Genomic DNA, 144,179 nt, shown 5'->3' with positions numbered 1-144,179 from the left:
AAACGCGACGCGTGCTGCTTTGTTTATGGAGCTCCGTGGTAACGTTAGAGGTGTGCATACCCGCGGCTGTCCCCGCGCCAGATTTCTGCGGCGCGGGAATAAATTTCCGAATAAATCGCCGGAGCGGTCGGTAACGGGTTTGATTTGGGACGGGAGCGGGCTGCCTGAGAAAGAGAAAGATGTGTCTGCTTGGTGCTTGTGTGTTAGTGCGCACGCGCGCGTATGAGAGAGAGAGAGAGAGAGAGCGAGCGAGCGAGCGAGCGAGAGCTTTATGCTTGGTGCTGTGTGTGTGTTTATACAGATTTTCGGTTTTGTTCTCCCCCGCTCTTTAGCGGGATCGGGCGCGGCGGGCAGAATACGGGGCGGGTTCTAAGGCTAAAACCTGGCGGGTGCGGGCGGAAGCGGGAGCGTTCTCGTCCGGAGGTGTGTGTGTGTGTTTGTGTGTGTGCGGCAGCTAAAATCCACGCCTACACTATCTAGCGTGTATGAACTGTGATTACTTTTTAAATTGCTGATTAGCTATTGGCCATTTCACTCTCTGACTGAAGGCAGTCGACCAATCGCGACAGACTGTCATCGGTCCAATCAGCGCAGATTAGCTTCGCGCTAAGGAGGGGTTTGGGAACAAATGAATCACTGAACGATTCATACAGGAGTCGCTGGGATAATTAGGTAAAAATAAATGCAGATTATAAGACCATGAAAGTGTTTTTTGACCTTGCATGCATATTAGACTGTTGTTGGAGACCCTTACAACCAAGATATGACCCTATTTCATGTATAATATGGGCTCTTTAAAGTAACACTACTTTTTTGGCCAAATAATGGTAGTTTTACCTGAGTATGAGTTTTCACTTCTCTTTCCACCACTGCATTTGTGTGTGGAGTTTGTATGTTCTCTTTTTTAATTATAGGGGGGGGGGGGTGCTATGGGTGCTACACAATCCAAAGACATATCAACGGTGAATTGGATTAACTAAATTGGCTGCAGTGTATGAGTGTGTGTGAATGGGTGATTCCCAGTACTGGGTTGCTGCTGGAAGGGCATACACTGTGTAAAAAATATGCTGGAAAAGTTGGCAGTTCATTCCACTGTGGCGACCCTTGAAGAGACTAAGCTAAATGAATGAATGTTTCCAATGCAACAGAAAACAGATCACTTATAGGTCTGGAATGTAGTCAGCACTAAAAATCTGAAAGCTGTAAAGTTTAGAATTGTGCTTCTGTAAACAATTACACATAATGCAATTATGCAAAACGCAGCGAGGCAGCTTAGAAAACAATATAGACAAACACGATCCATAAAGAATCTGCATTACAGAGAAATGAGCTACGGAGATAAAGAGGAGTCAGAAAGATGCAGATGGAACATATAATAGATTGAAGAAAATTCCCAAGATAATGAAAGACATTTCTTTGCCAATTTGGAGAGGGTTTAGTTGAGTGATTATTTATCACCCATCTGTTTATCACAGTTTTTTTTTTTTTTATACTGACCTGAGCCAGTTTTTGTAGTGGTTTTCTTGGTTTTTCTCTTACTAAATCAAACTCAGTCTGGAGGTTATGAATATCAGAAGAATATACTTTATTGTCGACAACAAAGGAGAACTTTCAGGAGACCCCCAGTAGCATCTCTGTCTGAAAAATTCTGACTCACTCAAATTCTAGCCTGTTTAAATAGTCTTCTACACCAGTTTTTTTCTTTGTTCTCCATATATTACACAAATTCCACCTAGGTTAACCCCTGACCTCAATTTCCACCTAGGTTAACCCCTGACCCAAACCTGGTAACTATATAACTTATCCAGTTCTTGTGATATGGTAATTCTTCTAATGGTATGCAAGTCTACAAGCAGATTATATACATACACTTTGAATATATATATTAACTTCACACTTTAAAGAGTATAAAATCCACCTCATATAATCCCTCCTCTTAAGACTTTAAGTCTTAGTAGTCTTGCTTTTGGCCCATAGTGCAACTCTATGATCTAGCCCTCAGCCATATTACCTAATGACAAATATATGTCACAGTATTATTACAAATGACCAAATCATGTAATTGCACTTTGGAATAAAATCACGCCAAACCTCTGTGTCCTGTTCTGACGAGGACACAGTAAAAGACTTGATTCTATTTTGTTGATATCATCATAAACGTAGTATTTTAAGCATACAATTAGTTATCTATTTGCTTCTGGGGGTCATGATTATTTAACATACAGTAAAGAATAAAACTAAAACAAAAAATAAACATGCACAATCTCCCAATCTAGGGTCACAACACAATGTTCTAATCTAACATCCACACACATAATCCGTAGAGTATGTTGATCTTCAGCCCAGATACTTTGCGTATCGTAGAGAGCCGCCGTTTTGGGGTAGAGGTTACTAGCACTTAGCACCCAAGGCATGGATCCTCTTCATCATCCTCTTCTTTATCTAAACTATAAAAATTTTTAGCACTAGTTCGTCTTTTTGACCCTAAATCTGGCACATACTTGCGAGCATTCTTTGTTTCGTTCAGGCCTTAAAAAGTGTTGCTAAAGACTTTATGTTGAGAGTCTATAACCTGAAGTTGTGGTGATTATCATCACTTGAATTTGTGGCACCTTCTGTATTTCTCACTCAGGTATATAATCAGAATTACTCTTTTAACTGTTCTGATGAACTCCTTCTGCCACACTTTGCACTTCGTTGAGCTTCAAGAATTTCTGCCTCCTCTGTTTCCTGTTAACTTTCTCTTGCTGGAGCTTTTTCCTTTGGCTGTCTTGTGCTGTGGTCCAGATGGTATCCAGTTGATGGCATCCCCTTTGACAACCCTGGCATAAGGTCCATTTCTCCTGACTTCACTCCACTTTCTCCAGAACACCTCAGATATACTCGATCACCGAATTAATCTCCTGCTTCTGGTCCTTTCTGGTTTCCTGTACAGATATCGCTTTGCACATGGCAGTTAGTTTCCTCATAAAAGACCAAACCTCTTTCCAATGCATTAGAAATGTTCTCCAAACATTCCACAAGGTTAAATAGGAGATTACATGCAAGGGTCGACCCAATAGTACTTCATGCAATGTTAGTTGCTTGTTTCTGTCAGTTTTCATGCAATCACTTGTTAATGCAAAAAGGTAACAAAGCAATCCAGTCAAGTTTATTATTTTACACATCTTGTTAAACTAGGCCTTGATGAATCATCTTTAGCTCTTTCAATCATTCCTTACAATTGTGTGTAATTGCTCAATTTTTTTTTTCCAATTTCCAATACTTTATCAACACATTTACTTATCTATTCTCTGAATCACATATCCACTTATTTATCTACTTAATTACCTTTATTCACTTTAATTGACTTTAAGTACTCTAATTTATTTTTCAATATAGACACATTAAACTTATTTCTAAAGGTATTCCAAATATGAGACTTACTTCTCTTGTCATAAATATAGTACCTGTTTCTTCTTCCCTGCTCTGCTGATGGAATTACTTTCACTCATTTACCACAACTGTTATTTCCAAAAGTTTGTATCTCTTGCCCTAAGCTAGTTTTATTATATCACAACATCCACTATCAAGTTCTTGAATAACCCATTAGATCTATTGTTGTTCCTCTACTCACATTCTACTTTGCAAAAATGTCACATGTGGACAACAATTCAATAATTACTGCATTCAGAAATGAGATCATTATCCTTGCTGCCCAATTTTCCTTACCACTTCACCCTTGATTCAAACCATGTACATTTCAAATGCCAATATATGGAAATGCTGTTGTATCAACAATCTGTACTTCCTATTACAAAAATCATATCTATCTTTTTTTGCTTCCCTTTGATGCTACACATGTTCATAAAGACTAGTACGTTGTTTATTTGTACTATAATCTAATTAAGGTTGTGACTCTATACTAGTGTTAGACCTGCTACTTTATTTTCTTTAAAGCAAAATCAATTTCTTATTTAGCAGCTTAACAGTTATTATTGCATCTTGAATAGATACAGAATCTTGTTAACACTAAACCCGTCATCCCTAAAAAGTTTTATTTATGTCTTTTACTTAGCTTGAGCTAAATGTACCTGCAGACAACTAAGTCCTACACGTTACAATATCCATCTCGAAATATTCTAAATCCTTTTATGCATTCTAATGAATGTATAACAGCCTATTTACTTTAAGTGTAACCAAGTGTCTACCCTCCTCTGATAATTAACTGAACAGAAATAAATTACTTTAACATATTTGGTATCCAAACTAACAAATTTAAGTGCAGCGCGTGTTAGGAACCTCTGCTAAGAAATTCTCTATCACTGACTGTTCTTAAATCATAAATTTTACAACATCTACTTTTGTCTGCTTTGACTACTGTCATAATCAAAAATTAAATTCAAATCAAATTCAAATAGAATCCATTTTATTCTTCACCTATACAATCACAACCAAATTGAAATTGACTTTAATTAGAAATGCCATAACATATCTAAGTGTTTCTTGATTGCTATGTTCTCAAAAGTTTCAATAATGCCTATTCCAGCATATAACAGACCTGCATCTGGTTTAATTTTAATTAATCCTCCCTATGCTGGCTAATTTTGTTTTTCCTTAATGTCCTGAACTGTTAATCATTATTAAAATTTGACACCTAAGTAATTTCTTATTTCTGAGCTATTTCTTATTTTGCATTTTCTATTAATTAACATTTTTCACTTTTCAGCATTTTCAGCTCCTAATTCCTTTCTGTTCTCACATCAAACTGGTTATTCATAAATTTTTGTTGTAATTTTCTACAAGTTGACTGAAAAATCACTGGATTTCTTTATAGGTTCCTCTCTATCTGATCTGATTATTCATCTTTAGTCCTTAATCCTTTTTGCTTTTAATTATTTCTTCACATATGTAAAACAACCTATTTTCTGTTTTTAAACACTTTTCTCTTTCAAATATTCTTTTAGTACATTTAGAATAGTTACCTTTTGACCTATTCAGTACTGTGAGTTCATTTCACTTTTTTTTTTTTTTCATTCCCTTTAAATATAAATCACTTTTCTGTCTTAATCTCTGACATAATTTTTCTCTTAAATCTTGGTTTAGTTTACTCAAAATAAGTTTTCCCTAATTTTTAACTTAAATATTTAATTCCATCAACTTCTAACCCAAATTATTTTTTGTGTTATAAAAGCTGTCTCTTTTTCTTTTATTAGTCACCACCATGCATTATAATTTGTCCTCCTATGTTCAATAATCTCTATGAATTAACCTATGAAAATGAACCAAAATAATTTAACATTTTTCATAATTTATCATTTCAACATAACACATTTAAAGTTTCATCGTACATTATCATCTAAGACTTTTCTTACAGTTTACATGATACTTTTCTTTTTATCGTATTGATAGGAGTCTGATTTGATACAAGAATGGGTAGCTACACTTTTGCTCTTATTTTGCCCTCTGAGTGGTCACATTGTTCTCAATTTGGACTATAGGTCGACTGCTTTGAGATGGACTGCCAGACTCCCCCTCCTCACACCCTGAGAAGACAACTGGTTCATAGATTGGTGTAGTCTTTTCTGTGGTGTCCATATCAGGGCACAGTGTTTCCCCCTTCTTTCTTAGTGCTGGCTTCTTTCATTGAGCTGTTGTAAAGTTCTGGTGGAGCGCTTTTTCTCTTTGATCAGTTCATCATTAGCTTGTTTGCCTCTTTTTAGTGTCTCTGAACATAAGTAGCCTTTCCAGTCCTCAGTAATTTCTGGGCATGCAGTGCCTGCTTCACTGCTTTCACAAATGTCCACAGCCAACAGTTTTTCCATTGTGTTTTTCAAACACCTTTTCCATTTGCCAGTGCACTCAGAGATGTCTAGTAGATAAGAGACCACAGTCCCCCAAAGTCCATCCTTTTGTCCTCTTTATTAATATATGGAATTTAACTCATAACCTATAAAATATTTCCTTCTTTCCCATTTTTTTCCATCAAATGGAGACTCCTCTCATCTATTTTCTTCCCCTTATGGGAACTTAACACTTAACAGTTTATTTTTCTCTAATTCACAATCATTTTATCACATGTAAATATGTTGAATTTTCTATTTCTTTAGTGTTATTCTAATAAATTTCTTTAGCTTCAGATTATGCTTTACTTTACATTTCGCCTCATCTATGCTAGTGTTTCTCTACTAACCGGTCATTTTTACATCGAATTTTAATTTCCCTAACATTTTCTATACTCAGTTTCTATTTTCTCACTGCTTGCATCAAATGTTTCTTCTGTTTGCCATTTGTCATTATCTTATCTTTTATTTTCTCTGTCACGTATTTTAGTATTGCATTTTTTATTTCCATATCTGTTTTTCCATACCTGATTTAATTTAATAGTATTACATGGTGGCCCAATATCTGGTATAACTGTTCAAAATCATTACTGCTATACCTCAGGGTTCATATTATTACTTAAACTCACATATTTATTTACTAAAAGCATTTTTCATTTTTGAATTGCAATGTTTACTTATCAATTTAGCTTCTTACTGCTTAAACTTTAAAATTAATTTTTTAACTCACTCTAATGCATTCTTTAACATTTACCTAGCTTCTATGATTTTCATCTGAATCACTGTACTTTACTACAAACAAATGACATAGCTGACTTTGAGAAAGATGACAAAACATTTTTTTCCCCTTAAATCCAATCAAATTCTCTAAAGTCAATTATTTCTTTAAATTGTTACTGCTTTTTTCTTTTTATCTTATCTGTTCAATGTGCCTATATTGTAAGCATATTTTAAACATCTAATTTTATCTATGAAACAGTGGACTTATTTTTTCCTATTTCTATTTTATTCTTTTTCCTTTCTGTAATTTAAGTTTTTAGCTCTTAGGTTTTCTTATACATTTTAAAACTTATTTTGTTACACATTTTATAATTAAATCTTCAATTAATCAATATTCATTTTCAAGTTTTCTTTTTCTATTTTATTCTCAATCAAAGAACTAACTTATATGTTATTTATCCATACTTATTTATTAAATCTATTTGTTTATTACTACATTCTTTTACTCCATATTACCTTTATCTCTATATATATTGATCACTATGGCTTCATTTATTCTTTTTCATTAGTAAAGTTTCAAACTCTTTTCTATATAATATAACTCTATTATTAGTTTTTCTTCATTTAATTTATCTTACTATACTACTTTATAATTTATCTATTCAGTAATAACTTATATTCTATCCAAATTATGTTAATGTCTATGTCATTATTTCATCTATAGTTTGATCTCCTCTCATTAACTCTCCTCTTCTCTGTTTCCCTAGTGCTGTAAATAGGCAATCTATTGTTCCCACATGGACACCATAAATCTCTCTCTTACCCCCATCCTGGAGCAGACTGTCTTTCACTCATTGCTATGTCAGGAATTTCAGTTCACTCTGCCTATTGTTCTTTTTTTTAACATATTCAAACTTAAAACACAAAGATAATTTCAGAAAAATGTTTATTCTTCTGCTTTTTACTCTGAGTCTTTCAAATGCACATGTTCCATTAGTTTTAATTTAGGTGACTCCTTTCTTTCTATCATAGAAAAGCGGTATTTGGCTAATAAAGTGGGTTGGGCGCCAGGGGTTGAAAGACCCCACTACAGTTTCTTAAATAATTCAATTAAATGAAAATTTAAGTTTCAACAGATGCATGATTTAATAAAACCAAATCAGATATTCAATCATACAACAGATCAATGAATTAATAAAGAAGAAAACGAAAAGAACAAACTTTAACTTCAACAAATTGTAAGTAAATCCATAAACCAAACAAACTTAAATTTCCAGGCCCAGGCACAATACCTTTTAATTACCTTTTACAAACAAAACCATCAACGGGTGATACATCAACCAACCATAAAGAAATAAATCAAATAAACCACTTCTAAATATACAACAATCAATATTAATCAAATTCCCACAAACATAATATTTCAAGTTCAAATCAAATCAATCACACATTCAAGAACTTATAGAACTCAGTTGTACACTTTACACATAGTAGATATTCCATTTGTGCACACTGAATCAATTGCACATTCAATGCACTTGAAATGTCTCTTAGTTCGTATACGCTAAAGTAGATTTTCCATTTGTGCACGTTGAAGCAATCACGAACTCAATGCACTCTGAAATGTCTCTCAGTTCGTATACGCTAAAGTAGATTTTCCATTTGTGCACGGTGAAGTAAACGGTTAATTAATGCACTTTGAAATGTCTCTCAGTTCGTATACGCTAAAGTAGATTTTCCATTTGTGCACGCTGAAGTAAACGGGTAATCAATGCACTTGAAATGTCCCTCAATTCGTATACGCTAAAGTAGATTTTCCATTTGTGCACGTTGAAGCAATCACGAACTCAATGCACTCTGAAATGTCTCTCAGTTCGTATACGCTAAAGTAGATTTTCCATTTGTGCACGTTGAAGCAATCGTGAACGCAATGCACATTCATATGGTTACTCTACCATCTCATTAAATCTTTTGGACATACATACACATATACAAGTTAACCAAAACAATATAAATCAAAGAAGAAACATTTGCTTACCCGATCACCCGTCGATGCTACTGGGCCCAGAAAACTGCAACACAAATCCCGATCACGATAGTGATCAAACATTCAAACAAAAGAAAGAAAAAAACCCAAAACAAATAGGCAACTCGAGCGCCAAAAAACAAAAATAAACCCGCGCCTCACTCCACAAACAAACCCGAGCGCATAATACGTTCACCATGCATCGCAAATACAACCTCCGCCAAAATCATAAACTCCTCCATTCATAAATGTTGCCGCTTCAACGTCCGCATCAAAAACATACTCGCACTTTCGATGCCGTGACCAACTTCAAAGAACACTGCCACTTCCTTAGAGCAAGACATGAAAACACATATCGAGCTACAAAAACGGACTCAAAGCAACAATTACGCAGCGCGCTCTCTACGCACACACACTCAGTCAGCATGACCTCTCAGTGACCCGGAATCACCTGCATGCTGACTGCGTGACAAGGAATGAATGAGAGAGAGCGAGAAACCCATCCAAGGCGCTCTAAATAACGTTGCATCAGCTGACAGCAGTAACCCAATCAGACGTCACTCATACAATAATAAGGAAAATTCTAATGACGATCGTCACACTCTCCCCCCCATGGAAAAAGATCAGTCAAACTTAAAGAGGTTGTGATCTATAAGTTACTTACAAGAAATCTTTAGGGGTTTTTTAAGACCTAAAAATTATGCAGCAATAAAAAGACACTCAACAGCTTTCCATACCAATAACTCTACTCACCAAATAATCTGATCTATAAATATGGAAATCAGTTAAGTGATTACTGGATCTCAGGACTATTCAAATCCGAGAAATTCCTCATCTTCTGACTCTTCGACAAAAATTTTCAGGACCCTTTCTCTCTCTCTACGATCTAATTCCCCTGCGGAGGGAAATGCAGGTTTTAAATTGCATACATGAACTGTACGTAAATCTTCCCCATTATCCTCCCGAACAATCCGGTAGTTCACCGGACCAAGCTTTTCCACAATTCGATAAGGCCCAATCCATCTAGCTGCGAATTTAGCTGCAAATGCTTGAGAAGCCTTAGAAAGAGGATGTGCTCTCATCCAAACTCTATCATTTCTTGTGAAATGCACATCTCTTCGTCTCGCATCATACAAACGCTTCTGTTTTTCCTTAGCCCTACGCACATTTCTTTTTACCACTTCCTGCAAGTCTTTAAGAACCCTAAGACCAGTCTGGTGAGGCTCTAACACAAGTTCAAAAGGTCCTCTCAGATTTCTGTGCAATAACAACTCTGCTGGGGAGTATCCAGTACTCTCCTGAACAGCAGAGTTGATGGCATATCTCAACTCTGGTAAGTAATGATCCCACCGATTATGCTCACCAAACACATAAGAGGAGATCATGACTTTAATTACCTGATTCACACGTTCCGTAAAATTAGTTTGGGGATGATATGCTGTTGTTAATTTTTGTACCACTCCCCATCTGCTACACAGATCCTTCAAAATCTCAGATGTAAATTGAGGTCCCCTGTCAGATAGTAGGAACTTTGGAACACCCCATCGAGTCAGTACTTCCTTCCTAAGTGTCTGGGCAATCACTCCAGCAGTAGCTTTGCGAAGAGGAAACATCTCAACCCAGTGACTGTAATAGTCCACAACAACTAACAATTGAGTGTTACCCAGGGTACTACGAGGCAGTGGCCCCATAAGGTCCACACCAAGCATTTCCCAAGGCTCCTTCACTTCAGTTTGCTGAAGTTTTCCAGCAGGCTTACGACACTCTGGTTTATTCTGCTGACAACTAGTACAGTTCTTCACAAAGTCAGATACATCTCTCCACATATTAGGCCAAAAGGCAACTTGCATTAACCTTTTTTGAGTTTTATAACGCCCAAAATGACCACTCAATGGATTGGAGTGATATGCCTCCAACAAAATTTCTCTGAGAGTCTGTGGAACATAAATCTGAAAATGAGTTCCCTTTGTAGGATTAGACACCTTCCTATAGACCTTATCCTCTAAAATGACAAACTCAGAGCCAGATCCCTCATCACTCTGCTTTCCTTCTGCTAAGCTCTGATATATCCTTTGGATTTCTACATCTTGTTGCTGTGCAATCCAGATATCCTCATCACAAAGAGGAAATAGTGACACCATACTCTCTGTACTTTGCTTAGGAACATAGGAAGCTACCATTGGAAAAGAATCAGGAACGTCAATCCGAGACAAAGCGTCTGGGGCGCTATTAAGCTTCCCCTTACGATACTCCAGAATAAACTCAAACTCCTGTAGTCTCAAAGCCCAGCGAATCAGTCGGGAATTTGTTTTTGTAGTGTTGAACACCCAAAGAAGAGAGGCATGATCAGTGACTACAATGAAGGATTTTCCCTCCAAATAATGCCGCCACCGTTCTACAGCCCAAACCACTGCTAAACACTCCCGCTCAGTTGTAGAATAGTTTTTCTCTGCTGATGTCAGAGTACGGCTAGCATACGCCAACACCTCCTCAGATGCACCAAAAGTGGAGGGTCGTTGAGCAAGAACAGCACCCAAGCCGGTTGAACTGGCATCAGTATAAACTACAAATGTATGGGCATGATTTGGGTGTCCAAGTACAGGTGGTGAGGAAAGATGCCTTTTGAGGCAGTCAAACGCTACCTGGCACTCAGCTGTCCACTGAAAACGAACTCCTTTCTTCTTTAGAGCATTAAGTGGTTCGGCAATATCTGAAAAATTTTGAACGTACCTATGGTACCACCCACTCATTCCCAGAAACCGTTGGAGTTCCTTTAAATTTGTTGGGACTGGAAAATTCTGAATAGCTTCTGTTTTAGCAGGGTCTGCCTTTACACCATCAGTAGTCACAATATGGCCAAGAAACTTGATCTCTGTTAAACAGAAATGACATTTTGGAAGTTTGAGAGTTAGTCCTGCTCTCTGCAAACATCTCAAAACTTTCTGGAGGTCTAGGACATGTTGGTGAAAGTTAGCCGAATAGACAACTATGTCATCTAGATACACTAAACAACACTGCCCCAGATAGTCAGCCAAGACTCTATTCATAAGCCTTTGAAATGTGGCCGGTGCATTTTTCAGGCCAAAAGGTAACACCTTAAACTCATATAGGCCAAAAGGTGAGACAAAAGCGGTCTTGGCCATACTATCTGGATGCATGGACACCTGCCAATATCCACTATTTAAATCCAGAGTACTAAATATCCCTGACCCAGAAAGGGACTCCAAGATCTCATTCACTGTGGGAAGAGGAAATGCGTCGCTTTCACTGACTGCATTCAGTTTACGATAATCAACACAAAATCTCTGCCCTCCATCTTTTTTAGGAACTAACACAATAGGAGATGCCCAGGGTGAATGAGATGGCTGGATGATATCTTGATTGAGCATATCATCAATTTGTTCCTTTACAATCTCCTTTTTGTGTATGGGTAGCCTGTATGGTTTTTGAGCTACAACAACATCTGTTGAAACCGCAATCTTATGCTGGACAAGATGGGTTCTACCCAAATTAGGAGTACAAACATCAGGATGGTCATACAAAAGAGTAAACAGAACATGAGACTCACGTTCTGAAAGATTGCTCTCCTTGATTTTACTTTGCAAAAGCTCCATCAATACAGAACCAGACTCTCCCACATCACTCTTATCCACACATTCGTTTGCTGTACATACAAACTGAACAGGAGGTATAGCAGAATACAAAGAAGCAGATGGATTATAGTTACCAGGTGGTTTACAACACTTCCAAGAGTCCCCTGGTGTAATAGGCGGTTGGAAAGGGAAAACCCGACCTTGTGGATCATCTGAAAAACTGTACAGTTGATCTTTAATGTTCAGTTGCAACCCAGTCAGTGCGATAAAATCTAAACCCAAAACCATTGAATACACAAGGTTCTGAGCTGGCAGAACTACAGTGGGAACTTGGAAATGCAAATCCTGCAAATAGAAGTCCAGTACTTTTTGGCCAAGAGGAACAGTAGCATCGCCATTAGCTAGATAAAGTGGTCCCTCATGCCATACATCTAGTCGCTCATTGGGTTCTTTTATCTTATTCCATAAATCGACGTTGAGCAATGTATAAGTAGCTCCTGTATCAACAAGTGCTTTACCACTACAGTTCCGAACCATCATGGGGATAACCAACTGACGAAGAATTTTAATACCATCTCTCTTATCCAGCTTCCTACCAGATGACACATCTTTTTTTACAAAGCGCTGAGTATCATAAGCAGACAGCATACCTCGTTGCTGATTTTGAGGTTGGAACTCTTTAGTTCCTTGAAATTGTCCACCAGTTTGCTTTCCACTCAGGACAGCCTTAAACTTGGAACAAGAACCTGGGGAATGATTTTCATGACATCGCCAACAAAGCAAACTAGTCAAACTTTGTTCTGGAGGTAAGTTTGATTTTACTTCTACCCCTTTTGATTTTTTAGACAAATGCTGGTCAAGAAAAGAACTCTTAGGTAACTGTAACTGATTGTACTTTATTTGATGATCATAATCTCTCTCTAATTGTGTTCCTAATCTCACCAGTTCCTCTACAGTCTGTGCACGGCCACGAAGTTGACTAGCATAACAAGGATTCATCGCTTTTAAAAGAGCTTTCAAAACTTCAGTATCAGTAGCTTCTTTTTTCCAGCGTTTAAATAAAGCTTGAAATGAAAAAGCAAAGTCTCGAACACTTTCATTTGTCCCTTGCAGTCGATTACGCACTTTTTCTTCGAGCACATCCTGATAATCCTCTGGGAGGAAAACCGCTAAAAAAGCCTTCTGAAAACCTTCCCAAGAATTAATTTTAAATCTTACAGTCTCCCACCAATCTCGGGCTGAGGCATGCAGAACACTACGCATGGTGGCAAGTATCTCACTGTTTGACATTGGTCTTAGAGCTAAGAAGTCATTACATCTCTCCAAATAAATAACAGGATCAGACTCATCATTTACTCCTCCAAATGTAGGAAATACCATTTTAATAGGCGGAATACGCCCACAAGCCAAATTTGAAAGAGCAGGTTGACTAATGGACTCACCAGAGTCTACATGTGAAGATGTATTTGAACATACCTGAGACCCAGAAACCAGAACCTTTTCATCTACTTTAGTGTCAAGTGAGATCCTCTGCTGCATAAAGGAATCAAGCGAAGTTTGCATGGCAAGTAGCTCCTTCCTCAAGCTGCATACTTCTTCCTGTAATGTTTTTTCTCCTACCCTAGATTCTTCCAAAGTTCTCTTAAAGGAAGAAAACATTGAAGAGTTAGCCTCATCAAACATTGCCTTAAATTCATTGTGTGTCTGTTTCGAGTTCCACTGTATAGCTTCAATTGTATGTTTAGTAAACTCTTTCATACGGTCAGAAAGAACGTCTAAAAATTCAGAATGTGCTTTTTCAACCACAGTTAATGTTTTCTTAGGAACTTCATGAGTACAAAGTTCAGTACTGTCCTGAAGCCATTTTTTCTGCCGGTCTACTGTATCTACGAATACACTTTTAAGAGAATTAATTGCCTGGACTAAAACTGCTAAATCGTCTGTCCGACTTTCAGAGGAGAGGATCGGAGCCCCAATAAATGGCTGTTCCATCCCAGTGTCCTCATCTAATAATGATCGGTCAATCTGTGGAGTAACAGGACTGTTATGAGATGGGCCCTCACAACTACCTTCTGCTGCATCAGGAAAATTAATAAGAAAGTTTTCAGCTTCCATTATTAAGCAAAAATTACAAAAACCACTAAATATTTAGCATATCTCAGGGCCCCACGTTGGGCGCCAAATCTGTAGCGGTATTTGGCTAATAAAGTGGGTTGGGCGCCAGGGGTTGAAAGACCCCACTACAGTTTCTTAAATAATTCAATTAAATGAAAATTTAAGTTTCAACAGATGCATGATTTAATAAAACCAAATCAGATATTCAATCATACAACAGATCAATGAATTAATAAAGAAGAAAACGAAAAGAACAAACTTTAACTTCAACAAATTGTAAGTAAATCCATAAACCAAACAAACTTAAATTTCCAGGCCCAGGCACAATACCTTTTAATTACCTTTTACAAACAAAACCATCAACGGGTGATACATCAACCAACCATAAAGAAATAAATCAAATAAACCACTTCTAAATATACAACAATCAATATTAATCAAATTCCCACAAACATAATATTTCAAGTTCAAATCAAATCAATCACACATTCAAGAACTTATAGAACTCAGTTGTACACTTTACACATAGTAGATATTCCATTTGTGCACACTGAATCAATTGCACATTCAATGCACTTGAAATGTCTCTTAGTTCGTATACGCTAAAGTAGATTTTCCATTTGTGCACGTTGAAGCAATCACGAACTCAATGCACTCTGAAATGTCTCTCAGTTCGTATACGCTAAAGTAGATTTTCCATTTGTGCACGGTGAAGTAAACGGTTAATTAATGCACTTTGAAATGTCTCTCAGTTCGTATACGCTAAAGTAGATTTTCCATTTGTGCACGCTGAAGTAAACGGGTAATCAATGCACTTGAAATGTCCCTCAATTCGTATACGCTAAAGTAGATTTTCCATTTGTGCACGTTGAAGCAATCACGAACTCAATGCACTCTGAAATGTCTCTCAGTTCGTATACGCTAAAGTAGATTTTCCATTTGTGCACGTTGAAGCAATCGTGAACGCAATGCACATTCATATGGTTACTCTACCATCTCATTAAATCTTTTGGACATACATACACATATACAAGTTAACCAAAACAATATAAATCAAAGAAGAAACATTTGCTTACCCGATCACCCGTCGATGCTACTGGGCCCAGAAAACTGCAACACAAATCCCGATCACGATAGTGATCAAACATTCAAACAAAAGAAAGAAAAAAACCCAAAACAAATAGGCAACTCGAGCGCCAAAAAACAAAAATAAACCCGCGCCTCACTCCACAAACAAACCCGAGCGCATAATACGTTCACCATGCATCGCAAATACAACCTCCGCCAAAATCATAAACTCCTCCATTCATAAATGTTGCCGCTTCAACGTCCGCATCAAAAACATACTCGCACTTTCGATGCCGTGACCAACTTCAAAGAACACTGCCACTTCCTTAGAGCAAGACATGAAAACACATATCGAGCTACAAAAACGGACTCAAAGCAACAATTACGCAGCGCGCTCTCTACGCACACACACTCAGTCAGCATGACCTCTCAGTGACCCGGAATCACCTGCATGCTGACTGCGTGACAAGGAATGAATGAGAGAGAGCGAGAAACCCATCCAAGGCGCTCTAAATAACGTTGCATCAGCTGACAGCAGTAACCCAATCAGACGTCACTCATACAATAATAAGGAAAATTCTAATGACGATCGTCACATCTTCTCTTAAACTGCATCAATCACTTTTCTTCTTGCTCTTTAAATCACACCACACATATGCAGCCCTCCTTTTATATTATAGTATACTATAATCATTATTTTAACCTACTCTTTTTTGAAAACACATTCAAAACACATTTTTAACACATTCACACTTCTAATCTTATTACTTTTCCTCTTCTCATTCACTCCTCTCCTCCACTCAGTGTAACAGGAGCTGCATCCCCCATCCTCATTTCATTCAAGGAGGAGGAAGGCAGTCTTCTCTGCACACCAATGTGGACTATTTTGCCTCAACCTGAAGCAACAAATACACAAACACTACAATTAAATAAATACTCTTCACTACACTCCTCTTGAGTGACCTGTCCGAGCAGCCCTCTAACCTTAGAGCGGTAACCACAGGCTTTCGCCTACCCATGCAGCCCTTTGTTTATCTCCTCAAACAAAGCGGTATCGTAGGTCTTAGCGCGCATCTCTCTACTTTAATCTGCTTTAATCTCTTAACTGTTACCACACATTAAGGACTCTCTCTTAAAACTTATAAATGCTCTATGCATATCTTACATCATTAATAATTTCCCAAATCTGGGTAACAGTTACTAGTTAATGTTTATCCTATCCATCAAGGCCCACTTAGGAAAACACAGATCATTTGCATACCTTACTCTGCTTTAATCTCTTAACTGTCACCACACATTGAAGACTCTCTCTTAAAACCTATAAATGCTCTATGCATATCTTATATCATTAATAATTTCCCAAATCTGAGTAACAGTTACTAGTTAATGTTTATCCTATCCATCAAGGCCCTCTTAGGAAAACACAGATCATTTGCATGCAAATTATTTTTCTTCTGTTATTCAAAACCCCTTTTTTCTTTAATATCTTTTTTACATTTACTTTTAATTCTTTAAAGCTGGAGAAACAGTTCAAGTGTATTTACCTGTACAAGCAGGTCCTGGCAGAAAAAACACAAACTAATAAGCATAAAATCGCTTACCGTTTTTTATTGTGGCCACATATTTGTGTTTTCTCTCCAGTCCAGCATGCACAGCAACACCAGTCCTGCTCCTTTCCAGCCCACCCAGAGGGACGCCAAATGTAGTGGTTTTCTTGGTTTTTCTCTTACTAAATCAAACTCAGTCTGGAGGTTATGAATATCAGAAGAATATACTTTATTGTCGACAACAAAGGAGAACTTTCAGGAGACCCCCAGTAGCATCTCTGTCTGAAAAATTCTGACTCACTCAAATTCTAGCCTGTTTAAATAGTCTTCTACACCAGTTTTTTTCTTTGTTCTCCATATATTACACAAATTCCACCTAGGTTAACCCCTGACCTCAATTTCCACCTAGGTTAACCCCTGACCCAAACCTGGTAACTATATAACTTATCCAGTTCTTGTGATATGGTAATTCTTCTAATGGTATGCAAGTCTACAAGCAGATTATATACATACACTTTGAATATATATATTAACTTCACACTTTAAAGAGTATAAAATCCACCTCATTTTCTCACAGAACATTTACTCTGTTATTATAGGCTTGGTTGAACGTTCAATAGTCACGTAGAATAGTCTTGTGTGCTGATCCACAGATGAAAAATGATACCAGAGAGTTTGCAGGCTAAAAATAATTGCTGCAAATAAGAAATCTATGGAACACAATGAGCACATCAATACAGAGTTTCAAAAGACTGTGTGACAGCACCTTTGAACAAAGTGTAGTCAAATTGAAATAAACTGCAGCTGCACATGTAGATATTCAGGGTACTTTACATTTTCTATGCCCAGATTTCTGAGTTTTTTAAACATAGCAACACTGTAATTTATTTCATGCTGATACTCTAGGCTGGTGCTATTTTATTGTGTTTTATTTTATTTATTGTGTTTTTTCGATTTTAGTCATTTTTAAAAAAAAAATTTAATGTTTTTATTTAAAAAATTTTCTGCATTTTTTACAATTTATGTTTAAGCTACCAGCGTTTGCACTGGTTTCCTCCGGGTGCTTCGGTTTCCCCCACAGTCCAAAGACATGCGGTACAGGTGAATTGGGTAGGTTAAATTGTCTGTAGTGTATGAATGGGAATGAGTGTGTATGAATATTTCCCAGAGATGGGTTGCAGCTGGAATGACATCCGCTGTGTGAAACATGTGCTTGATAAGTTGGCAGTTCATTCAGCTGTGGCCACCCCAGATTAATAATAAGGGACAAAGCTGAAAAGAAAATGAATGAATGAATGAATGAATGAATGAATAAATGAATGAATAAATGTTTAATCTAAATACATACTGTCACAACCTATCTTCCTCTTGTGTTTGTTTCCTCTTGTGTTTGAGGGAGGCCATAAAGAAGTACATCTATGATTTTCAAGCAGCAGGTATTATACATTCCTCCTCCTCTCCAGCTGGGGCCGGGTTCTTTTTTGTAGAGAAAAAAGTAGGATCACTGCGCCCCTGCATTGATTATCGGAGGTTGAATGACATCACAGTAAAGAACCGTCATCCATTGCACTGATGTCATCGTCCTTCGATCACCTGCATAGGGTAACCATCTTTACTAAATTAGATCTTCGCAATGCCTATCACCTAGTTCAAATTAGGGAGGGGGACGAATGGAAAACTGCCTTTAACACCCCTACTGCTCATTTTGAGTATCTTGTAATGCCCTTTAGGCTTTCCAATTCACTGGCAATTTTCCTGGCACTCGTCAATGACGTGATCAGGGTCATGGTAAATCGTTTTGAGTTCGTCTATCTTAATGACGTTTTTCTTAATGACAATGATTTTTTCCGAGAATGAACAGGAGCATGTCTAGTATGTCAGGTGTGTGCAGTGGCTGCTGGAAAATTGTCTAATCTCCTGGGTGGAGAAGTGTGACATCCATACACAGTCGGTAACGTTCCTGGGGTTTGTTCTGTCGCCCGAGGGATTGCAAATGGATCCTGCTAAGGTAAAAGCTGTTGTGGATTGGCCCACCCCAGACAGTCGCAAAGCGGTTCAGCAGTTTCTGGGGTTTGCCAATTTTGACAGGCAATTCATTCGTAATTTTAGCCTAGTTGCTCTACCTCTGACAAATCTCACCTCCATGCACAAACAATTTAAGTGGTCCCATCAGGCACAAACTGCCTTCTCTGAATTAAAGATTTATTTCTGCACCCATTTTGGTAAATTCAGACCCATCCCGTCAGTTTGTGGTGGAGGTTGATGCATCAGAAGTAGGTGTAGGGGCCATTTTGTCCCAACAGTCATCATTGGATGACAGAATACACCCTTGTGCCATCTTTTCCCACCAATTAACCCCTTCGGAACGAAACTACAACATCGGGAACAGGGAGTTACTGGCTGTTAGGTTGGCGTTGGGTGAGTGGTGTCACTGGCTAAAAGGGTCGGGAGTTCCTTTTGTGGTCTGGACTGACCATAAGAATTTAAAATACATTAGATCCACCAAACGACCTAATTCTCATCAGGTTTGTTGGGCATTACTCTTTAGCCGGTTTGATTTCCACATCCCCTATCACCCGGGGTCCAAGAACGGAAAGGGAGATGCCCTGTCGCGTTTAAGTGAGGTTGAACCCAACTGTTGTTGCTGTTCTGTCACCCGAATGTGTGGTTGCAGGGGTAGCCTGGGGGGTGGAGTCTGTGGTCCATAAGGAATTTCGTATCATCATTATGCCCACCAAGTGCCCTAGTAATCTGCTATACTTGCCTGAGCCGGTCCAGACCAAGGTTTTACAGCGAGGTTACTCGGTCTGTACGGTCTTGTGTTGTCTTCTCCAGCCACTGCCTGTCCCTTCGTGACCCTGGTCAGGTCACACATAGCGATGGACTTTGTCACTGGATTACCCCATCCAGTGGTAACACTGTAGTCCTCACTGTGGTAGACATATTCTCAAAGGTGGCACACTTTATTCTCCTCCCCAAATTACCTTTAGCGAGGTAGACAGCAGCCATTGTTTTGGACCACGTCTTCCAAATTTATGGCTTCTCGGTTGACGTGGTTTCCGACAGGGGTCCCCGATTTGTGTTCAGGTTTTGGGCAGAATTCTTTCTTCTGAGTACCACAGACCATCAGCCAGGCCGAACAAACTAATCAGGGCCTGAAGACGGTCCTGTATTGCATTGCGTCAGGGAAACCATCATCTTGAAGTTCCAGATTAACCATGGTCAAATATGCTTATAACTCCCTCCCCATCTATGGGGTTGTCTCCCTTCCAGTGCTGCCTAGGCTATCAGCCCCCTCTATTTCCTTCCCAAGAACCTGACGCCATTGTTCCCTCAGCGCATTCGTTCATTAAGAGATGCCTCCAGACAAAGAGGATTGCCAGAAAGGCCTTTATCCGAACTGGCGATAGGAACAAGGCATATGCGAACCCCCACTGTTTTGTGCCCCCTCTTTACGTGAGTGATCAGGTTTGGTTGTCATCCGAAGACATTCCTCTTAGACTTCCCTCATGTAAATTGGGACCTAAATTCATCTGATCTTTTCCTATTATCAAGGTGCTCAGTCCAGTGTGGGTTCGACTCAAATTAAGCCCTCAGTTTAGAAACATTCACCCGGCCTTTCATGTGTCAAAGATCAAACATGTTCTTCGCTCCCCCCCTGTAGCCCTTAACCTCTGCTCCTCCGCCTCCCAGACTGGTTGAGGGTGTAATCACATACACAATGTGCCGTCTCCTGGATGTAAGGAAGGGAAGTAGAGGTTATCAGTATCTGGTATACTGGAAGGGTTATGGTCCAGAGGAAAGATGTTGGATCCCAGCTCAGGATATTCTGGACCATTCTCTAATTGCTCAGTTTCAGCTAATTCATTCCACCTGCCTCTCATTCCCTTTTTTGTCCTATTTATAGCAGGTCATTTCCCTTCATGTTTGTCAGTATGTTGTCGCTTGTGTTTCTGTGTGAAGCATTCTGTTACTCACCCTGTATTTGTGTCCAGGACTGCCAGTGAGCGAGCTTCCTCAGCGTTTACCCAACTGGATTTCATTGGTCACCCCTGATAAATAAAGGACTAAGCCAAAGGAAAATAAATGAATGAATGAAGAAAGGGTACATTTCGAAGAATGTTGGAACTACCTACTGACTTCCACAGAATTATTTCCTTACTGTTGAAGACAGTGGCTACCACGTATCAACAGTCTTCAAAATACACAGCTCAAAATGGACGATAAAGCTGTAATGAGATTGTCATGAAAAGCAGTCATTTATCCAAATGAGCTGTAATGGGATGTCCATAAGTAGAGCGCCAAACTCTTCAATTTTTCTCACTAAACATGTAATACACATGTCTATGATGTCATTGTAGTAATGGTATTTCTTTTCATTGTTACTTTTTTTTTAAAAAAGGCTGTGTTTCAGGCGTCCAATATGACAAACACATACGTTTTTTGTTTGTTTTCAGTTGAAAATAGTGTCACATAGAAAAACTCCTGAGTTAGTTAACTTTTATCACACTGGCTTAGATGGGGGGTTGATTTCAGTTTTGATATTTCAATAACACATTTATGCTACAAACAGTTGAAGGTAAAAATTTTAGCCCTCCTGTTAAATTTAATCCCCTCACAGCAAGAAGGTCAGTGTTCCAGCTGGGTTAGTTGGCATTTCTGTGTGGAGTTTGCATGTTCTCCGCGTGTTCGCGTGGGTTTCTTTCGGGTGCTCCGGTTTCCCCCAAGACATGCGATATAGGTTAATTGAATGAACGGAATTGGCTGTAGTGTATAAGTGTGAATATGAGAGTGCATGCGTGTTTCCCAGTACTGGGTTGAAGCTATTAAACATATGCTGGATAAGTTAGTGGTTCATTCTGCTGTTGTGACGCCTGATTAATGAAGGGACTAAGCCAAAGGAAAATAAATAAATGAATGTTTTCCAAGTGATGTTGATTTTCACAATATTACTATTATATAATTTTTCTTCTAGAGAAATTGTTTTTTTTTTTTACTTGGCAGAAATATAAAGACTTTTATTACATTAATTAAAACCATTTTTATTAATTACATTAATTAACTAGATTCTTAAAGTTTGAGAACAAACTTTGAGGCTGGCTTGTGAAAGCCTGACGGTAATAGTTTATTTAGTTTAAACAGTTTTAAAAAGTATGAAAAGATAGATAGATAGATAGATAGATAGATAGATAGATAGATAGATAGATAGATAGATAGATAGATAGATAGATAGATAGATAGACAGATAGATAGATAGATAGATAGATAGATAGATAGATAGATAGATAGATAGATAGATAGATTAGCATGTTATTACCATGATTTTAACGTGAAATAGCATGTTGTTAGCATGATTCTAGCATGAATTAGCATGTTACTAGCATGATTTTAGCATGAATTAGCATGTTGTTAGCATGATTTTAGCATGAATTAGCATGTTACTAGCATGATTTTAGCAATAATTAGCATGTTGTTAGCATGATTTTAACATGAATTAGCATGTTACTAGCATGATTCTAGCATGAATTAGCATGTTACTAGCATGATTTTAGCATGAATTAGCACAATTCTAGCATGAATTAGCATGTTGTTAGCATGATTCTAGCATGAATTAGCATGTTGTTAGCATGATTCTAGCATGATTTAGCATGTTACTAGCAAGATTCTAGCATGAATTAGCATGTTGTCAGCATGATTCTAGCATGAATTAGCATGTTACTAGCATGATTCTAGCATGAATTAGCATGTTGTTAGCATGATTCTAACATGAATTAGCATGTTACTAGCATAATTCTAGCATGAATTAGCATGTTGTTAGCATGATTCTAGCATGAATTAGCATTTCACTAGCATGATTCTAGCATGAATTAGCATGTTGTTAGCATGATTCTAGCATGAATTAGCATGTTGTTAGCATGAATTAGCATGTTGTTACCATGATTTTAGCATGAATTAGCATGTTACTAGCATGATTCTAGCATGAGTTAGCATGTTGTTAGCATGATTACAGCATGAATTAGCATGTTACTAGCATGATTCTAGCATGAATTAGCATGTTGTTAGCACGATGCTAGCATGAATTAGCATGATACTAGCATGATTCTAGCATGAATTAGCATGTTACTAGCATGAATCTAGCATGAATTAGCATGTTGTTAGCATGATTCTAGCATGGATTAGCATGTTACTAGCATGATTCTAGCATGAATTAGCATGTTACTAGCATGATTTTAGCATGAATTAGCACAATTCTAGCATGAATTAGCATGTTGTTAGCATGATTCTAGCATGAATTAGCATGTTGTTAGCATGATTCTAGCATGATTTAGCATGTTACTAGCAAGATTCTAGCATGAATTAGCATGTTGTCAGCATGATTCTAGCATGAATTAGCATGTTACTAGCATGATTCTAGCATGAATTAGCATGTTGTTAGCATGATTCTAACATGAATTAGCATGTTACTAGCATAATTCTAGCATGAATTAGCATGTTGTTAGCATGATTCTAGCATGAATTAGCATTTCACTAGCATGATTCTAGCATGAATTAGCATGTTGTTAGCATGATTCTAGCATGAATTAGCATGTTGTTAGCATGAATTAGCATGTTGTTACCATGATTCTAGCATGAATTAGCATGTTACTAGCATGATTCTAGCATGAGTTAGCATGTTGTTAGCATGATTACAGCATGAATTAGCATGTTACTAGCATGATTCTAGCATGAATTAGCATGTTGTTAGCACGATGCTAGCATGAATTAGCATGATACTAGCATGATTCTAGCATGAATTAGCATGTTACTAGCATGAATCTAGCATGAATTAGCATGTTGTTAGCATGATTCTAGCATGGATTAGCATGTTACTAGCATGATTTTAGCATAAATTAGCATGATTCTAGCATGAATTAGCATGTTGTTAGCATGATTCTAGCATGACTTAGCATATGACTAGCATGATTCTAGCATGAATTAGCATGTGACTAGCATGATTCTAGCATGAATTAGCATGTAACTAGCATGATTCTAGCATGAATTAGCATGTTGTTAGCATGATGGATAGATAGATAGATAGATAGATAGATAGATAGATAGATAGATAGATAGGTAGAGGTAGATAGATAGATAGATAGATAGATAGATAGATAGATAGATAGATAGATAGATAGAGACAGACAGACAGACAGACAGACAGACAGATAGATAGATAGATAGATAGGTAGAGGTAGATAGATAAAGATAGATAGATAGATAGATAGATAGATAGATAGATAGATAGATAGATAGATAGATAGATAGATAGATAGATAGATAGATAGATGGTGTAAGAGCATGAATCAAACAAGCCAACCCCCGCCTCTCTACGATGTTCTGATGCTGAGATATAGCTGGTGCCATATCGTTGCTAGGTTAGTCTGTTTTGTTGCTATGGAGTTGATTGACAGCTTAGACTGATGATGTATCAAAGCTTCTTGCCAGTATGAACAGTTAAACACAACCCCCATGTCTCTATCACACTGCAGCATGACAATATCAGTCTGAACCTCTTTAATTGCAGTCTATGGGACAGTTGCTAGGGTGCAGTATCTGGTTGTTAGGGTGTGGCTAGAAAGTTAAAAGGCCATCAGTGATTGGCTGCTGGCTAGACTGAGTAAAATGAGCTCAGCCATTAGTCTGTAGGACAGTCTGATGCAGAGTTATGAGCTCACAAAGTTTGATCCCATGTTAAGTCAATGAGAGTCTTTTGCAATGGAAGTCTATGGGACGGTTTCTAGGGTCCAAAAGTGGTTGCTAGGGCGTGGCCAGAAAGTTTAAAGGTGATCAGTCATTGGCAGTTTGATAGTCTGAGTTAAATGAGCCCAGTTAGAAGTCTGTGTGACATTCTGATGCGGAGTTATGAGGTCACAAAGTTTGATCCAATGTTACGTCTATGGGATTTTTCCGACGGTCCCGGGACGTTTTTCGGGAAACCGAAAGTCGGATCAGTCGGAAAGGATATAGCAACTCGAGTCAGAATAGTTCGGAGGTCTGACCCAAGTTTGATGGTCATAGCTTGAATGGCCTAGGAGGAGATAGAGTTTAATTTTTAGTCTCAGAAGAAGAATAATATAGAAAAATAAAAATAACTAGACAGTAAAGTTCGTCGAGACAAACTTTGAGGCTGGCTTGACAAAGCCTGTTGGTAATAGTTTATTTAGTTTAAAAACAGTTTGAAAAAGTATAAGTAGCATGTTATTAGCATGATTCTAGCATGAATTAGCATGATTCTAGCATGGATTAGCATGTTATTAGCATGAGTGTAGTACAAATTAGCATGTTATTAGCATGATTCTAGTATGAATTAGCATGTTATTAGCATGATTCTGGCATGAATAAGCATGTTACTAGCATGATTCTAGAATAAATTAGCATGTCACTAGCATAATTCTAGTATGATCTAGCATGCTACTAGCATGATTCTAGCATGAATTAGCATGTTACTAGTATGATTCTAGCATGAATTAGCATGTTACTGGCATGATTCTAGTATAAATTAGCATGTTACTATCATGATTCTAGCATGAATTAGCATGTTACTAGCATGATTCTAGCATGAATTAGCATGTTATTAGCAAGATTCTATTATAAATTAACATGTTATGAGCATGATTCTAGTATGAATTAGCATGTTACTAGCATGATTCTAGTATGAATTAGCATGTCACATAGCATGCTTAGGTGGTTGCTAGGGTATTCTGAGTGGTTACTAAGTCGTTGCTAGGCAGTTGCTAGGGTGTCCTGAGTGGTTGCTAGGTGGTTGCTAAGGTGTTGCTAGGCGGTTGCTAGGGTGTTCTGAGTGGTTGCTAGGTGGTTGCTAAGGTGTTGCTAGGCAGTTGCTAAGGTGTCCTAAGTGGTTGCTAGGTAGTTGCTAGGGTATTCTGAGTGGTTGCTAAGGCGTTGCTAGGGGGTTGCTAGGGTGTCCTGAGTGGTTGCTAGGTGGTTGCTAAGGCATCGCTAGGTGGTTGCTAGGGTGTCCTGAGTGGTTGCTAGGTGGTTGCTAAGGCGTTGCTAGGCAGTTGCTAGGGTGTTCTGAGTGGTTGCTAGGTGGTTGCTAAGGTGTTGCTAGGCGGTTGCTAAGGTGTCCCAAGTGGTTGCTAGGTGGTTGCTAAGGTGTTGCTAGGTGGTTGCTAAGGTATTCTAATTGGTTGCTAAGGCATTGCTAGGCGGTTGCTAGGGTGTCCTGAGTGGTCGCTAGGCCCTTACTAAGGCATTACTAGGCCGTTGCTAGGCGGTTGCTAGGCGGTTGCTAGGCGGTTGCTAGGGTAATTTGGGTGGTTGCTAGGCAGTTGCTAGGGTACCCTGGGTGGTTACTAGGCAAGCCTCACATACATGCTTGATAAAACATTTAAACTAAGTAAGCATGTCAAGCAAGTTACAGTACTTGGCTAGTCAATATTAGCATGTAGCTAATCACTGCTAGCATGTGTAGCATATAGGAAGTTCCGTTTGCTAGCATGAGTCAAACGAGCCAATCTCCAAGTCTCTACGATGTTCGGATGCTGAGATATAGCTGTTGATGAATGGTTGCTAGGGTACTTTGTTTTGTTGCTATGGGCGAGGTTACAGAGTGTACTTGAATGTGGTTGGCTGTCTAAGTCAAATGAACCAACCCCCATGTCTCTATGACACTGCTATGCAAAGATATGCATCTTGGCCTATTTTAATGGAAGTCTATGGAATCAATTTGGGGGCGTGGCTTGTGAGCTTCATTATCATATTGAGATGCTCATTGGTTGTCTGAGTCAGATGAGCCATCCCCCAAGTCAATAGGACAATGCTAAGCAAAGATATGCATGTAGGCCAGTTATTAACATCAGTCTAGTATGAATTAGCATGTTACTAGCATGATTCTAGTACAAATTAGCATGTCATTAGCATGTTTCCAGTATGAGTTAGCATGTCATTAGCATGATTAGCATATGAGTAGCATGTTGCTAGCATGATTGGCATGTCATTAGCATGTTAGAATTATAAGCATTTGAAAGCACAGCTAATTACAGTCTATAGGACAGTTGCTAGGGTGCAGTATGTGGTAGTTAGGGGTGTGGCTAGAAAGTTAAAAGGCCATCAGTGATTGGCTGCTGGCTAGACTGAGTTAAATGAGCTCAGCCATTAGTCTGTATGACAGTCTGATGCAGAGTTATGAGCTCACAAAGTTTGATTTCATGAAAAGTCAATGAGAGTCTTTTGTAATAGAAGTCTAAGGGACAGTTGCCAGGGTGCAGTATGTGGTAGTTAGGGGTGTGGCTAGAAAGTTAAAAGCTCATCAGTTATTGGCAGATTGGTAGTCGGAGTTAAATGAGCTCAGCCATAAGTCTGTAGGACAGTCTGTTTCAGAGTTATGAGCTCACAAAGTTTGATCCCATGTAAAGTCAATGAGAGTCTATTGAATGGAAGTCTATGGGACAGTTACTAGGGTGCAGTATGTGGTAGTTAGGGGTGTGGCTACAAAGTTAAAAGCTCATCAGTTATTGGCAGTTTGGTATTCGGAGTTAAATGAGCTCAGCCATTAGTCTGTAGGACAGTCTGATTCAGAGTTATGAGCTCACAAAGTTTGATCCCATGTTAAGTCAATGAGAGTCTATTGAATGGAAGTCTATGGGACAGTTACTAGGGTCCAAAAGTGGTTGCTAGGGCGTGGCTAGAAAGTTTAAAGGTGATCAGTCATTGGCAGTTTGATAGTCTGAGTTAAATGAGCCCAGTTAGAAGTCTGTGCAACAGTCTGATGCAGAGTTATGAGCTCACAAAGTTTGATCCAATGTTAAGTCTATGGGATTTTTCCGACGGTCCCGGGACGTTTTTCGGAAAACCGAAAGTCGGATCAGTCGGAAAAGATATAGCATAAAGAGTCAGACCAGTTTGGAGGTCTGGTGTGAGTTTGGTGGTAATAGTTTGAAAGTTCAAGGAGCAGATAGATTTTGAATTTTAGTCTCAGAAGAAGAATAATAAATAAAAATAATAATAATAAGTTTAAATAGCATAACAGTAGGTTGGCTTTGACAAGCCAGCCTAATAACTAGATTCTTAAAGTTTGAGAACAAACTTTGAGGCTGGCTTGTGAAAGCCTGATGGTAATAGTTTATTTAAACAGTTTTAAAAAGTATGAAAAGATAGATAGATAGATAGATAGATAGATAGATAGATAGATAGACAGATAGAGAGATAGATAGATAGATTAGCATGTTATTAGCATGATTTTACGTGAAATAGCATGTTGTTAGCATGATTCTAGCATGAATTAGCATGTTACTAGCATGATTTTAGCATGAATTAGCATGTTGTTAGCATGATTTTATTATGAATTAGCATGTTACTAGCATGATTCTAGCATTAATTAGCATGTTGTTGGCATGATTCTAGCATGAATTAGCATGTTACTAACATGATTCTAGCATGAATTAGCATGTACCTAGCATGATTTTAAAATGAAATAGCATGTCACTAGCATGATTCTAGCATGAATTAACACAATTCTAGCATGAATTAGCATGTTGCTAGCATGATTCTAGCATGAATTAGCATGTGACTAGCATGATTCTAGCATAAATTAGCATGTTGTTAGCATGATTCTAGCATGAATTAGCATGTTACTAGCATGATTCTAGCATGAATTAGCATGTTGTTAGCATGATTCTAACATGAATTAGCATGTTACTAGCATGATTCTAGCATGAATTAGCATGTTGTTAGCATGATTCTAGCATGAATTAGCATGTGACTAGCATGATTCTAGCATGAATTAGCATGTTGTTAGCATGATTCTAGTATGAATTAGCATGTGACTAGCATGATTCTAGCTTGAATTAGCATGTTCTTAGCATGATTCTAGCATGAATTAGCATGTTACCAGCATGATTCTAGCATGAATTAGCATGTTCTTAGCATGAATTAGCATGTTACTAGCCTGATTCTAGCATGAATTAGCATGATTCTAGCATGGATTAGCATGTTACTAGCATGATTTTAGCATAAATTAGCATGATTCTAGCATGAATTAGCATGTTGTTAGCATGATTCTAGCATGAATTAGCATGTGACTAGCATGATTCTAGCATGAATTAGCATGTGACTAGCATGATTCTAGCATGAATTAGCATGTAACTAGCATGATTCTAGCATGAATTAGCATGTTGTTAGCATGATGGATAGATAGATAGATAGATAGATAGGTAGAGATAGATAGATAGATAGGTAGAGATAGATAGATAGATAGATAGATAGGTAGAGGTAGATAGATAGATAGATAGATAGATAGATAGATAGATAGATAGATAGATAGATAGATAGATAGATAGATAGATAGATAGATAGATAGATAGATAGATAGATAGATAGATAGATAGAGACAGACAGACAGACAGACAGACAGACAGACAGACAGACAGACAGACAGACAGACAGACAGACAGATAGATAGATAGATAGATAGATAGATAGATAGATAGGTAGAGGTAGATAGATAAAGGTAGATAGATAGATAGATAGATAGATAGATAGATAGATAGATAGATAGGTAGAGGTAGATAGATTGATAGATAGATAGATAGATAGATAGATAGATAGATAGATAGATAGATAGATAGATAGATAGATAGATAGATAGATAGATAGATAGATAGATAGATAGATAGATAGATAGATAGATAGATAGATAGATAGTGTGCGAGCATGAGTCAAACAAGCCAACCCCCGCCTCTCTACGATGTTCTGATGCTGAGATATAGCTGGTGCCATATCGTTGCTAGGTTAGTCTGTTTTGTTGCTATGGAGTTGATTGACAGCTTAGACTGATGATGTATCAAAGCTTCTTGCCAGTATGAACAGTTAAACACAACCCCCATGTCTCTATCACACTGCAGCATGACAATATCAGTCTGAACCTCTTTAATGGCAGTCTATGGGACAGTTGCTAGGGTGCAGTATCTGGTTGTTAGGGTGTGGCTAGAAAGTTAAAAGGCCATCGGTGATTGGCTGCTGGCTAGACTGAGTTAAATGAGCCTAGCCATTAGTCTGTAGGACAGTCTGATGCAGAGTTATGAGCTCACAAAGTTTGATCCCATGTAAAGTCAATGAGAGTCTTTTGCAATGGAAGTCTATGGGACGGTTTCTAGGGTCCAAAAGTGGTTGCTAGGGCGTGGCCAGAAAGTTTAAAGGTGATCAGTCATTGGCAGTTTGATAGTCTGAGTTAAATGAGCCCAGTTAGAAGTCTGTGTGACATTCTGATGTGGAGTTATGAGGTCACAAAGTTTGATCCAATGTTACGTCTATGGGATTTTTCCGACGGTCCCGGGACGTTTTTCGGGAAACCGAAAGTCGGATCGGTCGGAAAGGATATAGCAACTCGAGTCAGAATAGTTCGGAGGTCTGACCCAAGTTTGATGGTCATAGCTTGAATGGCCTAGGAGGAGATAGAGTTTAATTTTTAGTCTCAGAAGAAGAATAATATAGAAAAATAATAATAAGTTTAATAGGATAACAGTAGTCTGGCTTGCTACACAAGCCAGCCTAATAATAAGTTTAATAGGATAACAGTAGTCTGGCTTGCTACACAAGCCAGCCTAATAACCATTTGATATTATTATCAATATTATTAGCCACATTAAAAGTATATACCTGACTTCCACTGTTGTTTAAATAACAATAATAATTTCTTACATTTATATAGCGCTTTTCTGGGAGCTCAAAGCACTTTACACATAGGAGGGAATCTCCTCATCCACCACCAGTGTGCAGCATCCACCTGGATGACGCAACGGCAGCCATTTTGCGCCAGACCACACACCACTCACCAGCTGATTGGTGAAGAGGAGACAGAGTGATGAAGCCAATTATAATATGGGGATGTTGGGGTTAAACCCCTACTCTTTTTCAAAGGACATCCTGGGATTTTAATGACCACAGAGAGTCAGGATCACAGTTTAACGTCCCATCCCAAAGACCCATACAGACCGAAGGTTGGGCGCCACCTGCTAACCTCAATAACACCACTTCCGGCAGCAACCTAGCTTTTCCCTGTGGTCTCCCATCCAGGTACTGACCGGGCGCAGCCCTGCTTAGCTTCAGTGAGCAACCATGTGAGAGTTGCAGAGACCTAGCTGCCGACTTGCCTAACCTACCTTGTTAACCCACATAGCAAAATTTCTCTGGCCCAGCTCTGGCCCACCCAATCAGGTTGCCACAGTGAATTATGGTACATGACTGGACCAAGTTTGGCTTCCAGAGCCAAGGGCCAAATATGAACCATATCTGACTCAAGTCTAATAACTCATAACTGGGCCTGAACTGGGCCAGATAGGTTGGTGTGTCAGGATTGCAATGAAATTGGTAAACCTATGAAGCATTGCGCTTTTGGCACACCATGGGCATGCTTTTTCTCGACTTTTTCCTTCACTCAAAAAATATGTTAATGCATTTTAAATGTGGGTCAACACAGGCCAGACTTACATGGCCCACATATTGAACAAATAAATAGGTCCCACTTTATATTAAGTGTCCTTAACTAATAAGCACTTACACAGCAATTAATAATTAGACACAATGTATTAATTGTGTAGATTCATGTATTTACTATGTACTTATGCTTGATTAAATACATGTATGTAATTACATCTGTGATTAACTTCTGTAATTACATTTGTAAATACACTGTTGACCATACCTTACACCTTAACACACCCTTAAACCTACCAATACCACCAAACCTGTCCAAAACCCTACCCCTATCCCAACTCACGAGCACCACAAGTGTTCTCAAATACATTATAAACACAGTAAGTACATTGTATTCATTTTTGGATGCAAGTACATAGTAGTTAAGGACACTTAATATAAAGTGGGAACAATAAATACATTTTAGAAATAAATTTCATATTGAACATATTGAACAAATAAATAAATTAACAAATAAATTTCTAACATCTGGGCCAAATATTAGATTTTACATCTGGCCCAAATCTTGTGTGCCACCTCTTCCAAACCTGGGCCATGTTTGGCCCACATGTTGTCTGCCAGTGCCGGATGGATGCCTGCTGTGCCAGCTTTATGCCAAATCTGGGCCAGAATTCTTTGTTACCTGGAAGTTTTAAAAAGAACTTGTACTTTAAATAGCAGTAAAATATTATCTTCTGTCATTGTGAGACAAAATAATTAGTGATTAAATGAAAAATACCTTTTCTGTTAAAGAGCACTTGGCAAACATTTGAAAAATAATTAAAATTTCATAGCAGGGCTCATAATTTTGCCTCCAACTGTATTTAGTCTAACCCAAAAATCTGAATGGAATTCACATGTATGAGATCAGACATGCTTTTCGTTTCAAGTTCCTCATCAGATTGAAACTAATTCAGTTTTAATATTATCCCATATATGAGCTGTATCTTCAATCAGCAGTTGAGATCTTATAGAGCCTTCAAGCTTTAGACAGCTGGACTCCAGACCACTTCTTCTTTTTCTTTTTCTTTTTTTTTTTTAAATCTGCCATCACACTATTGTTTGTGCCTTTTAGTTGATGCGTCAAATTCTTAGGTTAAGTCTACCAGGACTGAAAGGTTTTCAAAGAGTTTGTGTGGCTCGAATGTTCATGCGGGCCTTCAAAACCTTTAATCTTTACCATCAGGCAGGGCCTTACAGAAGAAGCTCCAGTTGTGGGTCAGTCCTGTCCAGAAACACTTACATATGGGGAGCATTTCAGAATAACTTACATCTCCAGAAACATGTGTAAAAGCTGTTGACGGAATGGAGGAAGATTTATGAGATGCAGAGCTGCATCAGCATCTCTCCTGCCTGATGTTTTCTCATACGTTTCATATCTGTGGACAATTTAATGAGTTTAAATGACAGAATTTGTGATAAACAAATGGGATTTTCAATTTTCACAATACAACTTTTGGATGGTTCCAGTACCAATCCAGTACAGGACAATAGTAACTCCATTAAAATGATTTGACTGAATATGGATTGGATCCGTTTAACAGTCAAGCCAATGTCGATTTTGACAAAACATTTTTGGTCGATTCTAGTACCAATACCGATGTTCGCAAATACAACAGTACAGTAGCCTACTTTATATTTTTTCTCAATATAAATATAATAATGGATACTATATTGCAATACATATAAATACACATTACATTACATTTGCATTACATTTAATTATTTTATTGAACATCAAACAAAAAAATAATAATTTTACTGCTTGTTCAAACTGTTTATTTAAAATCACAACACAGTTCTTGAAGGGTTTTTGGGACAATCTAACTGTTTTATGTTCAATAAATATTTATATTGCAGGTTTTAAAATTAATATCAATGAAGTAGATGAATAATGACTATGATAGTATATGATATCATAAAGTATCAAATGATATATGATGAAAAATATGATGAAATAATTTTCTTAAACAGAAATAAATGATAATTTAATTTATAATTATAATATTTATAATTTAGATAAATCTCATTCTTTTATGGTTACACAAAGAAACAATCCAATCTATAAACAATAGATTTATTTTAAGGCACTGTTTACATTTGCAAATATAACATCTAAAATAATGTCATTAATCAAAATCTGAATGTGCACAATAATTATTTATTGTCCAATAATTGTAAATAAATTATAAATAACGTGGATGTCAAAGGGTCACATGTTGTAGGCTGTTTTACGTGTTTATGCCCATGTGTTTGGATATTTGGCGCCCCCCTCTGAAAAAATGGTAGAGGCAATAAGATCTACAACAGGGGTGCTCAATCCTGTTCCTGGAGATCTACCTTCCTGCAGATTGCAGTTGCTACCCATATCAAACACACCTGAACCAATTAATTAGTACCTGAAAACCACTTGATAATTACAGGCAGGTGTGTTTGATATGTGTAGCAACTGAAATCTGCAGGAAGGTAGATCTCCAGGAACATGATTGAGCACCCCTGATACACGAACGGCACATTTGACAGAATTTCACATTATTTATTTTGTTATCTTAAAGTCTTCCAAGCATCTATGTTCAATGCGTGTACAGTTAATTGGTTTTCCTTAAGCTCAAATTGGAAGACCATTCCATTTGTAGTCTTTAATTTGCCATGAATTTGTGAGCTCCGCCAAGACCTTTCGATAGCATATTCATACTCGTGATTATGTTTAAGAAACCAGTTTTTGGCGTTGTCCTACTGGATTACAATGGCTATGAATTCACGGACCAGCATCAAAAGGTAGGCAGTAGCATTTAAACAATACTCAATTTCCAACTTAATGTGTGCCAAGAAAGAAATCTAGCACATCATTAAACCACCATCATCCTGAATCATTACCCAGCAGTATACGTCTGCAATATTTTGAAGATAGTTTTGTCTGGAAAACATCTGCTCTGTTCAAATGTCAGATCGTATTTATTATTATTATTATTATTATTATTATTATTATGCTTAACAAACATTTTAATGCTATTAGACAATCTAAATGAAATTTCAAGACCAAAAAAATAACGTCTAATAGACATTTTGATTTTGCATAACTCTACGTCTTCTGGATGTAAACACAAACACCAACTAAAAGTTTCAGTGTCGTATGTATTGTGTGCTATCAGGTGACATTCTTGCTTTCATGATGTTTACAACAAATTCTGGCATTTTCACCTTTAAAACTTCCCCTCACCGGATAGTTTCTTTTTTTCCGGACTATTCTCTATAAATACTTGAGTTGACAGTGAATAAAAAAATAAATAATAAAATCAGTTTCTGAAATATATTTACAAGAGCCAAATGGCACCAACATCAATGTCACGTTCAGCCAGTCATTTAAATTAACATTCTTGCCCATTTTCTTGATCGCATCTGCATGCCTAATTTAGTTACTGCCATATAACATTACATGGATTTAGTTTTTTAATTGCAGCTTGTTTTTTGTTGCAGTCTTTTTAAATGTTCAAGCCACATGACCAACTTTAAATGAGAGAACTAAAGCATAAGACCTTAATTTGGCTATGCCATGGTATCTAAACAATTCATCTCATTTCTCACTTTATGATATTTGTGTTTACTTCATGTGAAGAGCATAACCTAAGCAAAGAAATATCTAATTTAATTTGATCAAGGTGAAAAAGATGATCTAATATGACTGAATTTGGTAGGAGTAAATAAAATTACACCAACAATAAGTTTTAGGTGTCAGATCATGATGTTTTTTTTTTTTTTTTTTTGGCATACAATATGTACACAATATATATGAAATGTATACAATATGTCCTTTTAGGAATATTGGGTGTGCTCTGTTTGCACTTTGATAACATATTATAGATATCACATCACAAAAAAGCATCACACAATAAAAAATAATGTGAAAAAATGTTTCTTGAGCTCCAATTAAAGCTAATATGACACTGAAGATAGGATTGAAGACTGCTGAAAATGCAGCCTTGCATCACAAAAATAAAATACATTTTTAAAAATTGACAGAAAACAGTTGTCCAGTGAACAAAATGCAGCTTGAGAGAATAAGCATCATCTTTCTAAGATGTCTGTACATTTTATTGCAATTGTGTTACTTCAAAACAAATAGTACTGTAGTTCAAATCGAAGTAATTGTGTAAAAGTAGCAAAGGGAATCAGTTTTTATTGCAATACATTAGAAATTGTATAACGCTGTTCTGCAAAAATACATCAAATTTAACAAAAAGGTTCTTGTTGCTGGTGGCAATTATCATTCATTCATTCATTTTCTTTTTGGCTTAGTCCCTTTAAAAATCAGGTGTCGCCACAGCGGGATGAACCGCCAACTTATCCAGCATATGTTTTACGCAGTGGATGCCCTTCCAGCTGCAACCCAACACTGGGAAACCTGGTGGCATTTTTCTCAAGTTTAAATAACAAAAAGAGACAAGCATTTAGAGCACAGCTACTAGAGCCAGAATTATATTTCTTTAAAATATATATTTTGTTATTGATGTTCTATTAGTAAAGGGTTTGTTGAAAATGCTGACAGGTTACATTTTGTTTATGATTTTGGCAGAAAACTATACTATGCTGCCGTTGAGTTTGGTCCACTCAAAAATGTCCTGCTCACACACAATGTCCGAGTTGATGAGCAGGTAACGATCTCCAACACAGAAGTGTTTCTGACAGGCAGCACATTTGAAGCATTCGAGGTGATAGACTTTGTCACGCACACGCATGGTCATTTCAAAGGCCCGGATCCTCTTTTCACAGGAAGCACAGAGTCCGTCCTGACCAAACAGTCTGAAAGGAAGGAAACAATATAGTGATTATTTTGACCAACAGAGGGAGCTATGAGCTAAACTTATGAAAGGAATATTCACCCATTTTACAGTCTATGATATTTGATTAAAATTGCAATTCTGTTATTTACTCTCGATAGAATAGTTCCAAACCTTTTTGAGTTTTTTTTTTACTTTAGTGAACACAAATGAGCTTCAATGAAGGTGCTTTTTTATGTTTTAAAATGGGAGCCATTGACTTCCATTTTTTTTCTACGGTTGTCAATGGTTTAACAGCCTCCAACTTTTTTCCAAAATGTCTTATTTCAACAGATAAAACTCACAAATATTTTAGTACATTTTTCTATTCAGGTAAACTAAACCTTTAAATGCTTTTGCACCACTACAGCAACAAAGAACCTAGGCTTCATCTGAAATCCTACTATAAAAGAAACAAATATGTGACAAAAATAATATGTTCTATTACCAGTGGACACCTGGATGTCAAAACGACATTCAAAAAGACATCACAAATTAGGGCTGCACGATATTGGAAAAAACCTACAATATTTTGTCATATTTATTGCGATATAAATAAAATTTCACCAGATGATTTGAATAACTTTATTGGGAAAGATTTCATTTATTTAGATTGACTGGGATGATCAAGTATTTTTCTATGCAGTACATGTGCATAAATGATAATAGATTACAAGCAAAAATAAATAAACAGTGGTATAACTTTCAGGAAATGTCTGACAGTAACTGTAACAGCAAGTACAGAAATGGAATCAAACGTAAAATAACATGGTCATCATTGAAAAAAAAATAATAATAAAAAATAATAATAATAATAATAGGCGACGTAGTGGTGCAGTAGGTAGTGCTGTCGCCTCACAGCAAGAAGGTCGCTGGTTCGAACCTGAGCTCAGATGGCGTTTCTGAGTTTGCATGTTCTCCCTGCGTTAGGGTGGGTTTCCTCCGGGTGCTCCGGTTTCCTCCACAGTCCAAAGACATGCAGTACAGGTGAATTGGGTAGGCTAAATTGTCCATAGTGTGTGTGTGTGTGTGTGTGTGTGTGTGTGTGTGTGTGTGTGTGTGTGTGTGTGTGTGTGTGTGTGTGTGTGTGTGTGTGTGTGTGTGGATGGATGTTTCCCAGAGATGGGTTGCGGCTGGAAGGGCATCCGCTGTGTAAAAACTTGCTGGATAAGTTGGCGGTTCATTCCGCTGTGGCGACCTCAGATTTATAAAGGGACTAAGCCGACAAGAAAATGAATGAATGAATAATAATAATAATAGTACTAATAATAATAGTAGAAATAATAATAATAATAATAATAATAAAATTTGTAATAATAATAATAATAATAATAATAATAGTAGCAGTAATAATAATAATAATAATAATAATAGTAGTAGTAGTAGTAGCAGTAATAATAATATTAACAACATTAATACCAATGCGTTCGCGTGGGTTTGCTCCAGTTTCCCCCACAGTCCAAAGACATGTGGTACAGGTGAATTGGGTAGTCTAAATTGCCCGTAGTGTATGTGTGTGAACGGATGTTAGATGGGTTGCAGCTGGAAGGGCATTCGCTGCATAAAACATGTGCTGGATAAGTTGGCGGTTCATTCTGCTGTGGCGACCCTGGATTATTAAAGAGACTAAGTTGAAAAGAAAATGAATGAACGAATGAATGATTCCGAAAGTTTTGAGTCCACATTAGACATGGGCCAGTATAGGAGTCTGATGATTTTATAACCTTGGATAAAAACATCACTGTTTCACTGTATTGTGGATCCTGCTCTAAAATAAGTTGTTTTTAAATGTCTGAGTAAAAAACTAAAAGTTCTTATGTGAAAACGGTTATCTTCCCATACCTAGTCCATACACATATCAAAAGTAGAAATTGGATTAAATTTTATCTGACAGATTTTACCTGCACAAAAATACAAGTATCCCACACATTTTTAAATAAAAACTGTAGAGGATAAAACACAATAAAGCCCTGGGCTTGTTTTCATTGTGCTCCTCACTGTTAAATAAAACAAAGTATGGCTTCAAAATACAGATTATGCATAAAACAAACAGTACAACCACATTTTATAACATGAACAAAGTAATTCACAAATATAGTACATGTATTCCTTCATTCATTCATTTTTCTTTTCGGTTCCCTCCCTCTAATAATCAGGGGTTGCCACAGTGGAATGAACCACCAACTTATCCAGCACATGTTTTACGCAGCGGATGCCCCTCCAGCAGCAACCACAATCACATAACATATAAAATAAAAGATCCTCATCCACCAAACAAACTAATTATCCTCATCAAACAACTATCTTTTGATAGCTTTTTTTTAACCTCCTTACGTCTTTTATTTCTTTGATCGGTTTTGTTAATTTGTTCCTCATGATTGCACTTGTGTATGAAAACATATTTTTCCCCACTAAACTTCTAAATTTAAATAAACAAATACTACAATCCCAACCCCTAGTACTGTATGAATGCTGTTGCCTCACCATTTGAAAATAGTTCACCAAATAACTAGGAAGCACATTATTAAACATTTTACGTGTCATTCCCAGTTTAAAAAACATACTCTATTCCTAACAGTTAACATACCTAATTCTTTAAAAAAAATCTTTGTGCAGATGTGCTCTATGATGATTTTTTTTAATTATTCGTACTAATTTTTTTTGTGTCTTGAAATTTTTCCTTTATACTCTGTGAGCAGCTACTAAACCAAAATGAGGTAGCATAATCAAAATGAGGTTTCCTGACAGTAATTTTCAAGAATGAACATCCAGCAGATCAGCTTGCCTATAGCTTTAAGGGGCTAATAATTTTGACCTTAAAATGGGCTTTAAAAAAATTAAAAACTGCTTTTATTCTAGCCGAAATAAAAGACTTTCTCCAGAAGAAAAAAAATATTATCAGATATACTGTTAAAATTTCCTTGCTCTGTTAAACATCATTTGGGAAATATTTAAAAAATAAAAATAAATCAAAGGGGGGCTAATAATTCTGCTTCAACTGTACTGTATATGATGCCCTATAAACAAGCACAGACAGAGCTGCAGGATACACTACAATCGCAGAAGATCGCAAGTCCTTTCTCAATGTGATGAGTAAACAGGAAACCATGCTGAATTTAAAATTATCTGAAGCTCTGGTTGTCTTGATACAGCATTACCAGGTTTTGTTGTAATATCGATAATAAACTCATCACCGCTGCATGGGGTCTTTGTCACTACCTGACTGCCTATTCCATAACCTCACACTTAATCCTAACCCCTCACACCCCACGACCCTTAACCCTAAAGACTGCGGTATACCTCAAACCAAACAAAAACAATGAACTGAAATGACATGACATGGTTTTCAAGAAAATTTGGCCAAAACAAAAAGTTCTTTTTTGAGTTTGATTGGGCAGTTTGAAACAGCTCACCAAAGCAAAGTTTCGTCAGAGTTGTGTACTTTTGATTCAAGACAACCATTCTGGAACTCTGCCTTCTTTGACATGCTTTGTATCCGCGGAGGTCAGACAGGAGAACAACATTCAACAAAAGCCACATGAATACACTTGTACAGATGTATCTGCACCCATATGATCGCTCAAGGAATGATTTTAAAGTCTTAAAGGGGGTCAAACAGCGAACAAGAAGTGCCATGGCAAAAAAAAAAACAAAAAAAAAAAAACAATGTAAACATTTGATTCACTGCAGCGGTGCTTCTCATGCACATGTTCATCTGCCTCAGCCACTATTGTTCTGTTTATGGGCTACACTGACGTGAGCAGCGTGACACATTTAGAACGCCACCACAATACTGCAGCATGGGTATGTCAGAAGATTCGAGTAACAGTATACCTTCACTCAGCCTTTTCAAATTTGTTAACTTCATTAGTTGGTAACTATATACCAGGTCCTTAAAGATAAATTCTTATTTGCAGCGTATAGACCCCGAATTCAACTGTGTTTAGAATTTAGAAGATGCTGAGCGAAGGTGGTGGTGAGCAATCGTCTGGAGGGTGACCCCCTCTGATTGTTTAGAAACAAAACAAACCCCCCTAAAAAATTAGCTTTAATTAACTGCTTTGAACTGCTAAAACAACCCCCAAACACACTTTGTTTTGGCCATTTTATTTGGTTGACATCACTCATTTTAGTTCATGCATTATTTTGTTTAAAGTAGGCCTATATAGGGTCTTAAGAGGGGAGTAATAAGCATGGTTCAGAATTCGGTAAAAACCAACAAAAAATATCATTCATTTTCTTTTCAGCTTAGTCATCCATGCACACTCATTCACACACTATGTTCAATTTAGCCTTCCCAATTCTCCAGACAGAAATGCCAATTGACCCAGTCGAGGTTCAAACCAGCGACCTGTTAGCTGTGAGGGGATCGTGCTACCCACTGCGGTGTGACACAAACTATTTATATTAAATATATATCAAAATATATATTTTTATGTTTAACAGATGAAAAGAAACAAGTTTGTGTAATGATGCTATATTTTTATGCACTCTCTCACTTTCATCGACTTTCTCCCCATTTATCAGGTGTCATTTAAATACAGTTTAAAAGTACTTCCAGATTCTTACCTGAGGTAATCTCTCCTGCACAGCTTTCTGCCAAGTTTGTAGTAAAGCCTGCGTCCCACCTCCCCTAAGCGGCAGCCGCAGAGGTCACAGCTCAGACAGTCCTCGTGCCAGTACTGCTCGATGGCCTTCAGAAAGAACCGGTCTCCGATGCTCTGCTGACACCCGCCACAGGTCAGCAGTGACGGCGGCATCTGGAGCACCTCATCCACCGGCTCCCTGCAGATCAGCGTGTCCATTTAAACATGTCATACACCATTATAAACACCAGATGTCACTGGTGCACTCATATGAAATGTAATTTAAAAATGTGTCGGTTATGTGTGTTTTATAGGCTACAGACAAATACAGGCAAACATGTGCTATTTTTGTAGATGTAGACTACATTGTTACTTTTGTTTTATAAACAACCGCTTGTGCTGTAGCTGCTGATGCGTGAACCCAAGAGAGAAAAGTGAAGTATGCAAATGAGATGCTATGGGTCACTGCACTCCTGAATTAGATCATGTCACACACTGTTTAACGTTTGTGAACAAAATTCATACAACCAAAGAAAATCTGGGGTATTTTATTTTTTTAAAACTGTTATGTATAAGCAAATGCAGAGAGATAGTTTGATTTAATGTGAACATTTTTAGGTGGATTTTGTCTTAAAGCTTCATTAAGGAAGCATGTAAAATATCTCATGAAATATAGTGCCAGATTTGGAGCATATAATATGTAAAGGATCAAGGCACTCATCCATACAGCTGCTCTTAATAAACAATGCCAAAGATTTGATCATTATCAAAATGTCCCCAAAGTGGCCCCATTCTCAGATTATTACATTTACTATATAAAAGATTTAATAAATTTAAAATAAAGATTACAACACATTTGCACGTTTGATTTTCAATAAAATTTCTTTTTAATCTGATAATCTTTTGATGGCTTTTTTTAAATTACAAATAACATTGTAATTACATCTTTGTATCTATCTATTTATCTATTTTCATTTTTGCAAAACAATGGTAGATTTGTCTAAAAATTTATTTAGACTTTTTATATAAACATATATAAAAATCTATATATTTATATTAATAGTAAAATTGATCTGTTTTTTTTTTTCATTTTTCGCACTGAATACTTAAAATCACAATATTCAGAAGAACTTTATTATTTGCTTTATTGTATTTCCCTACTTCCACTGCTAAATTAGTGGTCAGACTTCTTGAACATATAGGCCTGTTTTCACATATTTTAAGTTAAAGTATATCTGTGCTTCAAATGAGTTGAATAATTTAATTGGTCTAAATAAAACTTATTAAATCCCAACTGAATTATTTGATGTTCACTAATACGGGAACAGTGGCTGTTCTAAACTTTCTATCAGCATTATTTTGCAAAAAATAAAAATAGATAATTAGATAGATACAAATGTGTAATAACAATGTTATTTATATGCACTTATTTTGTTGTCTATAAATGTTAGGCTATAGACTCTTATATTCTGACCAATTATACAATGAAATTGTGAATATATACTCACTCATTTGCCTCCAGTGTTTTCCGCTCAATTGTAGAAGCCATTTTCAATATGATTCAGGTATAATTCAGCACATTTGGTATGCACGCCTTTTAAGCCAAATATGTCCCGTACTCGCCCTCTGCGGTTCCGAAAGACCATCTGCCGCACAAAACGCTTCAGAGATGCACCTGTTCTGCTGTCTTAGCAAGTGTATCAAAGGTCAGAAACATCCAGCACACATTGTGTACGCCAGATTCCAAGCATCCTTCATTTACATTAGATTTCTGTCACCACGCATTCAGTCCTATGTTCTGTCTGAATAATGCGAGGTGACAGACAGTGGCGTTGTTCAATTTCTCTGGCGCGTGATAAATGTGGCGTTTAAGCTCCGTCTTGTTTGTGCTGCATTTTGCGCTGCAAGTCGCCACGCCAGTGTCCCGTAGGGCTGCTGTCTCTGTGTCCCGTTATTGTAGGGCAGCAGGTATTTTTAAATGGCCCTGCCCCCTCAGTTTCTGCTCTTTTCCGACTTCCTGCTCACGACGGCTCGACAATGAGAGGAAATAGCGCTCTTACATGCGCGAATCACCAGTCAATTATACAGCCGACACCGACGACTCGTGACTTAAGGGGTCACGAGCTCAAACACGGAGTCAGTCAGGCAGAAATCAAATACCTGGCTGCATCCAAACGAGGAGGTTAAACAACTTGGCTGGCAAACATTTCGTTTTGTTCTCTTGACAAAGTTATTGTGAGGAATGTTTTTTGGATGAACCCCTTAAAAAGAACTCTCCACATTTTCTCTTTGTTGGCAAATAGGCCTATTGTTTTATAATTGCTTAGGGTTAAACAATAATTTTACTTTTTTTATGTATTCAGAACTCTTGCTGGAGCAGATCAATTCCAGCATTGATGTGATATTTGCAGGAAAAATTCAAAACACAGGTTTACAGGGATAGTATAAACTAACATTGTATTGAAACATCTGTCTATATTTCCCAAAACAATTAACCACAGAGTTATGATATCAGAAAAATATCAATCTGTAAACATTACAGATACACATTACACATACATACAACATACCCCCCCCCCCCAAAAAAAAAAAAAAAAAAATTAAATTAATAAATAAACAAATAAATAAGTAAATAAATAAAACAATGCTAAAGGATAATATTTTGTTCACCATAGGACAAAAATATTGATTTGATTTGACATTTCTACATTTATTAGGAAAAAGCTTCATTGGATGTAACATCTTTCTTTTAATGTGTAGAATGTGAAAATGACACTTGTGTGACTTTGGTAAATCAAATATAATTGTTTGAAAACATTGACATTCAAAAATATTTTTGAATAATGTACTATAAAATGTTTGCACAAAAAAAAGGCCAATTTAGCTTATTCAATTCACGTGTACAGCATGTCTTTGGACTGTGGGAGAAACCAGAGCACCCAGAGGAAACCCACGCGAACACAGGGACATTTATAACATGACACATTTAAATGTAAACAAATGGCATATGTCCTCGACATAAAAATGTAAATCTTCCAAATATTTTTCCAATTTATTATTTATTAAATCACACACACACACACACACACACACACACACACACACACACACACACATATAACTATATATATATAGTTGAAGTCAGAATTATTAGCCCCCCTGACTTATTAGCGCCCCTGTTTATTTTTTCCACCAAATTCTGTTTAATGGAGGGAAGATTGTTTCAGCACATTTCTAAGCATAATAGTTTTAGAAACCTATTTCTAATAACTGATTTATTTTATCTTTGTCATGATGACAGTAAATAATATTTTACTAGATATTTTTCAAGATACTTCTGTACAGCTTAAAGTGGCATTTACAGGCTTAACTAGGTTAATAAGGTGAACTAGGTTAGGGTAATTAGGCAAGTTATTGTATAACGATGGTTTGTTCTGTAGACCATCGAAAAAAAAATAGCTTAAAGGAACAAATAATTTTGTCCCAAAATTGTTTTTTTTTTTTATTATTTAAAACTGCTTTTATTCTAGCCGAAATAAAACAAATAGGACTTTCTCCAGAAGAAAAAAATATTATCAGACATATTGTGAAAATTTCCTTGCTCTGTTAAACATCATTTGGGAAATATTAAAAAAAGAAAAAAAAATCAAAAGGGGGCTAATAATTCTGACTTCAACTGTATATTGATCTGTAAGTGCATAGAAGTCAACAAGCACCACTAATGTCTGTTTTGGAGCAGTTAATCCTGATGCTCATCTCTGCCTGATGTCGTTGAAGAAACTCCTCTTATCTCCTGCCAGGGCTGCTCTTCTGGTGTCAGCAGCAGGACTGGGCCATGAGATAAAACACCCTGAATGGCTCCCAAACATCAGCAGTGGCACCATCTCAACTTAAAATCGGTAGTGCCAATCTGGCCCGGTCAGGTTAATGTTCACCTTTCAGCTCAATACATGACTTGGCTATTTTGCCATGAATATCATTTTCACGCCATCTTTGGCATTTAAATGTATATTTTAAAAATATATTTATATACTGCATACAGTTAATACTTATTTATTCAATATTTTGGGAAATGTATATCTCAATAATGAAAATGTTAAAGGGATAGTTCACCCAAAAATGAAAATTCTGCCATCCTTTAATCACCCTGTTTCCAACCTTTAGGAATTTCTTGAACATAAAAATAAGCTATTTTGAAAAATATTAACTTTTAACTATTCACTTCCATCTTATATAGAATTCAATAGTTAGATATTTTCAACTTTCTAGTAAAGGGTGAGTAAATAATGGCAGAGTTAGCATTTTTAGGTGAACTATCCCTTTAACAAACAGTATAAACACAGACAAAAAAAGCTTTTTCAGTTTTTCTTTGTGATATTTGAGTTGTTATTTAGCACCGCTAAGTGGTATTTGGCTCATAATCATAGGGAAAACAATTGAAGTGCTATATAGCACCAGTATTGGTTCTCTCCTTGTTTTTTGGGAGGTTTAAGGTCTTTAAACACTAATAATCACTTTTAGTGCTATTTGTTTTAAATAATAAGTTAAAATAATAATTATTATTTAATTGAAAATAATATTCTTTATGGAAAATAGATATACTCATTAAGGCTCACATTACATTATAGTAAGAAATGATTATTAAAAAATATAAAAATATTAATAAAAATTATGATTTTAAATAAATAATAAACATTAAGATTTAATATTTAAAAAGTGTGTGTGTGTGTGTGTGTGTGTGTGTGTGTGTGTGTGTGTGTGTGTGTGTGTGATGGCAAACGGTGAATTATTAGCCCCCCTGTTTATTTTTTCCCCAACTTTTGTTTAATGGAAATAAGATTTGTTCAACACATTTCTACACATAATAGTTTTAATAACTTAGTTATAATAACTGATTTATTTTATCTTTGCCATGATGACAGTAAATAATATTTGACTAGATATTTTTCAAGACACTTCTATACAGCTTAAAGTGACATTTAAGGGTTTAACTAGGTTAATAAGTAATCATGATGGGGTAATAAGGCAAGGTTTTGTATAATGATGATTTGTTCTGTAGACCATTAAAAAATATAGGAGATAATAATTTTGACCTTAAATTGCTTTTAAAAATTTGAAAACATTTTATTATAGTCGAAGTAAAACAAATAAGACTTTATCCAGAAAAGAAAAAATCAGACATACTGTAAAAATTTCCTTGCTCTGTTTAACATTATTTGTGAAATATTTAAAAAAGAAAAAAAAATCAACGGGGAGGGGGGCTAAAAATTCTGACTTTAGCTGTAAATGCATTTGATAATTTTATATTTATATAACAATGCATTTATTTATTTATTTATTTATGGAAACATGATTCCCAAGAATGCAATCATAAGTGACTTTCGGTAATTAGTAATAGTGTTGAATTAAAAGTCTCTTATCCAAAAAAATATTTTGAATGGTTTTGTTTGTTTTTACAATTTTATGTTAGAACTTGATTTGAGTGCAACTTATTACATTACTCAAGTCTTTAGTATCATATGATTTTATATATACATTTACAGTACTGTAGTTTGTATTTCACAACATAATACTGTTTTATTGTATTTGCTATAAGCATAAGAGATTACTTCAGTCCTTCTATCAGTATTTTCTTCAAAGTAGTCATTTGTTTGCTTCTACAGTTTGTTTTTTAAAATAAATGTTAAACTGTGTGCATAAGGCGTCCACCGTTTCCTGTGGATTGGACACAGCAAAGCCAGAGGATGTGCAGGAAATGAGCACAGATGAACCCTGGCAGGGGGTGTAAGAGTCGTGTTGACTTCCTGTTCGCTTCACTTCATTGCCCTGCTGGACTGTGATTGGCTGAAGGCTCCTTTAATAGAAGGATGGCTTCTGAAACAGAGCCTTGGAAACCGTCAACTCATCTACTGCAGGAAAACCATTAACTCATAAATCTTCAAAAAGGGTTAGGGGTGTGGTAAATGCTGTACAGCAACATGGCTTATGACATCTCTGTTATTAGCGTTTTTTTTTCTGGTCATTGTCATGCAATACTCCCGATGTGTCACGAGAATCATTTTCTTTGACATTAGATCACATTCTTCCACATAACATTCTGTTGGCCATGATGACTTTTTGTTGTCTGTTAAAGCCCAAATCAGCCATTAATACTATTTTATCATACAGCAATTTCTGTTTAACGAAGAGAAGGTTTTTTCAGCACATTTCTAAACATTATAGTTTTAATAACTCATTTCTAATAACTGATGCATTTTTATATAGTTGAAGTCAGAAGTATTAGCCCCCCTTCGAAGTTTGTTTTCTTTTTTTCTAAATATTTCCCAAATGATGTTTAACAAAGCAAGGACATTTTCGCAGTATGTCTGATAATATGTTTTCTTCTGGAGAAAGTCTTATTTGTTTTAGTTTGGCTAGAATTAAAGCAGTTTTTAATTTTTTAAAAGCCATTTTAAGGTCAAAATTATTAGCCCCTTTGGTAACACTTTACAATAAGGTTCATTAATTACTGCATTTACTAACATGAACTAATCATGAACAACACTTGTACAGCATTTATTTATCATATTTGAACATTTACTAATGCATTATTAACATGCAAGTCCATGCTTGTTAACATTAGTTAATGGACTGAGTTAACATGAACTAACGTTGAACAACTGTATTTTCATTAACTAACGTTTACTAACATGAATAAATACTGTAGTAAATGTATTGTTCATTGTTTGTTCATGTTAGTTAATGGATTAATATACATTAACTAATGAACCTTATTGTAAAGTGTGACCGCCCCTTTACGCTATATTTTTCGATAGTCTGCAGAACAAACCATTGTTATACAGTAACTTGCCTAATTACCCTAACCTGCCCATATATATATATATATATATATATATATATATATATATATATATATATATATATATATATATATATATTGTAGCGGCTTACCAATGCCGCTATTGTTGGTAGAGTGAGCAAGTTTTTAACGCGTAAAAGTCAGAGTCTGTAAGCAAATAGATGCAAATAAAAACATATTTATTGTCCAATCAACTTCCAATCAACAGAATTACTCAATCACTTTTCTTTATCTATAAGCACACTTCTCTGTTACCTTCAATTACGAGATGACACGTTCAAGACGATACGAGACGATACAATACGGTTAAAAACTGTGTGCTTCCTACCAACACTGTCTTACTCCATGCAGTGAAGCCACAGTTATATAGTCTCCTACTGACACCTTGTGGCCAATAGCCAAAATACAATGTATGGCTCCTACATACATATATATATATATATATATATATATATATATATATATATATATATATATATATATATATATATATATATATATATATATATATATATATATAAACACACACACACACACACCATTACCTGACAAACGCCTTGTTTTCCATCAATGTTTTAGGAACAACAAATAATCATTTGCTAGTTGATCTTTTGGTATCAGAAGTGGTTTTTATGAAAGGAAAAGGCCTCTAGATTACGCTTATTTTACCATAATAAAAAATTATCATGCCTTGATTTTTAATTAGTTAATTAGGACAGTAAGGTCTGACTTTGCTTAGACAAAAGTCTTTTCACTTAACAGGAATAATGTAAAGTATAGAATATAAAGTTATAGTGAAGTTGAAAAAGAACTAATATTGTGTTTGACTACCATGAGCTTGGACGACTGCATCCATACATCTCTGCATGACTCAAATAACTTATAGATAAAGTCATCTGGAATGGCAAAGAAATTGTTTTTGCCAGAGAGGTTATCCAGATTCTTTGGATTCATCCTCCTTTATTTTACATGCTTAATAATGTTCATGTCTAGTGTCCGGGCTGGCTAATCCTTCAATACCTTCTTTGCTTACAGGAACTTTGATGGAGGCTGAAGCATGAGAAGGAGATTCACTATCTAAAGATACAAATTTAGCATTTGCATATGAAGCACCTTTCCATTCAAGGAGTAAAAGACAACAACATTTCACTTCCGATAAACTGGTGCCAAATATCAAAAAGAAAAAATTGTATTATGCTACAGTTGGAGAAGGCATTGTGGGCTTTTTCCTATATTACTTGCACCTCGTAAAGATGAAATGCAATGAATGCAGGGTGGCTTTTAAAGGCACACAAACACTCTTGAGTGTCAGTCTCACAACACTGGAGGTAATAAAACCCACTTTGATGATAGACCTTGGCTAAGGCATTTTAAAATTTATTTTAAAATGTGGTCAGTTCACTAGTTTGTGTATGAATGCAGTCTCACCATGCCCATTTTTATAGCATGATCAGTTAAAACAAAATCACATAACTTTTTTTGATGCACATGCTGGAATTTATGTTTTCATCACGGTTTGTGCATTTTCTTTATTATCGGATAAAAAGTTATTCTTTACATTTATGTAGGTACATTTGTGGTAGAGCTGCACGATTCTAGCTAAAATGAGAACCGCGATTCATTTGCTTAAAATAAAGTTCACGATTTTCTCACGATTCTGTAGATGTAAAATAAAGATATGCTAAAAACAAACATATGGCACAACATCAATAATAATATTATGTGTAGGTCTACTGGTTTTTATAAATAATTCTATTCTACTTATAATAATTTTGATGTTGAATTATTATGTTTGAGATATATGCTTGCAATCTGTCATATTAGACAATTTTATTCACTGGTAAAATCAGACAATTATCAGATTATATTCAACAATATATAGGCTAGAATAGTTATACTGACACTGTAAACATTTATTTTCATGCACAACTGTGTGTTCGCTATGAAGGAAAAAACATCAAAAGCTTGCCGTAATCATAACTCTAAAATGCGATATGATCATTTAAATGAAGTGCACTCTTTCGGTTTCATTTTGACTGCTAAGTGCTTGTTCATACTTCACATGCGGCTCCTAAACGATCACTCTGTGCCACAAACATTATATTATTTACAACTGTATTAGGCCTACCTGTTATTCGCAACATATGAAGGTTCTGTTCACTAAAGTAGACGCGCCCCCTGTGATAACAGCTCACGGTCAGCAGCCTACATCACGTAATCTCCCGGCCGCGAAAACATCATTATATTAAGACAAAAATGACATTTTTAGGTGGATTATACCTTATTAATACAGCATGTGACTCATTCAACATCATTTGGAGGTGTCAATGTCACTGAGCAACGTTTGTGAAACAATGAAAAGACTCGTGCAGCCGCCTTTTCTTCTCTCCTGAACTTGAAAATATGATTGGCAGAATCGTAGAAGTGCTGGATTAAGATCGTCTAGGGGGTCGAATCGTGATCGCGATCTTTTAACGATTAATTGTGCAGCTCTAATTTGTGGCATTTCAGTTATGCATTTTAAAAGCAGTTTTTTTAATAAAAATGCACCTAGAAGTTGGTGTATGGAAACAATTACAATGAGATCCACCTATTTTTGTGCACATTTGGGTTAAAACGCTTAATGAAACTACATATTTGTATGTAATTTATATCTCTGAAGTTAAAGACAGAGTTAACTACCAATCAAATACTCCACTGCAGACAAAGGGCAAGCTCAACAAATGCAGGTCCACACCTGTGCTGTTGTACCATGACCCTTTATGTGCACAGAAAACAAAAAAGTATATGATAAACTGTATATATCAGGTGGCACGGTGGCTCAGTGGTTAGCACTGTCGTCTCACAGCAAGAAGGTCACTGGTTAGTGGCACAGCTGGGCCAGTTGGTATTTTTGTGTGGAGTTGCATGTTCTTCCTGTGTTGGCGTGGGTTTCCTCTGGGTGCTCCAGTTTCCCCCACAGTGCAAAGACATGCGGTATAGGGGAATTAAGTAAGCTAAATCGGCCGTATAGTGTTTCCCATTGCTGGGTTGTGGCTGGAAGGGTATGTGTAAAACATGTGCTGGATAAGTTGGAGCGGCAACTTGATCCAAGGTGTCGAACCCTGATAAATAAAGGGACTAAGCCGAAGGAAACGAATGAATAAATGCATCAAAAAGTTAACTTTAAGTGTCTTTAGGCAAACTATTTTTAAAATCACTGGGGTGTATTCACAGCTAGTGTTTTTCAGCCAACGGTGAACTTCTGGTGAAAGGTTTCTGTGACAATTTTAAATTTTATAAGGTTTCTTTTACAGCCTCGACATTGTAATGTTATTAAATACATTCTATTCAATATACTTAGGCATTCATTGAGTTGTTCAAGCGTAAAACAAGATGATAGACCATGTGACCGCTAGTACCTCCATTCAAAAGGTAAAATAAATTGTCATATTTTAAAGACATGGCATGGAGAAATGGACTTTAATGCAGTGCTTCTTGTACATTCTGAGAAAAAAAACAGATCTTAAACTTTGCGATTTTGTAAAGAAAAGACTGGCTGGCTGGCTGAAAATTAAAAGTCTGTGTGCATATAGCCCATTGTAAAGAACTTATAATTGAATGCAAACTTTCCATGGATGTTAAAACAAGTGTTTTTAAAGGGATAGATTTACAGTTACAGGTTTACAGTTAATTCCCGCACCCACTGAAGATGACTTTTACTTCAATAGAACAAGATGCAGATTTTCAGCTGAAGTGATTAGTATAATGCAAGTCAATGGTCACATGATTTTAGATTAAGTTTCCTTCCTGACTCTTGATGATGCATGTGTGAGTGCATACCAAGATGATGCATTTGCCATAAATCATTATTTTACCCCCTACTGGATAGATCAGGAACAACAGGGGTAAAGATAGGGTCTTAGAAATCCGGTCCTTGTTGAAGCCTATACAGCTGTCCAGGAACATATTATTGATAAATAATCACAGGCATCACACCATTCTGATAAATTTAAACCCCCATCTGAGTGCACGCTTGCACATGTGTCATCAAGCTACTGGAAACTTGTGCTCATCACACTGTTGCATTTGCACATGCTGCATATATATATATATATATATATATATATATATATATATATATATATATATATATATATATATATATATATATATATATATATATATATATACACACACACACACACACACACACACAGTTGAAGTCAGAATTGTTAGCCCCTCTTTAAATTTATTTATTTATTTTTAATATTTCCCAAATTACAAATTATGTTAACAGAGAAAGTGAAAGTACATTTTCACAGTATGTCCGATAATATTGTTTTCTTTATATTTGTTTTATTTCGACTGGAATAAAAGCAGTTTTTAATTTTATAAACACCATTTTAAGGACACAATTATTAACCCTTTTAGGCTAGTTTCTTCTATTGTCTACAGAACAAAACATTGGTATACAATAACTTGCCTAATTACCCTAACCTGCTTAGTTAACCTAATTAACCTAGTTAAGTCTTTAAATGTCACTTTAACAGTACAGAAGTGTCTTTTTTATTTACTGAAATATTATTTACTGTCATCATGGCGAAGATCAAATAAATCAGTTATTAAAACAATTGTGTTTAGAAATGTGTTGAAAAAATAATCTTCTCTCCGTTTAACAGAAATTGGGAAAAAAAAAAATATATAGGGGAGCTAATAATACTGACTTCAAATGTATACTTGTTTAAATGGGTTTATTTTTAAAGTTGGCATGAAATGGAAGTTTAAGATTGTCCTTTTGTTTCCCGGAGATGGGTTGCAGCTGGAATGGCATCCGCTGCATAAAAACGCGCTGGATAAGTTGGCGGTTCATTCTGCTGTGGCGACCCCGAATTAATAAAGGAACTAAGCCAAAAAGAAAATGAATGAATAAATGAATAATTGGCAATTCTTTTCACTATTGTGACATAGATTCAATTGAAATGGTATCTGAAATGAGAAAAACATGCAGGGTGATGCATGATTTCCATCTTCGGGAACCGACTGGATCCTTTTAAGATGCTAACAAAATGGAAGAAGATTTGAATTCAAGTTTGCCCCCAGTTGTGTAGCATTAATATCCACTGGAATCACTCTCGGCACCCTCTGGTATCTTATCGTATTCGATTGAACTGCTGCCTCCCAAGAAGGCAGGGCAGAAATGCGACACACACTGACAGCCCCGCCCTTAATGCATTCCATGTGACCAGAAGTGAATAAAAGTCATTTCAAGGGGAAGGGAAGGTACTTAATTTAAAAATCTTGAGAGCAAATTAAATTGTATAATTAAGTACACATGCAGATATTTTTAAACAAGCACTGCTATATGAATATAAAGATAAAAACAGTACATTTCGATTTCATGACGACTTTAATCTAAAAAAAAATGCATTGACTTGCATTATACAAATCACCAACTATCACAGATTCAGCTAAAAATACTGAAGAAAAAAAAAACAGCTATTGTCAGTTAACTAAATTAAAACTTCACCCTGATCATTTAAAAGAGTCCAGCCCTGATTTATTGAAGGTAGGAAATATCACTGCACTTACTGATCATTTTGGCATGGAGCATTGTGCCTTGTGGCAATAATAAAACACCTGACATGAATGCTTTTAATTTGGAAAGCTCTCTTTGAATCTTTTGACACAGGCTTAGTAATCTCTGTAGGCATATTTCCTGTAAAGAGAGAGTCTGGATGTGTTGTTGACTCTCTGATAGCATATATACTCTGGAACAGCAATAGCCAGGCTACTGCTTCCTGCCTAATCTCAGCTTTAACTATTTGCTGGCTTATTTTTGAAAAGCTGTAGTGAAAACTGCTGTTTGGAATAAAGTCATAATTTTGTTGTCAGCACAAGGTCATTAGCTGAGTTTGTTTTAAACTTAAGATTATCAAAGTAGCCTTTATAGCCTTTATGACATTGGTGGGATTAAGGAAGAACTTTAAACATTTACTATGATGGCCGCTGCTATGTTACCAAACACAACAGAGAGGGGAAATGAGTCAGTGATTGTAAGGGAGCTTCACTTTCCCTTGAGATCTTCCTCTAATCAGTATTATTCCTGAAAGAAAACACCCTTTCAATAGAACTGTGCTATCAAAGAGCAGAGCAACCATGTTAACTGCTTCCTGTATTTGCCAAACAAAACCTTATGCCACTGCATTCACACAGGTTTTCAATAGTTTAAGTTCAACAGAAAGAAAAAAAAGTGACTCATTTATTTTAGATATCTGCCCATTCTAATATCAACAACAAACTGTACTAAACAATTTACACAATAGTCTGATGCGATACAAAACCATAAGCTTTAAAATGTATTATGCATGAATACACACCATAAAATTCAATTAGGTATGGTGTTAACTTAGATAGTTAGAGACTTTGCTGGTGGCTTGACAAAGCAGGTCTGATTTAAAATCAATTTTAAAAGCTGCAGTTTGAAGATTTTAACTTGTCAGTCTTGGTGTTGTATGTTTTATCTCTTTGCTTACGTTTTGGCATGATCAGCACACTATTATTAGTGTTGCTAACATGTTTCTGAACACATGGTTAGCAATAAGCATGATAAAACTATTGACAATTAATAATCTTTAGTATTCGTTTTCCGAACATGAGCACATTGCTAATGTATTTAGCATGAATTATGTTGTTTTCCCCCCCCAACTATGGTTAAGCACATGGCGAACATGTTGCTGATTATATTGTTGCTGATAATGTTATTCAAGGTAATCTTGTTGTTAACACATTCCTACGTGCTTTTAGCACAGATGGCAGACCATTTTATTTTGCACACATTAATTGTCATGTTTCTAACATGTTTCTTATATGACGTAACATCTGAAATGGCTGACACATACTGGTCCTAACATTTTAAAGACATAATACATTTAAGGTAATGCCATGTCTTTTTAATTATTTAATTACAATCAAAGTCTGTTGTAACATGTTCTTAAAATTTGCATGTTGCTGAGAGAAAAACAGTGCTAAAACAGTTAAAACAGTGCTAACATGTTGTTAACATTTGTAAGGCAAGGCACTTAAGCTGTTGATATGTGATGTTTTACCACACAAACTCTCATGGCTTAGCATTTTGCTACCATGTTGATACTATTTTGACATGAATTAAAATGTTGCTAAGATGAATGGGCTATATGCACACAGACTTTCAGCCAGGCACCCCAAGGGCTTCCGGGGAACTGTGTTTCTAATACAAAGTTGTCACATTTAAAATCTGATTTCTTTAAAAATCAGCGATCTTCACTGCCTGTTAGATATAGGATATGAAGAGGGTCTCAGATCGGACAAAAATCACTGCATTAAAGTCCATTTTCTCCCGCCATGTCTTTAAAATATGACAGTTTATTTTACCCCAGCATTTTCACCGGAATATCTGCGCTAGCCTATTGCTACTGACAGTGCTAGTGGTTACAACGGTCTTCCATTTTGTTTTACACTTGAGCAACTAAATGGATGGTTTAGTCTGTTTAAATGAACGCATTAATTACATTACTACTACTGTACTGTACTAAGATTGGTGAAGGTAGGGCCTTCTCACACTATACTATCCGATCCGTGCCCAGTCCCATTTTCCAGATCGTTTGAGAAGTGTGAGTGCTCTGAATCGGGGTCAGGCATGGTTCACTTGGCCGGGCCTGGCCTGGTTGGAAGAGGTGTGTGAGTGCTTAAGTCCAAAACGTGCCTAAGCCCAAAACTGAAAGTGAAACTTGACTTTTGAGGGACTGTTTGATGTGGATTTATTAATCATTCTTATTGTTCAACGAACGCAAACTGTCGTAGATTATTAAAGATGCAAACCCCTCGCTGCACGACAGCTCTACCTTCAGCAAAACCTCCTAATTCCAGCAGCACGAAGACTTTATGATTGCTTATGAGTGTCAAAAGCGGCTGATCTGTTCGGCGAAACATTTGACTGCTTCACTGCATATCAAACGACTTAAATGATATAACTAAAGAAATCTCCACTGTGCTAAAGCGCTTACTGAACAGTGCATCATCGATGACGTTAACGTGCCTAGGCCTGAATGTAATGTGAGAGCGAGCCGTCGGGGGAGACAGTACGGTGGTCAAGCGTGCTTTGGCCCAGTTTAAGGAAACTAAGTACACCATAGAGCAGGGTGTCCAAACTCTGTCCTGGAAGGCTGATGTCCTGGAGAGTTTATCTCTAATTAATTTGCTTCAACACACCTGCCAGAAAGTTTCTACTAAGAGCTTGATTAGCTGGTTCAGGTGTGTTTGATTAGGGTTGGAGCTAAACTCTCCTGAGTTTGGACACCCCTGCTCTAGGGCAATGGTCTCAAATCCAATTCCTGGAGGGCCGCTGCTCTGTACAGTTTAGCTCCAACCACCTCCAACTCACGTCTGCTTAACAGTCTAGTAGTCCTGAACACCTTGATTAGTTGGATCAGCTGTGTTTAATAGGGTTGGAGCAAAACTGTGCAGATCTGCACGGCCCTCCAGTTTGAGACTTAATCGCAGGGGTGGGCAAACTCGGTCCTGGAAGACCAGTGTCCTGCAGACTTTAGCTCCAATACTAATCGACGATGCTCCAATACTAATCAAACACACCTGAACATGCTAAAGTGTCTTCAAGATCAATAGAAATCTATAAACAGGTGTGTTTGATTAGAGTTGGAGCTAAAGTCTGCAGGACACCGGCCCTCCAGAAGCGAGCTTGCCCACCCCTGCTCTAGGGGGCAAAAGCTGTTTAAATATAATCAAAAGAAGAAGTTAAAAAAAGAAATAAATTCCGATTTATGTTTATCCGGAATGGTAGATATTTCAAGTGCATTTAATTTACTGAATTTACTGCCATCTTCTGGCGATTATTTGATTTACATTCAATGTGTCTTGTTCTGCTGATGTAATGTCCGCTGGTTGTTTTATATCTTTTAGATGTAAGAAACCACATTAAGCTAAAGAAATTGGAAATCAATCTGAATCAGCTGAAATGAGACAGTTAGGATCAAGTAAAGGCGATCATTTGTTATGTTGTTAAAAACATTTACTAGTCGACTAAATACTTGTTCATCAGCGAAGTATAATAAAACTCATTCCCCAGATAAAAAGCTTTTATAGTACATTTTTTACGTCTTTCTTAAAAGTAAGCTCCTTTTCGCTACACGCGTTCGGCGAGAAATCCAAATGAGGAGGGTAATGTACGCCTGTTGTGCAACTGAAGGAAATATAAAACATAAACCGTCACCTTCGTGACTGTTTCTTATGCGTATCACATACTGTCTCGTTTTTTTGTTGTACATTTATCGGATTCTCGGTAACTCTAAAATAAGCTGTATTTCCATATCGACAAGTCACAGGCAATATCCCGGTCGACATCAAATGGGGCCCTTCCTCATTATAAACCATTTCCTCGCCTTCCAGTCGCTCTCAGTTGTCGGTGAGGCCGGCGGGGCGGATCCCATAATAAATTGGAAGAGAAAATAAAAGCAACACAATCAAAGCTTCGGCTTATTTGCCTCCAAAAAGGATTTATATTCTCCCTTGTGGACATATTGCGCATAAAGGTGAGCACACATTCAGGACTTGATCACTAATGCGAACGTTATACCAGGTTTCTTAATGTCAGGACAGTTTCTAATGAGCGGACAATGGGTTGCTGTGACAGCGTGTAAAGATTTTGCAATGTAGTTTTATGTTACTATACAAATGAGTTTGACTTATAAATTTATACCAGGCAAATGATGGAGTGTTCTCTCCCAGCATATTTCACTATTGTAAAACTGCAAGATTGAGTGTGATGTACGATCGAAAATGAAACCATCGTCGATTCCAGCAACCTACATCACACATGCTTCGACTTTTGATCGTCTTGCAGCCATCCAAATTTTCTATTTCAGCACTTACAATTGGTTTGTTAACACAAGTAAACCTGCCTTTTTCCCTGATTAGATGCCCTCGGCAACAAATGGCACCAGGACTTTGAAGTCTGCCAGCCCAGACTTGGGATCTGCTCCCGGAGCAATGAACCAAATCACAGCCAGCAACCAGCTGACTGGAACCCAGTCAGAGGCAATGAAGCAGGTGATGGTGGTTCTTGAGAAGAAAGTGCGCAATATGGAAAAGAAAAAGGTAAGTTAACAGTTGACGTTACCCTCTTCTTTTTCCAGCCTGTCACGTTAAGCTTAACCAATGCAACCACAGCCATAACGTTACAACGTTAAACAAATTGTCTCTCATACTTAAATCCACTTCACAAACCCAGAATATTTTTATTGCACTAACTTTACGTTGTTTATTTTACAATCTGACTTAACGTTAAGTTTTCAATGATTTCCGTTCTTTAGGGCTTTCGAAGCACAGGGAAATCCGCATAACTGTTATGTATAAACTCCTCAAACGTATACAAAAGCCTCGTTATTTACGCTATTTTGTATTAACCGACATCTTAAATGTACGCTGTCCATGTTGTCTAAAATAATATATATATATATATATATATATATATATATATATATATATATATATATATATATATTTACACACACATATTTAAGATGTTTTTGTACAAGGAACTCAACGTTATAAACCTTATGAACGCTTCTCAAACGCAAAACTATTAACATTTTAAAAAGTACGTTACCAATGTTGTTAAATAGCTTTCGAATGGTCTTGAATCCAATATAAACTAAATAACGTTTGCTAATTTAGTTTTGCCTTTTCACTGTTGTGTCTCTAAGTTAGCTATGCTAACGTTAGCGTTTAAAGTTTTCTTTCTCTCTCTCTCTCTCTCTCTCTCTCTCTCTCTCTTTATAGAGATGTTTACCTTTTCTATACATTTCATAAAACAAGACCAAGTTATTTCCTGAATGTTTTGTCAGTACTGAACGCTGCGTTGCTCACGCACATGGGAGATAAAGCTAACATGGCGTCTCAAAACAGGTTCAGCATGCTAGAAAATATGGGGAACTGTCGGAGAAAGAATGAACGTAAAGGAGCACCTTATGTTTTGGATGGTCTTAGGCTCGAGTGGGTTTGTGGAGATAAGTGGGTCACAGAGATATAGACAGACAGGTGTGTCTTCAGGACACGCAGTAAAGCGCCTTTGGATTCTAGGAGTTTGAGCTCTGCTGGAGAGATTTCTTTTAACTTGATGGTGCTGAGTATTGCTTTTATAATTGTTTGCTACTTGACTTGTTCAGTGCAGAAAGGTGATGTTTTGTTAATGGGATTGATCACTGAATAAAAAGTCCCAGTTATGTAGTCTTAAATCTGTTTGCAGGTTTTAATAAAGCTTTATTCATTACAACACAGAGGGGATGTAACTACCATAAAATGGGGATCAAATGTTACTAAAGCTGTCATTGTTTATAAGGGAATCATTTGCTTAACTAAAGCTGCATTTATGCATATTGTCACATTCATTTAGGATAATTTGTGATTTAATTTAAGTAAATGTGATGGGTTTTATTGTGCAGTTGTTGTAAGTGAACTTGTGCTCTCACACTAACTCTGTTATATTGGATAATCCTCTCACAACCGCATGCTGGAGCTTTCTGGAACAAAGTCCACTGATTTCATCAAAGTTGAATGAAAAAATGACAAGACATTTAAATAAAAATGTTTTATTATTATTTGGGCACAAATCCACATTTTGCTATAGTTTTTGAATTTCAGCATTTAAGACTGTTGTAACAATACTTAAATTTCAGCTTGTAAAATGTATTATAAAACAGCTGATTATTTTAGAACATTTAAATGAACAAATATATAATTTGGGTTTCTAAAAAACCTAATGACCCAAAAAATTTGCAGTAGCGTATACAAATGTTTATTACTTCAATTGTTGTTGTTAGCATTCTAAATTCTGAATATTTATTAAATCAATAGGGTGTGTATGCAGAAGGACTTTATAATTTTCCAGTTACCTGGCTCAAACTCTTCCGGTGAATCAGATGCTATTTACAAAATCAGCATGTTTAAGGTCTATTTTCTTTAAGATACAATGATCTTCACTGCCTGACTTGAATACGATGTGAGGTGGGTATCATAATGTTCAGGAAGCACTGCATTAAAGTAAAATTTTTCACATTTAAGTCTTTAAAATATGAACATTTATTTTACACCAGTATTTTCACTGGAATTTCTGCACTAGCCTGCTAATCCTCACGGGTGCGTATGTGTAAATGGCTTTTTCATCTCATTTTACACCTAAACAACTAAATGAATACCGAAATCTATTTAACTTTATTATATTTAAATTACATTGCAACATTGATGCTGTAAAAGGAACCGTGTAAAATTGAAAGAAGTCAGATTAATCATTCCACAGAAGTGTATTGGTATTGGAAGAAACACTAGCTGTGTATATACCCCATTTAGCTGGACTGATAATGTTTTTTTTTTTTATCATTATCAGTTTTAACTAATTATGAGGTTTGGGAAAAAATACATTTACCATTTAAGATGACTTTGTTAACACATAATTTTAATACAGTGCTTGCTTCTCCTTCTCTTATCTATTGCCTTGTCTTCTTGCAGAGCAAGCTTGATGACTATCAGGCCAGAAGCAGTAAAGGGGAACGTCTCAACCAGGACCAGCTGGTGAGTAAACGATGTACATTTTTGTCGTCCCTGACTTGTCTGTCAGAATTCATGAAATCTGTTCTTGTACTTAATCAAATTAGGAAGCCCTGTCGAAGTACCAGGAAGTAATCCATAACCTCGAGTTTACACGGGAGCTGCAGAAGAGCTTTTTGGCATTGGGTCAAGAAGTGAGTACATGGAAAATTGAATTGGTTGCCTTCATAGCTCGAGGCACCATAGTTTGTTTTTGTGTGTAGAATCCAACCGAAATCCACTGGAATGTTTAAACAGTTTAGTGAGAATGTCTTCTCTTGATAGATCCAGAAAACTGTTAAGAAAGCGGCACGTCGAGAGCAGCTCCAGCGTGAAGAGAGTGAGCAGAAAAGGTTGAAACGGGTTCTGGAGCTGCAGTTCGCCCTTGACCGACTAGGGGATGAAAGTGTGCGGCAGGAGCTGCTGCAAGGGGATGGGGAAACTTCACTACTCACTGAGGGTGACCTTACTTCCTTGGATGAGTTTTACAAGCTTGTGGGGCCTGAACGTGACCAAAACATCAGGTGAAGCACACTTTCATGTCTTGGTGGTTTACACAACTGCAACATGCCTTTATCTGCTATTGAGGGATTGGGGTGCGTTTCAATCTTCTGTGAATGCATTTCCGTCAGAGTGAGGACTTCACATTTGGCAGTCTGTTTTGTGAGCATCTTCAGAGCTATTCTTTATTTATTGACTAATGCCTGTTTATTTACTGAAAGATTTTAAGTACATGATATTTATGTAATATACACTGTGATCAAAATACAGGGTTCCACACAATTATACATTATACATTAAAAATTACACATTTTTAAATATAAAATTCTGTGAACAGACATGCATGGTGAACATCAGATTTGGAAAATGGAATCATAAAGGTTTGCTTGACATGCAAGGTTTGTTCTTTTGTAGAAATGGCGGAGCTTCAGTGTTGCATGTTTGATATTCATGTAGAGCGACTGACTTGTTTTTTTTATTTAAAAGAAAAAAAACGTATTTTTTATTCTAATTTGTGTTTTGAAAATGAAAAACATTAGAAAAATCATAAACATTGAAGCCCCTTGCGCAAGTCATCCTCAATTTAGGCTGAGTTATCCTTTTAAAGGATTGGTTCACTGAAAAGTTCTCGCATCAATAAAGAGTGGAAGTTAACTTTGTATCTGTATTCATAATGCTGTTGTCTCACAGGTTGACTGACCAGTATCAAGAAGCATCGCAACACTTATGGGAACTTTTGGAGGGGAAGGACAAGCCTGTTGCTGGAACAACATGTATGTCAATCCTTTTTTTTTATTAATTTATAAAGAGTTTAAAGATTAATAATAGATTTAGATTTTTGTAATGCTTATCAGTTTTATTTGGGAGGTTTCAAATGGTGCATTCAGTTTGTAAAAAAAAAATATATGTAGAGTTAAGACACAAAATTCTCTAAACGCCTTTTTAATATTTTCTTCAAAAATTATTTTTTTTCTCCAACTCCTGTGTGTGGACTTTACTTTTATAGTGTCAAATAGGTTCTTTTCATTGTCTATAAAGTGAAATAACTGAACATAAATATAGGAGGCTGAGGAAAAAGCTCATTTTAGGTGGGCATTTTAGATTGCATTTAGAGGTTTATGCATCTGAACTCCTTATATATTAAATAAAAACAATCGTCCAGCTGTGATATAAACTTTTCCCTCATCCAGATATATATTTGAGCATGTTCTACATTATATGAATGAAAATATTGTCTTATGAAAGTTACTGTTAGATTATACATTTTAAAAAAAAAAAAAAAAAACTGACCAGCCATTAGTAGCTGTCTTTCAACGTTTTTTTTATTATTATAATTTTTTCCTGCAGTCATTACGGGACTCTAGATTAACATTTGAGGGCACTTGGCTGCCACTAAGCATTACAAATGGTGCAACCAATCGCTGGTTCATTAATATTGTGAAATAAACATGTTTTATTTTTTAAACTCACAATTGACCGACTGTGAGTTGGGATCCACATGTCAATTTATTTTATTCTTATTGTTCTGAGGTGTAATATAATACTTTAATATAACCTAATATAAAGGAAATGTGTGAGATGTAAAAAAATTCACCCCCTCACAGTTGTCATGAAGGGTAATATTAGCTATATGAATCTAAATTGTTCTTTGTACCAGGCTGTAAACACCTTTTTTTTCTGCTGTGAAGTTGACCATTTTAACAGTTGGCTCAATTAAAATTTCTCCATGTGGAGCCAGGACTAGCGAAATTTGCTGCAATGAACTGCAGATTTAGTTACTTCCGTATTGGCTACCCGATAGAGATCGAGAGGTTGCTGCTTGGTGTCAACTAGGACTATGTTCTCAGTTATAGAAATCAAACAGTCATGCAAATGTAAAGGTAGTGATGATTAAAGCTATAATAACCAGCTCGCATATGCCTCACGTTCGTGACTCGTACTGTATCTGAGTTCCACAAGGCCGTTGATTCGCAAACTATGCGTGCTCTGTGTGAACATTTTTAAATATCAGTCAGGTTGTCCAAATGATTGTAACTGGTTTTATAATGGGCGTGCGCCTGTACAGTAGGATCCAGCGAGATTCGGTGGCGTTTCAGTGAACAGCTGTTCACTGTTCCTGTCAGCGAACTCCTCCAATAATGTCCAGCTACAAACCAAACCACCTTTAGATCGATGTGTTTGAAATGTGTTTTACATTTATTTATAATGGATATGAATAGTGGATAAATAGATGAATAGTAGGCAGTCTAAGGGTGCAACTGTGAATCGATTCAGTTGTTCTTAACGGGGATTAAAATTGTTGCATTGATGCTCTTTGTTCTTGGTGCGGTTTGCTTTCACACTGCAAAGTTTCTAAACGGACAAAAAGAGCTAAAACAAGTCACGTGTGAGTAAACTCTCCTCACATTGGTCAGTGTCAGGGTTTGTTTTGCCCGCTCAGCTGTCAGGAGAGGTGGTTGTTTGGTGGTGTTTGAGAAGGTGCGCGCGACGTGGCTGAAGAGTGATGACGGATGCGGTGGGGAGAGTTGAGAAGGATGCGCGATGTATTTGAGGACCGGGAGGGAGATGCGAGATTACCAGAAGATTATCACTCGTTTGCGGGCGTTAGGGAGACTCCCGAAACTTCCCGCCCTACTCATAATTCTCTCTTTATATAGCCGTATGCCTATTACATATCCATAATACACTGTGATATAACCGCGCTCGGATCGTATCACTTTCTCACTGCAATCGATCTGCTCCAGAGGATCCGCTGGAGCCGAGACCACTTCATTCAAGCGATCTCCGAGCGATTTGATTTGGCATGGATCCTAGTGTGATTGCTGGTTTCACATATGCCAAACAAACCGCGCTAATTGGGCAAACGAGACCAGTTTCATACAAAAGTGTAGGTGTGAAAGCACCCTAATGCAAAGCAGCAGCAGTTTTTTTTTATTGCAGGTTTATTTATTGAAGAAAAAGGCCCAAATACTCTGCAGTTATATATATATATATATATATATATATATATATATATATATATATATATATATATATATATATATATATATATATATAAATGAAATAAAGAATTCAGGAGCTTTGAACCTGTCTGACCATTATTGTTTTTAAATGTTAGAATGTATATTATTTTACATTTTATTTATTTATTTATTTATTATTATTGTTATTTTTTAATATAAAATGATGTAGAAAAATAAAAGAATAATAGAATGCAAAAGAAATGTTTTGCTAACAAATAAAGCTTCAAAATGAACTTTTACTCTAGACAGTTTGAGCCTTCAAAAAAAAAAAAAAAAATTCAGAGTGAGGTGGGCCTCGAAGTGAAAAAGGTTGAGAACCCTTGACTTAGAATATCATACAAATTTGCACAAGTGAATCTCTAGTTGTTTGGTGTGTTTTTACACATTCCATGTAGCAACACCAGTACCATTGTTCCTTTCGTTTTGCCTTGTCTGAAGGCTGTGCATGAAACCTTCTGTGCTCTTACTGGGCTTTATGCCCATGCTCACTCAGTAGTGGATGAAATGGCATGATCCATGTCCTGATTTCTGAGTGTTATCTTGCTGCTCTCTAAGGATGCTGAAAGTGGAAAATAACTTGAACAGAGGCGGCTAGTCCATAAATCAAACCTGAGAGTTTGAGACATGGCTGTTCTAATGTTTTTTCATTTTATGTCCAGTTACAAGCACATCAGTATTGTGTTATGTATTTTAGTCATTAGAAATATAAATATTTTATTAACTACAGAAGCTTTGCCTTACAATGCCTCCAGTCTCTAGCACTTTTCTTCGGTGGTATTCATTGGCAGATCATGTGGCTCAGGCCATATAAATGAATCAGTTTGCTCCGCATCAGCTGGTCTTGAATTGTGCTGGATGATGATCGTTTACAACGTTTAGGCCTTTCAGCAAATCTGTGCTTAAACTTTTTTGTTTTCTGTTTTAATTGAATACGTTTATGCTGCAAGGATGCATTAAAGTTGCCATTTAAAATGTTTATAATGTAATGCAAGATTTAAAATTTTTACTTTATGAATTGAAACAATTTGTATCATATAATAAAAAAATTATGAATGGTCAATCTTTTTTTTTTTATTACCGCATATTTGGTCAAAAACAAAGCTTTGGTGATGGGGTGTTAAATGTTTGTCATCTAGGTTTAATTTATATTTTTTTTGTTAGCTGATGTATAAAATATCACTTTTTCTTTTTTTTAAACTAACAGCAAGCAGTCCTTATAGACCTTTGTCTAAATTCTCTCTTTGTGTCTTAGATAAAGCTCTGAATGAGACATTGGAGCGGGTTTTGCAGAGCGGCTACTTTGACCGAGTGCAGGCTCATCAGAATGGAGTTTGTGTGGAGGAAGAGGAGGTGGAGGAGCAGGCGGCTCCAGTGGAAGCACCTGAACCAGAGGAACAGCCTCATGACACGGGTATTACTTCTCACTCATTTCATATTTCTCATCTTTCTAAAACTTCTACAGTTCACACTGAATTCTGAGATGTTGCCTTTTGTCTTCTAGCAGAGGGTGAGATAACGGAAGAGTATCCAGAACCCATTCCAATTGAGACAACAGAGGTGAGACCTGTTGGGTGGACACAGGCCTTGTGAAATGCAAGCTTTAAGGCTCTCATTCAAGGAATCCATTTACTGGATGTTTTAATGTGGGAATTTATTATACAGTGAAATTAAACCTTCTTAATCCAATCAACTTAAACCATGTTTGAATGAACACAATTTATTTTAAAAAGCAGAAATACCTGTTACTGCATGCCTGAAACTGCACTGTGCAACTTTCCGTCCCTAACCTTCTGGAGATGAGAGCTGGTTTCAGATTTATGTAAAAAACATTGTTACTCGACATTTGACCCAATATAAAAATCTACTTTACTGACTATCCTTTTTTTCTTTGGTCTGTGCAATGTTAATGTAAGTTTGTATCTTGTTTGTTGTTTGAATCAATTATCATTAGCTGAAATAAAAAATCTAACAAATGTATTTCAGATAGTAGTAAAAAGACTAAACTAGTAAAAAATACTTTACAAATTAAGAGATGACCTAACACAAAATATTAATAAAAATGGTTATGATCTTGTTTCTAAAGCATTACTTGTTTGTTTGTGAATGTGTTCAGTGTAACTGTGAAAACTGAACTATAGACCTTTCACAACAGTTGACCTTGGAGTGAAAATGACTGTGAATGAACCTTATGTCTAACCCTATTATCTGGAGGGTACAGTTTAAGTTCCATCTCTTCCTAATTACCTATAATGTTCTTTACCTTGCTCTTGTTCTCTCCAGTTTGTAAATAGGCAGTTTGTTTCGGAGAGCACGTATAGTACTGGTGAAAAGGAGCAAAGAGAAGACTGGAGCATGGAACCTGAGGTAACTTGAGGACCCCACCCTCACATCTCATAGTAAAGAAAAGATGATATTATGCAGCTTCTGTTTCTAATCCGCTAGATTAAAACGTGGTTTTCTTTGGTGCATATGCAGGTGGTGAACTCAATACTGCAGCCGGTTCAGGCTGCCCCCATTCCTGTCGTCCCAGAACCTCATCCACTGCCCACAGTAACTCCAACACCCCCCTCAGACCCTGTCTGCAGACAGCAGGTGGTTCAGGACCTCATGGCACAGATGCAGGGACCATACAACTTTATGCAGGTAGGCATAAACAACACTGATGTTGGTGATGCTAAGTTATATTAAGCACCAGACTTAGAATAGTTTTGTCCGTGATGATTTACTCGCCCGCTCTAGATTATTCATGGGATGCTTGTCACCTCACATTTTTTCCACATATACTGTTTTTTTTTTTAAGATGAGGCAAAAAAGGGTTAGATCAGGAAGGAAGCTCTGGCCATGTTTGGATGTAGTCTGTCGCACTAGCAGGAAACATTGCAAAATAAAACTATTTACTAATGGCGTATGTTTGTATGCACAATATAAATGCTCTTCTTTTTCCTCAGGACTCCATGCTTGATTTTGATGGCCAGTCTCTTGATCCGGCTATTGTATCAGCACAACCTATGAAGCCAGTCAGTATGGAGATGCCACCAATGGTGTGTCAACCAGGTATGTTTCTATTTGCACCACATGGCCCTGCAATTTGCATATTAGGTTGTTGTGTTTGTGCTTGTTTCTAATCAACCGAAGCTTGTTGGCCTTTTGATTTCTAAACTTGCAGCTCACCCGGAGACTCATCTAGCACAGCCTCCAGCTGTTGGCGTTCAGCCAGAACCCACGCAAGTGAGTGTTGCGAAGTTCTGCAAAATGTTGCAAAATAAGTTTTCTCAGCACTCTGGAAAAAAGTTTACTTAATCAGTTTAAAGATTCGCAAATGTGTTTTCTCTGCAGATACCTATGGTTTCTCCTTCACCAGAAACCTTCTCCACACCGCCACCGATGTATCAGTCCCCTCACACAGCTGATCCCAGACCACAGACAGGCTCGATTGACCCAATTCAGGTAAGCCTTTAACTGAGTAAATTCAATGAAATGATCTTCAGTTGATTCTTGCTGTGTGTGATATGAGCTTTCTTCTACTGCCCTACAAATGCAAAGTGCAGTACTATGGAAACATTACAACCAAAGACTGTAGGATTCAAAAGACGTGCCGCTTGTGTAGATACGAGTGTGGGAAAAGGATGATTTTAAAATAAAACTCCAGACTACAGTTTTAAATGTATAAAATAGGTTTTATTTTACTTGAATATTTGAGCATGTTAATAATGTCTTACTAAAACTTGATTTTATAGACATTTTACATTTTTTCCAGCTTTTTAAAACCTTGTTTTGCCTTCAGATTGCTTAAAATAAGTTTTAAAATCACTAATTACTGCTTATAAACAGCAGCTGTTACGGTTGCTAGGTTACGAGATCCGTCCTCTGTAGGCTAGATCAGTGGTCCCCAACCTTTTTATCACCGCGGACCGGTTAACGTTTGTCAATTTTATAAGGGACCAGTGTGGGGGGGTCTTCAAGTGAACACAGCTGCTGCGCTCATGCATCCTGGTTAATCGTGAACAACTCAGCATGCGCTAGTTGCACTATAGCAGTCTGATTATGTTTCAATCAAGGTTTATATGCATCAAATACATAACATCTGTGCCAAACAACTCAACTGACGAACATATTAACAATAATACAACCGTATAGCCGAATTAAATGTATGTATTGGCATGTTACAGCCCTAATGAGTATGATTATGTGAAACTCCATATAGATGCATATTGCAATGATTTCGGGTACTTACTTAGCGATGCACGCACACATATATGCACAGTCCTTAAATGCTCTGCTGACTTGGACTCTATAATACCTGTTTTATAACAATCGTTCTAGCGATCGTTCTTCCCACTCTGTGGTGGATTTTGGCATAGTCGATTTCACCTGAGATGGCGGGGGTGAGTGGAAGAAACCAAGTCGCGGGGGGAATATTTTCTACAGAAATAATTTATGATTTCTTATGTGGCCCGGTACCACTTGTTCCACGGACCGGTACCGATCCACGGCCCGGTGGTTGGTGACCACTGGGCTAGATGGTCTCATTTCAAAACGCTCTGTTTGGCCTGTACGTACCTCGAAGGACTCCATTTTGAAGTCTGCATCGACACCGCTAATGTCTGCTTGTCTCCTTAAAAAAACAACTTCTGCAGACCTTCATAATGCAGTCACAAAATTATTGATCAGTAATCCATTCATGAGGATATTTGGTTTGTTTTTAACTTTAATTTTAAATATTTATGTTTTTCGAACATTGTTTAAACGACTTCATGCATCACTCAAAATTGAAAAGTTCTTTTCATTTATTTATTTTTATCTAGTAATATTGCCCACCTTTGTATTTTAATCTACCTAAATGTGCACTTAATTATCAAATGTATTTGTGAAATTATCCAAAAATTGCTTTTCCTCTGTAGGCCTCCATGCCCTTGACAGAACAAACTCCTTCATCTGCAACGCTTCCTCCTGCCTCCCAAACCCAGGTGATCCCAAAACCCTTGCACAGCAGCGGCATCAATGTCAACGCAGCCCCATTCCAGTCCATGCAAACGGTAACAAACCTGAAAGCTGTTTTTAAAAAAAATGAAACTTGTCAAATCAGGATCGCTCCTTAATGTTGTGATTAATCTAATATTGCTACAGATTTGCAGAAAAGTCTCATCGGCTGCTAAAACTATAAAATATTAATTACAGGGGATTTTGCTGAGGATCAAGTGGTATAGAGAACTATGAAACTTTACATTGAGATGTATAAGATATAATTGAATTATAGAGGGTTTGCATATCCATTTTATTCTTTAACTCTTATATTTAATGTTAACTTTTATCCTCAATCTGTTTTTCCTGAAAGGTGTTCAATCTGAATGCTCCTGTCCCACCAGCTAATGATACAGACTCCATAAAGCAGGCCAGCCAATATCAGAATAGCTACAGTCAGGGCTTTAATAGCCAGACACAGCTTCCTGTGGAGCAAACAGACCTGCCGCCAGAGCAGCTCCAGGCTGGTGAGGAGAAGATGCACATCATATTTCACATAACCACAATATAATCCTGTAAATCTGCACTGCTCAAATGGAAGCAATATATAGGCTTGCATAATATCTACTGTGGCAATAGAAACTGTTAGAGTAACCATAATAAATTTGATGCGTTATGCTCTGTATACATTTATTTTCATACTCATTTATAATATTTATAGTAATAGTTGTTAAGTTGTAACCACCATTGTTTATACATATTTCTTTGATAATGTCATCAATAGTTACTATTAATATTAAATGACGATGATTACTCTAGTAACAGTTACTTAACTAAGCTATTTTATCCTTGTTTTAACAGTAGTTGGTGCCTTCCATTCTCAAGATCAGTCTCTCCAGAACTCAGCTGCTCATCAGGTCATGTCTCAGCAGCAGGCAGGTGTTCAGGGCAATGGCTTCGGTCGCCAGGCTCAGTCCTTCTACAACAGCAGAGGCATGTCTCGTGGCGGCCCCCGCAACTCACGCGGCATCATTAACGGCTACAGAGGACCATCCAATGGCTTCAGAGGTACACAAACACATGCGTTAGTAGGGAGTTCAGTTCACACTTATTCCCTGCATCGATCATAGTTTAAATTAGTTATTGATTATTCATTACTAGGGATATAACGGTATCAGAATTTCACGGTACGATAATACCTCGGTATGAATGGCACGGTACGGTATTTATTGAATAATTTACAGGAAAAACAAAATTAATGAAAAGACTCGAAAAAAGTGCCAAAAGTGTTTATTTACCTTAGCACTGAACATATTAATGACATACAAATTATCTGTAAGTTTCGAAACAGGAACTTCAATTTTCCAATTTTAATAACAAAAAACTATTAAACCATGTAAAAAAAATAAAGTTTCAATTTAGTATTGTTGAAAACTCATCACATTCAAAGTTTAATCACTCACTCACTTAGATAGAGATGGGTTTTTTAGGAAAAATGATCATATAACTATAATCTGGTAAAAGCTGGGATCTCTAGGCATGTCCCCTGCAACAGAAAAAAAAAAAACCCTCATTTGGGACTGAGGTTTCTGGGACAGAGAGATATGATTTAGCCAAGGTTGACAGCAGTGGGTAACGTTGTGCATTGTCTTTCCACCACTTGAGAGGACAAGCCATGAGTGAGATCGAGGTCTCTTTGCGGTACAAGTCAATGTCTGCATCAATCTAACAAGTGTGCTGTGTTCTGCAGTCCCCATGACTGTTTTTAGTCGTATTCCCCGACTAATATATCACCACAATCTGGGAGTGCCTGCATACCGTTTTTTTCTTTGTCACCTTTTCTCCTTTTTCGTATCTTTTTAGAAAATAACCGAAATGCTTCCACACATCCGATTTAAAACCCGCTTTAGGTTCGATCATTTCCAGCTCTTTTTCTTCCCCGCTACTAGCGACACACTCCATTTCAGCATTACTGGAGCTGTAGTGACAACAGACCGCAAAGGATGATGGCCACGCCTAGGCCTCCCGTACCTCCTTGCTTCATTCGTCTAAGCAAACTTTTCTCAGAAATATAGTTTTGAGTCATGCGCCTACGGTAATATTGAAAAAAATTACTGTTGTGGTATGACGGTATTTACAATATTGTTACATCCCTATTCATTACCTTTTATTTAAGAGGTCTCAGTGACAAATTGTCACAGACATTACAGGATCTGCAAAGGACACCCAAAATGCAAGTATCCTTGTCAAAGGATTTAAAAAATTATACAAATAACTAGGCTTGGGCGGTGTCCAAATTTTGAGACCGTCAAACCGCCTCCATATTTTACCCCGGTATCCGGTATTACCGGCGTAATAAAAAAAAAATTATGACGTAAGGCTCAGACAGCGTCACCAAACTGTTGGCTTGAGCCTAAACCATTCAGAAACTGAATACCTTCTATGCGACCTGAGAGAGAGAGAGAGAGAGAGAGAGAGAGAGAGAGAGAGAGAGAGAGAGAGAGAGAGAGAGAGAGAGAGAGAGAGAGAGAGAGAGAGAGAGAGAGAGAGAGAGAGAGAGAGAGAGAGAGAGAGAGAGAGAGAGAGAGAGAGAGAGAGAGAGAGAGAGAGAGAGAGAGAGAGAGAGAGAGAGAGAGAGAGAGAGAGAGAGAGAGAGAGAGAGAGAGAGAGAGAGAGAGAGAGAGAGAGAGAGAGAGAGAGAGAGAGAGAGAGAGAGAGAGAGAGAGAGAGAGAGAGAGACTTTCTCTGTCTTACACAAACACACACACCTCTCCCGCGATTTATTCAGAAATTTACTCCCACACCGTAAGAAATCTGGCCGGCTCCCGCGGGAATGCAGAGAGCTGTAATCGGGCCATAAAAATTATACCCGATAGGTCCCGAGTCCGACACGTACATTTTGATTGACAGCTTTATAAAGCCAGAGCCCTTACAGCTCTAATGCATTTTTTTCAAGAATGAGTCATTTATATGTTTTAACAGCATTTATTCGTAACAAACGTAGACTATATCCCACTTGAAAGTTGGAACAAAGAAATAAAATAAGTCCTCTGTAACATCGTAACATCTCAGCACTCTATAGGTCTACATGCACTTAGCCTTTAAATTGGCCAACACACCAATGAAAAGAAATCTTGCTTAACAAATCAAATAAACTCTAAATGATGACGGGTATTTTGGCAGTAACTAAATTGAAGCTGAATATTAAAAGAATAATGCCACCATTAGTCTGTATACTCTGTCTACATTATGATTATATGGTTTAATTAATATTTATTTATAATTTAAAACCCTTTACTCACCAAGATTAGGCTACGTGTGTTTGTGGAGGAACATTATTAAATCCACTGGCTTTAGTGCAGTCTTGCGCTCATGTGCGTCCAGCAGCTGAACACCGTTTCACTGCTACTGCTACAGGCCGAGATGCAGAGTTCTGATCTGGCTGATTTTGCAAGTTTTAGGTAGGATTGTTTATTCATCTTATACCAGTCAGGAACATCCATTTAATTTTCCATGACCGTAGTTTCAGGGTAGCGAGTGGCCTCGTCATTTTACCTGTCAGCTTGCGGTTTAGGGTTCTACCGTAATACGCAGTGTATGAGCGACCGCTAAATACCTGCGGCTGGAATAACCGCTCTTTCTGACTGGCTTGACCGCCGTCAAAATTCTCTTTTTTTACTACTTCGTCATAATTTGCTTCACCTTTGCAGGGATGGATTTTAATGCAGGGATTTGGATTTTTTCGGGTCTCGCCGGGTTCGGGCAAAGATCTTCAGCTCTAATGCAGACCTCTCGTTCATATTAACCACGTCTCCCTTCTGTTCAGTCTAAACTGCCAAACTGCAGGACACTTTGAAGCGCGACACGTCACGTCTCCCTGTCCCTCTCTCCCTCTCCCCCTCTCCCCCTCCCTCTTCCTCTATCTCTCTCCTCCACACTGTCCCGTGATGACAACCACACACACGTTTTTTAGGCATTAAATAAAGGATATTTAATACTTTATGACGGTATAACGGTATTGAAACTGACACCGTTGCTATTTTTAGATCCCGCGGTATACCATAATACCGTAATATCGCCCAAGCCTACAAATAACAGCTAGTAGGTTCGGTAAAGAAATCAGTGATTGATTTCATAGATTCATTTAATGATTAAGTGGAATGACTACAGCTTACGGTGTCCTGGACTTGTGTCAAAAAACTAGTGGAGATGAAACTAGTGTTATGTTGGCTGCATCTGTTCCTGGTTGGCCGCAACTTTTAGGCTATTAATTAAATGGTGTTTTTTTTTTTGTCAATGTTTAGCCTCCATTAATGCATTCAATGTAAAGATGCACAATTAAACATTAAAAAAATCGCGATCTCAATTAAAACAGACACAACATAAATTATAATTAATGATTTGCATATGTTTATTAACCCCGCGAAGCGCTGCATTCAAATCTATGTTTGATTAAGAGAGATTAACTTTTGATATTTATTTTCAATTAGTTACAAAAACTTAAATTATACAGAAGTACAGGGATAACAGTTTATTGTTCAGATATAAACACTGTTTATGGTAGAGATTAAAATCACCATTTAATGGAACTTGACGCTGGTGAATGTTGTAGCAATTACGTTGTCACACACGACAACCATAAATTTTGTCACTGAATAGGTTTTCAAAAATGATCCACCTATTATGAAACGTTAAGTTTTATGTGTGAACTGTGTTGTAAAAAAAATAAATGAGTAAAAAGAAGAGAACCCAGTCCAGGAGACTCGAAACAAGCAGAATTCCTTTATTGAGACGTGTTGGTTAATCTGCAGTCATACAGCGTCTTTAAGATGTCCATGTGTCTGCAAGAGCCTACTAGAGGTCCGCAGTCTGCAAGTTCTTTCACAAGTCTCTCACAAGTCTCACACAAGTCTAATTTAAGACAAAGATTTCATGGCTATATTGTGTTCTTAGGAGGAGGGGATATGGCTAAACAAAGCATGCAAATTCAGTATTGGAGTCAGCATTGCATAGGTGTTAAAAAACGGCCCAGCTACTGACCACACAAATTAATCAACATAGGGTTTCTGTAGCATAAAAGCAACACCCGAAGACAAAGACAGAGTCGTTTAAAGCATTTGCATCACTGGCTTAGCCTGTAGTCAGAAAGATAAAGGTTAAATGTCCCTCCAAGCTGGGATGTTAATGAAATCATATAATTAAAAACCAAAGAATATAACTTTTCAGTTATACGTAGATTATTGTTCATTTGGAATTAGTTGATAGAAATTTATATTTCCACAACTGTTAAATCGTTATATATATTATAAAATAAAAAAAATGTTTTACAATATGTAAGATTTTTATATTAACATTATCAGCAACAGTAGCAAAGATAATTTTTGTATTTGAATATTTTCCTTTTTTTTCAGCAGTTTTTTTTTCTTCATATTAATAAAATTACATGTTCAAGTTTTGTTAAAACCAATGGTTTTTGCAGTAATTTTTTTTTTTCTAAATGAAAAGCAATTGATAGTGTGATTTTAAAAATGAGATTTGTGACTGTTGACACCACTAATATTATCTGTAGATAAGACATCACTGACATTTTGTTACTATAGGGCACAGGTGTCAAACTCCTTAAGGGCCTCAGCTCTGCACAGTTTACTTCCAAACCCTAATTAAACTGATCAAACTAGTAGAGTCCTTCAGGCTTGTTTGAAAGCTACAGGCAAGTGTGTTGAAGCAGGTTTGAAACTAAACTGTGCAGGGCTGCGGCCCTCCAGAAACTGAGTTTGACACCCCTGCCGTAGGGGTTTAATTATAACACAGTTTTGAAAGTGCTGAAAATGGTCATAGAAGTTGCCTGATTTATGTCATTTCAGAGGTTTTCTTGACTTATACCAATTTGTTTGCAGTTACACCTCAGAATGAGAGTAGGGGAAGCTTTTCAAGTTGAGTTGGAAAATCCAGGCAGAAACTTCCAAAATAGCTGAGTGTAAAAGGTTAAGAAATGGATTCAAGTGACAGCTTGGTGTGTCCTGGCCTCAATCTGCTCTTATGTGGATATACTGGTGCTTACTTGTATTTATCGGAGCTAATCATTTGTTTCTGGGCATAGCTATTGTGCATATTAAGACTGCTCTGGAGAATGTGAAAAGCCAGTGTCCAGTCCATGATGTATTAAACACTATTCAGTTTATCTGTCTTTACTGTCCTCGCATGGATAACATTTCAGTATTTGTACATTACATCTTCATGAGGTAAATGTGTACCGGTTGAGTTAAATGACCTGCCAAACTGTTTCAGATGATTTAAAGATCTGATCAAACTGTGCACATTGGATACAACACACAATATAGAATTTGGAAAGTTTTTATAAACTTAATTGTACTCCTCTATCTGCTGTACATGTTTTGCTTGTAATGTTGCCATTCTTAGTTTATAGATGTTTATTATTGTATTCCTGATCAGCATTTGTTTATTTATTTCAGGTGGTTATGAAGGTTATCGGCCACCATTCTCCAACTCTGCCAACCCTGGATATGGACAAACACAGTTCAGTACACCGCGCGACTATTCTGGCAGCAACTATCAGCGGGTATGAATGAGTAGAATACTTTGATACTTGATGCAATGAATTGTGATGCAATGAATTTGATATTTGTATAACAATCTTTTTTTTTTTTTTCTTTTTTTCTTTTTTTTAAGTAGTCATATTATGGCTGTACTGGAGAACTGACCATATTTAGTTTTTCTGTGATGTGTGTATAAACAGTCTTTGAAAAATAGCTATTTTTATATACATTTATATATATATTTTTTTATATATATATATATATATATATATATATATATATATATATATATATATATATATATATATATATATAATTTTTTTTTATTTTTTTTTTTTAAATCTGGTTAATGAGTTATTACACAGTGAGTGGGTCTTTCTTTTGTTTTTATATATATATTTATATTCTCTTGATTAAGTAAAAATAAGATAAATGGAAGTCTTTCTTTATCTCCATCTCCTTTTTTTCCCCTGTTTAATTTAACATTTGTTAAAGTATTACATTCCTTCAGCCCTTTTTGTTATTAGTTTGGAAATATGTTCTTTGTAGGGATGCATCGATACCATTTTTTTAATCTGATACCAAAATTCTGAGTATCGACCAATATAGACACGGTCCTGATACTGTGTCTGTTTTTTTTTTTTTTTTTTTTTTTTTTTGACACGGCACAATCCAACTAAAAACAATGTGTGCTGTAAACTAGACTACATTATTTGAGCATTCATTAGGACATTGATATGATCTGTTGTGGTCCAGCTTGTTTCCTTTTTTAATATAAAGGCTACCACTGTTGACCCTAATCAAAACAAACTGGTCTGTTAAATAAAGCATTAATATAAATAAAAGTAGAGTAGCCTTTTATTAGGCTAAATTTTTTGTTAATGACAATTCATATTGCGCCCCTCAGTTTCAATTTTATTAATTCAATAAACTTCTTTGACCACAATTAGACAAACTTTTACAAACTATTCGCAGCACAGAAAGTATTCCCCTCGGAAGAATAAACTCCATCGGAAGGATGAGAAAACAGAAACTTTTATTATTACAAAATCAATTAACAGAACTGCGCACGTCGTGTCTGTGCAGCCGGTGAGTGAGTGAAGTGCTTGATGGATCACTGAGATGCGGCACGCAGCTCTCCGGGATCTGCGGACACCTTTAAAACTTAGCAGCACAAAGGCGAGAAATCAGTGCATTGAGGATCTGTCCAATGTATTATTGAGCCTTTTCTCATTTATAATTTTCAGGTAGTCCTACTTGAAGAGCAGGTAATAGCCTAACTCTCTACTCCAGTGTTGCGAATGCAATCTGCTGATCTAAGACACAGCGCAACATGATTTAGAAATAGCAATGAACTCCTTGCTGCAGGTCAAAATGAATCCATTTAATGCAAAACTAAATGCATTTCTCCACCTATTTATAACAGAAACCAATGGTCTTGGAGAGTTTTTCGTGTTGTCATAAATGCGACACACAGCTTGAACTTTGAATGAATGGAGAATGACTGACCGGCGCAGCTGCGGGAAGCTGAACTCAACATGAATTTAACCTCTTGAATATTTATCTGTACTTCACATAAGCTATTGACCTTATTCTCAAATGCGAAAGTGCGCCTGTTTTCGCGATTGTCTTAGAACTTCCGTTTCAGTCGCCTATGGGCGAAATGACTAGGAATATTAAACGGCAAAAAACGGTCAAACTATTTGCTCTACAAACAAATGTTTGCATGACTATACAGACCAAGTAGAATAATACAACAAGGAAATATCAGTTTGCAACATCAAACAACGAAACGAGCAGTTTTTAATGTCTAAAAATGAATGGAAGTGAATGAGACCGGAAGTCTCGTGCCAAAAAGATTCAAATGGCAGCGCCCGCTCGTCGGCGGAGAATAAGGTCAATAGCAGGGGTCACCAACCCTGTTCCTGGAGAGCTACCTTCCTGCAGATTTTAGTTGCAACCCTGACCAAACACACCTGTTTGTAATTATCAAGTGCTGCTTTAGGTACTATTAATTGGTTCAGGTGTGTTTGATCAGGGTTGGGACTGAATTCTGCTGGAAGGTAGCTCTCCAGGAACAGGGTTGGTGACCCCTGAGCTATAGAAAAGCTTCAGAAGGCCTACATGACAACTTTCTAGTGCCTCTAATCGGCTGCCTTCATGGCATTTGTTGGCATATAAATTACACCTAATGTAGCACATGCATAAGATCGGATTTTGATCCAACTGGCCAATACCCGATCCTGCAAAAATATGCAGTATCAAACCGATATCCGATCCAAATATCGAGATCGGTGCATCTCTAATTCTTTGTTGTCTTAGATCATCTTAATGTTTTTGTTACCAATTTAATATGAAGCTCAGTACATCGTTCATGAAATGTATGCAAATCATGACATCATTTGTGTCAATAGTGAAAGGCACTCTGACAGTGGAAGCATATCTATTTGTTTAATTTAGTAATTACTTAACGGATCACTTCCTTTTGGCCTGAGTTTTTAAAAATCTGACATTGCTTTCAATTTTGTTTATTATTTTTGGCAACCCCCTCTGTGTTTTGTGCATCCTCCCTACAGCACACTTTCTTATTCGTATTCTCTCTAATGTTCTGCGTCTCTCCTCAGGACGGTTACCAGCCGAACTACAAGCGTGGCTCTGGCCAAGGGACTCGCGGGGTCTCTCGAGGAAGCGCTCCAGCCATGCGCTCTTAAGCCTTGTCAACCTTTCATCTGGACCACAATGAACATTCGGATACTCAAGTGCAAATGTCCTGGCTCTCTTTCCCCCTCTCTTCGCCATGGAATCCATCAAGCAAATATCAATTTGACATGTTAAAATTGAGAAGTTCAAGCTGAAAACTGTCAATTTTAAAGTTTCCCTGTGTTTCTAACAGATATACCTGTGAACTTGAAAGACTTAATTTATTTTTGTTGGTTTTTTTTTGTATGAAATAAAACCTAAACCTGCTACAGCTGGTCCAAAAAAATGGGAGTTTTGTTTCTGCCCCTCTGTTTTTGTTCACACCAATTTGTTCTGGTTTTAAAAATCGCTTCTTTTGGTACATTTTAACGATTCTCCCAGATTCACGGTTTGTAAAGTGATATTGCTTCAAGTTTCAATAAAGATGTGTTGCAGTAACTCTTGTATGCTTTGCTTTTGATGTGTTTTCCAAAGTCTATTAAGCCACACATAATGCTATTGTTAATCCGTTTTGCCAGTGTTTCTGATGCAATGAATTCCTAACTATAGTCATACTAAGGACTCAGTTTTTATTGCATCTATGTAGTTTCTTGAATGAAAACCCTATATACACAGTGGGTAAAATAAGTATTGAGCATTTCATTCTTTGTCTCAGGAAAATATATTTGTAATGGTGCTGCTGACTTGGAATTTTCACCAGAACTCAGGGACAACCAAAGAAATCCAAACATGCAAGGAAAACGAAACTAACTAGTTTAGAAATTGAGTTGAGTAATAAATGAAGTGACAGGGGAAAGCGTTGAACACATGAAGAACAGGAGGTGTAAAAAGGCATAGAAAGCTCAAACAGCAGCTGAAATTCAGCAGCGCTCCCCCTACAGCAGTGTAAAGCAATGTTTGCTCCTTTAATCTAACATTTCAGCAAGAAAATGATCCCAAACACAGCTAAGAAACTATTAACTGGTTTCAGAAAAAAAAATAAAGCCTCTAGAATGGTCCAGCCAATCGTGTGACTTAAATTCAACAGAGATTGAAAACTAAAGTTCAGAGTTACATAAATATATAAATATTTCCTAAATTATGTTTAACAGAGCAAGGAAAATTTCACAGCATGTCTGATAATATTTTTTCTTCTAAAGAAAGTCTTATTCGTTTTATTTCGACTAGAATAAAAGCAGTTTTAAATTTTTTTAAACACCATTTTAGGGACAAAATTATTAGCCCCTTTAAGCTATATTTTTTCTCGATAGTCTACAGAACGAACCATCGCTATACAATAACTTGCCTAATTACCCTAACCTGCCTAGTTAACTAACCTAATTAACCTAGTTAAGCCTTTAAATGTCACTTTAAGCTGTATAGAAGTGTCTTGAAAAATATCTAGTCAAATATTATTTACAGTCATCATGGTAAATATAAAATAAGTCCATTATTAGAAATGAATTATTGAAACTATTATGATTAGAAATGTGTTCTCTCCGTTAAAAAAAAATTGGTGAAAAAATAAACAAGCAGTCTAATATTTCAGGGGGGCTAATAATTCTGACTTCAATATATATATATATATATATATATATATATATATATATATATATATATATATATATATATATATATATATATATATATATATTTCACACACACACACACACAATTATGATTATGAATAGATTTGTTTCAATCCAATTTCATTTGTGTAGTCTCTTTAGCAAGTTTATCATAAAACGGTTCATTGATTTTTAACATTTTAAAAATTAAATAGTTTATTTTTTTATTCTAACATGCTTTTTTTTAACAGATCGGCACACCTATTTTGCTGAGAGGGGTCTGGATGCAGACCTGGTGCAGAGCAAGCTGTACTGCATCCACTGCTTTTTAATGCGCTCACCTAACCCCACCCCTAACCTTAACGTTACCCGTCACATTGTCGTCCCTTACTGTATTAACTGTATAAAATGGGGTTCTGCATAAGCTTCCCTAGCGTGGAAAGGCTCTGCGTTCTGTGTTTGCTCTTCAATGCTACCTTTAACTTTAAAAATGAGACATTGATTTATAAAACAAAAGTTATATTTTTCTATAGGGATTCGTTCAAGGTATGCAGTGAGAAATGTGTGTATTAATAAACAAATACCTTTAGTACATTTTAAAAGTTTCATTTATTTTGTAAATTACACTGTCATCCAATAAATCTACAGAAGGACTAAGTACAAATCCCAGTGATTACCTGATGAATCGTTGCTATATGTTGGGGGGAGGGACTTTGGTTGGTCCACCCGAAGTGTTAATTAAAATAAAAATGGATCCATTTTTGACACATCTTAAATTAACGCATAAAAATATTTTACAATTCTTATTGTTCGTTCATTCTGAACAGGCGCTATCGAAGACAGCTATATGTCTGTTTTGGGGTCCATCAGGCATGGGTCCTAACGCAGAGACACCCATCCCCACGTGAATGTGCAAGCATGATGGTGTACTGTAAATGAGTCGCAGATTTTATTTCCAGAAGTTATAATTAATATCTCAACAGTGTTTATTTCCATCAGCACATCGTTTAAGGTATGAAATATTATATAAATACATGTACAAAATTAACACATGCATTCATACTCATGTTAAACGTTTAAAGTAACGTGTGTTTAGATTTTACTCGCAGTGTTTACTTTATATATTTATTTATTCATTTTCGTGTCGGCTTAATCCCTTTATTAATCCGGGGTCGCCACGGCGGAATGAACCGCCAACTTATCCAGCAAGTTTTTACGCAGCGGATGCCCTTCCAGCCGCAACCCATCTCTGGGAAACATCCACACACACATTCACACACACTGTCATACACTACAGACAATTTAACCTGTACTACATGTCTTTGGACTGTGGGGGAAACCGGAGCACCCGGAGGAAAACCACGCGAACGCAGGGAGAACATGCAAACTCCACACAGAAACGCCAACTGAGCCGAGGTTGGAACCAGCGACCTTCTTGCTGTGAGGCGACAGCACTACCTATTGCGCCACTGCTTCGCCTTATTATATTTAATATATTTAAATATGTTAAGGTGACTTTGTTGTGTTGGTGTTGACAGGGTGCAGTCGTGAAGCAATGGCAACTTTTCGGAAGAAGGTGGACAACCGTATTCGGGTCCAGATAGAAAACGGAGTCGCTGAGCACCACCGCTCCATGTTCGTTATAGTTGGGGATCGTGGAAGAGATCAGGTAACTTCTTTGGAAGCAATGATTAATAATAATACTTTTTAACTCCTCTGCGTTTGCTGATAACTGTACTTTGTTTACAGGTTGTCATTCTTCACCACATGCTGTCTAAAGCAACAGTCAGAGCCCGGCCGTCAGTGTTATGGTGCTACAAAAAAGAGCTCGGATTTAGCAGGTTTTATTATTAAATTTATCACTAGTTTTTATATATATATATATATATATATATATATATATATATATATATATATATATATATAATTTTAAAACAATATTGAGACTCATTTCTGGGCTGTCCTACTTTTAATGACTCCAGAAGGCTTTTTTAATGAATGAACTCTATATAATCAGCAAAGTGTCACCAGCAAAAAAAAATTAAGTTTGATCGTGTCACCGCTAAAAATCTTCCATAATTTATGTATTCATTTGTTTGTTGTTTTAAATTGTATATTTAGTAATGAAATGTTGTTGTCATGAAAATAATCTTTGTTGCGGACATAAAATTAATCATCATCGTCTTCGAGTTGAACTTTAAGCAGTCTTAGCTTGACTGTGTAAGTATATCTTTGACACAAACAGATCTGTTATTTTGCAGCAACCGAAAGAAGAGGATGCGTCAGCTGCAGAAGAAGATCAAAACGGGCACGCTGAACCTAAATCAGGATGATCCTTTTGAGCTCTTTGTTGCTGCGACCAACATTCGCTACTGCTATTACAACGAAACACACAAGATCCTGGGAAACACTTTCGGCATGTGTGTCCTACAGGTAATATCAGCGACTCCTTGATAAGGTTTACGTTTTTTGATTAAGTTAAACTCAAACACATTTCAAATGTCCTGCAAAATAGGATCATCCTGTAAATCAAATGTTTCCTGAAGCAAACGTTGTGTCGGTCTTTGATTTCATGAAGATTATCTGATGACTCATGAGATCATCTTCTTTTTTTTTTTTTTTTTTTAAATAATCGTTCCATCTGTATTCACCAGAAGCTTCCTGCAATTATGCCCTTGTAATTTATGCCATGTTTCTTCTCTGCATGCGGTCACGTCCATGCAAAAACAGGGCCCACAAATATGATGGAAATATATGTATATGTGCATATATTCTTACAGACATTAATGCTATTATGCACATTTTATACTTTCTTCCAAAATCATGTTCTTTCTTCTCCTCAGTGTTGTTTTTATTATCTTTAAATTATAGCTGCTGTATTTTAGTTTTTATTATTATATACTATTATTAATAGTTTGCAATAGTTGATGATTTTTATATGATTTGAAGTTAGATAAAATTGATATAAAGATACTAATATTGTCTAATTTATGTATAATCAAGTCTTACCTCATAAATGTGATAAAAGATTCTCAATATGCAGATTTCAGCTTTTTAGGCAAGGCTTGATGATATTTAAATTTGATTTAGTTTCTTTCTAAGTGTTACAGTCATGTTTTTCTTTCTTGTAGGACTTTGAGGCTCTCACCCCCAATCTTTTGGCTCGGACAGTGGAGACGGTGGAGGGTGGAGGGATTGTGGTCATTCTTTTGAGGACGATGAACTCACTAAAGCAGCTCTACACTATGACAATGGTGAATGACCTATTTAGTGTTTTTATGCCAATAAGAATGTGTCTGTCTGTGCCTTTAAATTATTAAAATATATCTTTTCTTTCAGGATGTCCATTCTCGATACAGGACAGAGGCTCACCAGGATGTTATCGGTAGATTCAATGAGAGGTCAGTGGTCTGATATTCAGTAGGCACAGCTGGAATATTACTATATCTATCAGAGTTCATTTTGGTGTGTGGGGACATGTTAACAAGCAGTGAACTGTGATTGACATTACTGAAATAAATGTAATACCACTTGACTTCTTGTTTGCAGGCTGTTTTACAAATGTTTAGAATTTTTAAATAGAGATTGAACAATTACATAGAGTGAATTTAAAAGTGACTCACTTTCTTGTCAAAAGTAACAAAAATCTATGTTTATTAAATAGCGGTGTATTTTTATAATGTAGTTTATTATTAATACATCAACTGAAAGGGCACAGATTAAACGTGGAATCATCATGGAATTTAAGAAATCAATAGCAATAAAGATGCATGAAGTTATGCAAGTTTTTAAAAAACAGTCTCTTATTTTTTCCATTGCTGACAAAATGTTTTGGTTTTTTTTTATTTTGTTTCCCAAGTGATGTTTAATAGAGCAATGAAATTTTCCACAGTGTTTTCTATTATATTTTTCTTCTGGAGAAAGTCTGATTTCTTTTATTTTGAAAAAAAAATCATTTAAAAACTGCTAAGATCAATATTTCAGCCCCGTTAATTTTATTATTTTTATTTTTTAATTGGCTACAGAATAAACTACTATGGTTCCATGACTTGTCTGATTAAAGGGGGTCACACACCCAATGCACTGCACCACGAGAGCCATACATTTTAGAATTCTAAACATAGATTAGTCTCAGGCCCCGTTTACACTAGTGCGTTTTAGTTTGAAAACGCATAAGTTTTGCTACGGTTACGCCATCCGTCCACACTACGCCGGAGTTCTCGAGCGCCGAAAACGGAGCTTTTTGAAAACGCTGGAGAGGCCGTTTTCATTCTAAAACGCTGCTGCTCCGTCTCAGTGTGGATGGGGAAAGACGGAGACATCTGAAAACGGAGGCGGGGCTGCAAACGTTCGCCTATCTGATTGGGGCTTTTCCTCAATATTAATTAGCCCACACCGGTTCAGTCTCGCATCCTCTTCTTGTAAGTTCAGACTTCGCAAGTTTGATCAAGGCTGCAGTCTCCCCCTTCTCAGTTTGATATGGAAAACATACCGAGGACACGGGTAAATCTTCAAAGGGAACAGTGTACTTTATAACTTCATTCACATCACCCTGGCTACGTTGTTTCACTTTCTCAACAATAAAATGTAAACATGATTTAAGGAACTGCCTATATTCTTTTTAATATTAGCAACTTAACAGACAGCAGAAATGTTGAGGCGCCGTGCTGCATATATGAGCGTCATCTTCACTCTGTGGATATTTATAACAAAACGGAGCCGATAACAACTGCCTCCTTTCAATTTCAGTGAAAATACGAAACGCACCCTCTCTTTTGCTGAATATCAGTTTTAATAATCAATAATTATAAAAGTATAACATACAATAAGTTTATACATTGTAGGAAATAAAGGCAAGCGATCAGTCAATGTACCTGGATTAATCATTAACTTATCTTTGTGCTTAACCAAAACATGTTACCCGTGAACAAGTAACTTAATAGATTCCAATGACCAAAGTCAGGGAATTGGCCTATGTCGTTAGATAAAGACAACAACATGAATGAAATATCACGTTTAGCAAATATAGTGAAATTAGATCCAGCGGGAGATGCTTGATGAGCAGTCCGACAAGCAGAGCTCTCATCTGGGTAGAAATGCTGGAGCGCTTGCCCGAGAGTGTGTGTGTGGTCACGTGATGTGCGTTTTCAGCGTTTTGGTGTGGACGGAGAGCTGTTCAGAAACGCTGGGTAAAACGCGAGTGTGGACGCGGATCGTTTTCATTCTACAACGCCGTTTTAAAACTAAAACGCACTAGTGTAAACGGGGCCTCAGGGTAGGCATATCGTCGGCTGTCTGTGACATCCAACTACGACTCAGGACTAGGCATGGGATGATAACTGTTTTCAAGGTGTAAGGTTTCAAGGTTTTAAAACCGTCAAAATTTCTGCTATACCGTTCCTAATATATATGTACGATTTTTTATTTCCTTTTTTGTGTAGTTTTTTAGGACAACAGTGTCTCCAGCAGAAAAGATCTACCAAGATGCCGTTTTAAATTGTAAAAAAAATTCAATCCGTGAATGATTTAGCCTGACATGTTTACTGTTGCAAAATATTTTAAATGTTTCCTTAAATAAAATATTTTGTGTTTAAAAGGAAAAAAAAATTGGTTTTTTAAACACTTATAAAATGAATATATTTTAGAACAGTAATCACAATACCACAAAACCGTAATGTTTTATCCAAGATTATGATACAGTCAAAATCTTCTACTGGCTCATGTCTACTCAGGACACTGTTGACAGAGTGCCATCTGAATAGTTTCATTTTAAATAACATGCGAATGTGCACGTCTGGTGTGCAATATTTCCTAACTGTCATGTGCTGCATCTAGAATGCGACTCCCTTAATCTAACTTGCCTAGTTACCTCAATTAACCTAGTTAAGCCTTTAAATAGCACTTTAAGGTGAATACTATTCTCCTGCAAAATATTGAGTTTAATATTATTTAATGTCAACATGAAAAAGAAGAAAAAAGAATTTAGTTATTAGAAATGATTTATTAAAACTATTATGCTTATTTTTTATAAGTTCTATTAAACAGCACTTGGCATATATAAAAAAATCACTGGAAGGCTGATAAAATAAACTTTCTAAAGTCACTCACTCAATTAATCAATAAAAATGTATATGTATATAAATGTGTGTATATATATATATATATATATATATATATATATATATATATATATATATATATATATATATATATATATTATTATTATTTTTTTATTTCCCAGATTCATCCTGTCTCTATCCTCCTGTAAGTCATGTGTTGTAATTGATGACCAGCTCAACATTCTGCCCATCTCCTCTCACGCTACCAACATCAAACCCATTCCTCCAAAAAAACAGGTAAGCCTGATTCATAGCTGAACAGTGTCTATTTGACATACAACTAGAAAGATTTCCACAATGTTTTGTATTCGTCATCAGGATGATGGACTTTCTCCGAGAGAACAGGAGCTGAAGGACCTGAAGGAGTCATTACAGGACACACAGCCGGTTGGGGTTCTAGTTGACGGCTGTAAAACTATGGACCAGGTATAATCAAATTAACTTGTTTTTAGGGCTGGGGGTTTATTCAGATGTCCCAAAATAAAAATAATAAATAATACAATATTTTATTCAATTTGATTGGATTCCAATTTACAAACCCTTTTGATTCAATTCGATTTGGTTTTCAGTTTGATAATTAATATAGGTTTAATACAAAAGACCGCAAAACAGAACCTTCAGACATTTGAGATAAGAGGAAATAAAGCAATGGTCAAAGTTAGCGGACCCCCCCTCCACATTTTAGACTGCATATTATAATAAACCTATAAAAAACATATTTAGTCAATAGCAGTGAATGTTTGTTTTATCTTTTGTTTTTTGATTAATATTAAAAGTATTAATTGTCTGCTTTAAGGGCTTATACACTGATGATGTATCCAAAATACTTTCACTGTAGACATACTTGACATAATTATATATCTCCCAGCCCTTTCACAGTTGTCCAGATCTGTTTTCATCACACACCTATGCTGAGTTAACACCGGGTGGCGTAAATGACATGTTAGTGATTAGTTAGTGTAAGGGGAAAATTATCCCGTGAGTAATCTTGAGCCAGTGACGTTGTGCTTCACATCTTGTGTGAACCCATTATTAACTAAAATTATTTACAAAAAAAAACACAATATATATTTGTGTTTTTGTGTTTAGGCCAAAGCAGTGCTGAAGTTCATTGAGGCCATTTCAGAGAAGACGTTGCGCAGCACTGTAGCTCTTACTGCTGCTCGCGGTCGAGGCAAGTCTGCTGCACTGGGATTGGCAATGGCTGGAGCTGTCGCATTTGGGTTTGTTCAAATTTGAACAGTGCTATAAATGAACGAGCTTTATTTTTCTTGTTGCTTCCTCTCTGGGTTTCTGCATGTGAATTAACTTATTTTCTTTTCGTTGTATTTCTCAGCTATTCAAATATTTTTGTCACATCACCCAGTCCAGACAATCTGCACACGTTGTTTGAGTTTGTGTTTAAAGGATTTGATGCCCTGCAGTATCAGGTAATCGTCAGTGAGCATGGGTTTAGGTATATTTTACTCACTGAAGAGTTTGGTATTCACAATAAAAAGAATTATATTTTTGAATGTTAAAAGACAAAAGTCAAACATTATAATTATATATTAAAAGTGATGTGTATATAGTAGAAATGTGTTGAAAAAAAAATCTTCTCTGTCTGTATATATTATTGTGATAGTGATATATATAACGTTTGATTTTTAACCTGTGTTTTGCATTTGTTATTTTATTCATGTTTTTTTCTGATTTAGATATTTTAGTAAAATAAATGAGGTGTTGATATGTGTCAGGAGAACTTAATTCTGACATGAATTAATGCATTTTCAAGCAAAATAAGCGATATCTGGTGTTTCATCTTGTTAATTAATTCAAATTGTTTTTAAATTCAGGAACATCTGGATTATGAAATAATCCAGTCTCTGAATCCAGAGTTTAACAAAGCTGTGGTTCGAGTTAACATCTTTAAGGAACATCGGCAGACCATACAGGTAAACTGATACAAACAAATAATCTTGAGCTGGCAATCAAACTTGGGTCACCATGAGCACTGTCATGGTATTTGTCTGCATGAGGATACTGGTATTTACATTTGCTATTTGTTCTTTGTTTGTTGAGTCATGGAGACTTAGATACTACTTCAGATCATATGGTTTATTATGCTGGTAGAAAATTATCTTAATTTTTGTATCTGTCTTTTTTAATTTGGATGACAATAATTAAACCATAGCTTGGCTTGTTTATGCCTGTCATAGTTGTATATAGTGGACACTAAATAATGTGACAAATCAGTGTCCTAATAAGTGATTTACTGAATCGTTTATTCAAATAATTCATGCAATAGGCCTTGTTCAATTAAAGTCCCTAAAATTAAAAATGTCTAGGTATTTGTCAATAAGTCTTATAGTTAAATGCAAGTGTGCTACAAAACAGTGACAATATGTGTATTCAGAAGATATTAACATCCAAAGCTTTAGGTTTAATCACTTCAAGCAAAATGAATCAAAAATGACTTTGATTTAACCTCATACTTAAAGTTTTTGTCAAATCTTATGACTAATCAAATGCTCTCTACTATTTAATATGTTCCGCCTATTCAAGACACTTTTGCTGTTGAGTTAAAATTGATCAATTATTTGCATGTAAAAGCAGATTCACCTAAACATTCACAAATGTATGAAAAAAATAATTGGTAGCCAAATTGTTTTGATCTAAACTCCTTAGTGGTTTTGAAATATGCGCAAGGGGAAATACAACGTCCAGTCCTGTTTTAATGTTTCAGTTAAGGTTACATCAAACATAAAATAATAAATGCACATTCCAAAGCACTTCACGGCACCTTTTAAAAAGTTTTTAAGTATGGACTAAATCAATGCCAAAAGTATTGAATTAAAAAGCTTGTTGAATAGCACAAACTGATAAAAAAATAATACACCGAATTAACAAGTTCTAGCATTTAAATTAATAAATGCTATTCATTGTTAAATGTCACATGTTAAATTTCAGGACCTAAAAATACAAACCCTGCAATTCGAGTCATTAAAATGCAAGAACTTGTTAATTTGGTGTATTATTTTTTTCAGTTTGTGCTATTCAACAAGCTTTTATTTCAATACTTTTGGCATTGATTTTGTTCCATAATTAAGAGCTTGCACATCATTCATCAAGGAAAATTATAGTGCTATCATAGATGATTAATAATACACAGTACTAGTGCATCTTTCATGATCATCTAATAATCATTCGTTGTTTTCTCTTGCTCATCTATAGTACATTCATCCAGCGGATGCAGTGAAGTTAGGACAGGCCGAGCTGCTAGTCATAGACGAGGCTGCTGCTATTCCTCTGCCTTTAGTCAAGAAACTACTCGGACCTTACCTTGTGTTTATGGCATCTACCATCAATGGGTCTGTATCTGAGGAACTGTTACATTTTGATCTTTTTACCATGGTACATTAACAGCACATTAATCCTGGTGTCCTCCTGCAGCTACGAGGGCACCGGTCGCTCCCTGTCCCTCAAGCTGATACAGCAGTTACGACAGCAGAGCTCAGAGAGCCAGCAGAACCTCTCAGCGGAGAACAGAAACACCAGCACCGCCAGACTGGCTGCAGGTACCTAATGAAATTCCTCTGTTTTATAACAGTAGAAATTAGAGGTAAAAATACCCATCGCTTTTAAATAATTATGCACATCTCCCAGTCATTAGGGATGTCCCGATCAGGTTTTTTTCCCCTCGAGTCAGAGTCATTTAATTTTGAGTATGTACCGATACCGAACCTGATCTGATACTCCTATAATACATAAAAAAAGAATAAAGATAAGCGAAGTAACAGATCCTGGATGTTTCTTATCTTTTATTTAATTTACCTTAATTTAGCATTCAACTACTCTGTTTGTTTTGAATTATTAGTCCTACCGAACAAATTGAGCACTTCTTTGAGGTAGCTTGAACAATCAAGAAAACAATAACACCAATTCTTCACTTTTGGACTTTAGTGCAACAGTAAATACAAAAATAATCTAATATCAAAACAAATAGCACCTCAACTTGAAATACATGGCAGGCAATCTCAAGTTTAGATATCTCACGGTTTGCACAGATGGCAATGTTGTCATCATCAACTTTATAATACCTCCAGACCACAGACATACTCGTGATTTCCGCTTCAAGCTGCTTCTGTGTTCTACTTTGCCAGCGTTTAACCAATAGCATCTCTGCAACAAAGTGATGTCATGCTGCATGCTTTGCTGTTTCTGTGTGAAGTCAAGAAAGAGGTCCAACTCTGTGCCACCGCATAACTATAGATGTGTTGAAATTTTAAAATATATATATACATATGTATTTGAGTCCTGATTTGGAGGTAACGTCCAATTGGGATCGAGTTTGAAACCACGTGATCGGGCCCAATTTCCGATCATGTGATAGGATCTAGACATCTGGACTGACTTTAACTAAAATTATTCTTGTTTACAATAAAAATGGGTATTAGTGCATGTCAAATTGCCTTGTATTTCTATGGGATTAGATTGGCTCCAGATGAAATTGATGAATTTTTTGCAGAAATAAACAAAAATTGTACATTGATAAATGAAGGGAAAAAACTCTGAAACAACAACAACAATCAATTAAATAGTAGAAAAATAGAAATCATCTTTTCTATTGCAAACTGCATTCTTTACAAACTTCACTTTCAGCTTCAAGTTTTAAATGCAGGGTTCAACCAAGTCATAGAATTTCTCAAATGTCATGGAATTTTTAAAGCTCTATTCCAAAAAAACAAAGTCAGGTAATGGGCTCTATGAACAGCTAGAGTTTTAAAGCCAACGATGAACTTCTGATGAAAGCTTAATGTGATTATTTTCAATTTCACAAGGTTGTTTTTACAGCATCAACTTTGTAATGTAATTACAATACATTCAGTTAAATAGACTAAAGCATTCATTTAGTTGTTGAAGCGTAAAACGAAATGAAAGATTGTTGTAACCACTAGTGCCGTCAGTAGCAACAGACTAGCGCCCTGGTGCTGCCTGGCTGAAAATAAAAAATCTGTGTGCATATAGCTCATTTGACATTTGTCTTTATCGAGTGGGAACCCTGTGAATACACTGCAGGTGTTTTTGTTTATGCTTTTCATTTTGTATGCGGCAAATTCATGTTTGCCAGTCTGGCACAAATCTCTCATGTGGGCGGCTTAACTGGGTTTACTCTGGTTATTGAAATTCTGATGGACTGCTCTCAGTCCTGGATGTAGAGAGTAGCGCAAATAATAAATATAAAAATATAAAATCTAATGATAAGATTTAAAATGTCTGTTTAATTTGTGTAGAGAGAAGCTTCATGCTTTGCTTGGATATTGTTAGTGACATACATTTTTGTTCACTTATTACTAAACTAATTATTTACTTAAACTTATAAAATTACTTTCATAATTTACACAAAGCATGATGCAACATAGGAAAAACATGACCATTATTTTTGCTGTTATTTTCATTGTGCTTATGTTATAGCATTCTATGTTCCTAGGCAAGATCGTGGTTAATAGTTTTAGTGATGGATAAAAGAAGTGATTTAAGGATTTCTTGAGTAAGAGTGAGTCTGATGGTCTGTTGTTGTCATGAATGTGTTCTGGCTTGGCTCTTGATTAAAACTAATGTAATATTTTATGACTCTAGAAATTACTTTGTGAAGACAGTGGAATAATATAGCAGCATGTTTTCTTTTAGCTATATCAAAACTTTAATGTCATGTGGTAAATTGCTCCTGCTTGTGGTTGTATGCAACAATCCCTGACGGTTCTAGTGTTAAAAGAGTTGTGATAAAGCTTATGATGTGTGTTTGTGTGTTTGTGCGTGTGTGCGTGTGTGCGTGTGTGTGCGTGTGTGTGTGTGTGTGTGTGTTTGTGTGTGTAATTGTGTGTAATTGTGTAAATGTGCTCCCCAGCACGAAGCCTTCATGAAGTGACCCTCCACGAGTCCATCCGCTATGGTCAGGGAGATCATGTGGAGAGATGGCTGAATGACCTGCTTTGTTTGGACTGTTTGAGTGTACCACGCATCATTTCCGGCTGCCCTTTACCACAGACCTGTGATCTGTATCCTTTAAATAAATTGCTGGATTTTTATGATTACAATAATTTCATATTAGTTTAGATATTACAGAGAGCTGTCATGAAAGTAAAGAAGTCAAACAAAGTCACAGAGATGCAAGATTAAAGTCAATATTTTGAGAATCCTCTGCATTAATTTTCACATACAAGTTGTTTGCTAAAGTAAAAAATAAATAAAATAAGTAGTTAATTTTAGTCTTTTCTATCTTTATTGTTCTTTGTTTTGTTTAATCATTGTCATGGCAAAAAATGCTGTAGTTCAAAAAATGCTCAATTCCACTACATATTAAATAATTAAATCTTAACTAAGATCTAAATAGTTTAATCCATTAATTTAAATAATTATTCATATAAATTCATCATGAAAGAGTTATAATATTGACATAAAACCATATTTATTACTGATTCAGATTTCAGATACATTGATATTCAGCCATTTTTATTTAAGTCATTTAAGATTTTGTCATAATTGCAATTAACATACTTTTGTGACTTTTAATCTTACAATTAGGATTGAATAGTTACATATTTATGATTACCAACTTGTACATTGACTTGTAATTAGCATATGGCTAAATTTCCAAAACAGCTAAAAGCCTTTTCTACAGGGTGTCTGCGGGGTCTTAAAGTATTAAAAGTTGATAAATCAATGAAGAGCAAATTTAAGCCCCTTAAGAAGTATTAATAAGTCTTAAATGCTGTTTTGCAAGGGATTAAATTTTATATAATTTTGGATTAAGCAATGCTTGATTGTATGCTAAAGTTTGCCTGAATTAAATCTGCAAGTATCAGGATGCTGTGTAGTTAATGAAATCCTACTAGATTTGACTTCATGCTGCTTTGTTTACGGCAGTTACCAAGGCAACACCATTATTTCTGCAGTTCTATTGACCTTATTCTAAAATGCGAAAGTGCGCCTGTTATCACGATTGTCTTAGAACTTCCGATTCAGTCGCCTATTGGAGAAATGACTAAGAATAATAAACGGCAGAAAATGGTCAAACTGCTTGCTCTACAAACAAATGTTTGCATGACTATACAGACCAAGTAGAATAATATAATAAAAAAATAACAACTTGCAACATCAAGCAGCGTAACAAGCAGTTTTTAACGTCAAAAAATGAATGGAAGTGAATGAGACCGGAAGTCTCGAGCCAAGAAGATTCAAATGGCAGCGTCCGCTCGTCGGCGGAGAATAAGGTGAATAGGTGGCGACCTGCTTAATTAGATTTAATAGATTTTTTATTCAGAATATGAATGATGTTTTAGTTTCGGATTGATTTCTTACAATAATATTAGGTAAATATGCTGTAAGTTAAAACCTCGCCAGTGTTTCCGATTGAAAAGGGATTATAAGGTCTTAAAATATATGCAGAGTCTTAAAAAGGTTTTGAAAGGTATTGAATTTCACTCTCTGATTCCTGTATATACTCTGTAAAGTCTAGATATGATACACGGCCGGCCGGAAGTGCGATATGCACATCAATATAGCAGCATTTTTTTTTTGACACTGTATAACAATAATTCATATCTTTACAGTACGGTGACGGTTGGGTTTTGGGTTAGGGAAGGGGTAGATGTAAAAAAATACAATTTATTGGGTTATTTAATAGATAACATAAATAATGCTTGATACACCTACTGTTTTTACATTACTGTGACGGTTGGGTTTAGGGTTGGGGTAGACATTAATAAAATACAATAATGGGAAATTGAATTAATAACATTAATAAGGGTGTCACGAAATTCGAATGCTCAATTTGGATTATCAAATCAAAAAATAGAATCGTCGATGCTGCCATGCCCCCATGTTACGTCAGCTTGGCTTGCCAAGCGGAAAAAAGACACGCTTGTTGAAGAGCTTGTTGAACTGCAGACGCAGGAGACCCGTCGACAGAGCTTAAACCCTCTTCTCTTTCAATGAAGTTGCCGGTGTGAAAGTATTTTGGATTTTCAGTGAATTATGTTGACAACGTTCGTGTTGTCAAAAAAAAAAAAAAAATCACAGTTTGCAAGCTCTGCTATGTATTATGGTTGGGCCGATAGACAACACAGGCATCGCAATCCTCCGCCCCACCCCCGTTGCAAATCCGCTCGCGAAAAATACACACTCAGGCCCTGTTTACATTAATAGGTCACCTTTTTTCCGACGCCATTAAAAGGACACTATGATTTTGTTTAATTTTCTTTTTTAAATCGAAAATCAAATCGAACCGTGACTTTAGAATCGTAAATGTAATCGATTTGAGGATTTGGAGGATCGTGACACCCTTAAACATAAATGATTTTCGTTAACTTCTGGCTACAACCATATCTAATCTAGCAACAACCCATTTCTACTTCTTCTATATTTCTTTAACCCTTTTTTTCAGTTACTATGTGAATCGAGACACGTTGTTTTGTTATCACAAGGCTTCTGAGGCTTTCCTTCAGCGTCTTATGGCACTTTACGTAGCATCGCATTACAAGGTAAATGGAGCATTTTTGATACGAGACCTGGTTGAGGAGCATTGCATTAGAAAAATACTTTATATCATCAACTCCAAACATCAACCTCGTGTTGACTCAGTCTCCTGTTTTTTTTTTCCTCAGAATTCCCCCAATGACCTTCAGATGCTCTCGGATGCTCCAGCTCATCATCTGTTTTGCCTATTGCCGCCCGTTCCACCGACACAGAACTCACTGCCTGAAGTCTTAGCAGTCCTGCAGGTGCATTTAAAGCTACCTAATTCCAGTCTGAGATGAGGTTATTAATTAAGGAACTGTGTAATTATGTTTTTTTATTATTGTTTGGAAACACAACAAGATTGTATTAGTTAATGTATTTACAAACATGAACAAACTGAACTATAAATGTATTACAGTATTTATTTATCTTTGGTAATGTCAGTAAATGGACGGAACGTTGGTTATTGTAAGTTCATGTTAACTCACAGTGCATTAAGTATTCTTAACAAGCATGAATGTGGATTTTAACAATGCATTAGTGAATGTTGAGCTATGTTTAATGAATGCTCTATTTTTCGTTATTGGTTCAGGTTCGTAAATGTATTAAGTAATGTAACCTTATTGTAAAGTGTGACCTTTTTTTTTTGTCTTTTTACAGGTATGTCTGGAAGGAGAAATCTCACGTCAGTCTATACTCTCCAGCTTGTCCAGAGGGAAGAAAGCTTCTGGTGACCTTATTCCCTGGACTGTTTCCGAACAGGTAACAAAGACCCATTCAAAGAAACATTCAAAAGTTTGGCTCAAGAAATAATTAATTATTTTAGAAATATAGTATTGTGGATTAAACCAATTAAAAGGGACTGTAAAATGTTTTATGCTGTGTCAAAAAAGCACATAAATAAACAGTTTAATTATTTAACAGCCCACCTGTTTTTAACATTAAGTGGAAAAATGTTGCTAAAATGTGACACTGAAAATGTTGATAAAAATGTGACACTGAAAACAGCTTCATCGCGTTTGTACATAGGGCTGAGTAATTAAATTAATTGAACATTTTAACTTAATTACGATCAATAATTGATTATTTTATTCATTTTTTGTTTTATTTGTTTACCCGCATAGTTCAATGATAAGATTTGTACAGTAAATATGCACACATATTACAAATGAGAGAATTTTTGATTGAAACATTTTGATTTTAAAATAGCTAAAGGAAACACACTATCTACTATCTATGATTGTTTATTGAACACAAACGTTGAACAACTGAAATTAAAACACACATTGCCTCAAACCAACAGTCAATTTTTGTTCTTATAAAACAGTATAAATAACTTATACTTTTGGAAACAAATTATTTTTAAAGTTTTTCATATTAAAAGTAGAAAATAAACAAATTTTTTATACTTTTATAGTTCTGCATAAAATAATGTATATATCCTGTATATAATATTTTAAACAGTGCATTTCAAATATTCTATAGTAAATAATTTTATTGTAATAGTAAATATTCAGTTTCAATGAATTTCTGGCACAGCTTGCAATTACATTTCATTTCCAGTTACAGTTTTTGAGAGTTGCGCAGGTATACAACCACGCGAAGGCTGTGCCGGACTACTCGTGCGTTCAATGCAGAAGTATAAATTAGCCTTAACAGAGCAGGGTCATGTGACTCCACACGCAGTAGGAAAAGTAATTAGAACATGTGACCTGGTAAAATTAGATAGATTATATTTTCTGAATGTTGATTTTGATTACTTTCTGATTAATCGCCCAGCCCTATTTGTACATTACATCTCAAAATATATTCAGATTTTAATTTGTACGATTTCCCATAATAAATGGGTAACTTAACAACACTGGACACAAACAATGTGCATTATTACTGTATTTATTCATCTTTGTTTACACTGCATTAATGAAAGTCAACAAGCACTGTGTTGTATTTTAATTATGCATTAGTAAATGTTAGACTTTAGTTAATAAATGCTCCTCATACATTGTTCTTTTCTTCTTTATGCTATTAATTACATTAACTTTACCAATGTGTATTGTATTGTAAAGTGTTTCCAAGAAAAGGCTGCCTTGATGAGCAGAAGAGACCCAGAAATTTGAACTTAAGTGTAGATAGAATATGCATTCCATACTGTTATGTTTCAGAAATTAAATCTGAAATGATTCTGATTCTGCTCTTTATTTCAATCAGTTTCAAGACTCAGAGTTTGCAGGTCTCTCAGGTGGCAGGATCGTGCGTATCGCTGTGAATCCTGATTATCAAGGGGTAAACTACTTCTCTTTTGTTTTGTATATAATCCCAATCAGGTTCATTATAAGCATGTGTTGTGATATCCCACGTGTGATTGATTTTGTCATTCTTCAGATGGGATATGGCACTCGTGCATTGCAGCTGCTGCAAAGATATTATGAAGGCCAGTTTCCTCTTTGGGATGAGCAAGAACAGACAATGACCAGTGCAATCACATCTGTGAGCAGTGAGGTAATGACCTGTTTGTGGCGTCAAACAGGTTTTAAAATGTTTTTGTGGACACGTCCCATGTAGATTCATATAAGTCATGGGGTGTCCACACTCGGTCCTGAAGGGCCAGTGCCCTGCAAAGTTTAGTTCCAACCCCAATCAGACACACCTGGGCTAGCTAATTAAGCTCTTACTAGGCTTTCTAGAAACATCCATGCAGGTGTGTTTAGGCAAGTTGGAACTAAAAGTCTACACGACACCGGCCCTCCAGGACCCGAGTTTGGACACCTCTGATATAAGTAAATAAGTGCTGCATTTCTAAAAAGGAGCAATCCACTGTTTTTGGAAATGTGGGGAGATCGTTTAACAGCTTTTCTGGAATTGAGTTCTCAAACTGTTGACTACTACCTCTTTTATTTCCATTCAGCCGATCGCCAGTCCTGGTGGGAGCACTTTTAGCTTAGCTTAGGTCATTGAATTGGATTAGACTATTACCATCTTGCTCATACATTCAAAGTAATTTTCTTATTTAAAGGTGGACTATTCTGTTGTTAAGCGTTCATATTATTGCATATCCATGGTACTGCAGCAAAATTCCTTAATTATTATTCCAGAAAGAAATCTATTTTTGACCGTTTTTAAATTAGATGCTAATGGTCTAATACGATTCAATGTATTATGCTTAGCTAAGTTAAAAGTCTTCCCTCCAGTCACGGAGATCGGCTAAAATGAATTTAAGAAGGATAAAACTCAACTATTTAACTCCAGGGGAACCCTTGTTTTCATAAAAATACATAAAAATAACTTTAGAATTGAACATTTTTTCATTTTCATTTACATTTGCCATTGTTTCAGCAGGGTGTTTTAACACCTGTACTTTAGAAAAAGTTGGGAAAGTGGGTGTGTCGGAGGAGTAAAAATTGCATAAAAATGGGAGTGTCGAATTGGGCTCGCGCTGATTTTCAGAGTCAAAACACACACACACACACACACACACACACACACACACACACACACACACACACACAGGAGAGAAAGTAATCGAATTATTTGCCAAATTATTAAATGGTGGACTTTAACTGCAGTTTGGCTTTCATTCAGGAATTTTTATTCATGCCCCTCGTGACAAACTTGATTTTTGATTCGAGCAATTGCTCTAAACGTGTATTTTTCATGCAATGTTTGTTACCGCACAGCGAATGAGAGAAAAAAAAAACTCTGCATTTCCCGGAAACTTAGATGGTTACTTACTCGGCAGGTAGCGTCAGAAAGCCGCGTGTGTTATTCCTGTCACAAAATGTGGTGAAAATCCTACACGACGGTAAGATTGGTTGTGGTGCTAACATGTTTACACTCGGTGCAATAGTTAACTTAGTTCGATTTGAACAAACTGAATAAACAAAGACCACTGGTCGCTCACTTACCAAATCTGTAGAGACAGGACAATCACCAGCAACTAGAGCCACATCTTTATTAAGAGAAGACGAGCACCAAACCCGGATCTCACCATTTCCAGATGAGAAAAGCTCTCGGTTAAACAATGTTCCTCAGACACGTGTCGCGTGCACTGTAATCCACATGTGAGTCCAGCTGCGCTCTCATAGAGAGGCAGTGAAAACAAAACCTTCACTGCAGCAAATTATAAAAGCAACACTGCACGCTTGTTTTGGCAACACAACGTGGCGTCTCTCTGCTGTCTGAACACTGTAACATTAATGATTATTAACAAAGTTGCACAATAGAGCACTCTGATTGGTTTGAACCAAATCTTACTCATGCATTAATGCAGCGCACTCAGAGACGTAATAAAGCACTCCCGGGTACAGACATCCAGCCTACATGCTGGAATACATGCTAAGATCTCATGGCCATGACGCAGCTTCAAAAATTCATTTTTAACCGGAAGTACAATAACACAAAAACAACCAATTTTCAGTTTTTAGTGAAATATATGTGTCCTAATAGTGTTTTTAGCAGCATGGGACACATATACGACTGTTAACAGCTCAAAAAATGTGTTTTGTTGTTTCGTGACCCTTTAAATGTCATGTATATCTGATATGCTAAGCTGTATTTTCAGCAACAATTACTCCAATCTTAAGTGGCACATGATTCTTCATTTTGATATGCTGATTTGATGAAACATTTATCATTACAATCAGTGCTGAAAACAGTTAGTGTTTTTTTTTTTTTTTGGAAATTCCAAAAAAGTGTCAGATTTTCTAAAGTATATCTGTGAGAAATATACACAATATAATAATTGTGAAGTTAAACCGTGTATGCATTTACTTTCAACTTTAATCAAGTTAACATTTCCTTACAGAATTTAATTATTAAAATCTTTTTAAAAAAATGTAATTTCTTTTTATTTTCACTGACTTTATAATTTACAGTGGTAATGCTTTAAACTTACATTTTACCATAAATTTTGCATATTTAAATTGGCCCTCTGTCACATCAATGTGTACACTTAATTTTTCATTTTTTTAGATCATTCTTAAATACTGAGATGGCATATTGAGCCAACATCCAAAATAAGAACAGTTTAAGTATGTTTTGTGAAAGGAGTGTATGTTTGTTGATGTTGATGTCCAGGCTGTCAGTCTGCTGGAGGAGGTGGTTTCTCCAAGGAAAGATCTGCCACCACTGTTGTTAAAGCTGAATGAAAGGAGAGCTGAGCGGCTGGATTACCTGGGAGTTTCTTACGGCCTCACTCCTCAACTACTGAAGTCAGTCCCTTCATGCTAACAGACACTATAGTGATATTGCTACAAGCAGTGTTGGGGAAGGTTACTTTCAAAAGCAACATATTATAATCTCTTATTATTTTTAAAGTAACTAAATATGGTACTTAGTTACTTTTTAACAACTTGTTACAGTTACTTGTTAAGCCGTGGTCACTGCACTTTTCGATCATTAGACTTCCATTGATACACAAACTCTAGTGTGACTGTGGCTTTATGCCACTTTTGCATTACATTTTTTTTTTTCAACTAGACTCGGCTGCTTGTTAATAATGCTTTAAGTAATATAAAAAAAGTGTGTTTTTTTTTAAATTGTAAAGCCCTCTTACACCAAAAGTAAAATGTAAATAAATATTTTTACATCATACACAACCCATCTGGGGAACAAAAGAGCTGTCAGCCAGTAAATGGCGGTTTATTTATTTTTAAAGTAACTCCCTATATTTTCTTGAAAATTAATAGTAATGTTACTTTACATAATAAACGTAATAAAATTACATGAAATATGTGTTACCCCCAACAAGTAATGCAACATTATTACAAAACTCTTTTCAAACATATTGTCTCTGGTTTTCCCTTTTAGATTCTGGAAAAAGGCTGGATTTGTTCCTGTTTATTTGAGACAGACTCCGGTGAGCTTGCAGGTTTTTTTTTTTTAATTGAAGTAATGTCAGGGTTGTTTATCTTGCTCTAAGTTTGTGATATTTTTGTTATATCATGACCTCTAGAATGACCTGACAGGCGAGCACTCCTGCATTATGCTCAAAGACCTCAATTCTGAAGAGTCAACAGACCAGAACCAGTGGCTCTCTGCTTTTTGGAAGGGTAACTATTCATTATTTCTTTTATCGTTTTGATTGGTCAACTGGACCATTCATATTAAAGTATCAAGTACTGCAGAGTGTTCTGTGAGGCTATTTACATATTGTATTAAGATGTATATCTGTTTAAAAGTGGATGATTCTGAATACAGGTGTAGGTTAGCTCAGAAAAGTTTTAGCCTGTTCACTTTTGACCAATTCCAGAGCTTTATTGAAAACGCGTCTTACTAAATGGCGTTTTAATGTGTTCAAAATGCCACAAATTCCAGCTACTTTCACTGTACTAAATGCATTCTTTAACTTTACGGGATATGTTAAAGCGCACTAGTCAGATTTAAACTTTGTGGTCTGAAATCATAACTTTTGGTTTGATGGTAAACCCCCCCCCCCCCCTCAAAAAAAAACAACAACAACAAGATTGTAGGCATAACTGCAATTATGAGGAAATTAACAACAATCCCATGAAAAACGACTGACAAATGTTAAAATATTTAAAGTTGCTGAGTATATCCATATAAATAATATATTTCAATTTAATTTTAAAATGTAAATATATTTAACTTCTTTGCTCTCTGATAGGTGAATTTGTTCTGTTTTATTTTCCTGTTCAGCATCATGGAAAATGTAGTTATTCAACAGAAATGCAGCTTACTAAACAACATAGTAAAAAAAAAAAAACAACAACTCGGTTATCAACCTCAAAACTCACTGCAGATTTGCAATTTTTCTGTCACAATAAACAGAATGGAGATTTTTCTTTTCAGAACTTGACTGTTGCACTCTCTAATACATTTAATTGTCACTATTATCTATTTACTTCTGATTTGTAAGATTGACATGTTTTGTGTTGGACAGATTTCCGGCGGAGGTTTCTCTCGCTGATGTCCTTCCAGTTCAGCCAATTTAGCTCGACTCTGGCTCTAAATATACTACAGAACAAGAGCGCTAAAGATGACAGCACGGCAGGTACAGACCCCCATCTGCCTCCTACATGCTGTATGTGTGTGTGTTTGTTGGTTAAAGATAGATCTTCATGTGTATTTGTTTTTCAGTTCTCACAAGTGCTGAACTCGCAGCCACCTTCACTCCATATGACCTGAAGCGTTTGGAGATGTATTCCAGAAACATGGTGGACTATCACCTCATCATGGACATGATTCCTGTTATTGCACGCATGCACTTCCTCAAACAGTTCGGTGACATCTCACTTTCTGTGGCCCAGAATGTAAGTCAGTTGTATGTTTCTTTGAAGTTTAATTGTAGGATTCTTTTTAGAGCAAAGAATGTTCATTAGCATATGTAATTTTAGGGTTTAAACATTTTCAATCTTCCTTTTGTAAAAAAATATTATTAATAAGTAATAAATATCAGTAAAGGTATTCATACCTTGGCATCATTGCATAACTAATGTAGTTTATAAAGTTTTAATTATTTTCAAAATTATTATTATTAATATTATTAGTATTATCATTTATTTATTCATTTATTTATTAAACAAATTTCTGTTCAATTTTAAAGTTTTAATTTGTCTTTTTTGTGGGTTTGCATAATTTTTCTTATTTGTTTTTCCATGTCTCTAGTTTAATCTAATTGTTATTCTAATTTTATTTAAGCTTCATTAAGTTATTTGATAAATTCATAAAGTAGGTCGTAGTTTGATTGATTTCATATTTATTATTGTACTAAAACTGTCAAGACAGTTTTTACTTTAGATTATTATTTTAGATTTATAGATTACATTTTTTGTAACCATTTTAATTTTTTTTAAATTAAAATTTTTTAATTTAAATTAAAAAATAATGGAAACTAATCTCTTGGCTGATTAAAAATAATAAGTAAAAACTAAACTATCTTTTTTTTTATTAAGTTTTATTTAAAAACAAATACAGTATTAAATTGTTGTTTAAGTTTTTAAGTATACTAAGTGTCATGTAAACAGTCTGCATAATATGTGAAATGTTTAATTATTTTGTCAGGTTTGAGATTTGATTATACATGACTGGTGGTTATTCAGGCACATTTAGAAAAACATAATGGATTCTGTCTGTCTTCAGGCTTTACTTCTGGGAATTGGCCTTCAGCACAAGAGTGTAGATGAGCTGGAGAAGGAGATCGGTCTGCCCAGTTCTCAGCTTATGGGCCTGTTCAACCGTATCATCCGTAAAGTGGTGCAGGTGAGACCCACACCAGCCCTCTTTACAGCTCTCTCATACACACACACACACACACACTGATTAAAGCAGCCTTAATGGATTAGCACTGAAGCCTCTTATCAGAGCACTAACACCAAAGGGAGTGAGGAATGCACTGGATGGATCCAAGTCTTTATTGTTGTTGGAGTGTTTAGTTATTGTTTGTTTTGTCTTCTCCTCTGCAGTTCTTCAACACTCTTCAGGAGAGGGCTGTTGAAGCAGAGATGGTGGCCACTAAAGACATTAGCCTGGAACCAACAGTGCAGACACTGAATGAAGATCTGGTATTTCCATTGTTTTGTGATTTTTGCCCATGTTGTGACATGTTTTTGGCTGCTGATTAGCCTAGTGTATTCCTTTGTTTTAATGTTTATAAGGTTACACTTGGCATACACACAACTCTGGCTTCAGACTGAAATGTAGACTTTTGATAATGAAAGCTGTGGCTATACATAATTACTCTAATTCATATTGGTCTTCTGAACCATGTCATATCGGTGTCTGATTCGACAAGCCCCTCTCATATGACCGTTACACAACAGTTAGACTGAAAGTACAAATTCCGGCAAAATGAGTCATGTATCATGCAGTTTAGGTTTTATGTTTTTTCTGGAGAGCACTTCCAGACAACTTAAAATGCTGTTTTAAACGAAAAATGCGCTGGTGTAAACTGCCTTATTTTCACAAGAGACACAATTATATGATTAACAGGTAACACTTTAAAATAATGGCCCATTTGTTTATGGTAGGTAATGTATTTACTAACATAAACAATACCATAATAAATGTATTACTTTTTGTTTTATTTATCTTTGTTAACCTAATAATGCATTGGTAAACATTAAAACTATCAGTAATAAATGCTTTACAAGATTTTTCATTCTTAGTTAATGTTAGCAAATACATTAAGTAATGAACCATTCTTCTAAAGTGATACCGATTTTAAAATACAGAAAAATTATATTAACCAGTTAAGCTCTGGGGCTATTTGGGGTAATTCCGGCTGAATTTGGCCTTCCGAATCAAAAAGCTTCCCATTTTCACATGCAGAGGTTTAAATACAAAAGTTTGGTATCATTTTAAAGGAAACCCTTTGAAATTTAAAAAAAAATACAGTTGAAATTGAAAACAATTGTTGTATATATTGTTTGTGTTATCATAAACACACAAAAAAGGCGCTGTTTTTTTTTTTTTTAATAAACTGAAGTTTGGAAATATGTAACTCGGGTCTTGAGTGCTCCAGCACCCTGGAAACAATTTTATTTCTTTCCAACAGGTGTCAGCAAACACAGGAAAAATGATTTTTTTTCTTTATAATAATTTATGTAAGAATTATTCTATTCCAACTGCAAGGAGGAAAAATGACATTTTTTTTATTCCCGCCTACCTATTTTTGAAGTCTCCCCATACCCTCATACAGTACAATAAATGCAATATCTCAATGTCATTTTACAGAAAACCCTTTGAAGTTACAAAAAGAACTGCCGAAAGTGATCAATATTATTATATATACTCAGAGTTTAACTGGTTAACAGCACACACAATCGTTTTTACACATTTATACTCCATGTATCCACCATTTCCCTCTGACAAAGTGTTGTTTACAGAATAAATGAATTTGGTCTTACTGTACGCGAGATCTGACTCTTAATGAATGGAGCTGGTGCATTTAGTTAATAATATAATAATGATGATGATGATAATAATAATAATAATAATAATAATAATATGATTAATAATAGTAATAGCATCCATTGTCCAACTGAAATAAATGCATTACATTTCTCTATACATCCACTCTCCTTAACACATTAACTGTCTTTTTTGGAAGGAATGTTATTGTTGTAACAATACATATTTGGACTTTTTGATTGTTCTGTTCAGAGCAAGCATTATTATTGTGTTCATATGTTAATCACTGCATGTGCAGAACTTAATGTAAAAATTTTCATTTTATTAATCAGTGCCTCTATAGTCCAGTGGTATACACAAGTCATTCATTGTTCACAGCTCATTAGTTAACTGGAGAAATTAACTCGAAGTTCTGCAATTAGTTGAATATTTTATGAACATTTTTAACAACGTTTATTATTCAATTGTTTTGTTCCTTAGAATGATGCAGCCAAAGAGTTTGACGAGAAACACAAAAAGGACATCGAGAAGATTAAGGATATGAATCTTTCAGAGTGAGTATTTGCATAAAAGTGTTTATTTACACAAGACACAAGGTAAATTCTTAATAAATTTATTGATTCGATAATTTTGTTGAAATAGTTTTGGCACCTTGTTGAAAAAGTACTTATATTGTATAACCGTGCAGAAGAATTTATTTACTTGCATGGCATTTGTACTTCCCACCCTGCTCACAGCTTTTTTTTACTCACAATAATTATTGTGAAAAGCGCTATAGAAATACTTGTGTCCTAAACTATAGTATGTTGAAATGAGCATTTAAAATAAATATACCTGGATGTTCTACTATTTCCATAATGTATTTGAGGGTGCAAATCAATACTCATTTCTAAGGCTAATATTGACCACAATACAATCTGCATTAAGTGTGAATTCAGTTAAAACTACAAACAGTTTAAAAGCGTTAACAAACTACAAACATGGTGGATAAGTGAGACTGATGAGGCTTAGGTAAAGATGCTTAAATGATTATTAATTAATATCAAACCTTGTCAAACTATTTTTTTTTAATGTTTTCAATGTTGTTTCATCTGCAACAACATAGTGAACTTTTATAAACATGTTTGGTGATTTCTCCGCATGACTGACCTGCGAATGGCTGATTAATGCCTGCTGCATCTCCAACATGGCAGGAAATGAATTATAAAGGAACTGTGGACTATTTGACAAGATGATTGTCAGGGCATGTGATTAAGCAGTAGAATGGTTCATTAATGAGGAATATTATATACCAAAACTTGTTCAGCTGCCAATTAAGTAGTAAAGTAGTTTACTCAAGTGCACCGCTCGCATCACCATCCAGTCAACAAGCTCACTGAAATGTCTCGCGGTTCTCCACTCCCCAAACCCCTGCTGGCAACTTTTAACCACTTGAGAGACCTCTGTATATGTCTTGAATAACAGAGAGTGAGAGTGATGCTTAGCTTTAAGATATTTGATAACTTGCTTTTATATGCTTTTCATCTTCTTACAAACTTACGAAGCTTAACTTGAGAAGCTTGATAAATATGGGCCCAGATCCTCTGACATGGACTTGTTACTAGTAATAAGAATAATAATAGTAATAAGAGTAATAAGAGCTCACTCCTGTTGCATGGAGCAGAATAGGTGCATTTTGCTTATAACAATAACATCCATGGCCAACTGACCTAAATGGCTTGTATTTCTAATAAAAAAGGTAGGATGACAGTCAAAACAAATCTTTGCTTAATTGGTTTCTCTCTCTTTCAATTTCAATCTTAATTTGTATGTTTTTTGTGCCCATGTAGAAGACACATCACTTCTTTCAAGCGCTATTTGAGTAACGCTTTAGCCTTTGCTTATTAACCTTACCTATTATTGCTTGCTTTACTCAATCAGTTTATCTTAATTGCTCTTTTTTTGAGTGACTGAGACTTGGCTAAAATAGGCTATTGAAGTCTTATATATACACTTACTGGCCACTTTATTATGTAGACTTTACTAGTACTAAGTTGGACCCTCTTTTCCCTCTTTCCCTTTATTAATCTGGAGTCGCCACAGCAGAATAAACCGCCAACTTATCCAGCATTTGTTTTACGCAACGGATGACCTTCCAGCTGCAACCCATATCTGGGAAACATCCATACACACTTAATCACACTCATACACTACGGACAATTTAGGCTACCCAATCCACTTGTACCGCATGTCTTTGGACTGTGGGGGAAACCGGAGCACCCAGAGGAAACCCACGCAAATGCAGGGAGAACAAGCAAACTTCACAAAAACGCCAACTGACCAAGTCGAGGCTCGAACCAGCGACCTTCTTGCTGTGAGGCGACAGCACTACCTACTGTGCCACTGCGTCGCCCCTTTTGACTTCAGAAAATTCTTAATCCTTTGTGGCATATATTCAACAAGGTGGTGGAAATGTTCCTCAGAGACTTTGGTCCATATTGACATGACAGCATGTGGCATATATTCAACAAGGTGGTGGAAATGTTCCTCGGAGACTTTGGTCCATATTGACATGACAGCATCACACAGTTGCTGCAAATTTGTCGGCTGCACATTCATGATACAAATATCCCAATCCACCACATGCCAAAGGTGCTGTATTGAATTGAGATCTGGTGACTGCGGAGGCCCTTTGAGTACAGTGAACCCATTGTCATGTTCAAGAAACCAGTCTGAGATGATTCACGCTTTATGGTATGACACGTTTATGGTATGAGTGCTGAAAGTAGCCATCAGAAGATGGGTACACTGTGGTCATCAAGAGATGGACATGGTCAGCAACATTACTCTGGTAGGCTGTGTTGACGACACGAAGCTCAATTGGTACTAATGGGCCCAAAGTGTGCCAAAAAAATATCCCCCACACCATTACACCAACACCACCAGCACAAACTGTTGATACGAGGCAGGATGGATCCATGATTTCATGTTTTTGACACCAAATTCTGACCCTACCATATGAATGTTGCAGCAGAAATCAAGACTCATCAGACCAGGCAGTTATTTTCTAATCTTCTATTGTCTAATTTTAGTGAGCCTGTGCAGATTGTAGCCTCAGTTTCTTGTTCTTCGCTGACAGGAGTGGTACCCAGTGTGGCCTTCTGCTGCTGTAGCCCATCCGCCTCAAGGTTGGCTGGGTTTTGTGTTTAGAAATGCTCCCCTGCATTCCTTGATTGTAACGAGTGGTCATTTGAGTTACTGTTGTTTTCCTATCAGCTGGAATTAGTTTGGCCATTCTCCTCTGACCTCAATAGGACATTTGCGCTTAAAGAACTGCCGCTCACTGGATATTTTCTATTTTTCGGACCATCCTCTATAAACCTAAAGATGGTTGTGCTTGAAAATCAGCAGTTTGAAATACTCAGACCAGCCTGTCTGGCACTAACTACTATGCCACATTCAAAGTCACTCAAATCATCTTTCTTCCCCATTCTTATGCTCAGTTTGAACTGCAGCAGAACATCTTGACCATATCTACATGCAAAATGCATTGAGTTGCTGCCATTTGATTGGCTGATTAGAAATTTGTGCTAACGAGCAGTTGGACATAAATATTAAATAAATGGAATAAAGTGGCCGGTGAAAGTGTTATTAAAAGGATGGTTATAGCCGATTTCAATTTTTATTTTTGATGTTTTTAATGAAGGTACATGATTCGAGGAGATGATGAGGAATGGGATCAAGTGTTAAAGAAAGCAGGACATACAGCTATTGTTAGCATAAAAGGGTAAGAAGTGATAAATGGCTCTCGGATTGGGGGACTTTTGTCTTTTGTTAAGTTTGGGATCAAGAAGTTTTATTAACTCATATTTCTGTTTGGTTTTTCCTTATTAGTGACAAGAAAAGGAAACTAGAAGGCACGAACCAAAAAGAACAGCGCGAAGGCAAGAAGATGAAGAAAATAAAGGACAAAAGGGGCAAATTTGGAAAGAAAACATGAAATGTACTTTAAAAGGAATTTTGAAAGTGACTGTGCTTGTTTTTTTATTATGTTTTTTTTTTTTTTTTTTTTAAGTTTAATTCAGGACAAGAATCCAAATAAAAGCTTAAGATGTTTGGATAAAGATTTTGAGAGACTATTTTGTTTTATTGTATTTATCTTGTGGGAGGAGGATCCCAGGTATTTTCAGGTTTTTTTTTTTATTCCCAGTTTGCAGATTTTCTGTTCTTTTTCCATAAAAATTATCCTCGGGAGCATAACACTATTATTGTATGAACATACTTTGCTGTCTGTTAAATAATTATGATGATTACACAAGACTCATTGATTGCTAAACCCAGTGAGTTTAAATATTTTAATTCAGACAGAATTTGGGGAAATGGCTCTAGATGAATCATGCATAACCTTTTCTCTCATGAACAGTATATGAACTCATAGCTAATCAATGTGATTTAATACCAGTGAACATTCTATATTGCTTTCAGAAAACATTTAGCTTATTTGAAATGATAGAGTAAAGCCTTGTGTAAATCATTATACAAAATTAATACAGTGCTGCAAAATTGTTGGATAGTCTTTAGGGAAATGTGTTGAACAGGCTGAAAGTCAGTGATCTTTGTGCTGTCATTGTTTGGTCATTCATCATTTGTGGATGTCTAATGACTGCATTGCACAACAGTGCTTCGATAACGAGCTGTGCTGCAAGAAGCAAAGAACTTAAACGGCGTATTTTCTGGAGTAAAAATGGAGATTCCTATCGTGGATTTCAACGTGTTTGAACTCGGAAAGACGAATGTGTCGGCTGATGAACTGGATGATTTGAGTAAAGAAGTGAAAAGGGCCTTCACCGATGTGGGGTTTGTTTATCTGAAAAACACGGGAATAAGTCAGGAAGAGGTTTGTGAGGATTTCTTTTACGTGATAAAGTAGTTATGAGAAGTTCAGTAGCTCGCTTACTGTTCTTTGTCGACTGTTTCAGGTAGACAATGTTATGGCTGTTTCAAAGAAGTTCTTCAGTTTGCCAGAAGACGTGAAAAAGTCTTTCAGCAGGGGTAGTTTCCCATGTAACGAGAACCATGGCTGGGTTTCGGTAGAAACGGAAAGGCACGTCGAACGACTCTCGGGTGATGATCAGCTTCTAAACTCAGGAATGATGAAGATGCGTCTAACGACTGTATCTTTTGTCATTTTACAGTTTGAACCCTCGGCGTCCTGGTGATTTGAAGGAGGCGTTCAATACATCGACTTTGAGTGCAAATATTGTAAATACAATTCTTCAGTTTGTTCTCCTACTTTAATCATAGCATGTTTTTGTGGGTTCAGTTTTACAAATCTTGAAGAGGTGACAAGATCAAAGAGATCAAATTTTATGCAAATATTTCATGTTAAAAAATGGCATAACAAATGTGCATGATTGTTAAAGCAAGTTTATTTTAAATATCCCTAAAACAATATGTAACGAATACTGAGTCTAACTATAGAAACTGATAAATTAAGGCAGAATTGCACAAGAAAATGCCTGGTCTTTTTTATTTAAATAAAAATAAATAAATAAATAGAAAATAGAATGTAGTTGGGTGGAAATACATGGAAAGAATCCATTAATCATTCATTTCCAGAACTGTAAAAAGTATGCAACTAAAGAACCAGGTTCTAGAGAATACTGAATCTTGTTCCCCCATTCATAATCAAAAGCTTAAGTGCCATAAAGCAGTGTTATCTGAGTCTTGAAGTAGCAGCAGTTCAAGTCTGGCATAGTACTGATTGATGGTCATGGTTTAAGCCGATACTAACAATAATAGACCTTCCAGGTTGAAAGATCTTGTGACTTAAAATGAACCCTCAAAACCCAGAACAAGATCCTGCAAGGTAAATTCTTCAAAAATGGTGCAACAGAAATTGGTGCAATGATACTTACTACTTTTACATTTTTTAAACAGCCATTTTAATATATTTTTTGACAGTTTAGCTTATGACTTTTATTAAATGCATTATGGTCATGTTTAAATACCCTTTATAGACTCTAAAGCAAGTGGCAGACTTCCTGGAGGGTTCCTAATGGTTTAATTTAGACCTAATTCTTCACTTAAAATCTTTTGCAGTTCATTTTCTTAATTCTCAACCAGTTTCTGGAGACATTTCTTGTCCATCGGTATATTTAACGGTATATGTTTTTGGGACATTTTATTTGCAAACAAACTGCTAAATACTTATTCACATCTGAATACTACCAGGCCTTGTTAACAATTATACATTAATAAATAAATACAAGATTAACCATAGTTGTTAAGCTTTGGAATTGATGCGCTTGAGAAAAAAAAAAAAAAAATCTTGACTTGCATAATAATGCACACTATTTAAAGCCATTCAAAGTCAGCATTTACAAAGTTTGTCATGCTTGAGTAAATTCTTTAGGTGAACAATTAGTCTGTAAACACCTAATCCCCCCCACCACCACCACCCCCCACCAAAATTCTTTGGTAGTCTTCAAAGTCTGACCATACAGAAATATTAATGAAATCAACTTTTAATGTGGGATTTAAAACATTACATGACTCTCAATGTGCTCAGAAGTGGCCTTCAGAAGGAGTTGCTGATTTCCGAGATGTCCAGGTATCATTTTTCCTGCGCTGTAAGGAACTTTCTCTGCGGGTGCTGCGACTGATGGCTCTTGGTTTGGGGCTGGAATCTGAAGTCTTCCTTGATGCTCACAAGCTAATTGGAAGTAAGTAAAATCATATGCACTTCCGCATCCTCCAATTGAGGTCCTGCTTTGAGAAGTGGATTTTAAGGTGTAATTGTTTGAAGGTGATGTGAATAGAACCACACTACGGTCTCTGTTCTACCCTCCTGTCAAGAGCACAAGTGTGAAGGAAAATCAGCTGCGATGTGGTGAACACTCAGATTATGGCAGCATCACTCTGGTCTTTCAAAGCCGTGAAGGTGGACTGCAGGTGAGCACCAGTACAGGACAACATTCTGTTCATTATTGTGGATCTTTATCATTTAGAAAGCATATATTTGTGTCTGCATATTCTCCAGGTTTTAAGCCGGGCTGGTGAGTATATTTCTGCTCCGAGTATTTGTGGGACGGTTCTGGTTAACATCGCAGACATGATGCAAAGATGGACCAGCGACATATATGTGTCTGCCGTAAGTTTCTTTTACTGATGTTACATTTAATTTAACAGAGCTTGTACAATGGGTTTGGCAAATACAAATGCAGTTAAAAAAAAAGAAGATTTAATTTTCTTTAACTTTTATTTAATTAAGAAGCAAAATACAAAGAAATCCAGTGTTTTCCATGACAAAGTTGCATTTTGTAACCTTAAACTAAAGTTGGGACAGAGGCGTAAAATTGAAATAGTTATAATTTATCCAAACGAAACAAGTTTTAAAAGTGGTCCACAATAAACAATAAGGTGAACTGGTGATTAAAGAAGGGTATGTTTTTGGGTGTAAAAGGATCGAGTATCTTAGTCTTTTTCAAATAAACCTGCATAGTTTCTTATCATTCTGTGCCATGAATCATCAGCTAATTATAAAACAAATTAAAAATCATATTTTCAACATCTGTTGAGAATGTAGGCATCAAAAAAAAGGAGAATCACACAACAATGATCATGACTGTTGAGCTGCTGAAAACTTGTATTAAGACAGAGCCGGCAAAAATGCTTGTTGAATTTTAAAGAGATCATTCACCCATAAGAATTTCTATTACATGTATATTTATACAGTTGTTGTTTTTATTTTTAGGTAAACTATCCTCTTAACAATTACATTCCTCAATTTCCAAACAGTCAAACATTGTTATTAAAAGGAAAGCTGATGTAACACCATTTAAAGATGCAGCTTTCTCAACATTTGTAGAGTATGTTGTAGTACTTCTAACATCAATATCAAAACATTTTTTTATTAAAATTTAAGTAGAAATAATTTTTGTTATGTTTTATGAATTGAACTAGCCTAAGACACTATTTGAGAAAGTAGCAGTTACATAAAAAGTCTGTGTGAAATTTTTAGTATGTTGACATGTTGTGCTTTCTTTTTGCACATCATTCCCTTGTAGCAAAATAAGAGGGGCGTTGTTAAGAATATTGTGGCTGAAGCCATTAAACTAACACCAACAGAAGATTACCAAAACACTTTTTCCCCCTCAGTGGATTAACCTGCGTAGTGAATTGTTCACCTAAGGAATAACATTGTGTGCAAGCAAAGTAAAATTTGTAAATGCAACAATGGAAACATGTTTAAATATTATAATGCCTGTATTTAGAGGAAAAGTTCACCCAAAAAAATAAATCTCTGCCATCATATTCTTACACTTGTTCCGAACAAGTTTGAGTTTTTTCCCGGTGTTAAACACAAAAGAAGATATTTTGAAGATAGCTAGAAAGCTGTAACCATTATCTTCTACAGTGTGTTTTTCTTACGTGTCTGCGGAAGTCAATGGTTATAGGTTTTCATGTTTAAATATATGAAGAGTTCAGATACAAAAAACCTCCTAGTGCCGTCTAGAAATTTCTTCTAAAATGAGCATTTTTCTCAGGTCCCTATATTTTGATTCAGTTATTTCACTTTTATGGCAAGGAATAGGTTATTGTCATAAATTTTAACATTAAATAACTAAACATAAGCATAGGAGGCAGAGAAAAATGCTCATTGTAGAAGAAAATTTCAGATGGGACTTTCAATTTCCAGATGGTTTTTGCATTTGAACTCTTCATATCTTCTATTGTGTTATAAAAGAACAAAAATCTCAAACTGGTTTGAAACCACTTGTGGTTAAGTAAATGATGACAGAATTACTTTTTTTTGTGAACTATCCCTTTAATGCCTGTTTAAACCTTCATCATGTGAAGAACCTTATATGATAACTTCATTGACAGTGCATCCTGAAAGTATTGATAGCGCTACACTTTTTCCACATTTTTTCATGTTACAGCCTTATTGCAAAAAGGATTAAATTAATTTATTTGCTCAAAATTCTACACACAATACCCCATAATGACAGTGTGAAAAAGTTTTTTGAAATTGTTGTAAATTTATTAAATAAAAAAGCTGAAAAATCACATGTACAGAAGTATTCACAGCCTTTTCATGAAGCTCTAAATTGAGCTCAGGCACATTCTGTTTCCACTGATCATTTGTGTGATGTTTCAGCAGCTTAATTGGAGTTCACATGTGGTAAATTCAGTTGATTGGACCTGATTTGAAAAGGCATACACTTGTCTATATAAGGTCCCAGAGTTGACAGTGCATGTCAAAGCACAAACCAAGCATGAAGACAAATTTTCTGTTGACCTCCGAGACAGGATTGTCTCGAGGCATAAGGGTGGAAAAGGTTACAGAAAAATTTCTGCTGCTCTGAAAGTTCCAATGAGCACAGCAGCCTCCATCATCCGTAAGTGGAAGATGTTTGGAACCACCAGGACTCTTCCTAGCTGGCCAGCCATCTAAGCTGAGTGATCAGTGGAGAAGGGCCTTAGTCAGGGAGGTGATCAATAACCCAATGGTCACTTTGTCTGAGCTCCAGCGTTCTTCTGTGGAGAGATGAGAAACTTACAGAAGGACAACCATCTGTGCAGCAATCCACCAATCAGGCCTGTATGGTAGAGTGTACAGACCGCAGCCAATCCCAACCCTGGAATTTGCCAAAAGGCATCTGAAGGACTCCCAGACCATAGGAAACTAAACTCTTTGGTCTGATAAGAATAAAATGGAACTCTTTGGAGTGTTTCATTGGAGAAAATCAGGCACCACTCATCACCCTTTCCTAATACCATCCCTATACGAAGGTGGCAGCATCATGCTGTGGGGATGTTTTTCAGCAGCGGGAACTAAAAGACTAGTCAGGACTTAGGGAAAGATGAATGCAGCAATGTACAGTGACATCCTAAATGAAAACCTGCTTCAGAGTGCTCCTAATCTCAGACTGGGGCAACAGATCATCTTCCAGCAGGACAACGACCCACAGCACACCACAAAAATAACAATGGAGTGGCTTCACAACAACTCTCTGAGTGGCCCAGCCAGAGTCCAGACCTAAATCCTATCGAACATCTCTGGAGAGATCTGGAATTGGCTGTACACCGTCGCTTCCCATCCAACCTAATAAAAAAGCTTGAGAGCTACTGTAAAGAGGAATAGGCATAAATTCCCAAAGACAGGTGTGCCAAGCTTGTGGCATCTTATTCAAAAAGACTTGAGGCTTTAATTGCTGCCAAAGGTGCATCAACAAAGTATTGAGCAAAGGCTGTGAAGAGTTATGTACGTGTGTTTTTCAGTTTTTTTTGTTTTTAATTAATTTGCTACAATTTCAAAAACTCTTTTTTTTCACACTGTCATTATGGGGTATTGTTTGTAGAATTTTAAGAAAATAAATGAATTAAATACATTTTGGTATTAGGCTGTAACATAAAAATGTGGAAAAAATGAAGCGTTATGACTTTCCGGATACACTGTATTAAAATATGACTTTTTTGTAGTCTTTTAAAACCCCTTAGTCACACTGTAGGTTTTTATTTTATTTACAATCGGCTCCCTATAAAAGGTTAAATCATGTCTATTGTTCTGTCCATCAGGTTCATCGGGTTTTGCTGCCCCCTGCAGGAGACTCCAGCACACGCCAGTCTTTAGCCTTTTTTGTACAACCTGATGATGACGCCATGATTTCCTGCTGCGATGGATCAGATAAATATCCTCCTGTTAGGTCACTTGATTATCTTTTATCAAGGTTCAGCGATTCTTATATTAAAAAAACACATCTGGCATGAGCTTAATTTTATGAAGCATGTTTAAAAAAATGCTATAAATAATTTATGGTTATAATCATCAGAGAACATCATTGTTGACGCTGACATAATTTAATAATTTTTAAAGAAATTTAAACGACAATAATACTCTGGAAACCACAAAGGATACTCAAACAAGCCAAACGTTCTCATATATGAACTATCGATTTCTGCGTGTTTTAGAAATGTGTACATTTTTGTGGCTATTTTAAAGGCAGTGTTCTGTCATTTCTAGCATGAAAGTGTCCACAAAAAGCTGTTGATTATTCACTTGAAACAGTGATGGTATAATTACTGATATCCTGGGATGGATATCATATTTTCTACAAATTTGTTTTACACCAGAATATGTTTAGCATTGGACATACTCTATGAAAGGAATCCTAATGTATGCGTTACTTAAAATAAAAAGATTTATCCTATGAGGTTTGGCTGTGTTTGTGCAAATCAGACATGACAATTAAACAATAAAATACAATCAACTTTCTTTGAGCACAAGATTCAAGTACAATCCCCATCCTCACAAACAACAACATAGTCAAAAGTGTGACCGTCCACTCATAGTTCTGTTTATCACGTTTCACTATTCATGGTTGTTGAATGTTGCTCTTTGTGTTTGATGCTAATGCATTTCCTATGAGACAGTACATTGAATGTGAGGATGGAAATGTTTAACTCTACATACAGCAGACATACACATTACAGACATTCAGGAGAGCTTGAGCTGCTAAGAATGTGGAGGAAGGTCCTGCGACAACTGCTGACCATCACCAGGTAAAATCTCCACAGCGGACAGAGCTGAATTGCACAAAAACAAAGAAAAAAACGCTTGTTATGAGAGCATTTACAGGTCCTTTTTATTATTGTTATTCTTATTAATTAACCACATGAATATCCAATTTCATAAAAAAAAAGATATAATTCATTTAACATTTACAAATTTATTACGTAAATTATAAAATAGATTTTCTTTCTTTCTCAGATTGCAATTAGTACTCAGTCCTTAAGGGCCGTCCACACTAAGAAGGATCACTATAATTTAAACCCAATGATAAAGTTGGTAAAATCACTGTGATTCATTACCATGCACTGTTTTAAAAACGTTTTAAACTTGTAAAACTCATTCTTGATAATATTTGATAAAGATTGATGTTCACAGCGAGCTCAACAGATCTTTTGATCCCAGTTGCTTTGCATTACTATAGAGACATGTTACAGTTCTTCTCCATTGGTTTGGCTCATTTCTTTAAACAGGAATTACATTCTCAAAACAACATGGACAAACCTCCAAACCACTTGGCAGTTGTTCACAACAGACTTGATTTTCTCATTCATTTCATCAAATTGAAAATGTCAAAGTACATCTTGTAAATAATTTTTTTTTTAAATGACGGTAAAACATGAAGCGGTTATGAATATAATAAAATGTGTTTGTTTGTTGTAAAAATTCGTAATAATGACAAAAAAATACTAATTTGTGGATCTCCTTACTTCCGGATGCAGCTGTTGCTGGGGTATTCTGGGAAATATTTCTCACCCCTTGGTTTCAAGTGTGGTCCTGAAAAGTCTTCGTTTGAAGGGGTGTATACCCCTGGCTCTTAGCCCTACGCCTTTAAGCTTAAGAGAATTGGGACACTATTAACCCAACACGGGCATGCGCAATACGAGAGGTAGGGGTAAGGGGAAGGGCTAAGGGGTAGAATTGGGATTGGGCCTAAATTTAACTGCATTTGGATGGGCTGTAAGTCTTATTAATTAGCTAAAAATATCACTAAAAGCAATCCCAACAATTTTGTTTCACTATATATCTATGGTTATAGTTGTGGTCCGTGTTTTTTTTTTTTTTCTTTCAGAATGTTTTTAGAACAATGTTTTGATTGTTATCTTTACAGCTAGCTATAGTCTTTAGTGTGAATGGCGCTTTAAAATGACAACGTGGACGAAGAAATTGGACTTTGCATTATGCAGTAAATTCTATTTTGCATTTGATAGATCAATTCCAAGATTCTGTCTGTTTTCAACACTGAAAAAAACAGGCCCCTTCATGCGACCTATGCAAAAAAAAAAAAGAAAGTTGCACTGACCTTTTGGCTGCACTGGAGGCTCTGTTTTCTGTGATTTCAGTCGCTCCATGTGTTGTACTGCCTAAACAGAAGAAATAAGTGAAATAGGCAATCCATCAACAGGTTGAGGAAGTGAACAACTGTTTACAATGAGGCAAAACTAGTATGAATAGATTTCCATTTAAAGAGGAACAGGACTTGAAATTAAACCTTGATGTGCTTGCAAGTAAATGGAATGTATTTTGTCATCTTTCATGTCAAAGTCAAAAATCAAAGTTTACATTAAAATAATGACACTTGAGACCTAAAATGAGCACTATTAAAATCTAGAGGGACAAGGTCATACATGAAAACAATTAGCATAACCTATAAATGAATCAACTAAAGGGATAACTTTACTTTAATACAAAACTGGTTAAAAAAACTGTTCCAGATATATATATATATATTTTATTTTTTTTTTTTCTGTTGAACACAAAAGATATTTTGAATGCTGTTTGAAATTGGTAACCATTTACTTTCAACATAGGGAACACAATGAAATTAAATGGTTACAGGTCAACAGCATTTTCCAAAATAACTTATTTTATATTTTCATTTACAGAAAAAAAAAAAAAAGATTTCAAACAGTTTTGTAACCACATGAGGGTGCACCCACACTATGCTATCCGAAATATACCCGGGCACGTTTCCTGGTTTGTTTGCCAAGTGTGAGTGCTCCGAATCCGGATCTGTTACGCAAAATATTTGACTGTGTCACTGCATCACAAAAGACTAAAAATAATACAAACAATATACCTAAAGAAATGTCCACTGTGCCAAGCGAGAGCGCTGCTCTTCCTGTTAAACAGTTGCATTATCAGTGACTTAAGCGTGCTTCAGTTCAGAAGGTAATGCAATGTGAGTGCATGCCGTGGGGGGGAGAGAGGAGCTCTTCGGCACGATTCAAGGCAACTGTACCTAGCGTGAGTGCCCTAAGAGTGAGTAAATAGTGAGCTTTTTAATTTTGGGGTGAACTATCCCTTCAACTGTGGATAACAATAATGAAACAAGCAAAAAATGGCTTTCCATGTTCTTTTTAGGTTCTTTTATTATAGACTCATGATTTTTCAGGACCGTAGTATTTCTGTCCATTCTTTTGTACCTGCTGTAGCTCCATCTTTTGGGCGTTGAGCTGATCCTGTTGTCTCTCCAGCTCCTCTCTCTGCTTCTGCAGGTCATTTGTCCTCAGGTTCAGGTCTTGTTCTTCTCGAGCGAGATGCTGCTCAAACTCTCTCAGCTCTTCTTCAGTGTAGACTGGATTCTGATCTAGAGTCTCAAGAGGAGGCAGACAAATGACACTGTAAAGACGACTTCTATATAGTACATAATCACTACAGTGATTTCAGCTGGTAAGAATTTTAAAGTCTGTGTGAAATCAAAATGTACAATGTTTATTTTGTTTATTCTTTTAGGTGAACAATAAATCAGTGCAAGTTAATACATTGAAGAAAAACAAAGTTTATTTTAGTAATCTCCAATAATAATCCAAAAAGAATTCCAAGATTTCCAAGTTTTACATTCACACATTTTATTTACATTTTCAAAGAGATTTTGGTAACATTGAATAATAACTGCCCACTGTGAATCATCATGAAGCATTACTACACAGCTGTCTGCAATACTTGATTCTTATTGGTCTTTCGTGACATTACAAGGTATGTTATGTTTGGGATAAAGTACATCCCGGAGGTTGTTATCGCTGGATAGGCTTATTTCAGTTATATCACCGAAAGGCTTATTGGCAGCCCGACGCAGAAAGAACAGCTGTTGAATAAGACTGAAGGGCTTTATTCTTCAAAAACAACTATACTGGATGTACTTTATCCCGCTTATGCCATAGCTATTTGCCACAAAACTGAAGAATTACACACAAAACATCGTTCTGAGCTGTAATAGTTTACTAATTTTTCAATTTCATGTAAAGCTGACAGAAACCTCAATACTTAATTTAGTATTGAAATATTAATCATTAACAAAGTATTAAAAAACATGAATTAAGCACATTAAATGGATGGAATCTGCGTGCCTAATTATTTATGTTAATGTGTTCAAATACTGTGTGTGTGTGTGTGTGTGTGTGTGTGTGTATATATATATATATATATATATATGTGTGTGTGTGTGTGTGTGTGTGTGTGATTTCAGTCTGTATTCTGAATCCTATCCAAAAGCGAAACCCGACTTTTATCATAATAACTATTAATAAACAGCAAATTAGTAGTTTATTAAGCTGGTAGTGTTAATTAATGATTTGTTAATACCGTGAATTGTGACCTAAACTAAAGTGTTACCTCAGTAGTAGTTATTTTACGGTCAAAATCTGCGCATAAATAGACAGCAATAACAAAAATACCGTCTGGCCTTGCTTATCAAGCATAAAGCATTTGTAGCTGTATTTATAAACTGTTTACTCTTGTCTATTATGTAGAGTAACAAAAATGTTGCTTTCAATCAAATTAACTAACGCAGTATCACTTTTTTCACGTTTTAAACTTTAAAACAAATAATTCCTTTTATAACTCAATGGAGTTCAGTGCTGAATACACTAGTCGAGCTGCTCCTGCCTTTACTCTGATTTGCTCGTAGATTACTTGTGCATTGACCTGTCAAGTGGCAGTATTTACATTTTAAAAGTTTGATTCAGCAGCATGGTGGCGCAGTGGGTAGCACAATCGCCTTATAACAAGAAGGTCGCTGGTTCAAGCTCTGTCTGGGTCAGTTGTCCTTTCTGTGTGGAGTTTGCATATTCTCCTCGTGTTTGCGTGGGTTTCCTCCAGGTGCTTCGGTTTACCCCACAAGTGCAAAAACATGCGCTCTGGGTGAATCGAGTAGGCTAATTTGTCCATAGTGTATATGTGTGAATGTGTATGTATGGATGTTTCCCAGTGATGGGTTGCAGCTAGAAGGGCATCTGCTGCGAAAAACATAAGCTGGATAAGTTGGCGGTTCATTCCACTGTGGCGACCCCAGATTAATAAAGGGACTAAGCCAAAAAAGAAAATGAATGAATGAACTTCTTGAGCTGATGATAACAACATGCGCGTGATTATTAAAGTGCTTCTGACATCCGATCCTTTCAGAAACGGACAAACGCGACAGTGAAGCACAAAAAAAACAAAGGAGAAGCCGGAAAAAACAAAGGAGAAAAATCTTTTTCGACTAAGCCGAAAAAAAAAATTAATGAAGTCTGACTCATATACAACATTTAATAGAATTTTTTAATTTCAGCTCATCTATAAAACAAAAAATTGTTCAATTCGAAAAAACAATCTTTTCAGATAGAATGGCGGGCCAAATCAAAGGTTACCATATTTGGCTCGCGGGCCTTTGTTTGGGAATCTCTGATATAAAGCAATAAATGCACAATGGTCTAAATCATGTTCCATCATCATCATTTAGCATAACATATCTATATAAACACAACCTGCACTTATTAAAATATACAATATATAATATAGTATACAATACTGTTAATGGTATGGTAGTGGCAAATATAAAAAAAAAAATTCTATGCTCACTAAAAAAAAAAAAAAAAAAAAAAAAAAAGAGAGAAAAAAATTACCTCCCATTCATCTGGCTCTAGAAATTCCTTCTTGTTCGTGGCAGTAATAAATTCCTCAAGTGAAACAAGCCTGTCTTTGTTAGTGTCAACCTATGAACAGACAGTACAGAAGAAATGAATACAAGTGAAGCATCACTGAAACAATATAATCAACACATGCTTTGATGCTTCCACCTCATTCATCACATGCTCTCTCATCCTCAGTCTCTCCTCCTCCATCTCCACCATATCATCCTCTTCTTGTGCGGGGTCATAGATCTTCTCCAGCTGGACACGGTGGAGACAAACAACAGATTTAGCACCAACTCATCTTCCAAGTATGCTATTATGATGAATGGAAGGGTTATTAAGGGCAACCTCTTTGGTAAACAGTGCTTCCAGCTCTTGCTCATCGAAATATCCATCACCATTAGTGTCTGTGAAAGCAGACAGATGTCACAATAATGTTGCGCTGTCATATAATCTACTGTGTATAGAATGGAGAAAAAGAAAAAGATATAGGGTCAGTTATATCACCGTGCAGGTTGAAGAATGTCTTTGGATCGAAATCATTGGGATCCAAACCATCGGCTTCCTCCCAGACCTCCTTCAGCTGGTCTTGACTGCCCTGTTAGCCCATATACAATAAAATGAAGGTTTAGATTTGATGATAAAAATGTATTTAATTAAAATATCCAGCATTTAAAAGTTGTTTAATGCAACAGAAGTAGCGACAGATCTGTTCATTAAGTAATTTTTTTCTGAACGAAACATTACTATAATGACAAATGGAAGGCGGGTCTTGGTCCTGGTTGCTGATTGGATGAAAATATTCAAATGAAAATTTCAAATTGACAACATATGCTGTCCTAAAGGGATGCACCAATCGTATTCTGGCCAATAATATATAACCAGTATACACTCGCTGGCCACTTTATTAAGTACACCTTACTAGTTCCGGGTTGGACCCCTTTTTGCCTTCAGAACTGCCTTAATTCTTCATGGCATAGATTCAACAATGTACTGGAAATCCATGATGTGAATCTCCCGTTCCACCACATCCCAAAGGTGCTCTATTGGATTGAGATCTGATCATTGTGGAGGCCATTTGAGTACAGTGAACTCATTATCATGTTCAAGAAGCCAGTCTGAGATAATCACGCTTTATGGCATGGTGTGTTATCCTGCTGGAAGTAGCCATCAGAAGATGGTACAGAACTATGATCATAAAGAGATGGACATGGTCAGCATCAATACTCAGGTAGGCTGTGGCATTGACGCGATGCTCAAATGGCACTAATGGGCCCAAAGAGTGCTTAGAAAATATTCCCCACACAATTACAACACCACCACCAGCATGAATCGTTGATACCGTTGATGATTTCATGTTGTTGACGCCAAATTCTGACCCTACCATATGAATGTCGCAGCAGAAATCAAGACTCATCAGACCAGGCAATGTTTTTACAATCTTCTATTGTCTAATTTTAGTGAGCCTGTGTGAATTGTAGCCTCAGTTTCCTGTTCTTATCTGACCAGGACACAGTTGGACAGGTGTACCTAATAATGTGGCCAGTGAATGTATAGAATACAAATCTTTTTATATAAATATTTCTGCCCAATTACAAGAACAAAATGCAAACAAATATTTAAGGTCCCTAATGTAACTGCTTCTTTTATAAAAAAAATAAAAAATAAAAAAATTATATATATATATATATATATATATATATATATATATATATATATATATATATATATATATATATATATATATGTATGTATGTATGTATGTATGTATGTATGTATGTATGTATGTATGTATGTATGTATGTATGTATGTATGTATGTATGTATATATATATATATATATATATATATATATATATATATATATATTAGATTTAGACAATTAAGCAATATCTGTGATCTAAAACGTTGGAAGATAATTCACCACTTGTTTCTTCAAGATTTCCCTATTTTTTTTTTTTTATTCTTTTTTTTTATCTTTTCAAATAACATTAGATCTGTGGAATACGAAATTTAATACATGGAAAGCATTTTAAAACCCCCATATTAGTAATGGTTTTTTAGATTTTTGAAAACTTTAATAGCTTAAAATTTTTTTCTAATAAGTATGTAGATAAAAATTATGTGCAAAACAGACTTATTTTACAAAAAATAACCAATAAAAAAAAAAAAAAATATATATATATATATATATATATATATATATATATATATATATATATATATATATATATATATTTTTTTTTTTTTTTTTTTTTTTTTATTAACCAAAACATGTATTTGAAAACTGAAACTGAAAGTGTAAAATTCTGAGTTAGCCAAAAGCAAATCAACTCAGACTAGAGTAGCTTTGTGTGATTTTGGCCACAATTTTGATTATTGAGACAAATTTGGGAAATCCTAAATGATTCCTATAGCCCTAGGCTTAATGTGTGGTCTATGCTCATTAGCTCGACATGTTCATAAACAGTCAATTAATGATGCAATTAAGTTTTCCCTCAGATAAAATTCTGGCCTTTTCCTGCACTGATGAGTGTTAAATCAACAGCCAATAAGTGTGCAACCTAGAAATGCAATCAGCGCAACAACTTCAAATCCATTCTGGGAAATATAATTTTTTTTGTCTTGTTTTATTATCAAATCATTATGAGGGATCATTTCAGAATGCAGGTTCCTGAACAAGATTAATGAATAAAGTCAAACTCCAAATGAATCTTGCATGTGTCTGCGTTTGGCGCGTCTTGATTATCAGTAAGCCTGACATTAGAGATCTTACAGTGTGACATGAGGAATATGCTCATACAGTCTGACAAGCTACAACCATAAAGGATTATTTAATAAAAAAATGAAACGTGAGCCCGTCTTAAATGTTTCCTAAATGGTTTTGACGTCACAACTGAACCACTTTATATCACAAACGGGCTTATTTGATGATTGCAATAGTACACAACAGGTAAGTGTTTAGCTTACAGGATGATTGAGTTTGGGATGGTCTGCATGTTTCTTCTTCATCTCTTCATAATGTTCCTCTTCTTTTTTGCGCTCTTCCTCGTTCATTGTTTTAAGATGTTCCCTCCGTTCAAGTTCCTTCATCATCTCGTACCTTTTGAACTCTTCATGTCTTTCCTTATCAAAGTTCTCTAGGTCATTGGTGGCCTTAATTGAACAAAATAAAGAAATTAAACAAAGAGAAAAAGTCTAAAAATGTTTACATGGAAGACCGACAGCCAACAGCTCATTCAAAATAAACTTGTAACCACTGTATGTTTGCTTTAAGCAAAAATGTAAGGTTAGACTAGCCCTTGCTGATGACAGTAATATGCAGAAATCAAACACAAAAGTACTAAAGTAAAAATCGATATTATTTCTATAGCACTTTTGCAAAGCAGATTGTGCCAAAGCAGCATTTATGCAAAGCAATGCACACTGCAATCCAAGTATAAACTATGAATGCAGGCAAAAAAAAAAAATGGAATTTAAACAATAAAATAAATAAATATGCTATGAGACAGCAAAAGCAGAATACCTACTGTATATTTGTTGTCAAAATACACAAGAAATGATGCTTAATAAAATACCCTTTGTAATGGAGAGAAAAAAAACTTATATTAGGGGTGTCAAACTCAGTTCCTGGAGGGCCACAGATCTGCATGTTTTAGTTTCAACGCTACTTTAACACACTTGTAGGTTTCAAACAAGCCTGAAGGACTTAAGGTGCTTTCACACCTGCCTTATTTAGTTCGATTGAATCGCACTAGAGTTCGTTTCCCCTTTTGGTACGGTTCGTTTGGGCAGGGGAGAATGCAGCAATCGTACTCGAGTGCGCACCAAAAGCAGACCAAATAAGCGTACCGAGACCTGCTTGAAGAGGTGGTCTCAGTACGCTTTCAAACGAACCCTGGAGCGGTTAGTTTGTGGTGAGAATATGATCCGTACTAAAACAGACCCAACCGCAAAAAGTACTGCGCGTTTTGGACTAATACAGCTGCCGTAGGCCGATGCGCTGTGCATTATGGGATATGGAGGAAAAATATTGACAGCACTTTACCAACAGAGAGAGAGAGAGAGGGGGGGGGTGCATTACCTGATGGATTGTTGGTAATATTTCCGCAAGATGACCATGTTGCAGTTTAGCTAAATTAATTCACGCCTCCTCCTGAAGTGACGAGCGATGCATTAAACACTGTTTTCCAGCCGCGGTCGCGCTTCATTTTCGTAATGTATAGTTTGTTTAAAGCAGGGATAAAATCAGCCAGCGCAGTCGTCCTCCAGAGTAAAAGGTTTTGTTTACCTGCAGGAGTTCACTGGCATTTTCCCGCACGTGAATTCTGACCAATCAATAAGCAGTTTGCATTTTGGTTCGTTTTAACTGGTTCGGACCAAAGCCAGCAGTGTGGTGTGAAAACAACCCAAAGACTGCAGAAGAACAATGTATCATTTATTGCGCTTGGTCCGGACCAAATGAAGCGAACTACAGATATGAAAGCACCCTTAGTTTGATCAGGTGTGTTTAACTAGGGTTAAAGCTATACTGTGCAGAGCTGCGGCCTCCAGGAACTGAGTTTGACACTCCTGATGTAAGGTTTTGTTTTCTCTCCATTACAAAGGGCATTTTATTAAGCATCATTTCTTGTGTATTTTGACAACAGATATACAGTAGGTATTCTGTTTTTTGCTCTATCATAGCTTATATATTTTACCTTGATGTTTAAATTAAACTTTTTTGTCTGCATTCATATTTCACACTTGGATTGCAGTGTGCATTGCTTTGAATAAAACTTTAGAAGCACTTTAGACTCTGCTTTTAATAAACACTTCATAAGAATACATATGATGCATTCTTCTAAAGTCTTAGTTCACTCAAAAATAAAAATCTGTTATTAATTACTTAGTCTTGTGTAGGGTTGGGTATCGTATGGGGTTATTTCGATACTGGTGCTAAATCAATACTTTTAGAAGTAAACGTACTCACTGAAAGTGCCAGATGATGTCACAAGCTGTCAAAGACAGTCCATTCCTCACCTTTAAGTTGATTTCATGAGCCCTAAAATTTCATAAGTTTGACCTGTTTCCCCGCTTACACGCAAATTTTGTAAAGCATCTGCTGCATGTTGGTGGGTCAGAATCTTTGCTTGTACAATATAGCCATACTTTAGAATGCTTGTGCGCCATACTGTACGTTTTGCCTTCTATAAGCAACAAGAACAAACGCCTGACGGTGTCCTTATAACTTAAAGCTGATTTGAATTAAATATCTTGAAGGTCAAATAGCATGTGCTTACCATCATGTGTTTGCACATGATCATGTTGTTTCCATGCTTTCTAAATGATTCTACTTATGTATGCTATTTTGGCGAGGGTTGTTTTTGTCTTGGGCAACACATACTAAATGTATTGCATACGCTCTGTCTGAATGTTCTCATTTAGGCGCATGACCTGCTGTGCTTCAATTGTGAGGCCTTCAATTATAAGGCCCTGCATGCCTGTGTGTTTTCCTCTGCATCACTTGAATGTATTTCTATATGTTTTAACAGTGTATTTTAATAACAATCTATATTTTAATAAAGGCAGATTACATAGTGATTACATAATAAAAGTTCCTCCATATGCATCAGAAATTCTCCTATAGTTGGTGTGTCAGAATCCTTGCTTGTACAATATAGCCATACTTTAGAATGCTTATGCGCCATAGTAGATATATACACTAGATATCGCATAGGGACCCTGAGCATGGGTCAATAGCGCCGCCACATTGGTACAGTGCTCCCAGGACAAATGTCATTCAACCGCACTAGTCAAGACAGTGTTTTTACGTAAAGATGCTGGACTTTAGCGCTGTCTACGGGTGTAGTAACGAGCAAACAATGAAAACAAAGCACAAAGGCAGAACATTTCATAGGTAATATTAAGTTCTTCTAATATTAAGTTTTTTTGTTTTTGTATGTTCTGAACTTTTGTGCTAATTAGGTAACGTTATTGATGATAACAGTCACTTACTGCATTCACCATAAGGCAAAGTAGCTCCAACTCGCTCTAAACACTCGGCTTATGCTAGTTTTGATGAATAAAATCAGCAAACAATGCAAAAGAAATATGACAACGAGATGCTGCGCTGCCAGAAACTTGTCATTCATAAGGGAGATTCATTCAAAAATGAATCGCTCCCTCCGTCAGTATGAGAAGTGAAAGCAGGAGAGGAGCTGTGTTTCAGGACATGATTAGATCAAATTTAACAGGGAGGGTGAATAGTACATTTCTGTACACACAAACACAAGCTTTTTGTCAGGAATGCCCGTGCGGTCACTGATACACCAATGTAGAAAAGTGATGTAAAATTATAATTTTCGTAATTAGAAAAAAAAATTACATACTAACATCCAGGAAAACTCCTGATCATAGATATATGTGCATATGTGTATATCTCTGGCTTTGGATGGCCACAGTCCTCCACTATACCTTGGTCCCGCATTCATTTCAAAGGAGCGCTACCCTGTACCAAGATGGCGGCGCTATTGAAGCATTCCATCCAATAGGCAACAATAGGCCAGGCGACATCTAATGTATATATCTATGATGCGCCATACTGTGCGTTTTGCCATCTATAAGCAACAAGAACAAACGGCTGACGGTGTCCGTATAACTCAAAGCTGATTAGAATTAAATATTTAGAGATGGTGTGACACAACTCATACTTATGTGTGCCTTTGATGCACCCCTTGGTGCTTCTCATGTTCTTGTCGCAGCACCAGTGGCTTCGGAATTAGGCACTGAAATTCATATGCTGATTCGGTCCGGTGCATACCGGTTTCAAAGGAACCGGTGTCATAATGGCATGTGGGTTTCGGTATTCAACCCTAGTCTTGTATCGCTCCATTCCCCTGAGATCTTCATTCATCTTTTTAACACGTATACAACACATAATAATTAAGATATTTGGATGAAATCAAAGAGCTCTCTCATCCTCCATAGACAGCAATGGTCCCAAGATGAGAAGACATTGGTGAACAAATGGGTTTTTACAATTTTTTTGGGTGCACAATGTAACCTATGGTTACAATTGAACCACTGAAGTCACATGGAATGTGTTGACAATGTCTTTTTTTTCTGGCATTAATAAATGTCTTTTTGACATGATTATATACATTAACTAATACAACCTACAGTAATTGTAATATCTAATAATTGCCTGTAAATCACCTAATTTGAACTGCATGCTCCCTGTTGAAAATATGTTACAACCATGAGTGTAAATTGAAGCCCACATGAAGTCAGCTTCATTGCTCACCGATTTAATGAGGCGATCCAAATCTTCCACCTCAAATGTGTGTGGATTCATGTGATTCAGATGCTCAAACTGTTTCAGAAGTGCTTGGTGGTCCACGGTCATACCTGAAAGAAAATTAAACATCTCATTAGTCGTATACATTTGTCTTTACAGGGTTTTAATGCAAACTGATATGAAGAGTTTAAAGAATGACAATCCAGATACAGCTAAAGACAAAAAATATGATCCAGCTAGCAAAAATAAACAAACTTTAACCCACTTTTAGACATAATAGGGTCACACTTTATTTTAATGGTCCGTTTGTTGAATTTAATCTACATGCCTACTTATTCTCATTAGATTATAAGTAGACTGTTAGGTTTGGGTTAGGGTTAGTGTAAGTTGACATGTACTTGCAAAGTTTGTTATAGTCAGTTAAATGTCTGTCGAAGGAGCAGTATTGACATTAAGCAGTCTACTAATACTCAAATGGACCATCAAAATGAAGTGTTAACTATAATAGTTATAATAACAAATTTATTTTTGTTTTTGCTATGATGAGAGAACATATTTTTGACTAATTGTTGTGCAAGATACTAGTATTCAGCTTAAAGTGCAATTTAACTAGGTTAATAAGGTTAACTAGGCAGATTATGTTAATTTGGTAAGTCAATGAAAAACAGTGATTTGTTCAGTCACCAATAATAATAAAAAAAACCTTAAGGGGACTAACAAAATTTTTAAATTCAATCATCCTAAATAAAATAAAACTTTCTACAGAATAAAAATATAATGGAAGTTACTGTGAAACATGTTCTTGCTCTGTTAAACATCAAATTTGTCAACAAAAAAAAATCACAAAAGGGCTAATTTGTCCTCAACTCTAAATTATTCTGTAAATATAAATCAAAAACAATACAACGAAGGACATTTCACAATAAGCTCTGTTGAGTCATGAAACAAACTCAATTTTGCTGTTATGCTTGTATTACCTTTTTCTCCATTTAGGTCTTGTTTGGCTTTGATTAAGGTCCGCAGTCTGTTCACTTCTTGCCTCTTCAGCTCATCAAGTTTCGTTCGCACATTATGGCTGACAAAGTCCAACTCTTTCGCCAGCTTTCCTTGCTGTTTTCCCAAAACGAGGAGTGAGACATAAGCAAAAGGGTGTTTAGTCTACTTTAGCCTCTGCAAAGTCAAGTTGGGAAATGAGATGCTGCAATACCTTGATATCTTCCATGTCGGTGTTATGAAGTTTCTCTCTGAAATGCGGGTCCTTTTCCAGGAAATCGATAACCTCTCTGAGATATCGATCATAGTGCAAGCCGGTGTCCTGAAGGTCAAATTAGATTTACTGAAGTGAGAAAAGATGCAAGGGAAACAGAATCTTTTCAAATGCACAGACATGATAATTAACATTTGCGAGGGATTTAAGCAAACTGAGTCACTTAGATTGTGTTATTGCTTATTATTGTAGTTGATGCATGCTTACTAAACCTGTCTGGAGTTTTTAAACTGTCACACCCATCCAAACACTAGACTAACATTACTATAATGACTCATTTTACATGATCATGTTGGTTTGTTGTATTTTTCAAATGACATTTATTAAATCATTCATTTATTCATTCATTCATTTTCTTTTCAGTTTAATCCCTTTATTATTCCGGGTCGTCACAGTGGAATGAACCGCCAACTTATCCAGCACATGTTTCCATTGCTGGAAAACATCAATACACACTCGTATACACTCTATTCTACGTACAATTTAGCTTACCCAATTCACCCGTACCGCATGTTTTTGGACTGTGGGGGGGAAACCAGAGCACCCGGAGGGTAGAACATGCAAACTCCACACAGAAATGCCAACTGACCCAGCTAAGGCTCGAACCAGCAACCTGAGCCCCCGCGTCACCCTCATTAATTCATAAAAGTACTTACTGCATTTTCAGGTGGTTCCTGTGCCTCTGCTGGAGGGCTCACTTTGGTTTTATCCACAGCAACTGGCAGTGCATCCAAACAAGCCCACAGAGCCAGAATCAAGCAACAGTGTGACGGTCTCCACATCTGTGAACAAGTACAAGAACATCAGTACTGGAACTTTTTACTTGTTTTGAAAACTGATATTAATTATTTATTATAAATGGCAAATTATGAAAGACTAAATAAATGCAGTTTTTTTAACAAATTATTGTATTAGTTATTAATTATTGTATTGTTGTATTGTATTGTATATAATTATTCAGATTTATATGAATTATACACACACACACACACACATATACATATGTGTGTGTGTGTGTGTGTGTGTAAAGAATCTTTTTTTTTTTTCTCAATTATTATTATTGAATTAATATATAATTCATTTATTTTCTTTTCAGCTTATTCCCTTTATTAATCTGGCGTTGCCGCAGCAGAATAAACCGCCAACTTATCCAGCATATGTTTTATACAGTGGATGCCCTTCCAGCTGCAACCCATCACTGGGAGACATCCATACCCACTCATTCACACACATACACTACAGACAATTTTAGCGTACTCAATTCGCCTGTACCACATGTTTTCGGACTGGTGGGGGAAACCGGAGCACCCAGAAGAAACCCACACAAACGAGGGGAGAACATGCAAACTCCACAGTTTCATTCCACTGTGGCGACCCCAGATTAATAAAGGGACTAAGCCGAAAAGAAAATGAATGAATGAATGAATTTTAACATTACTATCTAGAAAATAGTTATAGGTTTAATAAATAAGTAGCATATATATATATATATATATATATATATATATATATATATATATATATATATATATATATATATATATATATATATATTAGTATAAAAACATGTTATGTACTAAAGATTTGTATATTAGATAATAAGAGATAAAAAGATCCATCATTTAAAATAACTGTGACAATTAATTACTGGCTGACATTGAATTACTAACTGGCATTATTATCAACATTACTATTAATCATTTGCTATTACAATTGCTATTATTTATTAAAATTAGTGTTATTCATTTTGTATTTAATTATGTTGAATATATCATTAACTCTACAAAAATATGACATTTAGATTTTTGTGTTTGTGTTTGCATACATTTTATATAATACAAGTAATACAGGCCGACACAGTGGTTAGCATGGTCACCTCACAGCAAGAAGGTTGCTGGTTTGAGTCCCGGCTGGGTCAATTGGCATTTCTGTGTGTAGTTTGCATGTTCTCCCCGTGTTTGAATGGGTTTCCCCTGGGTCCACCAGTTTCCCCCACAGTACAAAGACATGCGGGTATAGGTGAACTGAATAAACTAAACTGGCTGCAGAGTGTGTGAATGTGTGTATGGATGTTTCCCAGTACTGGGTTACAGCTGGAAGGGTATCCGCTGATGTATAAAGGGACTAAGTCGAAGAAAAATTTATGAATGATATAATTTTAATATATAATTTTATAAAATTTTATTATTATTATAAATACCATATTGCATTTACTTACATTTGAATTTCTACAACTACACGGTAACATCACCAGCACGTGTAAGATATGTTGACAATCCCTGTCTGTACCAGCAAAAGTAATAATTTTCAACAATTACAAGCTAATCATTTAAAATGACGTGTTTCAGACCAAAATGACAATGGCAATATGCGATAGATGACAAGAATTCTGAATGTCATTTCACTCTAAACCATACGGTTCTGTAAGCATCAGTAGTATAGAACGAAAACATCAGCTGAGAGTATAGTGAGCAACAGGTGAGCGCTTACCCCTGAAAGACCCCCTGAGAGCAGTGTTTACAAACTCGATGTCGCGTCTCCTCGATCAGGCGTCAGTGGTAAAATCGCTTTGACAGTTCATTTGCAACTTGTTTTACCTGATGCGTGCTAAACACGTTTCCTCATCACAAACCCCGCCCAATGCGCTGTACAGCCACGCCCCTCACGCCATGGTTGGAGAAACCGTCCAGCTTCCGCCTTTGATTTTTTGCGCGGTGACCTGCCATTGGTCATATAATCTCTCTGTCAAAAATCTCCATGGTAACTTGGCAAGTGCGTTTGTAAGAAGAGGTACGTGGCGTTCACAAGTCCACAGCTTCAGATTCAAGCTGAGCGTCACTGTCATTCAGCCTTTTTTTTTCGATGAACATCTGTCACGACGACTGCTTCATTCATCTCGTATCTTGGTTGTATTTGTCAAGTGGTTAATGATTCATTTGTAAATATTCAAAAGGTATAAAAAAAAAGGCTGTAACATTCTTCATTTTTCAGCACACGAATGTGATAGTACACTTATTATTTGTACAGATTGTTTGTTCTTGTATAAAGGTTTTGTTTTTCTATTATTTACAGCCCCTGGTTTTATTATTTCATTATTTATATTATCATATTTACAGGGGCGGTCTTAGTGATTTTGGGGCCCTAAACAATTCCAGGTATGGGCTTTGAAAAGCATTGAAACTCAAAACATTCTCTTTCCCTATAGCTGTTTTTCCCTCTGTAGATTTGTTTTGTAGTTTTGTAAATAAACAAACATTTTTTATCTTTTTTTAGTGGAACCTTTATTTTATTCATACAATCAAATAAAATGTAAAATGCAAATGTGAATGCTATAAATGCACAAATAAAAAAGACGTTCACAAACTAACCATGTACAGTTAATTAGCCATATTTCTGATTAGATTTATAGATTATAGATTATAATTCTGATTAGATTTAAGTTTTTGCATTGCAGTTCGTAAGGAGCATTCCGCTATTCATGGGGGCCCCCAGTTTTGAAAAGAATTAATAACATTAAAATGGTAATGCTTATAGAAAATTATTCTTAATTTTACAACATATAATAGAAAAGAACTATATGATTAATATAGACTTCTTGGTATTGATTGGGGCCCCAAGCAGCTGCTTACCCCAGTTAAGTCCGCGCCTGCATATTTATTATGCCTAAATATTATCATCTTTCCAGACTGTTAAATGTCTGTATCTTCCAGGAACCATTAAGTGTAAAAAAAAAAAAAAAAAATATATATATATATATATATATATATATATATATATATATATACACGCGTATAATGAAGGTTCCATAAAAGCTTTTGCAAAACTATTTTTTGTTCCCCATATGCCTACTTAGCGCTTTGTGAGAAAGCCCTTTAACGACCCCTAGAGGAAGGTTTCATGATAAGGAGTTCAGTGGCAAAAGGCAGTCATGACGGCTGGAGAGACACAGGCTGCCGATCGGCTGGCTGGACTGTGCAACCGATTTGTACATGTTTTACACCAGTGTGTAATTGATTATGGGTGAGTCCCTTTTGTTTGCTATCCTTTGATCCAGATAAATGTTCTGATTACTGTTATTGTCTTGTAAATCACACTGTATGTCTCGTGATTCCCACGTGCGCCATAACCGAAAGTGAAACCATATGTTATCAAACCCAACGATCTCATTTCGGACTTTGAACTGGATATTCACATTGATTCATAGTTTGATATAACCTATTTTATGTATCTATTTAATATATATCACCTGATTCAGTCAATAATTCGTAAAATGTTCACCTTTGGGTAGATTTAGCCTGTACAATAATACTAAATGGTCATCCCAATTGCTTATAACGGTATATTTAATTCAGCATTGTCTTTATAATTCACAATTACTCGATGTATGTTTATTTGTATCTTAATTAATAAGTTTGTTGTATAATTTACTGACATTAGCAATTGTTCCTCTTTGTATTTCTCTGTCTTATAGACCACATGTGTGTAATGACATTCCAGCTTGATTAAACTTACAAAACTGGGAATCCTTCTCCTGTTCTCTTACCGGAACTACCCCTTTCATCTTGTGTGCACGACACCTGAACCCCCTGAGCGTCCCATACGCTCGTATATGGTCCTTCGAGCCGGAGTGTGTCACAAGATGGAATCTGAACCTCCCAGTGAAGCTGATCCTGCCGTCAGACCTCGGTCTCCCAGAGAGAGACATCTCCCCGGTCATCTAGCTGACTACGACATCCAGCTACCTCCCAGCCTGCATCCTGAAGTACCTCAAACTGGTGCATCTTCGCAGAGACCATCCAGGCGGTCAAGGCATGCATCCACATCCATTTCAGCAGGCACCATGTCCAGCACATCATCTAGATCTCATAGAAGTGCTCACTACAGACTTCCTAGACACGGACTTTCTGATCTCCAAGCTGCCATGTTGGAAGAAAAACTAAAGACTATGGACTTGGAAGAACTACAACAGCAGATCGAAGAGGAGGCCATTGTAGATAAAGAGTGTGAGAGACTAGATACACAAGCTAGAGAAGCACAGTATATACAGGAACAAGCCACTAAGGCTAGAGAGTCAATAGCTAAGCAAGTAGATACCAGACGTCGTCTAAAAAAGGTACAAAACGAGCTTAAAGCTGCTAAATTTGTGTGTGAACTTCTTAAACAGGAATCCCCAGATGTCAGTGTTAATGCATCACAGTCCAGCCTAGCTGTTGATCTTCGGCCTGAGGTAAGCCCGCAACATGACAATGCTGTGAACCTTAACGCATCAGTACAATTAATGCGTAGTCACTCTACTCCTTGTCACGTTTCCTTTGTACCCGCGTCTTCAGTAATGCATCCCCCTGTATTACCTGTAACAAACAGTGCGGTTACTGTTTCTGAACCTCAGTTGATTGGTGTCACCTCAACTAATATAACTCAACCCAACACAGTTACAAATTTATTAGCTGCATTAGGTACCATACCGCCCACCTTAATGTCAAATCCAGATTTTGTTGCTCCCTTGACATTTGAATCATCTTTAGTGAATAAGCCGCAATATTGTGCAGCTAATTCTGCTACCTATAGTCAGGCACCATCTGTCAGGGTCCACAATGTAGTTCCCTCACCCGCTACTGTAACTGTGGGATCTCCACTACAAGTACAATGCTACCCCTCTAAGCATTCTAGCCCTGATGGGACATCTGCACCGTATACTGGTCCCGCACCTGATACCTCTCCCATTCGGTCAGGGTTGTACCCCTCTCTAGCTCAATTTCCCGGTCTTGACATGTTAGCCGCTTCTGCCTACGGGGTCCCTAAGCCAGCTATCCCACATTTTGACACTGGTAGAGAGAGTGATTTTGCCTTATTAAAGATGGCCTTAGAAAATGTAATGAATAATCAACCTCACCTGAGTGAACATTACAAATATCAGGTCCTTCTAAGTCATTTAAAACTCCCCAGCGCACTGCAGTTAGCAAAGGCTTACATGTACGACCCTAAGCCATACACCGCCGCCATGCAAGCACTGCAAGATAAATATGGACAGCCACGGCAACTAGTCCAATCAGAACTTAGTATTATACTGAACGCCCCCGCAGTCAAGTTCGGTGATGCAGAAGCTTTTGACTCCTTTTCTCTGTCCATCCAAACTCTAGTAGGCATGCTCAAAACTTTGGAAGGCCCAAATGGATATGAGTTGCGCTGTGGCTCTCATGTTGATCGATTGCTAAGCAAGATGCCACCATCGAACAGGGATGGATTCGTGGAGTACTGCTTCAGCCGAGGTATTCTACAGACTGGTACGGATCGCACCTATACCTTACCTGATCTATCAGAATGGCTACAAATGAAGTCGCAAGCAAAGCGTATTTCTAATAAAGCAGCTACAATGTATCAAACAGAAAATGCTAGATTTATTAAGAAAGAGCAGCCAAGGTCAGCACCTTTCCGCATAAAGGAGAAATCCACATCCATTCTGTATTCAACCGATGGTAGTTCAGCAGTGCAAGGACACCCAAAATCTAAACCTCCTGTTAAGATTCAACCCTTCTGCCCATACTGTAACATGAATGACCACTTTCTTAACGCATGTCCTAAGTTTAAAATGCTGACAGCTGAGAAAATAGTAGAATGGCTATCCACAGAGAAACGATGTTGGAAATGTGGGCGAACTCACACTCCAGACCACTGTACTCTGAAAAAACCTTGTACAAAGTGCAAAGAGATACATCTGACCATTTTGCATGAAGCAGCTTCGCAAATACAAAATAATGTTCTGTTGGTTAACGTCCCCAGCCTACAGGTCTATTTAGACCGGCCCAATAGGTCTCAGAAGGTAATGCTTAAGATAGTTAAGGTACTACTACACCATAAAGAGAAAGCCATGGAAGCATACGCCGTATTAGATGATGGTTCGGAACGTAGCATTGTCTTATCCCAGGTAGTGGACCAGTTAAAACTCCCTACCGAACCTGAAACGCTGACACTACGCACAGTCCATCAAGATGTGGTTAATCTAAAAGGAGCCAATGTATCCTTTTATGTATCACCACTGCACAAACCATTCAGGAAATACCTGATTTCTCATGCTTTCACGGCAGATAATCTGAGACTGTCTAAACATTCCTACCCTGTACCCGCTCTCCAACGCAAGTATGAGCATCTTAAGTCTCTGCCATTACCTTTAATTGACCAAGCCCAACCTCTACTACTAATTGGGTCTGACATGCCACATCTACTTACGCCTGTCCAGCCAGTGTGTACGGGATCCTCACATGGACCGATAGCCATCTGTACTAGACTTGGTTGGACCCTGCAAGGTCCCACTGGGCTCAGCCAGACTTCCGTTTCCACACCACAATGTCTCCACATAACCACAACCACACAGAATACTGAGCTATTCAGAAATGTGGAACGCCTTTGGCAAATTGATACTCTGCCCTATACAAATGAAAAATCAGCCACTCGCTCCAAACATGACCAGTATGCTCTCTCGCTTCTTCAATCAGATACCACCAAGGTAGAAGTTAATGGAGTCATGCGCTATGCCACTCCCTTGCTCAGACGACCCAATGCTGAACTTCTTAAAGCCCCCAAAGAAGCAGTGATGGCTAATCTCCGAAGCACTGAGCGCAAGCTCGCTAAAGACCATAAGAAAGCTGAAGCTTACTGTTTGGAAATGAGAAGACTGCAGGAAGCTGGCTATGTGGCAGAGATATCAACAGAAGAAGCAGAGGAATCCCGGGAATCGTGGTACATCCCTCACCATATGGTGACACATAACGGCAAAGACAGAATAGTATTTAACTGTTCTTATTCCTACCAAGGGCAAGCTCTAAATGACATACTTTTACCTGGGCCCATCCTTGGTCCATCATTACTTGGTGTCTTACTGAGGTTCCGCGAACATCCTGTAGCCATTAGCGGAGATGTGAAAGGAATGTTCCACCAGGTTCGCCTCTTGCCTACTGATAAGTCTGTAGTACGCTTCCTGTGGAGAGATATGCAAAGGAGCAACCAACCCAAGATCTACGAATGGCAAGTCTTACCGTTCGGCACCACGTGCAGCCCGTGCTGTGCCATATATGCACTCCAGATGATTGCTCAGACCCACTCCGATGGAGACCCAGTACTGGAGAGTACAGTTAAAGGTTCCTTTTACGTGGATAACTGTCTCCATAGCCTTCAAACTGTTGCTGAAGCTAGAGCATTAGTAGACAACTTACGACAACTTTTGCTCACCTGTGGATTTGAGCTCCGTCAATGGGCCAGTAACAAACCAGAGGTCATTCAGCATCTCCCTCCTGATGCTAGATCTTCCAATAGCGAACTTTGGCTATCACAAAAGAGTACTGACCTCCTAGAAGGGACACTAGGGCTACTATGGAACTGCCTTTCAGACTCATTCAGTTACAAACCCAGCCAGATCGAATGCTTTGAGCCCACTTTACGCAATGTCTACAAAGTGTTGGCTTCTCAATATGATCCAATTGGTTATCTTATTCCATTTACAACTAGAGCGAAAGTACTGGTCCAGGATTTGTGGAAGACCAACCTAACATGGGATGACCCAATCACATCTGAGAGTTTGTTAAGCCGATGGCAAACCTGGCTACAAGAGCTCCAAGGTTTGAATCACATTGCAGTCCCCAGGTGCTACAGCCCCTCTGACTGGCAGGCAGACAAACTTAATCGGGAATTGCATATATTTTGCGATGCATCCGAAAGGGTTTACGGCTCTGTAGCCTACATGCGCACTGAAAATGATCAAGGACATGTGCACATTTCATTTGTGTTAGCCCGCTCAAGAGTAGCACCTCGGAAACAAATGACAATCCCCCGATTAGAATTGAGTGCAGCACTCACTGGGGCACAAGTAGCTAACATACTCCAAGAAGAATTAACTGTTGACATCAATCGCATCATTCTCTGGTCAGACTCATCTACAGTGCTACAATGGCTTAAATCTGACTCGTGCAGATACAAAGTCTTTGTTGGAACAAGAGTGGCCGAGATCCAGTCACTCACCAACATTAATTCGTGGAGATATGTTGATTCAGCGAACAACCCTGCTGATGTCATAACCCGAGGTCAGACCTTAAACAGTTTGACGCCACCTTGCCACTGGATTAATGGACCACCATTTCTTTATCAACCAGATTCATGCTGGCCCACTTTACCAGCAGATGAACCAGAACCAGTGACAGAATTAAAAAAGTCAGTAATCTGTCTGCATGTTCTTACCTGTCCAGACACCACCCTCCCTGATGTCAATCAATTCAGCACATGGGCTGAACTATTAAAAGCCACTGTGACATCCCTTCACGGGGCGGCTACACCTCAAACCCAGCCGCAAGATGACTCAGGTAGTTACATTCTAGCAGAGAAACTTCTCCTACAGCAGTCCCAAAGAGATTCCTTTCCGGAAGAGTTTAAAGCTCTTACCACTAATAGACCATTACCATCCAACAGCAGATTAGCATCTTTATCACCTGAGTATGATGAGGTCAGTGGACTTATTAGGGTTGGAGGGAGGTTAAGACATGCTCATCATCTGGAACTAGACACGACACACCCTGTTGTTCTTGATCCACAACACTACCTCACAAAGCTTCTAATCAAGGATTATGATACCACCCTACTACATCCTGGACCAGAGCGAGTCTTCGCTGAGGTAAGAAGACGATACTGGATTCTGAGAGGAAGGGAAGCCATCAAGAAGCATCAATACTTGTGTACAGACTGCCAGAAATGGCGTGCTAAGCCAAAAATGCCTAAGATGGCTGACCTTCCACCGACACGTCTTCGTTTGTACAAACCCCCATTCTACTCCACTGGAATGGATTGCTTTGGCCCATTCACAGTGAAGATTGGCAGACGGACAGAGAAAAGGTGGGGAATAGTATTCAAATGTTTGACCACTCGTTGTCTCCATCTTGACCTAGTAGAAAGTCTTGATACAGACGCATTCCTAATGGCTCTCCGCAGATTCATATCACGAAGAGGGAAACCATTTGAGCTCCTTAGTGATAATGGTACAAACTTTGTTGGAGGAGACAAAGAATTGAGAGCAGCCTACGAATCTATGATTCCCCAACTCAGAGAGCAATTGGCAGAACAACAAATTACATTTAGATTTATCCCACCTGGAGCCCCTCATTTTGGGGGAGTTTGGGAACGGGAGGTTAAGTCAGTAAAACAGGCCCTTAAAGTAGTATTGAAGGATCTAACAGTGACTGAGACTGTACTGCGAACAGTGCTCATCGAGGTAGAAGGCATCCTAAATGCCAAGCCTCTGGGGTATGTGTCTTCCGATGTATCGGATCTGGACCCTATTACACCCAACATTCTTTTAATGGGTCGCCATGATTCTTCTCTCCCACAAGTATTTTACGACTCAAGTAATGTTCTGGGAACCAGAAGATGGAAACATAGTCAAATACTTGCTGACCATTTTTGGTCTAGATTCATACACTACTATTTACCAAATTTACAAGAAAGGCAGAAGTGGCGCAAAGATGGTGGGGAAATTGGGCTAGACCAAGTGGTACTGATAGTGGACCCACAACTCCCACGAGCATGTTGGCCAGTAGGGAAAGTAACTAATACCTTTCCTGGACTTGATGGGCGAACCAGATCGGTTGAGGTTCAGGTACGCAACCGCACTTATGTTAGACCCGTATCTCGTTTAGTCCCTCTACCGAAACACACTGATGATGCCCCTATTAATCATGATACTTAGTTAGGATTTCTCACTATTTCAAATGTACTCACTTACATTTGGGGGCGGCTGTGTGAGAAAGCCCTTTAACGACCCCTAGAGGAAGGTTTCATGATAAGGAGTTCAGTGGCAAAAGGCAGTCATGACGGCTGGAGAGACACAGGCTGCCGATCGGCTGGCTGGACTGTGCAACCGATTTGTACATGTTTTACACCAGTGTGTAATTGATTATGGGTGAGTCCCTTTTGTTTGCTATCCTTTGATCCAGATAAATGTTCTGATTACTGTTATTGTCTTGTAAATCACACTGTATGTCTCGTGATTCCCACGTGCGCCATAACCGAAAGTGAAACCATATGTTATCAAACCCAACGATCTCATTTCGGACTTTGAACTGGATATTCACATTGATTCATAGTTTGATATAACCTATTTTATGTATCTATTTAATATATATCACCTGATTCAGTCAATAATTCGTAAAATGTTCACCTTTGGGTAGATTTAGCCTGTACAATAATACTAAATGGTCATCCCAATTGCTTATAACGGTATATTTAATTCAGCATTGTCTTTATAATTCACAATTACTCGATGTATGTTTATTTGTATCTTAATTAATAAGTTTGTTGTATAATTTACTGACATTAGCAATTGTTCCTCTTTGTATTTCTCTGTCTTATAGACCACATGTGTGTAATGACATTCCAGCTTGATTAAACTTACAAAACTGGGAATCCTTCTCCTGTTCTCTTACCGGAACTACCCCTTTCATCTTGTGTGCACGACACCTGAACCCCCTGAGCGTCCCATACGCTCGTATACGCTTAATAGAACCATTTTATAGAATAGAACCACATTGAACCACATTGAAGAGCATAATCATAAAATAATTTTCAGTTCAAGAACGTTTTGCGGAATGAAAAGATTCCATAGAGGCTCTTAAGAGTGCACCTGTTCAGTCAGCGAGCAAATGTAGATTTGTTGAAATCGAAAATAACTCTTCATAGAAAATCTTATTTTGTGTGTGTGTGTGTGTGTGTGTGTGTGTGTGTATATATATATATATATATATATATATATATATATATATATATATATAATATATATATATATATATATATATATATATATATATATATATATTTATATATATGTGTGTGTGTGTGCATCATGAGACATTAATGAATTTAAATTAAAGAAATAGAGAGATTATTTTAGGTTAGAATTAGGTTAGGTAATAGAGGCAAGAGTCAAGGCAAATTTAAGACTGAAAGTTAAAAAAGTGTAAAGAAAGTAAAAACAATGATAAATAACAACAATTGCATAAATCTTAAAACTGATGTAAATGTTCTTTATAGTTTACTCATTTATATCTTAATAACAGTCTTTATAGTGATTTATTCCCACCATCGTATATGCATTTGTTTATATATTTCTGACAAAAATGTAAAACACTTACAGTTTGTTTTTATTTTTCACACCAAAACATCAAAGATGGTCTTTTGTAAAAATATTTCTGTTTTTGTGATACATAGAAGAATTAATTTGATTTTCAAAAGTATTTCAATAAACCATTCTTGTTAGTGTGAAGAAGCGTTCAACATATAAACAATATATAAAAACAAAACAGTCTTTTCCCCACGGAAATCCAGGACAGGAAAATATAGACAGACAGACAGTCAGACAGACAGACAGGACAGGCAAATATAGAGAGACAGACAGACAGAGGACGGACAAAATGTAATGAGTTTCGATTGTTCATGAAGTGTGCTGCTGTATTATTGTAGTAAAAATAATTCAAGCAGGGTTGGCCATAAATCATGCCCTTATATATTTTCAACCCATTTCTGGCTTTGAAAAAAATCTCAGCAAAAATATGGGTCTCCATCCTCTGCAATGTATACATCTAGCCATTAGATGGCACTTAAAGTCCACCAGTGAAATATAACCTTACTTCACATTAGCAGAGATCAGGGGGTTCTGTTCATAAAAGTGCTGCATTAAAACATATAGATATACAATATTAGGTTCTAAATGTTATCTATGATTGAATCAGTTGTTAATAACATTGTTAAGCTAGGAAAATGTCATTAAGTACTCAAACATTTGTCTGATGTATAAAATCATTCATGGTCTGTCATCCCCACCTCTCAGTCAGTTTGTAAACGTCAGGAACACCACACACAGAGCAAAACGAGGGGCAGCCCGAGGAGACTGTATAGTCCCACTCCAGAAAAGTACCTTTGGTCAGGGTGCCTGTTTAGTTACAGCTGCACAGGAGTGGAATTCTGTCCGTGGCAGCATCAGAGATATAACCTCCTTTAATATATTCAAAAAACATTTAAAAATCTGGTTTATAAAGAATCAGACGTGTCATCATTCCTATTAGAATGAACCTAGCATGTTTCCATTTGTGCCTACCATCTTAATGATTTGTTGTCTAAATGTGTTTCAACTATGTTTTATCTCTATTACTAAATGTTGGTGTTTTAGTTTAATTTGTAAATATTATTTTTTTTATTAACATCCACATAACCTTGTCTATTTTATTACTTGTTAACTTTGATTGATTGTATAATTCTTGTACTGTTTTTTTTTAGGTTGCTCAGGGACAACAGATGAAAAATAGCCTTCTGGCTGATTCTGGTGCATTTGCAGAAATGCTAATTAATGTACACTGTCCCTGCCAAACAAACAAACAAACAAACAAACAAACAAACAAACAAATAAATAAATAAATAGTGTTAGAATCTCAATGTAGCAATAATTTCCACTACAGTAGTTTGTTTAATGTTTTTTGTTGTTGTTGTTGTTGTTGTTGTTGTTTTCATTCAAGTTAGTTGCTCTAATTTTAAAATAGCAAATGTGTTTCGAATGCATTTTTGTTTGCACTGTTGCCTGTTTGCACAAAAACATTGAATTTTTTCCCATTTTAAGTTTTTTAGACACCACACACATTATGTAAATGGAAAATATACTTTCATGTAACTAACCATGATTACTCATCTATTTTTTTGCAATTGTTTGATGCGATTGGTTGATAATATTTTGATGCCTATTTGTTATTGTTATTTAAAGAATTTAGTACTGTAATCTCAAGGTAGTGTAGTTTTGCACAGAAAGCCCAGACCGCCTAATTTGGTGATCTCGGCATTTTTAAAAGTCAGAAAGAACATTTAATCTGCTGTTTCTTTAGGGTGTTATTAGGTCAGTGCCGTCATCCTTATTTGTTCTCACCTTTATTGACCCTGAACATATGCTGTTCTCAAAACCTCCTGAAAGCAGATGCTGTGTGAAAAACCTTCTCTACACACACAGTCAATACAGCCATCTGGTGGCTTCTCCGAGATTTAATCTGAGAAACAACAAAGACATTTGAAAAACATAATTAAAATGTTCTAGTGCCTAAAAAAATACAAAGACATAAATTCTTGAATAGTATGAGAACACAAATGTAAAATAAATTATGCTGAAAAGGCTTTTGTTATATTCACTTATTTTTGTAGTGATATTATAACTGTGTGTATGCATGTAGTAATGTATGTAATGTACATTATATATAAACTCCAAAGTTTAACAATTGGAAATAAATGAATATTTAACTTTTATTTGCATCGGTTTATTCTGCTGTGGTGAAACCTGATAAATCAGGGACTGAGCTGAAGGAAATTATAAATTATGAGTGAGTGAGAGATTTTGTTAGCATTAAAATAAATTCAGAAGTGACTAAAGACTTTGTGCGTTGTTACAAAAGCTCTATTTAAAGCTCATTTGATTTTTTAAAAATAGATTCATTTTAATTCAAAATCAACAAAATGTCCCACAGTCAACTAAAAATATAATGTTTTTAAATGTTTAATAACAACCTTTTCCTTTTCATTCATTGTTCCTTGCTGGTGGAATGTGAGAATCTTTCCAATCCCACATAGACTGCTGATTCACCAGTATAATTCAAACAACAACTAAAAACCCAATCTCTTACACAATCACCTGAACCCATGTGAACTAAACCAGGCCCCCTTTTCCCCCAATCACCCCCACACCTCCTAATTCTAAGTGTGCATCACACAAGTGAGTGGGCTTGACAAACCACTTGTAGAGAACACATTCTTCCATCTCTCTGACTGACACTTTACGTGACAACAGACACTTTCTTACAATCAAAAACCAAACAAACAAAAAATACATCGTGGATTTGATGAAGTGTGATGTACACAGGTGAGTGCGCTTGACAAACCACCTGTAGAAATACTCTTCTCTCTCTCTAAAAAATGTTAATATTAATCATAAGACATTTGATCGATATTTTGTAAAAAAGAAAAAGCTCCACATGACCATATGTTTCATATTAAATAGTCAATATGTGACCATGGACCACAAAACTATTGAAACTAAAGGCCCTATCATACACCTGGCACAATAAGGTGCAAGACATGTTTGGCGCAACGTTTTGCTATT

The 144,179-nt window shown here is 36.4% G+C and overlaps 6 protein-coding genes and 1 long non-coding RNA gene across 17 annotated transcripts; 5 read left to right on the top strand and 2 right to left on the bottom strand.

Moving 5' to 3' along the window:
* The first annotated feature begins 33,825 nt into the window (after positions 1-33,825).
* LOC147832909 (uncharacterized) lies at positions 33,826-41,662 on the top strand. The gene is made up of 2 exons (XR_015515208.1): positions 33,826-34,141; positions 40,773-41,662. It is a non-coding gene; the product is annotated as an uncharacterized LOC147832909 (long non-coding RNA).
* Positions 35,113-42,807, bottom strand: lmo2 (LIM domain only 2 (rhombotin-like 1)). The gene is given in 3 exon segments (NM_131111.3): positions 35,113-36,163; positions 40,750-40,965; positions 42,275-42,807. Coding segments are annotated over 3 exon segments (480 nt in total). The 5' UTR covers positions 42,316-42,807; the 3' UTR covers positions 35,113-35,940.
* Positions 42,808-57,053: 14,246 nt separating this feature from the next.
* On the top strand, positions 57,054-78,424 carry caprin1b (cell cycle associated protein 1b). 4 transcript variants are annotated; one of them, XM_087291839.1, is made up of 18 exons: positions 57,054-57,191; positions 57,577-57,756; positions 60,166-60,228; positions 60,312-60,398; positions 60,529-60,767; positions 61,435-61,517; positions 65,020-65,178; positions 65,272-65,324; positions 66,048-66,131; positions 66,243-66,410; positions 66,716-66,821; positions 66,934-66,995; positions 67,104-67,214; positions 68,669-68,803; positions 69,103-69,256; positions 69,594-69,797; positions 75,203-75,309; positions 77,911-78,424. In XM_087291839.1, the coding sequence occupies exons 2-18, from the start codon at positions 57,577-57,579 to the stop codon at positions 77,995-77,997; spliced, it is 2,082 nt and encodes a 693-aa protein (XP_087147965.1). In that variant the 5' UTR covers positions 57,054-57,191; the 3' UTR covers positions 77,998-78,424.
* A 1,993-nt stretch (positions 78,425-80,417) lies between these two features.
* On the top strand, positions 80,418-108,121 carry nat10 (N-acetyltransferase 10). 4 transcript variants are annotated; one of them, XR_015514222.1, is made up of 29 exons: positions 80,418-80,545; positions 81,072-81,202; positions 81,283-81,374; positions 81,795-81,966; positions 82,665-82,787; positions 82,873-82,934; positions 85,775-85,889; positions 85,971-86,078; positions 86,742-86,875; positions 86,989-87,082; positions 87,488-87,586; positions 88,866-89,002; positions 89,085-89,209; positions 91,540-91,690; positions 94,078-94,174; positions 94,298-94,414; positions 94,812-94,913; positions 96,360-96,434; positions 96,534-96,650; positions 99,225-99,358; positions 99,957-100,005; positions 100,102-100,198; positions 101,050-101,160; positions 101,247-101,419; positions 102,249-102,368; positions 102,572-102,670; positions 104,499-106,510; positions 106,577-107,784; positions 107,892-108,121. XR_015514222.1 is itself a non-coding variant. In XM_087291752.1 (29 exons), exons 12-29 carry the CDS (start codon positions 88,983-88,985, stop codon positions 107,995-107,997), a joined length of 1,848 nt encoding a protein of 615 aa, XP_087147878.1. In that variant the 5' UTR covers positions 80,418-80,545; positions 81,072-81,202; positions 81,283-81,374; positions 81,795-81,966; positions 82,665-82,787; positions 82,873-82,934; positions 85,775-85,889; positions 85,971-86,078; positions 86,742-86,875; positions 86,989-87,082; positions 87,488-88,014; positions 88,679-88,982; the 3' UTR covers positions 107,998-108,121.
* Positions 108,122-108,671: 550 nt separating this feature from the next.
* si:dkey-10o6.2 lies at positions 108,672-115,278 on the top strand. Of its 2 annotated transcripts, NM_001102635.3 has the most exon segments (8): positions 108,675-108,894; positions 108,977-109,101; positions 109,193-109,259; positions 110,569-110,722; positions 110,806-110,951; positions 111,040-111,150; positions 114,582-114,751; positions 114,754-115,216. In NM_001102635.3, coding segments are annotated over 8 exon segments (960 nt in total). In that variant the 5' UTR covers positions 108,675-108,741; the 3' UTR covers positions 114,788-115,216.
* Positions 114,776-131,579, bottom strand: nucb2b (nucleobindin 2b). Of its 4 annotated transcripts, none has more exons than XM_087291619.1 (13): positions 131,373-131,579; positions 129,670-129,889; positions 128,954-129,061; positions 128,724-128,856; positions 127,753-127,856; positions 123,438-123,623; positions 120,975-121,065; positions 120,816-120,874; positions 120,633-120,725; positions 120,459-120,548; positions 117,999-118,169; positions 116,876-116,936; positions 114,776-115,589 (listed from the first exon to the last, which is right to left on the bottom strand). In XM_087291619.1, exons 2-13 carry the CDS (start codon positions 129,793-129,795, stop codon positions 115,519-115,521), a joined length of 1,293 nt encoding a protein of 430 aa, XP_087147745.1. In that variant the 5' UTR covers positions 129,796-129,889; positions 131,373-131,579; the 3' UTR covers positions 114,776-115,518.
* A 1,911-nt stretch (positions 131,580-133,490) lies between these two features.
* LOC147839794 (uncharacterized) lies at positions 133,491-140,455 on the top strand. Its single transcript, XM_087293315.1, has 2 exons — positions 133,491-139,952; positions 140,404-140,455. Exon 1 carries the CDS (start codon positions 133,623-133,625, stop codon positions 139,737-139,739), a length of 6,117 nt encoding a protein of 2,038 aa, XP_087149441.1. The 5' UTR covers positions 133,491-133,622; the 3' UTR covers positions 139,740-139,952; positions 140,404-140,455.
* The last annotated feature ends 3,724 nt before the right edge of the window (positions 140,456-144,179 follow it).

This window comes from Danio rerio, chromosome 18 (assembly GCF_052040795.2).
Source record: "Danio rerio strain M-AB ecotype USA chromosome 18, GRCz13ab, whole genome shotgun sequence".
In the NCBI taxonomy this organism is placed as follows: domain Eukaryota; kingdom Metazoa; phylum Chordata; class Actinopteri; order Cypriniformes; family Danionidae; genus Danio; species Danio rerio.
Note: the sequence above shows the minus strand (reverse complement) of the source record. Positions and strands in the feature narration are given on the sequence as shown.

Bases quoted from the DNA above. Each gene is read 5' to 3' on its own strand.
- caprin1b (XM_087291837.1), top strand. From the start codon at position 57,577: ATGCCCTCGGCAACAAATGGCACCAGGACTTTGAAGTCTGCCAGCCCA. The intron at 60,399-60,528 runs GTGAGTACATGG...TTCTCTTGATAG, and splicing joins TTTTGGCATTGGGTCAAGAA to ATCCAGAAAACTGTTAAGAA. The intron at 66,411-66,715 runs GTAGGCATAAAC...CTTTTTCCTCAG, and splicing joins GACCATACAACTTTATGCAG to GACTCCATGCTTGATTTTGA.
- nat10 (XM_087291751.1), top strand. From the start codon at position 81,089: ATGGCAACTTTTCGGAAGAAGGTGGACAACCGTATTCGGGTCCAGATA. The intron at 87,587-88,865 runs GTAAACTGATAC...GCTCATCTATAG, and splicing joins AACATCGGCAGACCATACAG to TACATTCATCCAGCGGATGC. The intron at 94,415-94,811 runs GTGCATTTAAAG...GTCTTTTTACAG, and splicing joins AAGTCTTAGCAGTCCTGCAG to GTATGTCTGGAAGGAGAAAT.
- si:dkey-10o6.2 (XM_087291390.1), top strand. From the start codon at position 108,742: ATGGAGATTCCTATCGTGGATTTCAACGTGTTTGAACTCGGAAAGACG. The intron at 109,260-110,568 runs GTAAATACAATT...CAATGTGCTCAG, and splicing joins CGACTTTGAGTGCAAATATT to AAGTGGCCTTCAGAAGGAGT. The intron at 110,952-111,039 runs GTGAGCACCAGT...CATATTCTCCAG, and splicing joins GCCGTGAAGGTGGACTGCAG to GTTTTAAGCCGGGCTGGTGA.
- nucb2b (XM_087291619.1), bottom strand. From the start codon at position 129,795: ATGTGGAGACCGTCACACTGTTGCTTGATTCTGGCTCTGTGGGCTTGT. The intron at 128,857-128,953 runs GTATTGCAGCAT...TTGGGAAAACAG, and splicing joins CCGACATGGAAGATATCAAG to CAAGGAAAGCTGGCGAAAGA. The intron at 120,726-120,815 runs GTTGCCCTTAAT...CACCGTGTCCAG, and splicing joins AAGCACTGTTTACCAAAGAG to CTGGAGAAGATCTATGACCC.
- LOC147839794 (XM_087293315.1), top strand. From the start codon at position 133,623: ATGGTCCTTCGAGCCGGAGTGTGTCACAAGATGGAATCTGAACCTCCC.